The 144,179-nt window shown below is 42.1% G+C and overlaps 4 protein-coding genes across 6 annotated transcripts; 3 read left to right on the plus strand and 1 right to left on the minus strand.

The window, feature by feature from the left end:
* The first annotated feature begins 43,390 nt into the window (after nt 1-43,390).
* LOC126983172 (ubiquitin-conjugating enzyme E2 G2) lies at nt 43,391-53,413 on the plus strand. The gene is made up of 5 exons (XM_050835668.1): nt 43,391-43,521; nt 48,531-48,612; nt 48,833-48,951; nt 51,724-51,864; nt 52,628-53,413. Exons 1-5 carry the CDS (start codon nt 43,479-43,481, stop codon nt 52,747-52,749), a joined length of 507 nt encoding a protein of 168 aa, XP_050691625.1. The 5' UTR covers nt 43,391-43,478; the 3' UTR covers nt 52,750-53,413.
* Nucleotides 53,414-53,686: 273 nt separating this feature from the next.
* On the minus strand, nt 53,687-57,981 carry LOC126983107 (ER membrane protein complex subunit 7 homolog). The gene is made up of 3 exons (XM_050835606.1): nt 57,755-57,981; nt 55,600-55,762; nt 53,687-54,016 (listed from the first exon to the last, which is right to left on the minus strand). The coding sequence occupies exons 1-3, from the start codon at nt 57,979-57,981 to the stop codon at nt 53,687-53,689; spliced, it is 720 nt and encodes a 239-aa protein (XP_050691563.1).
* Nucleotides 57,982-63,235: 5,254 nt separating this feature from the next.
* On the plus strand, nt 63,236-79,267 carry LOC126983170 (alpha-sarcoglycan-like). 3 transcript variants are annotated; one of them, XM_050835666.1, is made up of 12 exons: nt 63,236-63,407; nt 64,190-64,317; nt 64,521-64,599; nt 66,933-67,131; nt 70,079-70,253; nt 71,730-71,855; nt 71,980-72,095; nt 72,732-72,782; nt 75,093-75,287; nt 76,682-76,744; nt 77,638-77,680; nt 77,885-79,267. In XM_050835666.1, exons 1-11 carry the CDS (start codon nt 63,251-63,253, stop codon nt 77,651-77,653), a joined length of 1,305 nt encoding a protein of 434 aa, XP_050691623.1. In that variant the 5' UTR covers nt 63,236-63,250; the 3' UTR covers nt 77,654-77,680; nt 77,885-79,267. The 3 variants fall into 3 exon arrangements, with proteins under 3 accessions (XP_050691623.1, XP_050691622.1, XP_050691624.1); XM_050835665.1 differs by lacking the exon at nt 77,638-77,680; XM_050835667.1 differs by lacking the exons at nt 72,732-72,782; nt 77,638-77,680.
* Nucleotides 79,268-130,077: 50,810 nt separating this feature from the next.
* On the plus strand, nt 130,078-138,849 carry LOC126983109 (uncharacterized). The gene is made up of 3 exons (XM_050835607.1): nt 130,078-130,098; nt 130,286-130,800; nt 138,099-138,849. Exons 1-3 carry the CDS (start codon nt 130,078-130,080, stop codon nt 138,733-138,735), a joined length of 1,173 nt encoding a protein of 390 aa, XP_050691564.1. The 3' UTR covers nt 138,736-138,849.
* Nucleotides 138,850-144,179: the final 5,330 nt, after the last annotated feature.

Below are 144,179 nucleotides of genomic sequence, written 5' to 3' on the forward strand. Positions count from 1 at the left end.
GACCCTGGCTTAAATGTCAGGGTGGGATCCTGACCCTGGCTTAAATGTCAGGGTGGGATGCTGACCCTGGCTTAAATGTCAGGGTGGGATGCTGACCCTGGCTTAAATGTCAGGGTGGGATGCTGACCCTGGCTTAAATGTTAGGGTGGGATGCTGACCCTGGCTTAAATGTTAGGGTGGGATGCTGACCCTGGCTTAATTGTTAGGGTGGGATGCTGACCCTGGCTTAAATGTTAGGGTGGGATGCTGACTCTGGCTTAAATGTTAGGGTGGGATGCTAACCCTGGCTTAAATGTCAGGGTGGGATGCTGACCCCGGCTTAAATGTCAGGGTGGGATGCTGACCCTGGCTTAAATGTCTGGGTGGGATGCTGACCCTGGCTTAAATTTCAGGGTAGGATGCTGACCCTGGCTTAAATGTTAGGGTGGGATGCTGACCTTGGCTTAAATGTCTGGGTGGGATGCTGACCCTGGCTTAAATTTCAGGGTGGGATGCTGACCCTGGCTTAAATGTTAGGGTGGGATGCTGACCTTGGCTTAAATGTCTGGGTGGGATGCTGACCCTGGCTTAAATTTCAGGGTGGGATGCTGACCCTCGCTTAAATGCCAGGGTGGAATGCTGACCCTGGCTAAATGTCAGGGTGGGATGCTGACCCTGCCTTAAATGTCAGGGTGGGATGCTGACCCTGGCTTAAATGTTAGGGTGGGATGCTGACCCTGGCTAAATGTCAGGGTGGGATGCTGACCCTGCCTTAAATGTCAGGGTGGGATGCTGACCGTGGCTTCAATGTCAGGGTGGGATGCTGACCCTGGCTTAAATGTTAGGGTGGGATGCTGAGCCTGGCTTAAATGTTAGGGTGGGATGCTGACCCTGGCTTAAATGTCAGGATGGGATACTGACCCTGGCTTAAATGTTTGGGTGGGATGCTGACCCTGGTTTAAATGTCAAGGTGGGATGCTGACTCTGGCTTAAATGTTAGGGTGGGATGCTGACCCTGGCTTAATTGTTAGGGTGGGATGCTGATCCTGGCTTAAATGTTAGGGTGGGATGCTGACTCTGGCTTAAATGTTAGGGTGGGATGCTAACCCTGGCTTAAATGTCAGGGTGGGATGCTGACCCCGGCTTAAATGTTAGGGTGGGATGCTGACCCCGGCTTAAATGTCAGGGTGGGATGCTGACCCCGGCTTAAATGTTAGGGTGGGATGCTAAGCCTGGCTTAAATGTCAGGGTGGGATGCTGACCCTGGCTTAAATGTTAGGGTGGGATGCTGACCCTGGCTTAAATGTTAGGGTGGGATGCTAACCCTGGCTTAAATGTTAGGGTGGGATGCAGACCCTTGCTTAAATGTTAGGGTGGGATGCTGACCCTGGCTTAAATGTTAGGGTGGAATGCTGACCCTGGCTTAAATGTTAGGGTGGGATGCTGACCCTGGCTTAAATGTTAGGGTGGGATGCAGACCCTTGCTTAAATGTTAGGGTGGGATGCTGACCCTGGCTTAAATGTTAGGGTGGGATGCTGACCCTTGACTAAATGTTAGAGTGGGATGCTGACCCTGGCTTAAATGTTAGGGTGGGATGCTGACCCTGGCTTAAATGTTAGTGTGGGATGCTGACCCTGGCTTAAATGTTAGGGTGGGATGCTGACCCTGGCTTAAATGTTAAGGTGGGATGCTGACCCTGGCTTAAATGTTAGGGTGGGATGCTGACCCTGGCTTAAATGTTAGGGTGGGATGCAGACCCTGGCTTAAATGTTAGGGTGGGATGCTGACCCTGGCTTAAATGTTAGGGTGGGATGCAGACCCTGGCTTAAATGTTAGGGTGGGATGCTGACCCTGGCTTAAATGTTAGGGTGGGATGCTGACCCTGGCTTAAATGTTAGGGTGGGATGCTGACCCTGGCTTAAATGTTAGGGTGGGATGCAGACCCTGGCTTAAATGTTAGGGTGGGATGACCCTGGCTTAAATGTAAGGGTGGGATGCAGACCCTGGCTTAAATGTTAGGGTGGGATGCTGACCCTGGCTTAAATGTTAGGGTGGGATGCTGACCCTGGCTTAAATGTTAGGGTGGGATGCTGACCCTGGCTTAAATGTTAGGGTGGAATACTGACCCTGGCTTTAATGTTAGGGTGTGATGCTGACCCTGGCTTAAATGTTAGGGTGGGATGCTGACCCTGGCTTAAATGTTAGGGTGGGATGCTGACCCTGGCTTAAATGTTAGGGTGGGATGCTGACCCTGGCTTAAATTTCAGGGTGGGATGCTGACCCTGGCTTAAATGTTAGGGTGGGATGCTGACCCTGGCTTAAATGTCTGAGTGGGATGCTGACCCTGGCTTAAATTTCAGGGTGGGATGCTGACCCTGGCTTAAATGTTAGGGTGGGATGCTGACCCTGGCTTAAATGTCTGGGTGGGATACTGACCCTGGCTTAAATTTCAGGGTGGGATGCTGACCCTGGCTTAAATGTTAGGGTGGGATGCTGACCTTGGCTTAAATGTCTGGGTGGGATGCTGACCCTGGCTTAAATTTCAGGGTGGGACTGATCCTGGATTAAATGTCAGGGTGGGATGCTGACCCTGGCTTAAATGTCAGGGTGGGATGCTGACCCTGGCTAAATGTCAGGGTGGGATGCTGACCCTGGCTTAAATGTCAGGGTGGGATGCTGACCGTGGCTTCAATGTCAGGGTGGGATGCTGACCCTGGCTTAAATTTTAGGGTGGGATGCTGAGCCTGGCTTAAATGTTAGGGTGGGATGCTGAGCCTGGCTTAAATGTTAGGGTGGGATGCTGACCCTGGCTTAAATGTCAGGATGGGATACTGACCCTGGCTTAAATGTTTGGGTGGGATGCTGACCCTGGTTCAAATGTCAAGGTGGGATGCTGACCCTGGCTTAAATGTTAGGGTGGGATGATGACCCTGGCTTAAATGTCAGGGTGGGATGCTGACCATGGCTTAAATGTCCGGGTTTGATGCTGACCATGGCTTAAATGTCCGGGTGGGATGCTGACCATGGCTTAAATATCCGGTGTGATGCTGACCCTGGCTTAATTGTGCAGGTAAAATGAAATTAAAGAAACAGTAACAGAAGAAGTTGGAGCAACGGCGGGTGAATAAGAAAAATTATTGGCTGAAGAAAAAAGAGCGGAGAAATGAGTGGAAATCATAGCAGTGGAAGAAAAAGAAGCGACGGCAGAAGAAAATCAAGCAACGGAAGGAGAAGCAGCGCAGAAGAAGAGACATTAGCAGAAGGATGAAAAGTATCAGTGGAAAAAAGGGAGAGGAAGAAGAGGACTTAGCTGTGGAAGAAGATGAACCAGGAGCGGAAGAATAAGCGGTGACGGAGAAAGAAACGGCAGTGGTGTATGAAGGAGAAGCAGCAACAGCGGAAGAAGAAGAAAGAACGGTGACGGAGGAGGAAAAAACGGCTCAAGAAACAGCAGCGACTGAAGAAGATGCAACGACAGAAGAAGAAGAAGAACCAGTATAGAAGAAGAAACAGCGACGGAAGAAGAAGAAACAGCGACGGAAGAAGAAGAAGCAGCGACGGAAGAAGAAGAAACAGCGACGGAAGAAGAAGAAACAGCGACGGAAGAAGAAGAAACAGCGACGGAAGAAGAAGAAACAGTGACGGAAGAAGAAGCAGAAGGACGGAAGAAGAAGAAGAAAGCGACGGAAGAAGAAGAAGAAGCGACGGAAGAAGAAGAAGAAGCAGCGACGGAAGAAGAAGAAGAAGCAGCGTCGGAAGAATAAGAAGCAGAGACGGAAGAAGAAGAAGAAGGACGGAAGAAGAAGAAGAAGGACGGAAGAAGAAGAAGAAGGACGGAAGAAGAAGAAGAAGGACGGAAGAAGAAGAAGAAGCAGCGACGGAAGAAGAAGAAGAAAGGACGGAAGAAGAAGAAGCAGCGACGGAAGAAGAAGAAACAGCGACGGAAGAAGAAGAAGCAGCGACGGAAGAAGAAGAAGAAACGACGGAAGAAGTAGAAGAAGGACGGAAGAAGAAGAAGTAGCGACGGAAGAAGAAGAAGCAACGACGGAAGAAGAAGAAGCAGCGACGGAAGAAGAAGAAGCAGCGACGGAAGAAGAAGAAGCGACGGACGAAGAAGAAGAAGTGACGTACGAAGAAGAAGAAAAAGGTACGGAAGAAGAGGAAGCAGCGACGGAAGAAGAAGAAGCAGCGACGGAAGAAGAAGCAGCGACGGAAGAAGAAGCAGCGACGGAAGAAGAAGAAGCAGCGACGGAAGAAGAAGAAGCAGCGACGGAAGAAGAAGAAGAAGCGACGGAAGAAGAAGAAGCAGCGACGGAAGAAGAAGAAGCAGCGACGGAAGAAGAAGAAGCAGCGACGGAAGAAGAAGAAGAAGCGACGGAAGAAGAAGAAGAAGAAGCGGACGAAGAAGAAGAAGCTACGTATGAAGAAGAAGAAGCGACGGAAGAAGAAAAAGTAGCGAGGGAAGAAGAAGAAGAAGAGACGGAAGAAGAAGAAGAAGCGACGGAAGAAGAAGAAGAAGCAGCGACGGAAGAAGAAGAAGAAAGGACGGAAGAAGAATCGGAGGACGAAGAAGAAGCAGCGACGGAAGAAGAAGAAGCAGCGACGGAAGAAGAAGAAACAGCGACGGAAGAAGAAGAAGCAGCGACGGAAGAAGAAGAAGCAGCGACGGAAGAAGAAGAACAATCGACGGAAGAAGAAGAAGCGACGGAAGAAGAAGAAGCTAAGGACGGAAGAAGAAGAAGAAACAGCGACGGAAGAAGAAGAAGAAAGGACGGAAGAAGAAGAAGAAAGGACGGAAGAAGAAGAAGAAGCGACGGAAGAAGAAGAAACAGCGACGGAAGAAGAAGAAGAAAGCGACGGAAGAAGAAGAAGAAAGGACGGAAGAAGAAGCAGCGACGGAAGAAGAAGAAACAGCGACGGAAGAAGAAGAAGAAGTTGACGGAAGAAGAAGAAGAAGCGACGGAAGAAGAAGAAGAAAGGACGGAAGAAGAAGAAACAGCGACGGAAGAAGAAGAAGAAGCTACGGAAGAAGAAGAAGCAGGACGGAAGAAGAAGAAGGACGGAAGAAGAAGATGAAACATCGACGGAAGAAGAAGAAGCAGCGACGGAAGAAGAAGAAGAAAGGACGGAAGAAGAAGAAACAGCGACGGAAGAAGAAGAAGAAGCAGCGACGGAAGAAGAAGAAGAAAGGACGGAAGAAGAAGAAGAAGCGACGGAAGAAGAAGAAGAAGGACGGAAGAAGAAGAAACAGCGACGGAAGAAGAAGAAACAGCGACGGAAGAAGAAGAAACATCGACGGAAGAAGAAGAAGAAGGACGGAAGAAGAAGAAGAAACGAAAGAAGAAGAAGCAGCGACGGAAGAAGAAGAAGCAGCGACGGAAGAAGAAGAAACAGCGACGGAAGAAGAAGAAGCAGCGACGGAAGAAGAAGAAGCAGCGACGGAAGAAGAAGAAACAGCGACGGAAGAAGAAGAAACAGCGACGGAAGAAGAAGAAACAGCGACGAAAGAAGAAGAAACAGCGACGAAAGAAGAAGAAACAGCGACGAAAGAAGAAGAAACAGCGACGAAAGAAGAAGAAACAGCGACGAAAGAAGAAGAAACAGCGACGAAAGAAGAAGAAGAAAGGATGAAAGAAGAAGAAACAGCGACGAAAGAAGAAAAAGGATGAAAGAAGCAGCGACGAAAGAAGAAGAAACAGCGACGAAAGAAGAAGAAACAGCGACGAAAGAAGAAGAAACAGCGACGAAAGAAGAAGAAACAGCGACGGAAGAAGAAGAAACAGCGACGAAAGAAGAAGAAACAGCGACGAAAGAAGAAGAAACAGATGAAAGAAGAAAAACAGCGACGAAAGAAGAAGAAACAGGACGGAAGAAGAAGAAACAGCGACGGAAGAAGAAGAAGAAAGGACGAAAGAAGAAGAAAAGCGACGAAAGAAGAAGAAACAGCGACGAAAGAAGAAAACAGACGGAAGAAGAAGAAACAGTGACGGAAAAAGAAGAAACAGTGACGGAAGAAGAAGAAGAAACAGCGACGGAAGAAGAAGAAACAGCGACGGAAGAAGAAGAAACAGCGACGGAAGAAGAAGAAACAGCGACGAAAGAAGAAGAAACAGCGACGAAAGAAGAAGAAGCAGCGACGGAAGAAGAAGAAACAGCGACGGAAGAAGAAACAGCGACGGAAGAAGAAACAGGAAAAAGAAGAAAGCGACGAAACAAGAATAACCAGCGACGGAAGAAGAAGAAGAATCCACGAAATAAGAAGAAACAGCGACGGAAGAAGAAGAAACAGCGACGGAAGAAGAAGAAACAGCGACTGAAGAAGAAGAAACAGCGACGGAAGAAGAAGAAACAGCGACGGAAGAAGAAGTAGTGAAGGAAGAAGAAGAAACAGCGACGGAAGAAGAAGAAACAGCGACGGAAGAAGAAGAAGAAAGACGGAAGAAGAAGAAGAAAGGACGGAAGAAGAAGAAGCAGCGACGAAGAAGAAGAAGAAGAAACAGCGACGGAAGAAGAAGAAGAAGAAGAAAGACGGAAGAAGAAGAAGCAGCGACGAAGAAGAAGAACAGCGACGGAAGAAGAAGAAACAGCGACGGAAGAAGAAGAAACAGGACGGAAGAAGAAGAAGAAACAGCGACGGAAGAAGAAGAAGAAAGGACGGAAGAAGAAGAAACAGCGACGGAAGAAGTAGAAACAGCGACGGAAGAAGAAGAAGAAGGACGGAAGAAGAAGAAACAGCGACGGAAGAAGAAGAAACAGCGACGGAAGAAGAAGAAGAAGGACGGAAGAAGAAGAGGCAGCGACGTAATAAGAAGAAGCAGCGACGGAAGAAGAAGAAGCAGCGACGGAAGAAGAAGAAACAGCGACGGAAGAAGAAGAAGAAAAGGACGGAAGAAGAAGAAGAAAGGACGGAAGAAGAAGAAACAGCGACGGAAGAAGAAGAAGAAGCGACGGAAGAAGAAGAAACAAGACGGAAGAAGAAGAAACAGCGACGGAAGAAGAAGAAGCAGAAGCGACGGAAGAAGAAGAAGCAGCGACGGAAGAAGAAGAAACAGCGACGGAAGAAGAAGAAAGAAGGACGACGGAAGAAGAAGAAGGAAGACGGAAGAAGAAGAAACAGCGACGGAAGAAGAAGAAGAAACGACGAAGAAGAAGAAGAAAGGACGGAAGAAGAAGAAACGACGGAAGAAGAAGAAACAGCGACGGAAGAAGAAGAAACAGCGACGGAAGAAGAAGAAGAAGCGAAGAAGAAGAAGAAGCGACGGAAGAAGAAGAAGCAGCGACGGAAGAAGAAGAAGAAAGGACGGAAGAAGAAGAAACAGCGACGGAAGAAGAAGTATGATGAAGAAGAAGAAAGCGACGGAAGAAGAAGAAACAGCGACGGAAGAAGAAGAACAGCGACGGAAGAAGAAGAAACAGCGACGGAAGAAGAAGAAACAGAAAGGACGAAGAAGAAGAAAGGACGGAAGAAGAAGAAGAAAGGACGGAAGAAGAAGAAACAGCGACGGAAGAAGAAGAAGAAAGGACGGAAGAAGAAGAAGAAAGATGAAGAAGAAGAAAGGACGGAAGAAGAAGAAACAGGACGGAAGAAGAAGAAACAGCGACGGAAGAAGAAGAAGAAGGACGGAAGAAGAAGAAACAGCGACGGAAGAAGAAGAAGAAAGGACGGAAGAAGAAGAAGAGCGACGGAAGAAGAAGAAGAAGGACGGAAGAAGAAGAAACAGCGACGGAAGAAGAAGAAACAGGACGGAAGAAGAAGAAACAGCGACGGAAGAAGAAGAAACAGCGACGGAAGAAGAAGAAACAGCGACGGAAGAAGAAGAACCAGCGACGAAAGAAGAACAGCGACGGAAGAAGAAGAAACAGAAGACGGAAGAAGAAGAAACAGGACGGAAGAAGAAGAAGAAAGGACGGAAGAAGAAGAAGCAGTGACGGAAGAAGAAGAAACAGGGACGGAAGAAGAAGAATCAGCGACGGAAGAAGAAGAAACAGCGACGAAAGAAGAAGAAGAAAGGACGGAAGAAGAAGAAACAGCGACGGAAGAAGAAGAAACAGCGACGAAAGAAGAAGAAACAGCGACGGAAGAAGAAGAAGCAGCGACGGAAGAAGAAGAAACAGCGACGGAAGAAGAAGAAACAGCGACGGAAGAAGAAGAAGCAGCGACGGAAGAAGAAGAAACAGCGACGAAAGAAGAAGAAACAGCGACGAAAGAAGAAGAAACAGCGACGAAAGAAGAAGAAACAGCGACGAAAGAAGAAAAAACAGCGACGAAAGAAGAAGAAACAGCGACGGAAGAAGAAGAAACAGCGACGGAAGAAGAAGAAGCAGCGACGAAAGAAGAAGAAACAGCGACGGAAGAAGAAGCAGCGACGGAAGAACAAGAAGAACGGAAGAAGAAGAAAGAAAGAAGAAGAAGAAGAAGAAAGGATGAAAGAAGAAGAAACAAAGGACGGAAGAAGAAGAAAAGGACGGAAGAAGAATAAACAGCGACGGAAGAAGAAGAAGTAGCGACGGAAGAAGAAGAAGCAAAGGACGGAAGAAGAAACAGCGACGGAAGAAGAAGAAGGATGAAAAGAAGAAGCGACGGAAGAAGAAGAAGCGACGAAAGAAGAAACAGCGACGAAAGAAGAAGAAACAGCGACGGAAGAAGAAGAAGCGACGGAAGAAGAAGAAACAGCGACGGAAGAAGAAGAAGGAAGAAGAAGAAGAAAAGGACGGAAGAAGAAGAAGAGTGACGGAAGAAGAAGAAACAGCGACGGAAGAAGAAGAAACAGCGACGGAAGAAGAAGAAGGACGGAAGAAGAAGAAGACGGAAGAAGAAGAGAAGAAGAAGAAAGAAGAAGCAGTGACGGAAGAAGAAGAAGCAAGGACGGAAGAAGAAGAAGCAGCGACGGAAGAAGAAGAAGCAGCGGCGAAAGAAGAAGAAACAGCGACGGAAGAAGAAGAAGAAAGGACGGAAGAAGAAGAAACGACGGAAGAAGAAGAAGAAAGGATGGAAGAAGAAGAACAGCGACGGAAGAAGAAGAAATAGGACGGAAGAAGAAGTGGCTTGAAGGCCGGGAGAGGAGGGTGTGTAGAGGGGTGTGAGAGGGATGAGGGATAGTGTGTAGAGGTGTGAGACGGATATGTAGTGTGTAGAGGGTGTGAGAGGGATATAGTGTGTAGAGGGGTGAGAGGGATGGTGTTTAGAGGGGTGTGAGTGGGATATGTAGTGTTTAGAGGGGTGTGAGTGGGATATGTAGTGTTTAGAGGGGTGTGAGTGGGATATGTAGTGTTTAGAGGGGTGTGAGTGGGATATGTAGTGTTTAGAGGGGTGTGAGTGGGATATGTAGTGTGTAGAGGGGTGTGAGTGGGATATGTAGTGTGTAGAGGGGTGTGAGTGGGATATGTGTAGAGGGGTGTGAGAGGGATATGGTGTGTAGAGGGTGTGAGAGGGATATGTAGTGTGTGTGAGAGGGTGTGGAGGGCCGTGAGGATATGTGGTGTGTAGAGGGTGTGAGAGGGATATGTAGTGTGTGGGGGGTGAGGGATATGTAGTGTGTAGAGGGGTGTGAGACGGATATGAAGTGTGTAGAGGGGTGTGAGACGGATATGAAGTGTGTAGAGGGCAGTGAGGGGAGAATATGTGTGTAGAGGGGATATGTGAGAGGGATATGTAGTGTGTAGAGGGCCGTGAGAGGGATATGTAGTGTGTAGAGGGCCGTGAGGGGGATATGTAGCGTGTAGAGGGGTGAGAGGGATATGTAGTGTGTAGAGGCCGTGAGGGGGATAGTGTGTAGAGAGGGGTAGTGTGTAGAGACCGAGGGGATATGTAGTGTGTAGAGGGCCGTGAGGGGATAGGTAGTGTGTAGAGGGCCGTGAGCGGGATATGTAGTGTGTAGAGGGCCGTGAGAGGGATATGTAGTGTGTGAGGGCCGTGAGGGGATATGTAGTGTGTAGAGGCCGTGGGGGATATGAAGTGTGTAGAGGGGTGTGAGGGATATGAAGTGTGTGAGAGGCCGTGAGGGGGATATGTAGTGTGTAGAGGGTGTGAGAGGGATAATTAGTGTAGAGGGGTGTGAGAGGGATATGTAGTGTGTAGAGGGCCGTGAGGGAGATATGTAGTGTGTAGAGGGGTGTGAGAGGGATCTGTAGTGTGTAGAGGTGTGAGAGGATAGTAGTGTGTAGAGGTGTGAGAGGGATATGTGGTGTGTAGAGGTGTGAAGGGATATGGTGTGTAGAGGGGTGTGGGGAAGTATGGTGTGTAGAGGGGTGTGAGAGGGATATGTAGTGTGTGGGGCCGTGAGAGGGATATGGTGTAGAGGGGTGTGAGAGGGATATTTAGTGTGTAGAGGGTGTGAGAGGGGATATGTGGTGTGTAGAGGCCGTGAGAGGGAATATAGTGTGAGAGGGCCGTGGGGGATATGTAGTGTGTGGGGCCGTGAGAGGGATATGGGTGTGTGGGGGCCGTGAGAGAATATGTAGTGTGTAGAGGGCCGTGAGAGGGATGTTGGTGTGTAGAGGGCCGTGAGGGGATATTTAGTGTGTAGAGGGCCGTGAGGTGGATATTTAGTGTGTAGAGGGCCGTGCGGGGGATATTTGGTGTGTAGAGGGCCGTGAGAATGTGGGTGTAGGGGGCCGTGAGGGGATATTTAGTGTGTAGAGGGCCGTGAGGGGATATTTAGTGTAGAGGGCCGAAGGGGATATTTAGTGTAGAGGACCGTGAGGGGATATTTGTGTGTAAAGGGCCGTGACGGGGATATTTAGTGTGTAGAGGGGCCGTGAGGGGATATTTAGTGTGAGGGCCGTGAGGGGATATTTAGTGTGTGGGGGCCGTGAGGGGATATTGGTGTGTAGAGGGCCGTGAGGAGGATATGTAGTGTGTAGAGGGCCGGGAGGGGAATATTTAGTGTGTAGATGGCCGTGAGGGGATATTTAGTGTAGAGGGCCGTGAGGGGGATATTTAGTGTGTAGAGGGCCGTGAGGGGGATATTTAGTGTAGAGGGCCGTGAGGGGGATATTTAGTGTGTAGAGGGGTGTGAAAGGGATATGTAGTGTGTAGAGAGCCGTGAGGGGGATATTTAGTGTGTAAAGGGCCGTAAGGGGAATATTTAGTGTGTAGAGGACCGTGAGGGGGATATGTAGTGTGTAGAGGGCCGTGAGGGGGATATTTAGTGTGTAGAGGGCCGTGAGGGGGATATGTAGTGTGTAGATATGTAGTGTGTAGAGGGCCGTGAGGGGGATATTTAGTGTGTAGAGGGCCGTGAGGGGGATATTTAGTGTGTAGAGGGCCGTGAAGGGGATATTTAGTGTGTAGAGGGCCGTGAGGGGGATATTTAGTGTGTAGAGGGCCGTGAGGGGAATATTTAGTGTGTAGAGGGCCGTGAGGGGGATATTTAGTGTGTAGAGGGCCGTGAGGGGAATATTTAGTGTGTAGAGGGCCGTGAGGGGAATATTTAGTGTGTAGAGGGCCGTGAAGGGGATATGTAGTGTGTAGAGGGCCGTGAGGGGGATATTTAGTGTGTAGAGGGCCGTGAGGGGGATATTTAGTGTGTAGAGGGCCGTGAGGGGGATATTTAGTGTGTAGAGGGCCGTGAGGGGGATATGTAGTGTGTAGAGGGCCGTGAGGGGGATATTTAGTGTGTAGAGGGACGTGAAAGGGATATGTAGTGTGTAGAGGGCCGTGAGGGATATGTAGTGTGTAGAGGGGTGAGAGGATATCCGTGAGAGGGATATGGTGTGTAGAGGGGCCGTGGGGATATTTAGTGTGTAGAGGGGTGAGGGATATGGTGTGTAGAGGGGTGAAGGGATGTTGTGTGTAGAGGGCCGTGAGGGGGATATTTAGTGTGTAGAGGGCCGTGAGGGGGATATTTAGTGTGTAGAGGGGTGTGAAAGGGATATGTAGTGTGTAGAGGGCCGTGAGGGGGATATTTAGTGTGTAGAGGGGTGTGAAAGGGATATGTAGTGTGTAGAGGGGTGTGAGTGGGATATGTAGTGTTTAGAGGGGTGTGAGTGGGATATGTAGTGTTTAGAGGGGTGTGAGTGGGATATGTAGTGTTTAGAGGGGTGTGAGTGGGATATGTAGTGTTTAGAGGGGTGTGAGTGGGATATGTAGTGTAGAGGGGCGTGAGGGGGATATGTAGTGTGTAGAGGGGTGTGAGAGGGATATGTAGTGTGTAGAGGGCCGTGAGGGGGATATGTAGTGTGTAGAGGGGTGTGAGAGGGATATGTAGTGTGTAGAGGGCCGTGAGAGGGATATGTAGTGTGTAGAGGGGTGTGAGAGGGATATGTAGTGTGTAGAGGGCCGTGAGAGGGATATGTAGTGTGTAGAGGGCCGTGAGGGGGATATGTAGTGTGTAGAGGGCCGTGAGAGGGATATGTAGTGTGTAGAGGGCCGTGAGGGGGATATGTAGTGTGTAGAGGGGTGTGAGAGGGATATGTAGTGTGTAGAGGGGTGTGAGAGGGATATGTAGTGTGTAGAGGGCCGTGAGAGGGATATGTAGTGTGTAGAGGGCCGTGAGGGGGATATGTAGTGTGTAGAGGGCCGTGAGGGGAATATTTAGTGTGTAGAGGGCCGTGAGGGGGATATGTAGTGTGTAGAGGGCCGTGAGGGGGATATGTAGTGTGTAGAGGGTGTGAGAGGATATTTGTGTAGAGGGTGTGAGGGATATAGTGTGTAGAGGGCCGTGTGAGGGATATGTGTGTAGAGGTGTGAGAGGGATGGTGTGTAGAGGGTGTGAGTGGGGATATGTAGTGTGTAGAGATTGTGAGGGGATATGAGTGTGTAGAGGGGCGTGAGGGGGATATGTAGTGTGTAGAGGGCCGTGAGGGGGATATGTAGTGTGTAGAGGGCCGTGAGGGGGATATGTAGTGTGTAGAGGGCCGTGAAGGGGATATGTAGTGTGTAGAGGGCCGTGAGGGGGATATGTAGTGTGTAGAGGGCCGTGAGGGGAATATTTAGTGTGTAGAGGGCCGTGAAGGGGATATGTAGTGTGTAGAGGGCCGTGAAGGGAATATGTAGTGTGTAGAGGGCCGTGAGGGGAATATTTAGTGTGTAGAGGGCCGTGAGGGGGATATGTAGTGTGTAGAGGGGTGTGAGAGGGATATGTAGTGTGTAGAGGGCCGTGAGGGGGATATGTAGTGTGTAGAGGGCCGTGAGGGGAATATTTAGTGTGTAGAGGGGTGTGGGGGAATGAGTGTGTAGAGGGGTGTGAGTGGGATATGTAGTGTGTAGAGGGCCGTGAGGGGGATATGTAGTGTGTAGAGGGGTGTGAGAGGGATATGTAGTGTGTAGAGGGCCGTGAGGGGGATATGTAGTGTGTAGAGGGCCGTGAGGGGGATATGTAGTGTGTAGAGGGCCGTGAGGGGGATATGTAGTGTGTAGAGGGGTGTGAGAGGGATATGTAGTGTGTAGAGGGGTGTGAGAGGGATATGTAGTGTGTAGAGGGGTGTGAGAGGGATATGTAGTGTGTAGAGGGGTGTGAGAGGGATATGTAGTGTAGGGGGGTGTTTGGGATATGTAGTGTGTAGAGGCGTGTGAGAGGGATATGTGTGTGGGGTGTGAGAGGGATATGTAGTGTGTAGAGGGGTGTGAGAGGGATATGTAGTGTGTAGAGGGGTGTGAGAGGGATATGTAGTGTGTAGAGGGGTGTGAGAGGGATATGTAGTGTGTAGAGGGGTGTGAGAGGGATATGTAGTGTGTAGAGGGGTGTGAGAGGGATATGTAGTGTGTAGAGGGGTGTGAGAGGGATATGAAGTGTGTAGAGGGGTGTGAGAGGGATATGTAGTGTGTAGAGGGGTGTGAGAGGGATATGTAGTATGTAGAGGGGTGTGAGAGGGATATGTAGTGTGTAGAGGGGTGTGAGGGATATGTAGTGTGTAGAGGGGTGTGAGAGGGATATGTAGTGTGTAGAGGGGTGTGAGAGGGATATGTAGTGTGTAGAGGGGTGTGAGAGGGATATGTAGTGTGTAGAGGGGTGTGAGAGGGATATGTAGTGTGTAGAGGGCCGTGAGGGGGATATGTAGTGTGTAGAGGGGTGTGAGAGGGATATGTAGTGTGTAGAGGGGTGTGAGAGGGATATGAAGTGTGTAGAGGGGTGTGAGAGGGATATGTAGTGTGTAGAGGGGTGTGAGAGGGATATGAAGTGTGTAGAGGGGTGTGAGAGGGATATGTAGTGTGTAGAGGGGTGTGAGAGGGATATGTAGTGTGTAGAGGGAAGTTAAATGGCTGACAGAGTGGCAGGGAACAGTTTGATCCGCTGGCAAAGTATCAAGGAAGAATTTCAGTGACTGTCAGGGTGACAGGGAAGAGTTTGAGTGGCTGGCAGTTTGATAGGGATGAGTCTGAATGAGTGGAAGGATTGCATGGAAGAATCTAAGTGGTTGGCAGGGTGACAGGGATGAGTTTGAGTGGCTGTCAGGGTGACCAGAATGAGTTTCTTTACTAGCAGGGTGACAGGGATCAGTTTGACTGGCTGTCAGGGTGACTGAGAAGTGTTTGAGTGGTTCTTATGGTAACAAGCAAGAGACTGAGTAGCTGGCAGGGTGTCAAGGAGCAGTTTGTGTGGCTAGCAGGATGACAGGGGTGAATTTGAGTGAATTTGAGTCTCTAGTTGGGAGACAAATAAGACTTTGAGTGGCCGGCAGTGTGACAGGGAAGAGGTTCCATGGCTGACAAGGTGAAAGGGAAGAGTTTATATGGCTGGTATGGTAACCGGGTGGAGTTTGAGTGGCTGGTTAGGTGACAGGGCTACGTTTGAGTGGATGGTTAGGTGACAGGGCTACGTTTGAGTGGATGGTTAGGTGACAGGGCTACGTTTGAGTGGATGGTTAGGTGACAGGGCTACGTTTGAGTGGCTGGTTAGGTGACAGGGCTACGTTTGAGTGGATGGTTAGGTGACAGGGAGATTTTTGTATTCTGGCAGGGTGACAAGGAAGTCTGACTGTGTGGCAGGGTGACATGGAAGAATCTGACTGGCTGGCAGGGGGACAGGGAAGAGTTTAAGAGGGTTAAAGGACGACAGGAAAGTCTATATGGCTAGCAGGGTAACAGGCAAGAGATTGCCTGACTGGCAGGGTGACAGAGAATAGTATATATGCAGGGTGACAGGGAAAAGTTTGAGTGTTTAAGGAAGGGTGACAGGGTAGAATTTTCAAGGCTGGCAGAGAGACAGGGAAAGATTTGAGTGGCTGGCAGGATGACAGGGTAGAATTTCAATGACTGACAGAGTGACAAGGAAGAATTTCCATGCCTGGCAGGGTGATGGGTTATAGTATGAATTGCTGGCGGGGGAGAGGGCAGAATTTCCATGGCTGGCAGGGTGACAGAGCATAGCTTCAGTAGCTGGAAGGGTGGCAGGAAAGAGTTTGATTGGTTTGCCTGGTGACAAAGAAGAGTTTAAGTGTCTGGCAGGGTGAATGGGAGGAGTTACCATGGGTGACAGTGTGAGAGGGAGGAGTTTGAGTAGCTGGGAGGGTGACAGGGTAGAGCTTCTATAGATGATAGGGTGCCGGTGAGAGGTTTGAGTGGCTGGCAGAATGACAGGGAAGTTTCCAAGCCTAGCAGTGACAGGAGGAGTTTCCATGGTTGGCAGGATGACAGGAATAGTTTGAGTGGCTGGCAGGGTGGTAGTTAAGAATTTGACCTTCTGGTACGGTAACGGGGATGTTTGAGTGGCTGGCAGGGTAACAGGGTAGAGTTTGAGTGCGTAGCAGGGTGACAGGGATGACTTTAAGAGGCAAGCAGAGTGACATGGAAGAGTCTGAGTGGCTGGCGGGAGACAGGGGAGAGTCTGAGTAGCTGGCAGGGTGACAGAGAGAGTTTATGTGGCTGGCAGAGTAACAGGGAAGAGTTGGAAAAGCTGGCAGGGTGGCAGGGAAGAGTTTCAGTGGCAGGGAAGGTGAAAAGGAGGAGAATGAGTTGATGGCAGGGTAGAATGCAAGAGATTCAATGGATGGCAAGGTGGAAAAGAAAAGATTTTTTGACTGGCAGGGTGACAGGAAAGAGACTGAGGGGCTGGCAAGTTGACAGGGAAGAGTGAGTAGCTGGCAAGCTGACTGGGAAGAGATCGAGTGGCTGGCAGAGTGATAGGGTAGAGTTTGAGTGGATGACATAGTGACAGGCAAGAGTTTAAGTGGCTGGCATGGTGACAAGAGAGTTTAAGGGGCTGGCAGGGTGACAGAGTAGAGTTTAAGTGGCTGGCAGCGTGACAGGGAAGAGTTTAAGTGGCTGGCAGCGTGACAGGGAAGAGTTTGAGTGGCTGGCAGAGCGGCAGGGGAGAGTTTGAGTTTCTGGCAGAGTGGCAGGGGAGAGTTTGAGTAGTTGGCAGAGTGGCAGGGAAGAGTTTGAGTTTCTGGCAGAGTGGCAGGGGAGAGTTTGAGTTTCTGGCAGAGTGGCAGGGGAGAGTCTGACATGCTATCAGGGTGACAGGGAAGAGTTTGTGTGGGTGGCAGAGTGACATGGAGGGGTACTTTTCAGTCTCGACCCACGATCTTGTCAAGATAATAACAAATTCTCCAACAACAGAAATTCGAACTTTTTCTCCAGGGTTCACCCCCTATGGGAATTACTAATGCCCCTTAATGTGGAAAGTTCCCCCAGTTTAAGAACCAATGCTATAGACCGTCAACCCATTAGAAATACAGTAGACTAAACTTCATACATTTACCTGAGCCAGTCACCTTAAAGCCCATCACAATACATTACTTTACCCGCTACAATACATTTCAGTGAGCTAAAGTAACGTGTGTTCACCTGAGACAGTCACCTTACAGCCCAGCAGCACAGTACATTACATTACCCGCTACAATACATTGCAGTGAGATAAAGTAACGTCTGTTCACCTGGAACAATCCTCTCTTACTCCTTCAACCATTTAAAATTACAGTGGGAAAAATTAATATACATTTACCTAAGTCAATCTCTTCTTTCTTATACCCCTTTATTATATTAGCCTTAAAGTAGACTAAACTATCAGTTCCCCAAGGAAGTCATTTTTTTTATAGCAGGCTAAACTGGTATATATTTTCTAAGCCAATCTCTTCCTTATATATATATATATATATATATATATATATATATATATATATATATATATATATATATATATATATATATATATATATAGAGAGAGAGAGAGAGAGAGAGAGAGAGAGAGAGAGAGAGAGAGAGAGAGGCGGTGGTTAAGTGGTTAGCATGCCGGCCTCGTGTTTGGTGCGTTGTCCATGATGTGGGTTCGAATCCACCGCTAATCACTTGGGATTTTTCAGTCACCGCCGAGTGGCCTAAGACTATCCACATGCTGTCCTGAAGACCACCTATCAAACCGGACTCTAGAAGCTGTACAACGCAAGTGCAATCAAGAATGAGCTCACGGGGGGGCAGCATGAGCCAATAATAATGGCGCCACTATAAACAATTGCCTGTGCCATGACGGGCTAGGGCCGACCACCAGGCGCATATGAATTAGCCCACCGGCACTATAGGCCATATGAAAAAAAAAAAATATATATATATATATATATATATATATATATATATATATATATATATATATATATATATATATATATATATATATATATATATATATAGATATATATCTATATAAATTTTATATATATATATATATGTATTTTATTGATATCTATATTGTAAGGTTACTTATGTAACTATATTTACGATGAGACTAGCCTTGGGCAATAACCAGGCTCTTTCACAGTCATGATACGCTCATTTCTTTGTGACTTGTGTGTATATATATATATATATATATATTCTCTATATATATATATATATATATATATATATATATATATATATATATATATATATATATATAAATATATATATATATATATACATCATATATATATATATATATATATATATATATATATATATATATATATATATATATATATATATATATATATATATATATATATATAAAATATATATATATATATATATATATATATATATATGTCAGTACTTAAAATATACCCCCGAAACCAGGACGTAAACTTATCTAATTTAAAAGAAACGGAATGGGAGAAAATGCAGTGATGATTTATCTAATTTCAATAGCTTTGGTGTGGTAATTACACCGGATGATATTGAAAAAAACATGGATTATCTTCCAGTTCTCACATACTTGGCAGGCTATTGTTGCAATGTGGTTACCGAAAAAAAAATGTAATGTATGTAAAGACTTCCTAACATGTATTGAAAATGTAGAGGATTTGCCAGACAGTAACAACTACATACAAGGCATTATCAGAGGTTTTCTTGTCTACCCTGATGAGGGAGCAGTCAATATAGTTATGTACAATTATATTGCAGTCAACAAATTAACAGCAAACCCTAACTTCACACATTCATTGAACCAGAGAAATGTCGCTACAGAAATAACAATGAATATCCCTGCAGGTAATGCTGCTTTCCTATCAGTAAATAATTGCGGTAATGAACACAGCCATATATAGACTCCGTATACTTGACGGGTGTCGGCGGAACTACCTACATATTAGGCGAGCAAACTCTCAATACAAATAAAGGCGTCCTGACTTTATTTTTTTTTATTTAGCCTCACCAAACTTTGCATGTAGCCCCCCATTGGTAATGCGCATGGACCCATGAAGTCACATTTTCATTTCAGTTTGTTATATTATTAATAAGATATACAAAAATCTTTAGCACCGCTAAACCACAACACTAACATCTCTTCTACCCGCTCAATTTCTGCTTTTTAAAGCCACTTTTGCATGAAATGGTATAAGAGGTAAGGATAATCAGTGAAAAATATAAAATAAAAAAGGATATATATAAATGCACTCGCCGCAAAAGAAATTGGTCCGGAGATGCATTATGCTTCTAATATTTTTTAGTATGACTAAAAACACATTTCCTGCCACACAATTATAAAGCATGTGAACCATTTCTTTATCATTTTTGCACTGTGGCATGGAGCACTATCCAAGGAAGGAAGTTATGAAGAAGGCCAGCAATTAGAACAGTGGCTCTTAACCTTTTTCATCGTCTTGCCCGCTAAGACTCTCCAGGGCATTACCGTGACCCCTATATTGAATTTTGTAATGGTGATAAAACAAAGCAATATGAAGATCCTGATATATTGAAAATGTTACAAATAAAAGACTTTGAAAAATGTCACAAATCCGCTACACGTGCTAACACAGTACGAACCATCAAGTTTTTTCCACTTATAAACACTTATAAATCGGGCGAGATGATAACCAATATAGCACACTATCTGTTAAAAACGCGTCATTGATAAATAAAATTGTTCACGAGAGGTATACTAATTTCTCTTAAGATAAAAAAAGTTACTGCAAAATAATAGCCTAGTTTTCTTAAATGCATAATAATAACTTAGTATTCGTAATTGCAAAAGAATAGCCTAGTTTCATAAATGCAAAAGAATCGCTTGGTATTCCTATATGCAAAATAATAGCCTAGTTTCATAAATGCAAAATAGTAGCTTAGTATTCTTAAAAGCATAATAGCCTACTAGTTTAATAAATGCGAAATAATAGCCTAGTTTCCTAAATTCAAAATAAGTTTTATATTCCTAAATGTAAAATAATAGCCTAGTATTCATGAATTCAAAATAGCATAGTATTCCTAAATGCAAAATAATAGCCTGGTTTAGTTAAATGCAAAATTATAAGGTAGTGTACACAGTACAATTATAATGATTTTCACTTGACTACTTAATCGGTTTATTAGCAAGTTATTACAGATTGTAAAGCTCTTTCCCCTTACAATTTATTACAGAAGTTGTAAATACGGTATAACATGCAGAAAAGCTTACACCATACGAGTAAAATCCAATAGTCCTCAAAACAACTTACCGCGTTCCCTCGCTGTGTGCTGGAACGCAAAGCGCCTTGGGAGTCACAGAGCGAGCGAAGCACATTGTATCCCCAACGTAGCTATGATCTGACTGATGGACTGGTTGTGACTCATTGATGTCTTTATTCTTTAGCAGATGGCCACCTCAAATTCATGATTCATATATATATATATATATATATATATATATATATATATATATATATATATATATATATATATATATATATATATATATATATATATATATATATATATATATATATATATATATATATATATATATATATATATATATATATATATATATATATATATATATATATATATATATATATATATATATATATATATATATATATATATATATATATATATATATATATATATATGTGGTGTGTGGGGGGGGATGGAGCAGGGTAGAGCAAGGCAAGTATACTTGCCTTGGGATAGAGAGAGCGCGATAATGTCGCCCGCCTATCTGGCGAGGTGTTGCGGCAAAGCCCTCCCGACACCCGTCAAGGATTCGGGGTCTATGACACAGCATAGATAAAGTTCAGGAAATGTTAGTGTGGGCGTCAACAAATGCCTTACTCAACAATTTTTGCACCAAAAAAAATGATCTCATACACAGAGTAGGAAAGCGGGGAAAAATGTAAGCTTAAGACGTTAACGGGATAATGTTACCAAGGTTAATGTCAATCATGTTCGTCATTCACTTTTCTTACTATGATAAAAAGTAATTAGAATTTGTAATTAAAACCATGTTGTGGGTTTCTCTATCCCAATTAAAGAATATAGAATCTTATGCCAGGGTAGTTGCAATGAATTACTGATGTTAATATAAAACTATGTGACAGTGACAACTAATAAAAGGTAAATAACTAATTATATTTAAGTTAAAAAAGAATTACCATCTTATATATCATTCACTTATAAAGGTCTGGGAAAGCATTTATAAACTATTATACGTAGCACCATAGCCGATAGAGCGAGGGAGAGGACAGAGAGAGAGCGATGACCAAGGTTGATGACGTCACGGCCCATTGCTCAGGCCTTCTATATAGGAGGCCGTGGCTCGCCACGCTGACCAGGATATCCCATTTACTTGGAAATGCTCCCTCCTCATTAATTATTTATGGATATACCCCTGAATACACTCTTTTTATTGCTTGTTGTTATTCTTTCACAATATTTTTGTGTAAAGTGAAGATTAGTATTAAAGTAATTAGCAACATATGCTCAAACTTGATTTTTGTTTTGCTTACGGTGCAGTTTTTTTTCTTGTTCTTGTAGCTGTTGTTGTTCTTGTTGTTGTGTTGAAGTCATAATGTAAATAAAGCTATCTTGATCAATAGGGTCGCTGTTATTCTCCTTCTCCTCCTTCTCCTCTTCCTCCTCCTCCTCCTTCTCCCTCTCCTTCTGCTTCTCCTCCTCCTACTCTTCCTCCTCCTCCTCCTCCTTCTCTATCTTCTTTTAAAGAGATTACAAATAAAGAGCATTTTCGCAATCCACTCGGCTGGGATCCACTGGTCTACACAAATCACCCGGAGATGCTCGCACTGAGAGAGAAAAAAATGGATATACAAGATTACTAGTTGGGGTCGGCAAGTATTTAAAGCCCCGTGCCGACTTTGTTTTCCTTTGTGTTTGCCCTTGAGCTGTTTCCTTTACTGTAAAAAAAATAAAAAATAAAAACATAAGAACATAAGGGGTCTGCAAGAGGCCGGTAACCTAACATCACTGTCCATGAATTTATCTAATCATTATTTAATGAGTCTATCGTATTGGCACTCACAATATGACTGGCAAGCCTGTTCCACTCATCCATCACTATGTTGGTGAACCAGTTCTTGCCAATGTTCTTGTAAAATCTGAATTCGTCCAACTTAAACCCGTTACTTCGTGTCCTACTCGGCTATCTTACCATCAGGACCTTATTAACATCTCCATTATTAAGTAGTATAGTATAAGTACAATAGGCATTTAAAGTATTTAGAACTGCGAGAGGCCAGTCAGCACGTTTAAGAATTTAGGAAGAATTTAAGAATAATGCAGATTTAAGTAGAGTGCAAATTTAAGAAGAGTGTACAGTATACAACATTAAGATACAGTATACACACATTTAAACTGAGAAGGCAGCCAGCACGTGCGTCACTCCCACGCCTGTGACGCAGGTCTGGCACATATAAAGAAGGGGAGAGAAGCTTTAGCCTGGAATGATGATGTTTACAGGAATGTCAAATCATCGTTGTGGATTGCGAAAAAGATCTTTATTCGTAATCTCATTAAAAAAGATGATAGAGGAGGAGGAGGAGGAGGAGGAGGATCAGGAGCAAGAGCAGGAAGACATCAACAACAGGAGGAGGAGAAGAAGAAAAACAACAACAACAACAACAACAACAACAACAACAACAACAACAACAACAGAGAGAGAGAGAGAGAGAGAGAGAGAGAGAGAGAGAGAGAGAGAGAGAGAGAGAGAGAGAGAGAGAGAGAGAGAGAGATTTACATAGATTTACATAGAAAATCAGACCACACAGACCCTATGGTCCAGACTAGGTGGTCTGTCCTTAAACCTAAGCGATTCTACATTAATCAGAAGATTCCAAAACGATGCATTTCAACTCTAGTTGATATTAAGTTGAAGGAAGTGACGGTCGAGCTTGTTTTTGAAGGAGTCAATCGTGTTACACTGGACCACTGATGGTGGGAGTTTATTCCATTCACACACTACAACGTTAGTGAAGAAAAATTTGGTGCAGTCTGAATTTACTTGTCTACATTTGAGTTTTACGCCATTGTTCCTCGTACGCAAAGTGTCATCGATCATAAACAATGTTGATCTGTCTACATTCGTGAAACCATTAAGTATTTTAAAACATTCGATCAGTTTTCTTCGGAGGCGACGTTTCTCAAGAGAGAACATGTTAAGGGTGGAAAGCCTTTCTTCGTAAGATTTGTTGCGCAAGGAAGGGATCATTTTTATTGCCCGACGCTAATTTAGCAATGTCCTTTGCATGGTGGGGAGACCAAAACTGTACCGCATATTCCAAGCGGGGTCTGACTAAACTATTGCAGAGTGAAAGTATTACATCTTTATTCTTGAATAAAAAGTTTTTTTTAATGAAACCCAACATTCTGTTCGCTTTATTTGCTGCATCGATGCATTGCTGTGAGAATTTGAGGTTTGACGCGATTTTGACCCCCAAGTCTTTAACGCATTGAACGCTTTTGAGTTTAACTCCGCGCATTTCGTATTCGAACTTCTTATTTCTTGATCCAACTTGAAGGACCTGGCACTTATCTACGTTAAAGGGCATCTCCCATCTATCAGACCAAGCTGAAATTTTGTGCAAATCCTCTTGGAAGCTTTGCCTATCTTCGTCAGTATGAACCGAGTTACCAATCTTTGTGTCGTCTGCAAATTTACTAATGCGATTATTGAGTCCGACATCCACATCGTTGATGTAAATAATGAAGAGCACTGGGCCAAGAACCGAGCCCTGAGGGACGCCACTAGTGACAGGCGCCCACTCTGAGTTAAATCCGTCAATCACCACTCTTTGTTGTCTGTTGCTCAACCAATTTGCGATCCATTGGTTTACTTGACCGTCAATACCTATTTGCTTTAATTTGTAAAGTAATTTATGATGTGGGACTTTATCATACGCTTTCTGGAAATCAAGATAGACTACGTCCAGTGATTTGGTTACGTCACAAACCGTGAAGAGGTCGTTATAAAAGGTTAATATGTTTGATAGGCAGGATCTTTTGTTACGGAAGCCGTGTTGTGAGTCCCCAATTAATGAGTGGCTTTCAAAGTAACTCACAATTTTGTCTCTAATTATGCTCTCAAATAGCTTACCTACAACCGAAGTTAGACTAATGGGCCTGTAATTACCTGGAACTTTTTTGTCTCCTTTCTTAAAAATCGGTGTCACGTTAGCCTTTTTCCAATCCGAAGGGACGATGCCTTGTCGCAAGGACATATTGAATACGGTTGTGAGGGGGGAGACTATTTCGCTCTTTGTTTCTTTGAGCAGAGTAGGATATACTTTCTCAGGTCCAGGACTTTTATTTGTTTTAAGTGATTGGAGGGCTTTCAAGACTTCATCGGTTGTTATTTCAGAGAGAGAGAGAGAGAGAGAGAGAGAGAGAGAGAGAGAGAGAGAGAGAGAGAGAGAGTCAAAGTCTCTCTCTCTCTCTCTCTCTCTCTCTCTAAAGGTCACGTGGTGGACCCAAGACTCCACGTGGGTAAAGAGCACAGCAATCCTCCTCCTCCTCCTCCTTCACTAGCATTAATTCCGTTCTTTCCTCTTCCTCCTCCTTCACTATCTTCACTTTTAATCTTCTTTCTTCCTCCTCTTCCTCCTCCTCCTCCTCCTCCACTTTCTTCCCCTTCTCTCTTATTTCTCTATTTTTCCCCTCATTTTCTTTATCCTGTCTCTTAATTTTTAAGTCTCATTAACTCTCTCTCTCTCTCTCTCTCTCTCTCTCTCTCTCTCTCTCTCTCTCTCTCTCTCTCTCTCGTTAACATAAATTTTCATCTTTTTTCCTCCTCCTCCTCCTCCTCTTCTTCTTAAGCAAGGTATGGGGAAGATAACTATTTTTATAAAGTGACCATCAACACGGAGAGAAGGCGGAGGAGGAGGAGGAGGAGGAGGAAGAGATAAGTAGGAGGAGGAAAGAGAGTGCATCAGGAGGAGGAGGAAGAAGAGAAAGCTGATGAAAGTGCATTACAGAGAGAGAGAGAGAGAGAGAGAGAGAGAGAGAGAGAGAGAGAGAGAGAGAGAGAGAGAGAGAGAGATTCCAGAAAGCGAAAAATAAGACTAATGAAGAAAATGATCATCGGGAAGCGGAAAAAAAAAATAGAGGAGAAAAGAGGAGAAGAGAGAAGAGAGGAGAGAAGAAGGGAGGAGAGAAGAAGGGAGGAGAGAAGAAAGAAAAGGAAGAAGACAATTTATCATGTGTCTTCACCATTGATCCGGACGTAAGAGAGAGAGAGAGAGAGAGAGAGAGAGAGAGAGAGAGAGAGAGAGAGAGAGAGAGAGAGAGAGAGAGAGAGAGAGAGAGAAAAAGAGAGATAAGTCAGACAGAAATAATATGAGTAAATAAGTAAATAAATAAATAAATTGTATGACATTAAGATAGCATGACAGAAGAGAGAGAGAGAGAGAGAGAGAGAGAGAGAGAGAGAGAGAGAGAGAGAGAGAGAGAGAGAGAGAGAGAGAGAGAGAGAGAGAGAGAGAGAGGAAAATTATTTGATTGAAAAAGAAAAAAAGAAAGGAGAGAGAGAGAGAGAGAGAGAGAGAGAGAGAGAGAGAGAGAGAGAGAGAGAGAGAGAGAGAGAGAGAGAGAGAGAGAGAGAGAGAGGGGGGGGGGGGCGTTCAGTGACGTGACGGGGGTGTGGAAGTGAGCGAAAGTCTGCGGGAGAGAGTGAACGTTCATTAGCGGACCGTAACTTTGAGGAAATAAAAAAAAAGCTTCGTGTGAAAATTAATTCCTGAAAACAATTCGCTTTCATGAACATTTTGCAGCGAGGGGGAAAAAAAGTATTATTATTAGTGGCGGACGGAGCATTTTTACGGGGGAGTGTTTTTTTTTGTGTGTGTTTGTTTGTTTCATTATTTCTGTTGTTGTTGTTGTAGCTGCGTGGTAATAAAACTGCCTACTAAAACAATGTGGTGGTAATTAATCATTGTTGTTGTCTTTGTATTGTTTGTTTTACTTAAATTCTTCATTACTTTGAATGAGAGTTTGATTAGAGGAGTGAGCTGAGTATGGTTTCGTGGTATTAACAACAACAACAACAGCAACTACTACTACTACTACTACTACTACTACCACTACTATTACTACTACTACAACTACTACTACTACTACAACTATTACTACTAGAACAATAACGACTCTAAGAATAATAACTGTCCTCCTATTTCTACTACCACCACCACCACCACTACTACTACTACTACTACTACTACTACTACTACTACTACTACTACTACTGCCATTATATTCCCTTGTCACAGTCCCCAGAACCACAACCTTCACCACCTTCAAACATATTATCTTCCCCCCTAATGCTAATCAGACCTCTATAGCACCACTGCCTAAGAATCATTTCAGTATATCCTCTACAGGGGCCTTGACTTATGAGTAAATTTACACTGGCACTTTGCAAGGGGTGTGGGGTGGATGGGGTGGGGGTGGTTGGTGTGGATGGGTGTGGGGTAGGTGTGTGGATGGGAAGGGTGGTATGATTGTGGTAGTGGTGGTGGTAGTGGTGGTGAGGAAGGAGAAAAGTAGGGGATTCAGGAATGTAATGTTTATTTTTTTATTTTTCCTTTTGGTTTTATTTCACAGTGAGACGGAAGTGAACGCCGAGGCAATGCGAGTATAGTTTATTTAGTGTGCATGCCGTTGATTTTAACCTTCAGCTTTTATTATCTTATTCACTTGCATATATATTTGTTGTATTTATTCATTTATCTATCTGTCTATATATCTACCTATCTATCTATATATCTATAATCTATCTATCTATTTATCTATCTATATTTATCTATTAATCTATTCATCTATCTACAACCCTATTCTTCTATCTAACTTTCTATGTGTATATCTTTTTTTTTTACAGCAGAGGAGACAGTGCAAGGGCGTAAAAAAAAAATAATAATAATAATGAAAAAAAAAAAGCCCGCTACTTACTGCTCCTAAATCAATGTCTATATTTTTACCCATCTGTTTATATACAACTGACTATTATTACCATGGCGTTTCACCACACACGTAACACAAAACAGGCAACACCCAAAACACTCCCAGCAATACATATTTCCGGCTGGTCTCTACGCCCTCTACAGTCAGGCCCGTCTTCCCCGCCTACCCACGAGCACCGTGTTAGTACGACAAGCACGGCGCATACATACTCACTCACTCCGTCTCTATAAATTCGTAAAGCCTTGCATTCAACAGTCCTGGCAAAGGCAGCAGCCAGGCAAGGAATCTCAATGAACGCGCTATATTAACCCTACTGCAAGTGTATTTTTAGGGGATATGAACGCTTGGGTGCTGGCTGACTGACTGTAACTGGATGGCAGGCTGAAAAATGGGAGGAGTGGGGGGTAGGAACTTGCAGCGTTGCCAAATTATCGTACACACCGTATTGCATTTTCGTAGTTTCAGACTGATATCTATAGCAAAAACAAACAAACAAACATCAATAAATAACAGTTTTAACGCTAACTTTAATATCCTTCCGTTATTTGTGTAGGTTCGAGAGTTTGAGGCTTAAAAATGATAAATACAATGTGGTGAATACGATAATCTGGCAACGCTGGTAGGGAGGGAGAGAAGGAGGAGGGACATGTGGGGGTGATATGAAGGCTATAAAAGAGAAGGAGATGGGAGGATAGAAGGGTCAAATGGGATAGAAAAGAGGATAAGGGAGAAAAATATTAGGCAGGAAGGAAGAGAGGAGGGAGACATGATAATGAAAGATGCATAAGAGATAAGGGAAAAGGATGTAGTTAAGTAGAAAGGTAAGGAGAGAGAGAGATAGAGAGAGAGAGAGAAGGGAGGGGATGAAGCACTTATTAGGGGTGAAGAAAAGGGGTAGAGACAAAGATGGAAGGAAAGAAAGATAGGGAGAGAGATATGTATGATGGAAAGGAGGTGGATGATATTGATGGTAGAAGAGGGAGGGAAAGTGTGGGAAATAAAGAGACAGGAAGAGAAGGGAAAAGGAAAGGAAAAATGGATGAAATTATGTGAGAAGAAAGGTGAAGGAGATAGGAAGGTAAGGAAAGAGAGTAGAGGAATGGAAGAGAGAGAAAAATAGAGGGAAGTGGAGAGAAAAGGAGATTAGATAGGAAAAGATAGAGGAGGAAGAGAAAAGGAGTAGAGGAAGGTAAGGAAAGGGAGGAGAGAAGAGAGAGAGAGAGAGAGAGAGAGAGAGAGAGAGAGAGAGAGAGAGAGAGAGAGAGAGAGAGAGAGAGAGAGAGAGATATGTATAGTAGAAGAAGGTAAGGAGAGGGAGGAAAGGAGAGGGTGATAAAGATAATGAGAGAGGGAGAAGGAAGGAGAAATGCATAAGATAAAGGAGGTGGGTATAGAAAGGTAAGAAAAGAGAGGAAAGAAGTGGAAACATATAAAGATAGAGGGAGATAAGATAGGAAGGGGGAGATGCAAAAAGGATGGGAGGGTACAGAAAGAAGATAGGAAGGAGGGTAAGGAGGGGAGGGGAGAGGGAGAGTAGGTATAGAGAAGTAAAGAGAGAGGAAAGGAATGGGAGACAGATGAAGATAGAAAGATAAAGACAGATAAAGATTGAAAGATAGGAAGATAAAGACAGATAAAGATAAAAAGACAGAAAGATAGACAGATAAAGATAGGAAGATAAAGACAGATAAAGATAAAAAGATAAAGACAGATAAAGATAAAAAGACAGAAAGATAAAGACAGATAAAGATAAAAAGACAGAAAGATAAAGACAGATAAAGATAAAAAGACAGATAGAGATAGAAAGACAGAAAGATAAAGACAGATAAAGATAAAGACAGATAGAGATAGAAAGATAAAGACAGATAAAGATAGAAAGATAAAGACAGATAAAGATAGAAAGATAGACAGATAAAGGCAGATAAAGATAGAAAGATAAAGACAGATAAAGATAGAAAGATAGACAAATAAAGATAGAAAGATATAAAGATAAAGAGATAAAGATAGAAAGATAAAGACAGATAAAGATAAAGACAGATAAAGATAGAAAAATAGAAAGATAAAGCCAGATAAAGATAGAAAGATAAAGACAGATAAAGATAGAAAGATATATAAAGAGATAAAGATAGACAGATAAAGATAGAAAGATATAAAGATAAAGAGATAAAGATAGAAAGATAAAGACAGATAAAGATAAAGATAGAAAAATAGAAAGATAAAGACAGATAAAGATAGAAAGATAAAGACAGATAAAGATAAGGGTAGATAGAGATAGAAAGATAAAGACAGATAAAGATAAGGGAAGATAGAAAGATAAAGACAGATAAAGATAGAAAGATAAAGATGCAAAGATAGAAAGAAAAAGACAGATAAAGATAGAAAGTAAAGAGAGAGGAAAGGAATGGGAGACAGATAAAGATAGAGGAGGAAGAAAGAGGAAGGGAGAGATGCATCAGGGAAGGGAGGGTACAGAAAGGAGGTAGGGAGATTGATGGGGAGAGAAGAGGAGAAATAGAGAATGGGTATAGGAAAATAAAGAAAGAGAGAAAAGGAAGTGAAAGACGGGAAAACAGAAGGGGGAAGAGAGAGGAAGGGAGAGATGGATTAGAGAGAGAGAGAGAGAGAGAGAGAGAGAGAGAGAGAACATGATATTTAAGGTAAGACAGATGCTATATAGCTCTGACGTCACTGCGCAGAAGTCAACCGTCACTCTCTCTCTCTCTCTCTTAAGAATAAAGATGTAATACTCCCGCTCTACAACAGTTTAGTCAGACCCCACTTGGAATATGCGGTACAGTTTTGGTCTCCCCACCATGCAAAGGATATTGCTAAATTAGAAGGTGTTCAGCGTCGGGCAACGAAAATTATCCCTTCCTTGCGCAACAAATCCTACGAAGAAAGGCTTTCTACCCTTAACATGTTCTCTCTTGAGAAACGTCGCCTCCGAGGAAAACTGATCGAATGTTTTAAAATACTTAATGGTTTCACGAATGTAGACAGATCAACATTGTTTATGATCGATGACACTTTGCGCACGAGGAACAATGGCGTAAAACTCAGATGTAGACAAGTAAATTCAGACTGCACCAAATTTTTCTTCACCAACGTTGTAGTGCGAGAATGGAATAAGCTCCCATCATCAGTGGTCCAGTGTAACACGATTGACTCCTTCAAAAATAAGCTCGACCGTTACTTCCTTCAACTTAATATCAACTAGAGTAGAAATGCAACGTTTTGGAGTCTTCTGATTAATGTAAAATCACTTAGGTTTAAGGACAGACCACCAAGTCTGGACCATGGGGTCTGTGTGGTCTGATTTTCTATGTAAATCTATGTAAATCTCTCTCTCTCTCTCCATGTGACCAAGAAAGAGAGCAATGAACGCCGAAAAGGACGAAAAGAATTGTGTAAAGATGAAAAAGAAAACAGGAAAACAAAGACAAGGCGGAACTATAGCTGAACGAATGGAGATGAAAAAAAAGAAGAAAAAATAGAAGAAAGGATAAAAAATGAAAAGAAGAAGAGGAAGGAGAAAGAAGAGTAGTAGGATGAAGAAGAAGAGGAAGAAGTTAAAGAGGAAGGACAACAACAAAACAAGAAAAGAAAAAAAAAGAAGAAAAAAAATGAGGAAGGATGAAGATGAGGAGTGGGAACATGTAGAAGAAAACAAGAGCAAGAAGAAGAAGAAGAAGAAGAAGATTATGAGTAGTCGTGTGCTGCGGCTATTTCTGACTAAAAAAAAGAAGTCTCGCTGCATTGCATGGTGTAAGACTTGTGACGTGTGTGTGTGTGTGTGTGTGTGTGTGTGTGTGTGTGTGTGTGTGAAATAGGGATTAGCACTGATTGAATTAGTTTATCTTTAGATGAATTTGTAATAGTTGATGGAGGTTTTTTTTTTTTTTCTTCTTTAGTAATTATTTTGTTGCAGTGTGTAATTTTTTCTTTCATTTCCGTTTGATTTTTCCTTCATTGCCTATATGTCTGCTTGTCTGTCTGTTTTTTTTTTTCTTTATTCTGTCTATCTGCCTCTCTGTCAGTCTTGAGGTGTTTTTTTTATTTGGTTATTTTCTTTGGTTCGCTGCCATCTTCTTCTATAGAATCTACATAGATGCTTCAACTCCTCATCCTCATCCTCCCATCTTCGTAATTTTTTTCATTTTTATCCTTTTTTCATCTTCTTTTTCTTCTTCTTCTATATGCTTCAATTCCTCCTCATTCTTATCCTTTCCATCGTCTTCGTCTTCTTTTAATGTATATCTTTCTTCTTCTTCTTCTTCTCCTTTTTCTTCTTCTTTTTCTTCTTCTACTTCTTCTTCCAGGAAATCACACATACTCTTTCATGTAACTGTGGTATATGCGAGCGACAAACACACACATACACACATACACATACATACACAATCCTCCCAATTAAAGCTAACCCACCTTAAATTAACCTGATTAAACACACACTAACTCACAACACGTCTAAAAACTCACTCCCCCGCGGCAATTCTCGTTCATCACACGCACGAAAAGAAGAAAAAGCATATAAAACGCCTCCTCTAGGGCATGAAATACTGCACTCGTCCCTTAATGAGTGTGTGTGTGTGTGTGTGTGTGTGTGTTTATTTTTATACTAACGGTGTGGTGTCTGTCAGGGGACGTCATGTGTGGGTAGGATAGGTGAGTACGAGAGAAGGTTGTGTTACTGAGTGTGGTAACTGTGTGTGGGTGAGTCTTAGTTGGATGAGTAAAAAGACAAGGTTATGTTGGTGGGTGTGGTAACAATGTGTGGATGAGTAGTATTGTCAGCGTAATGAGTAGATGGATCAGTAAAGAGAGAAAGAGTGTTGTAGTCGTGGATTTGGTAACACTGTGTGGATGAGATATGGTAAAGTGAAAGTGGATGAGTAAAGAGAGGGGAGTTGTGGTGTTGGGTGTGGTAACAGTGTACAGGAAGGTAAAGAGAGAGCCGTAGCAACCGCCCTCCATACCCCCCATCTGGGGTGGTGCCTGAATGACAGGGGGTCCCCAACTATAAGAAAGGAGAGAGAGAGAGAGAGAGAGAGAGATGAAAAGGCAACCCAGTTTTCAAGTTAGATTACCGTATTTATCAGCTGTATAAGAGAGGAAAAAAAAATTCATCCTGAACCGAACACTGGAATTGTGTTGAGAGTTATGTTAACAACTCCAGTTACTGTTGCAAGTGCAGAGAGAAGCTATAATAGAATGAAAATAATAAAAAAAATATTTTGCGGTCAACAATGTCAGATGACAGGTTGTCTGCTCTAGGAATCATCTCCATTGAACACGATGTTGCTAGATCTCTTGATTTTGATGCTTTAGTTAGTAAATTTGCAGACCACAAAGCTCGAAAAAAATACTTTTGATGATCGTTTTGCATTTAAATTATCATACTTTGTTAAGAGAAACATTATTTTTGTACTCTGATAGGCCTGCTTATCAGTCGTGCCCCCATGTTGTGCCCAGCTCAGCTCCACTTAAATATATAACATCATCATTCGTTGCTTTTTAATTGCTGTACTCTTTACTCGTACTGAAAAAAATGTAAAACTCGGTTGTCTGTATGGGGCCCCACAGAAGTTTTTCTAGGGGGGGGGCCCCTCTACTTCTTGCTACGGCCCTGGATAAAGAGAGGTGAATGAGTAAAGAGTGAGGGTAGTATTCGTGAGTGTGGTAAGTGTGGGTGAGCATAGGCAAAGTGTAGATGGATGAGCAAAGAGAGCGTTGTGGTCATGGGTGTGGTAAGTGTACGGGTGAAGATTCGTGTATAGGTGGGTGGGTATATGGAGAGAGGGTGGTAGTGGTTGTCGTGGGTGTCGAGATAATGGTACACCACAAAACTAAAAGACAACAACGCCAATCAACAACGCCAATCAACAACGCCAATCAACAATCAAGAATAAGACATAAGTGGGAGCCGTTACAAAAGCAATCCCAGGCCTACTACTGGACTGGACTAGTGATGGTGATGGTGATGGTAGGAGAAAGTGCTATTGATGGGAATGGGGGTAGCCTCGTGTTCTGAAGATAGGGATCCATCACCATAAGCTTAGTGGTGATTTTAGGGACTCCGAAAGCCCGAGGAAGAAAAAAAAATCAAGATCATGGGGGTGGTGGGGGGGGTTCTTCCGACCTTTCTTTCCAATAGACAAAATTCAATATAACAAGACGACAAACAATGATACGTAGACACTTAGGTCGGTATTCGGTATGGCTTCTCACATCAACTATTTCTAAGGGTCAAAAAGGGGGTCAGACGGGTTCTAATGAGTGTTTCTTTAGGTTCATGCTACTGAGGAAGGGTCAAACTACCACCAGGCTCATAAAACTACTCCCTGAAATGACTAAAACTCCTACGAAAGCCTTGTCAAATATGTGTTCTTGGGCGACGAAATGTTTAGTAATACGGCTATAGTGTGGCTGATATTTTAAGACACTCGCTTCTCACATCAGTTATTTCTAACGGTCAAAGAGGGGACCAATCGGGTTATAGTGAGTGTTTTTCTAGGTTCACAGTACAGAGGAAGGGTCGAACTACCACCAGGATCATAAAATTACTGGAAATGCCCAAAACTCCTACGAAAGTCTTGTCAAATATGTAAACTTGGGGGACAAAATGTTTTAAAATACGACCCACAGTACTGTTCGCGGTCTTATTAACTCATTATGTATTCATCGCTACAGCAGAAGAAAAAAAATCAACAATATGGTGTTTTCTGTTATGGTGTTCTTACAAATTCGTCATTCCCGTAGACTAGCCAACTGTTATGTTCTTTTTATATCCCGTTTCATCTCGTCTATTTTTATCGTTACGCCCCAGCCAGTTATCAGGGACAAAACAAGCCAAACTCCTACGAAAGCCTTGTCAAATAATGTGTTCTTCAGCGACGAAATGTTTAGCAATACGGTCAACTCATTATGTATTCATCGCTTCAGCAGAGAAAAAAAATCAACAATATGGTGCTTTCTGTTATGGTGTTGTCACAAATTCGTCATTCCCGTAGACTAGCCTACTGTTATGTTCTTTTTTTTATCCCGTTTGATCTCGTCTATTTCTATCGTTGCGCCCCAGCCAGTTATCAGGGACAAAACAAGCCAAACTCCTACGAAAGCCTTGTCAAACATTGTGTTCTTGGGCGACGAAATGTTTAGTAATACGGTCAACTCACTATATGTATTCATCGCTTCAGCAGAAAAAAAAAATCATCAATATGGTGCTTTCTGTAATGGTGTTCTCACAAATTCGTCATTCCCGTAGACTAGCCTACTGTTATGTTCTTTTTTTTCATCCCTTTCCATCTCGTATAGTTCTGTCGTTACGCCGCAGCCAGTTATCAGGGACAAAACAAGCCTTGAATTTTAGTGTTAGCGGAGATAACAAGAAGAATCCAGTTGGTATAAAAATGCATCACCACCAGTCTTCCCACACCAACGGAATCTTGAGTAGGAGAGGGAGCGTGAGGGTCATGATGGCGAGAAGGCCGGTCCGGTGGATATGAATATGCATCCCGCCATGTCCTTCCTATATCACCAATGTCTTACAGGGGCAGGTAGGTAGTGGAATAAAAGCAAGTTCAATCAGTATAAAGATGCACCACCACCACCACCACCACATTCTTCCTACATCACCATAGTCTTGCAACGGGAGGGGAGGAAAAAATAAAAAGGAAAGTTCAGTTTATATAAGGATAACCACCACCACCACCTGCATCGCCAACAATCTTCCTTCACCACCATAGTCTTGCAATGGGAGGAAAATAAAGAAAAAGAAAAGTTCAGTTTATATAATGGATAATCTACCACCACCACCAACAACAACACCACCACCAACACCAACACCACCACCACCAACACCATCTGCATCACCAACACTCTTCCTACACCACCATAGTCTAGTAAGGGGAGGAAAATAAAGAAAAAGAAAAGTTGTTTATATAAGGATAATCCACCACCACCACCAACAACAACATCACTTTCTTCCTACACCACCATAGTCTTGTAAGGGGAGGAAAATAAAGAAAAAGAAAAGTTCAGTTTATATAAGGATAATCACCACCACCACCAACACCACCAACACCTGCATCACCAACACATTCTTCCTACACCACCATAGTCTTGCAAGGGGAGGAAAATAAAGAAAAAGAAAAGTTCAGTTTATATAAGGATAATCACCACCACCACCACCAACACCAACACCTGCATCACCAACACATTCTTCCTACACCACCATTGTCTTGCAAGGGGAGGAAAATAAAGAAAAAGAAAAGTTCAGTTTATATAAGCATGACCCACCACCACCACCTGCATCCCACCACATGAATCTTACACTTAAGTCTTGCAAGGGGAGGGAGGTGTGAAAAAAAAGGATGTGGAAAAAACAAGGAAAGTCCAGTTGATAATAGAATGAACCACCACCACCACCACATCCAAGAGGAGGGAAGGGTGGTATTAGGGTCCACCACCACCACCACCACCCCTTGAACCTTCCAGTCACGACCACCATCATCACCACCACCACCACCACTCCTTGAACCTTCCAGTATACAAGTTAATAAATACAGCAAGCCGGCCAAGCAAGGAAGTCATTAATAAAACAGGTTACGTTGGTGTTCCGCCAGGTAACCGATAGCCAGGTGTATGCCGAGTGGCTCGGGGAAGTTGTTTGGCATCGTTCACCTGGTAATAATATATATATAAGAACAGGTAGGAAAAAAAATGGGGAAAAAAACAAGGGGATATAGAGGTGCACTGTCCTAATTTGTTGTTATTGTTGTTAGGTAGGAAGTTAGCTCGTTGTTAGTTAGTTTCCCCTTCAGCTGGTAACAACTTATTTCAGACATGGCATTGCTTAACTATGACACACACACACACACACACACGCACACAGATGTATACGCACATTGTCGTCAAGCCATGGGGAACCTTCACACACACACACACACACACACACACCACTGAAGAAAGACTCCCATTGGTCCTCCGTGTGGGCCGATCCTTCGCCAGCCAACCACATCCTTGTATCTAGGGGCAGGGGCTGAGGGGCGGCCTGTGATTGGTCCACACCCCCGTGACCCTGCGACAACGCCCCCAGACACTCCCCCAGCGTATTGCATTTGGCACAGAACTCCCTTGAACCCCCCCCCCCCCTCTTCCCCCCACCATTATACCATACACCCTCTCCTCCCGAGCCCTGACCCTTTCCCTTCCCCTCCCCCCCTAGCACAATGCCCCCTTTTATACCCCTTCTTCTGCCATCCCCTCCCCTCCCTCTTGCCACTACTACGATCACCCCCCCCCCAACCCCACCATGATACACTACCCACTCCCATGGCCACCCCTGTACCCCTTCTTCCGCCATCCCCTCCCCACCCCCATCACCATATATTCTCCCTTATCTATCACCAGTCAACCACCACCACCACTAGTACTCACACACCCTCCTTCTCCTTCATTACCCCCACACCCCACCACCACCACCAACCTGAACCCCTCCCCCCCTCTCTCTCTCTCTTCTTTATTTGTATACCCCCACCACCACCCCCTCTCTATCAGTCTGAACCCCCCCCCCTCCTCCTCCTTCTTCCCTCCAACACCCTTATCCCCTCCTCACTCTTCACCTCCACCACCTCCACCTCCCTTCTGCCATACTCCTCTTTTTTTTATCTCCTATACCCCCCTCCTCCTCCTCTCTCCTCCAACACCATCACCACCACCCTGACACCATCCCCTTCCTCCTCCTCCCTCCTCACCATAGACACCACCAACTCAAATATCATCCTTATACAACCTTACCACCACCACCACTTAAAAATGTCTCATGCTTCACTTCTAAATTACACCAGCAGCTATTGTTCATTCATTTATATAATTTCTATATATTTTTATGTAATTCATCTATCTTTCTGTATCTCGTTTCATTCATCTCTATCGCTTGCTACATGCTCTGCCACCTGCCATGTCTTAGATTATTCCTCACCTGCTGTTTACTTTTTTTTCCTCCACATCATGTAATATTTATCTCCTGCCCTCCATGCATTCTTTTTTTCCTCCTACATAGTCTGCCAATATTTACCACCTGCTATTCAAGATGTTTACTCCCTGCTACATATTCTACCCATCATCTTGCAATATTTAGCTCCAGTCATTCAAATATTTTTCCCTGCATTGCTTTTATCTGCCACATCTTGCAGGCCTCATCACCATATACTCAGGTATATATACACTGCTACACCATCTATTATCTGCCACACTTTGTACTTCTCTAACACACACACCTTGCATATGTTTGTTATCTGCTACATCTTGCTTCAATTAGAGGGCGGATACTACGTACTTGCTACAAAAACAGGCAGGGTGGGCAAGGCCAGACATGATCGAGCCTTGAGGAACAAGGACACAAGTTACAATTGTTAGTATCAACATACCAAATACATACTGCCGGGTTGTGCTTAAATAGCCTGCAATGTACTCCCCTTCCTCACTTCTTGCATAAATGGCACTTCAACTTGGTAATACAAACTTAGAAAGGGAGTTTTGAAATACAAATGTCATAGGAAAATATTTTTATTTCCACTGTAGCATGAAAAATGAATATCATCTTCATGCTGTCTCATAACTTTGTGACAGTACAAAGACTCCAAACTCAAACCAAATAATACATATACACACACATTCCTGAGATAAGGGAATGTGGAATATGTATCTCCATGTTCCTCTGTCTCATTGACTGAAAGGTGACTAAAATGGTCATGGGCAGATGACTGGAGACATTCTGCTTCCATCTACATGCTAAGTAGCTGAGCACTGTGTAATTGCTTCCACTCCTTAACTTTTTGGTGTAGCCTACTTTTCACTATGTCACATAAAGTTTCAGCTTACTACTGGTTACCCCATATTATCCTTGTAATGATTTAACCCAACTATCTCACTTCAGTACAAGCATATACCCTCAAAGAAACTCTCCTTCCCACTTCATATCAATATATTCCTGGCCAACACAAAAAAAATACCATTTTAACCCTGCTGCTGTTATAACACCTTCAGATGGCTCATCACAACAATCATCAGCAAACATCACTGTCATAATATTGATAACATGAACAAACCACATAAAACTAGATATTTTACTTTACTCCTTTGTACTGACAAAATCAATGTGAAAAACTTGCAAAAAAAAATTAAACTGAATACCAGTATTCATAAACATTATATATGGTAATATATAAATTACTAAAATCATAGACCTTACTGAAATGTAGATTTAATTTTCAAAATTATGTATAAAAATTCTGAAAATTCAAAGAGGACAAGCCAGGGTGTTTGGGCCCCAGTAGGCACCCTCCAGAGCCAACCCTTGACTGGCAGATGCTGAATCAAGGCCATCCCTGAGGGGGTGCCACAGTGAATCCCTTTTCCCCTGGCACATGCCTCCAGCCTTGTGGGTTTTCTGTAGGCACTACAGTCAATTGTAAAAATAAGTATAAATAAATAAAACATATATATATATATATATATATATATATATATATATATATATATATATATATATATATATATATATATATATATATATATATATATATATATATTATTTCCATCAGTGTCAATTTTTCATATACAAATCGTGGCAAGTTTCATAAAAAAAAATAAACAATATAGACATTAATTAATATGTCAATAATTTATAATTTTCTCTTTTAATTTAGATACGTTTTTTGTACACATATATGCATAGGGGAATCAAATATAAAATAACCACCTAAATATGTGGTGCCAGAAAAGTCCTACCAGCCACATCTGAGTATTGTCTCAGCTTGTATTATACTAACCAGATCACACTAAGCACTCTGTGTGATGCCAAGGTTTCTACATAAAGGGAGGAGTTAAACTATATGGCTTGAGTATTTACAGATCATTTGATCCTGTTGTTTACTGAATTTTGTACCTTTTTATAGTCTGTTGCACTGACTGCATACAGGCGAGCAGATGCACACTACCACTCCACAATCCCTCTCAATAGTGCTGATGATTTCTTGGATAGCATTGGCAAGTTGGCCGTGAATTACACCACCAGCTATAGGATTAGTTTCTACCCAGGATGTTCACACTGCACTGCTCCATTCAAATAAATAAAATAAAAAATAAAAAATAATAATAATAATAGTAATAATAATTTGCCCTTCTGCCTGGGCTCTGAAAACACTAATTTCAACCTTTAGGACTTCTAAGGTACAGGGAGATTAACTATGTCCCACCAATGAAACTTTAAACATAATCAGTGGAATCTGGTTGAACCACGTCGTCAAAAGTGCTTCTCACGTGTTATTAGAAATAACTTTCCCACTACAGTGTAATGATGAGAGTTTTTTGTGTGCATGTGTGTAGGTTTCCTGATAGTAATCAATGCCCAGAAATTGATAACCTAGAGGAATGATTGGCTAAGTAATTATTGATAATACTTGGAAATAGTTGCTGATCAACCTATCTATCTTACCCTGATGGAGAAGTACTACTTAGTATAATCTAGTTAACCCCTTCAGCCCCACAGATATATTTTGTTCATTCATTCCAGTGGCAGGGAGCAAGCAAGGTTGTGGTACAAAGCAAATCTAACAGCCACACTGTGGAAATAACTGTCATTGAGCACTGCTATACACTTACGCTTTTAAAACTGATCATCTCACTCACTTGTCCAAAAATGACGCAGTCTTTCCTGATTTTTGGTGAATATTTAACCTATCGTTCAGCCTAGGTCCCTATGATGCCTTATGCGTCTTTGGGGTTCCCAGACAACATTTTGTGAATGACGTGAAATGCGTCTTGGGACTGAGGGGGTTAATATACTGCAAGCTGAGATAATATAAAAATGTGGCTGGTAGGACTTTTCCAGGCACCACAAATACATCACAACATATACAACAAAATGCTGCTGAACCAATCACATCATCTCAAGAAATGTTCACACAGTTTAGATAAATGTTCTTCAATCTTTTCCAACCTTGCATTGTCACTCTGGGCTTTTTCTGTCAGTTTCTGCTCCACTTTCTTGGTGAGTCTTTCCTCCATTTGAGCAAACTTCTGATCAATCATGTTCTCAATCTCCTTCAAAAGCACTCCTCTCCCTTCCAAGCCCAAAACACCATCACAACTGTCACCGTGAAACCCATTATTATTCTCTGCCTCCCTGGACCTGGGCGTGGAGTGTGTAGGACCCGAAACAGTGGGGTGCGGGGATCCGAAGTTGTTGTTGTGTGGTAGTGGAGGAATGCCACCAAGCGATTCCATAAGCGAGTACATCATGGAGAAGCGAGGTGATGAATGGTCAAGTGGTGCGGCCGACTGCGGTGATGGTGTTGATAGACGGTGCAGTGACAAGCCTGGTGGTGGTGATGTTTTTAGTTTAGTGATGCCATGCTGCGCTGGTGTGTTCCGCTCCCCCTTAGACCCCTGTCCTGCACTCCCCATCAGACTGAAGAGTTTTTCGATCATCCCGTCTTCGTTTCTGGCTGACAGCATTGTTCGTGTCTTAGGGGTGACTTGTTCTTTATATAAATTACCGTTGGTGTAATCTATTCTCTTCCCTTCACTGGCAGGTTCATCATTTAGGTTAGTTTGATTATTTTCATTGTCCTTTAACACAAGCTTCTTCATTCTGTTTTCTATATCTTTATCATCAGTATTTTCTTTGCCTGCCTTACTTTCCTCACCATTCATTATACTCTTACTCACTGTTTCACTCTCCACCTTATGTACACTATAACCAGGTGTGTTACTTTCCTCACTGTGCACTTTACTCACAGTGTCACCTTTATCACTATCCCTATTACCCATATTCAACATCCCTGGGGTTAATTGGCCTTTACCTAACATCTTCGGGCCTAGGAACATGGACATAAGTGCCAGCTGATTATTCTCATTAATCTGACCACTGGCATGATTACTGGCATTGTATGACTCCAGGAGGCTTAGGAACCGAGTCGCATCCTTGGACATATTCACCTCCTTGTCCTTCAGAACCGAGGATAAGTGGGAGCTGCTAAACCTGCCTTCACTGCATGCTGGTTTATGCTCCTGTGTCGTCACTGCGAGGAGACCGAACACCCACACACACTCGGGGTTGTACGTGTGCTTCAGCGTCAGAAGAACCTCTTGTCTCGGCGGGTCTAATTCCACTAGGCAGGCGACCATTTCGGTGTCCTCGAACTGGCCCAGCCTCTTCCCATGCACTGTTTTCAGGTACTCATCATGAGCACCCACGCAGACCTCCACCACCCTGGCCTCGGAGTGCAGCAGGATGGCCTTAATAGCCTTGCCGCCCCCAGCTGACCCATCCGCTGACGCCCACGGAGGTGCAGGCAGCGCGTATGACAGCCTGATGGAGCACGCCTCGTCACTCGCGCCCTCGTCAGGTTTCGTCAGGCTGAAGCATTTGTCCTCGTCCAGCAGCTCCACGTCTTCTGAGGGGAGTGTGGTTGCCTCCTGGACGGCCTCGTGTAGGTCCAACACGCTGTCCACCACCCAGCTGCTCCGGACTTCCATTTTTGTTGTTGACAGCCTGCTTTTGTGTGTCTCTGTTTCTTTCGCTCCTTCGGCCCGTCCCAAGAAGGCTGCACACATTGGCCCGTCTTGGTGGTTGATTTTCTGTCTTTCTGCTTCTTGTTCCATGCCTTTTCTTTCCTTCTATGATGGATTTCAATTAGTTTCACTTTTCTCTTTACTGTGATAACTTGGAAAGTCTCTTTTTTGGGGGGTATGTTACATGACTCAGCTTTTCCTTGTTTCCTTATGATGTCCTTTCGTTATTGATCAAAGGTAGAGGAGAAAATGGATTGCGATATTAGACTCGCACAATGATTTTCTTCTTAAGTGAAAAGAAAGGAAAGTAAAAATGTGGACAACCAAAATTCACTGTCCGGTACGTGATGCATGGTTCCTACTCACACCACGTACAAGCTCAAGGGCCGATGCAACGGATATAGCACCGAGGCCACGCGCAGCTATATGGTATGCGTAACTTTACCTCGCTGTCACTACCAAGGGACCAATATAAAACCGCATTAGGGTAGGTTTTATGGAGACATATTAAGATACGCCAGGAAAGCTCGTTAATATTTTTGCGAATTATGATTGCCAAGGAGGTCAGTCTGGTCATAGATGTGGTAATAAATATCAATGTATTTTTGTTACCCTGAAATTATGTACTACGTTTCACAAACATCGCTTTAGTCTAGATTTAAGGGACGAAGACGCGTTAAAAAGCTACTTCATGTCGTATGTTTACACATTCTGCTTACCAATCGAGCTAAATGATCGAGTAGTAAGTAAAGTAAGTATACAGGAACTTATGCTGATTTTCAAATTCTGCGGCGCGCGTCTCTTTCAGTGCTTTGGGGTATGAGGATCGCAGCCATGTCAAAAAGTTACCTTAGGTTGTAGCTATAATTTTACCTAGTTAATGATTACCGATAGTTTAAATGTGGTAACATAATATGATAGGTGAATGTGTACTAATTTTGATTACCCTCTGTGGAGCAGTGGCTAGCATGCCATATTAATACGAAATCGCGAACCCGGGTTCGAATCCCGGCCTGGGCAGTCGGCGTGCAGCCCAACCCACCCAGATGCTCATCTCTCCTTTCGGGATGGCCGATAAATGGGTACCCAGCTGGGGAAACCTGGGGAAGGTAAAGTGTGGTAGCCCGGATGTTAAAAACTGATCCTGTGTCAGGTTAATGGCTCTCTCCCACCACAGGCTCCAAGGGCGCGGGACGGAGATGAGCACCGCCGCCACGCGCAGCTACAGCGTATTTGCTCCAAACCTCACCTTTTACCTTAATCAAAACAGCTTAAGGTTAGATTATAATGACGCACCACAGATAGAGTGAAATGCTACCGTAAGTTCTTTAAGTTTGCGAAGTGTGCTTGCCAATGAGGTGAAGTAATGGTGTAAAATATAATGTAAAGACAATATTTCGGAAAGTTTGTTTACCTCGACTGGTTGATCGAGGCATCCCGTCCACTCGCTCTACCCCATCATTCTCATATTCTCCCAGCCTCAGGAAACAGTGATATAATTTAAACCAAGTCCAGGCCGTCAAGAACTCGTACGTTGGTTGATGTACTAATGATAAATGAGTCGCTTTGCAGAATGTGATAAAAGATAAAATAAAGACAGTATGTGGGAAGGTTTGCTTACATGTCTGGTTGGTGAGATATCCCGTCCACGTTCTCTTCTCCCATTAGTCTCCCATCAACCGCAGAAAGTAGTGACGTATTATGACCCAAGTCCCGTCCGTCCATAACTCGTTGGTTGATGCACTGATGAGCCACTTTACAGGATAAACGGGAAAGTTAGACTAAAGTTTCCCTCACAAGAGCGACACGCGGGCACAAGGAAATCATACTTCCGACGGAACGAAATAAATAGACAACTGCTCTTCGGCACAGTATATCTTTTTAGATTGTAACATCATAATTCAGGCATGTGTATAAAGGCTTATATAGTCCATTAGAATCATGATGGTGAACTGTAATATATGCTGAATAAATTGAGTCTAACGGGGAACTCATATAGTTTCCCCAGTGAACTTGCCTGTAGTTTTATTCCCTTTTTCATCTAATTACCTTAGCTTACCATACCCGAGTAACTTTCAGTCGTTAGAAAAAAAAATATCATAAAAGTACCGCCATGGAGGTCACCGTTTCCAGATTGTCGTACTCAGCACATTGAATTTTCGTTTCTGATAACTATTGCAAAAAAATCCATCAATAATTTACGGTTTTAACAAGAACCTTAGCTGAATATCTTTTTTGTGTGTGTGGGTACGACAATTTTGGGTCTTAAGCCGGTAAAAGACAAGTTCAGAGTACGACAATGTGGCAGGTCAGTCAAAATCAGCTGTTCCCACCACAACAATCATGGCTGGACGGGCCCTCAAGCGGCTCATGACGGAATACAAGCGTAAGGACCTTCCCCTCATCACTCATAAGATCACTGTGCTGTCAGACGATTTTCAGTAACCAATGAAAGGGTGTGGCATGATCATAGCTGCAGCTGCCTGACATGCTCTGGGAAATACATATACCATGATCCTGGGGGTGACTATCCCTGTCATTCTAGCAACTGAATTTGGGTTTATGGCATAGACTAGTCATTTTTAAGCAAGCCTAGTAATTAGTCGAAGCAGACCCCGTTATAGTACTATATATACCATGATCTTAGGAGTGCCATATTCCTGTCATTCCTTGTATTTAAATTGGGGTTCATGGCAAAGATTAGTCACTTTTAAGCAAGTCCTCCCAGTAATTTATAAGAGTAGACCACGTCCACACATCTCAGCAGCCTGTCATGTTGTTGGGTGTGCCGCATATGTTGTAAGGGATGGATATGACTAATAAAATAGATTAGTTATTTCTAACCTCTTCACTCTGGTGACGCTGACGGCATCACCGTATGGAAAGGGTTTTAATCCTCTTCTAAACCTCTTAATCCTCATCCATTTCCTCTTAATCCTCTTCTAAACCCCTTAAGAGGAAATGGAAGAGGATTAAAAGGAATTTAGAGGAGGATTGAAAGGTTTAGAAGATGATTAATCCTCTTCCATTTCCTCTTGACCCTTTCCATACTGTGACGCCGACATCTGTGTCATGGATGGAAAGGGTTAAGCATGTTTTCTCAGTAGTTTATTAAAGATCAGGTCCATGCACCTCAGCATCCCAGGGGAGTGTCATGACCACTTGAAGCCCTGCCCTGAATTCCCCATTTTTATTTTCTTTACAGTAACTAATTGTTTAATTTTTGTCTAGTACGTTGACTGGCTGGGTTATGGAAGAGCCGTGGATTTTACAGTTGCAGCGATTAGTAGATTTTATTTATTTATATATTTTTGCCCATGAACTGCTTCATTTATTATAAAAAAAAAATTAAATTAGGCAGCCAGTTGGGTGTGATGCATTGGTGGACTGCGACAAATATGACATATGATTTTAAATACTTCAGGAGTCTTGCAAGCTCTCAAGAGGCAGGGCAAAGCATAGGTGAGCCAAACAACAAAGTGTTAGAGGATATGCCTCACCTGTATATAAGGAGAGACACTCTAGAGCTGACTCCATGATGTCTGTGGGGTAACACCTTTGCAGTGGTGGCTAGGTTTCTTGCCTCATCACATCTAGTCTGCCTGTTCTCATTCACCTCCTTATCTTAGTTGTTGTAGTGGTTATTTCTTGCTATTCTTTGATCCTCTTTTTACGCACTGGCAGTAGAGTCTGTTTCCTGATGTCTGCATCTTGGTGGTCAGACTCAACAGTGTGATTTGATTGGGATTTAAGCCCTGTTCACACTGTGCCAACTCTGGGCCATGACAACCCAGCGACTTTTCGATTTGACAAGTTGGTTCCCACTTCCCATGCTCCAAGAAGGGGGGGAGGATTTATTGGGGTCTTGGTGTCTTGCCGACTGTCTGGGACATTCAGCCAACTAGTTGCCAGCATGTCGTGCTAACCCTCACGACTCCAGGCTCCCGTCACGACGTCGGCACAGCATTCGGCAACAGTCTCAAGACCTCTTTCAAGACATGCCCGACCCTTTCACATCAACACCCAAGACCTCGTGTACCCTAGAGTCGTGGGTAGTTGTGGCCCAGAGTCGGCACAGTGTGAACGGGGCTTGAGGCAGGAGCCAATACTGGTTCATTAAGTGCTCCCCCCTCCTCTCACTCTTATGCCAATGACTCTATTCTGCACTACTCAACATCTTTTAACAAAAGACCCTCCAAACAGGAACTACGTGATTCCTTGAGGCTGCAGAATGCTTAACCTCAGACCTTAATATCATTTCTGATCGGGGCAAGGAGAACCTGGTGTCCTTCAATACCTCAAAAACTCAATTTCTCCACCTGTCAACTAGACACAATCTTCCAAACACCTATCCCCTATTCTTCGAGAACACTCAGCTGTCACCTTCTTATACATTAAACATCCTGGGTCTGTCCTTAACTCAGAATCTCAACCGGAAACCTATCTCCTCTCTCACTCAATCAGCTTCATTGAGGTTGGGCGTTCTGTATCGTCTCTGCCAGTTCTTTTCCCCTCCCAGATGCTATCCATATACAGGAGCCTTGCCCTCCCTCGCATGGAATATGAATCTCACGTTAGGGGGGGGCTCCACACACACAGCTCTCTTGGACAGAGTAGAGTCTAAGGCTCTTTGACTCATCAACTCCCCTCCTGTTACTGGCAGTCTCCTATTTCTTAAATTCTGCTGCCATGTTGCCTCTCTTACTATCTTCTATCGATATTTTCAGGCTGACTGCTCTTCTGAACTTGCTAACTGCATGCCTCCCCCTCTCCTGCACTCGACTTTCTACTCTAGCTTGTCCTTATACTGTCCAAATCCCTTATGCAAGAGTTAACTAGCATCTTCATTCTTTCTTCCCTTTCACTGGTAAACTGTGGAACAATCTTCCTTTGGCTGTATTTGCTCCTGCCTAAGACTTGAACTCTTTCAAGAGGGGAGTATCAAGACACCTCTCCCGATATTGACCTCTCTTTTGGACACCCTTTTAATTTTTTTGTAGGGGCAGTGTTTAGTGGGCTTTTTTTTCTCATTATTAATTTTTTTGCCCTTGAGCTGCTTCCTTTGCTGTAAAAAAAAAAAATATATATATATACGGTATATATATATATATATATATATATATATACAGTATATATATATATATATACGCTATATATATATATATATATATATATACCGTATATATATATATATATACGGTATATATATATATATATATATATAATGTATATATATATATATATATATATATATATATATATGGCTTGAATTCATCCACAGGTCTAGGCAGTCCTGTATAGCAACTGTCGAGCTTCATAACTAAAGGAAGAAAATTCAAATGATATTCCAATTAAGAAAGACAAGGCAACACAGTCTCTCCAAAATTATCCAGGGCATGCATAGAAGTATTTAAGACATTAGAGAGAGACAATATAGAAATCTTGATAGATTATGAATACTACAAAGTGATTCAAGGCAAAACTAACAAAGAATGATTTAGGAATGATATAGAGAGTGGAACTTGGTTTGAATAATATGGAGAAAGCAAAGGCAGAGTTCAGTAATCATAAAAGTGATCAGCAAGGAAATCATTGAGGGAGTAGAAGAATACACATATCTAGGAAAAGCAAGCAGTGAAAACCCAGCTCACAAAAAAAACTCAGAGTAAGAACGGGATGGATTGAATTCTTTTGGCAAACATAGTAACATTTAGTTCAGAAATCTGGCACTTCAGAAAAGATCTAAAGAGCTAAAAAAGTGCATAATAAGAGGAATGGAAAGAAAACTATTAATATAATGTGGAGAAATTGGCATGTACAGGAACATTATTGACTAGGGAGTGGAAAGAGGTTGAAGATTTTACAGTGACTGTTAAGAATAAGGAAAATATTTAGGCAAGCCATATATGTAGAATTGATAACAGATTGTCACCAAATATGAGACAAATCTTTACTTTCTAAACTACTCTCCTACAGATTACATCCCTCTCTCTGTACTTTCATCTCCAGTTTCCTTTCAGGCCAATCTATTTCTGCTGTGGTAGATGATCACTGCCTAAAGCTATAAGCAGCGGTGTTTTGCAGGACTTTTTTTTATCACCCATCATCTTTCTATCATTACTTGATGACCAAAACATACTATTCTAATCAATCATATCGTCACCCTTGTAAAATAATCGCCTAAGTCATTTTTCAGCGATTTCCAGGTTTTTGTCTACATCAATTTTTCAATATGTGACGCCCGTTTTTGTATAATTGCCTTCGTCATTCAGGGTTTGAGTGTTCTAGAATTGACCTTTTCATTTCTGCCAAATGAGATAATGACAGTTCTTTTCTGATTTCCTGTAAAGTAGAAAATAAAGACTTAGGCGGTTTGTTTACGAAGGTTACGATATGCTGATGACTTTACTCCACATATATTAACTGAAGACCCTCTCAACAGAAATTATTCAACTCAAGGCTAAATGCTACAAAATGTTACTATTCAACTCATTAGCTCTTCTCCTCTTACTGACAGTTTCCTTTCTCTTAAATTATGTCAGTGTTGCCTCTCTTTCTATCTTCTATCACTATTTTCATGCTGACTGCCCTTCTCAGCTTGTTAATTCCATGCCTCCACCCCCCCCGTGGCCTGGTTGTACAAGACTTTCTACTCTATCTCACCCTTATACTATTCAAATCCTTTGTGCAAGTTAACCAGCATCTTATTCTTTCACCCTTTTTGCTTGTAAACTCTGGAACAGCCTTCCTTCATGGATATTTCAGCTACTCTCACTTTGCTGTGTTTGTGGGAGTAGCACCCATAGCTTTTTTTTTCTCTTGAACTGCCTCCTTTGTTGAAAAGGTGTTTGCCAAGAAATTGTACAAGTTAGAGCAGACAAAGGACCAGGCAGAGATGAAATTAGAACATTTACCAGAGCATGATAGGGTGTACTAAAGATTGAAAGAGACAGAAAATGATGGGACAAGCCTTTGTCCTGCAATGAAGCAGTATTGGCTGATAATAATTGCTAGTTGAGGAAAAAATATTTTAGCTGTCATATCAAGTAGTGAGGGATGGAACTGAATTATGTAATTACAAAGAATCCGCTGAGCTAGGCAGCTAAGACCTTATAGCTCTGCTAGGGTTACAAAAGAGTTATCTCTCACCAAGACACTGCTGTGAACTGGGATCAAAATCGCAACCTTTTGGTCACAAGCCAAGCACCACACCCACAAGGCCACCCAGCCCCTTAGATGGCTATGGGAGTAAAAGTATCATGGAGAGTATAAGAGAATTTTATGAATAGCACAAGTGAAGGTGCCTCGGTAATATCAGAAGGAAGAGACTTTCAAGTTGAAATAATGCAACCAGTGTGACACATTTATCTCTCTATGGCTTTATCTCCTTCCCAGAGCTCACACTGAACCCCCCTGAAGGCATCATTGCTGGGCCCACCAATGAAGAGAACTTCTTTGAGTGGGAAGCTCTTATTGTGTAAGTCACAGAACTGAAATAATTTGATTAGTAGTGTATTGCAGGAATCTGATGTGCATATATCAACATATAGGTGGTGACAATAAGCTAGATAGGTTTAGTTAATCACTTCAGTTGATATCTCACCTGATTCTTGCCCTGGCTGGTATGTAAAATGAGGCCTTCCATCTCTGCTCTCTATTGAAATAACACCAATACGTATGAATGACTCACCCACCAGAGGGCCGGAGGGGACCTGCTTTGAGTGTGGGGTGTTTCCCGCCAAGCTGATCTTCCCCCCAGACTACCCACTCTCACCCCCCAAGATGCAGTTCACCTGTGAGATGTTCCACCCAAACAGTGAGTTACTGTCTTGCTTTTTTTTTTTTTTTTTTTTTTTTTTTTTTAGCTTGAAATGTTTTAAAAAAGATAGAGTAGTGAGCACCATCTTGATGCTTGTATTCTTTGTGTGCTGAAGTGGTCATAGCAGATAATAGTTTCCCCTTTGTACTGTTTGATATAAGGACAGCCAATTTACTCTCCTGTGTTTGATATAAGGGCAACCAATATACATCCTGTCTTTGATATAAGGACAGCCAATTTACTCTCCTGTGTTTGATATAAGGGCAACCAATATACATCCTGTCTTTGATATAAGGACAGCCAATTTACTCTCCTGTGTTTGATATAAGGGCAACCAATATGCATCCTCTCTTTGATATAAGGACAGCCAATTTACTCTCCTGTGTTTGATATAAGGGCAACCAATATACATCCTGTCTTTGATATAAGGACAACCAATTTACTCTCCTGCTTCTGGTGACAGTATATCATTGGGTTTATTTTTTCTTCATAACATACAGCAACCCATATACATTCCTGTGTTTGGTATAAGACAACCAATTTACTTTATGCTGTTTGTTCAATATTAGGACAACCACTATACACCTGGTATTCGATATATGCGAATCCGCGCATATGCAACTAACCTAAATGTGCCAAGTATTGCATAGTAACAAATTTTTCTTGCATAAAACATGCAAGAAAAATTTGTTACTATGCAAGGTGCGACTGGTTGGTGAGGCATGGTGGCCGACTCGCACTAAAGGGCGGCGGGTGCGAATGTTTTCCCGCACTTTCCTCGCCTATAATTAACCTTTTCCTCCCTCTGATCGTAAAGTTTTTGTTTGTTTACAATGTATTTTCATATTGTTTTACAGTTTATCTGTACTAATGGGCTTTATTGTTGCTTTAGTGCTTTATTATTGTGAAACGGTGCTGTAATAAATAGTTAGAGGGTTCGAAAACGGGTCATGGAACATAACCCCCTATAATTAATGGGATGATAGGTTCGATATATGCGAATTCACATTATGCGAGCTTTTTGCAGAACCTAACCCTCGCATATAACGAATACCTGGTGTACATCCCTGTGTTTGTTTAAAGACAACCAATTTACTTTCCTGTGTTTTTTACAATAGAAGTAACACCCTATTTTTCCTCGCTGCATATCTCCTTCAACTCTTCTTCATTACATTTGTTGGGTTTTCCTTACCCTCCTCCTTCCTGTGGTCTTCTCTTTTTTTATTCCTACCTTAATTTCATCTTAACCCGGTAGTAGCAAAGGGCCAAATTTGTGGTTTTACTGTGTAGCAGCGACGGGCCAAATTTGTGGCTTTACTGTGTAGCAGCGACGGGCCAAATTTGTGGCTTTACTGTGTAGCAGCGACGGGCCAAATTTGTGGCTTTACTGTGTAGCAGCGACGGGCCAAATTTGTGGCTTTACTGTGTAGCAGCGACGGACCAAATTTGTGCCATGATACAAACCCCCCAAAATAGATGATGCATAAACTGATCACAAATGCTTCGATATATATTATAAACTGGTTTGTGTGAGGGGTGATTTTTTTCTCATTTTTCTCACTTAGATGGACCATTAAGAAACATGATCACTGCTGCTACCGGGTTAATGTGCTGTCTTCTACACTATATCTTCTCCCTCCTTCTTGCCTCGGTTTATCTTCTTCCATTCCTCTGTTCCTCTGCTTCCATTCTTTCCTTCCTTCCAGTATGTGAATCTCTTCCAGGTCGTCTGTTCCTTACTGTAGTTCTCCCCTCCCTCCCTGACTCTGCTTCCTCTTCTCTCTTTCCTCCTTCCTTCCTCCCTTTATGTAAATCTATTCCAGGTCATCTCTTCCTTGCTGCAGTTCTCTCCTCCCTCCCTCACTCTGCTTCCTCTTCTCTCTTTCCTCCTTCCTTCCTCCCATTATGTGAATCTGCTCTAGGTCATCTGTTCCTTGCTGCAGTTCTCTCCTCCCTCCCTTACTCTGCTTTCTCTTCTCTCTTTCCTTCCTTCCTTCCAATATGTGAATCTGCTCTAGGTCATCTCTTCCTTGCTGCAGTTCTCTCCTCCCATTCATACTTTCCATACTATCTTTGCCAGTCCTGTCAAGTCCTAATGACAATACATATACGCACATACTTTCCTTGCTAGTTCTCTCAGTCTGTCAAATGTGCATGTTATCTATCCTACAGGCCCCTGGTGAAAATACATAAGCATACTTTCCATGCCAGCCCTCTCAGTCTGTCTAGTGTGTATATCTATCTTGCATGCTCCGGCTGACACTGTATACTTTCCTTCCTAGTTTACTCAGATAGGGAAGTATATTCATCCATTTTGTGTACTCCCGGTGACAAACTAGGTCAGATTTTGTATCCAGTATACTTAGACAGCTTAACATGTACAGTCATCCAAAATAGGACATTGAACACCCATGGGTCGATGGAATAGAATTTGAGCTAAAGCTAAAGACATGGTGTTGTATTGGATAGGTTGGTACCAATGGCTAGCCTGGTGTTGTATTGGATAGGTTGGTACCAATAGCTAGCCTGGTGTTGTATTGGATAGGTTGGTACCAGTAGCTAGCCTGGTGTTGTATTGGATAGGTTGGTACCAATGGCTAGACTTCACCCATTTGTACAACCTACTGACACAACACCATGTCTATTGATTTACCTAGCTCAGATTCTCAAGTCGAGCCATGGGTGTTCAATACTTTTTTTGGCTAATGTACATCCATTTCCTGGTGGCAACACTTGATACATATATACATTTCATACTTTCCTGTTCAGTTTACTCAGATGGCCGAGTGTGTATATCCATCCTACACGCCCCGGGAGATGACCCAATGGGCTACGAGACCAGTGCCGAGCGGTGGAGTCCCGTGCAGAGCGTGGAGAAGATCCTCTTGTCTGTTGTCTCCATGCTGGCAGGTGAGGAAGGGTTGAGTAGTCCTCGTTTGGGGGAAACATCTAAAAACCAATAAACTATCAGGCTTCTTTATGGGATTAGAAAAGTGATGCTGCTATAATGATGGAAGAGAATGTTTATGAATGATGAGGTTATGGTGATGAGGCATGGTTGTGGTGGATATTAGCGTAGGAGAATGTGTATGAATGGTGCTGATGATTACAGTACCTGAAATCTATGGCAAAAAAATTAACTATACTTTTTTTCCATCCATGAATAAGAAATTAATAACATAAAAAAATTAAAATGTTCCTTACAGATACATGTTTATTTTAATCAGATATTCCGTGAAGCCTCGAATGTTGAAATGTTGTGTGGAAATTTATGAAACTTTAATTCAGTTCAGGTGCTGTTGTATTTAATTAACATATTAGCACCAAGTAGCAAAGATCATGTGGCACAAAATCAAGTTTGAAATGATAATGGCCGTGGTGTGTGGAAAGGACTTGTGTCAGTATACAGAAGGGACTGGGGAAGGAATAGTTAGTAAAGGAGCAGTGATTAGCAGGCTTTTTTTCTACACTTTCTTTTTATTGCCCTTGATCTGCTTCCTGTGCCGGCAAAAAAAAAAAAAGTTAAAAAGTATAGAAACAAAATCCTCACATGCCCATCTGTAAGGCCCCCTTCCCCCCCAAAGAGTTAAATGTAAATTACAAGTTTATTGACTTTTTGAATGATGACATTAAATAACTGCAACATCCTTTTGAGTGTCATCGTCCATTGCAGAACCAAATGACGAGAGCAGTGCCAACGTAGATGCCGCCAAGATGTGGCGGGACGACAGGGACCAGTTCAACAAGATCGCAGAGAAGCTGGTTCGCAAGACCCTCAACCTGCCCCATGTATAGTGAAGCCTCCAGTCTTTGCCATATGCTGCTGTATATACTAATTTTCTTTCTCCAAATGGTACCTTATATTCAGAGAGCTGTTATCTTGAATGATGAAGGGGATCTTTACCATAAGTATAACAGCCTTAAGAAATAACTCCATGTCCTATATTTATTTCATAGTTAATATGATGGTGTTCTCCTGACTTGTTGATTCTAAAAGTGTGGCTGTGCGGAGTTTCCAGGGAAGGCTCTGAGTTCTGTAGATTTCACACTTCAGGTAGTCTAGTTGTGTAACTTCTCAGGATAAACATTCATCAGAAAAGTTATTATGAAACTACTTTTGTATAATGCCGAGGTCTGAAATATTCTTTTTCCCATGGAGTAGGTAAGAACAAAGATATTGTTAACCTTTACTTTATATAATAATACATATCACACCTGGCATTTGGTAGTGTCGCCAAGATACATCTTTAATTATGATAAAAGGTGGTGTGTAACAAGCCTCCATAAAATATTCTCTGTAATATGTACTCAGATGGAGATTAAGACAATTTTATACAGCCAGTTAACTCTAAAAGCATAACTTGTGATTGTGCAATTAACCTTTACCTAATACGGAATGGGGAAGAACATTTTCTTTATTTAAGTTTTATACATGAGAAAAATAAAAATACTCCATGAGCATTTTTTCTGGAACATTTTTCCCACAACACACAGACACACACACAACTGTCAACAGTAACTTTCAAAGCTCTGAGGACAAAGCCAACAAATCCTAAATATAAATAAAAGGAGTAATAGGCCTTCACTGCCTGCATATATATCTCAAATCTTTATATTCTAATAAAAGATCTGGTGCTAACGTGGTACCATTTACAGACACATAAATTACCATCAACCTGCCTCTCCCTCCCCCCACCTCCGGCAACCCAGCTAACAATGACTAACAATGGCACTATGACTTGTCCTTTCGTTTATTGGCACGCGACCTCATCTTGGGCTGGGAGGACTGGCACTGGCCCTGGCTGGAGGAGCTGCTGCCACCCCCAAAGATGTTAGTCATGATCTCCGACAGCTCAGGGGTGTCCATCTTCGGCATCTGTATCTGCTCCATCTCCTTGCGGGTCTCTGGGTCGTTGAGGCGCGGCAGGATCATCATGAGCACCAGCGGCAGCACCGTCATTAGCACCATTGGGTTCATGAGTGTGTCGGTGAGCCGCCACTGCTCGCGCTGAAGGAAGTAACGGTACGGCCCAAGACTCTTCATCCGCAGCGGGTGTGGCATCTGCAGGAGTAAAGATTTTGTGAAGATATCTGCAACAAACCATCAGTGCTGCAGTGGGTGTGGGATCTGCAGGAGTAAAGTTTTTTGTGAAGGCTTATCTCCAACAGATCATCCTTACTGCAGTGGGATCTGCAAAAGTTGGATTTAGTGAAAACTTTATGGTAATACACCTTCAACATTTCCATGGGTGTGGCACCTGCAATAGTAAGTTTTGTGATGACTTTATGGCTATTGATGACGGTAAAGTTAGGGGCATACACTAAAGCTGCGCATGGCTTCGGTGCTCATCTATAGCCATCAGTATTGCAGGAGGTGAGGCATATGCAGGGATTGGCTTTTGTTTAGACCACTCATTGTACTTTGTGTGTGTGTATTTACCTACCTAGTTTTACCTAGTGTGTGTGTGTGTGTGTGTGTGTGTGTGTGTGTGTGTGTGTGTGTGTGTGTGTGTGTGTGAGAGAGAGAGAGAGAGAGAGAGACCACCTATATTTCCATGTGAGGCTGACAACCCAACAGTGGAAGAGGGGGAAGAAATTGACCACACAGTCACACTCTGCCCAATGTCATTAGCTAGTTCCAAGGGCTGTGCCATAACCCGATTTTTTACATATACCGGACATAATGCCTTAAAGAACTGACTTTATGCCACTCAGCAACGTAACCTATGCCACAATGAGAGGATGTGAGGGCAGTCAGTCAAACAAACCAATAAACAAAACAAACAAAAACAATGAAATGTAAAATAAATTCAACACATGGAAGGCCACGGACAAGTACACGTCAGGCTACAGACCGAGTCACTGAGTCATTATCTTTCTCAATACACACGGTGTGCCTCAGACTGCCTTTTTACAAGGACTGTCGCCTGACTGCCACCAATACACTTACTGCCTTGTTAAAAGTTATTAAAAGTCATTACATTGACTTTTGCAGGGCGAGTTGATGGCAGTAAGGCTACAGTGCTTGTAAAGCAGGCAAGTCCATGGTGCGCCATGTGAGTCAGGAAAGCTAACGACTCAGTGACTCGGTCTCCAGCCTGACACACACTTGTCAGTGGCCTTCCACGTATTGCTGTGTCTTTTCTGAATTTTATTTTTTTATTTTTTTTTCTGACTGGCCTCAAGTCCTTCTATTTTGGTGTAGGGTGTGTTGCTTAGTGGTGTAAAGTCAGACATAATGGTGATTGCTGAGCAAAAATTTACTCTAGAAGTGGAGTAAGTCAAATTTGACATGAGCTGAAACGATATACGTAAAGCGAGGTATTCCCATAAAGGAAAATATTACATCAATACTTTTTCTCACAAAAATGTGAGATTCCTACTTGCATTTTCTTAGCCAGAGGTCAATATGACGCATACATGATCCACATAATAACATGCGCTACTCATCTTTCATTTCACATCATAATTACAATAAAACTGGATTGTTTGAAGGATTTAAATTCCCTAATATGTGTAGATTTATTTATCTGCTTGGGAAGTTTCTCAATAAATAGTATAAATCTGAAGCCTGCTACTGATATTTATACAACCCTGAAGGTGAAGTAAGGGTTTCTGACTGTATTGAGACACACCCACACTCACCTGCACCACATTGGAGGGCTGGATGTGGTTGACGGCCCGTGCCCTGATCTTGCCCTTGGAGTTAATGTCGACACGCACCGGTTCGTACACGAAGGTGGGATTCATCACCTGCACCACATAGGACCCCGAAGGCAGATTGTTGATGATGAACGTCCCGTCCTCTCTGTGGGGCGAGGAAGATGGGTATTTGTGAGACAAGACACTCATGGTTTTGTACCTTGGCTGATTATGATAAAAATGGCACAAATGTCTTTTGCTGTAATGGATCTTAGTTGGTTCAGCATATCTTTTTTATAGTTACTATTTTCACTTAGGATAGGCATTTATTTTCATGCTCTCTACCATACATTTAAAATAAAAATCTTGTTTTAGTAAGCCACAATTCTGAACAGGCTGAATCATCAATCAGGTCACAGCTAACACTTAAATTGATCAAATCTCATACTGGATTGAGAAGCCAAATGTCAGAATGAATATTTATAAAACAAAGCTTACTATTTTGATTAGATATTGCAACCAAAATTATTCTGGTTATTGATTTATTTTTCTGGCTGTAGCACCGATAGGATTTCTTGAGGGGCCCTATGGACAGTACCAGCCCATTAGTGGCACAGGCTAATTTTATTTATAGTGGTTGCTGTGATGTATGAATTTTGCTTGGCCCATGCTGGCCCCCAGGTGCTTCTCTTTACCCAAGTCAATGAATTTAAGGCTGACTGCAGATCCGGACAGCATGTGGGTAATCTTCCACCACCCGGTGATGACTTGAAAAATCAGCGTGTTTCAGTGGGGATTTGAACCTAGTCCATGCTAGGCCCTTGGGCTCACCATGCCCGCGTGCTGACCACTTGGCCACTGCCTCCCCAAAGTAACTACTAATGAATGTAGGGGGGTAAAAAGTTATTTCTGAGAAAAACAATTGCCTGAATAATTCAAAACACATCAAAATCTGTCCACAAAATAGTTAAGTCCAAAAATAGGAGGGGTGCATAAAGTACAGCAATACCTCTGTTTATGAGTGCCTTACTTTATGAGTGTTTTGATTTATGAGCAAAAAAAAATGATCTAAAAATGTCTTGGTTTATGAGCACTAAGCTGGTGTATGAGCATCCTGTTTGTACAAGTCAAAGACCAGAGTTTAGGTTCTCTTTGTTCACCTCAAGACGAGAGCACTCAGAGCGGAATACAATGGGAATGGGTCTCAGTCCACATTGAACACCTGCGTGCTCGTTTCCACTTATGTTTGTGCTCTAGTGTGCACTCTTTGTGTTTTCAGCACTACAGTGTGCATTCATTTTGGTTACAAGTTTTTTGGTTAGCGAGCAAAATTCCAGAATGAATTAAACTCGTAAACCGAGGTATGACTCCAAATCTCTGTCCTGTTTCTCCTTTGCTTAAATGTTGGGGGTTGGGCGAGGATAGAATCATAAGGGGGAGGCAGTGGCTGAGTGGTAAGTGTGCTAGCGTCACATCCAGGAGCTCCAGGAGGGACACAGGTTCGAATCCTGACTGCCGCACAGCTGGGATTTTTCAGTCACTGCCGAGTGGCCTAAAACTACCCACATGTTGCCCTGAAGACCATCTATCAACTCAGACTCTAGATTACCTCTCCAAAGAGAGGCTCAAAGATGAGCTCCAGGGGGCAACATGAGCCAAAGCAGGTTGGCACCACTATAAATACTCGCCTGCATCAGAACAGGCTGGGCTGACCAACAGGCCCCACCAGGGAAAAGCCTAACAGCACAATAGGCCGCGACAAAAAAAAAAAAAAGGTACCCTGTTAGGCTAGGTTATGTTATACCTATGTTAGTTCAAAATACACAACACTTATGTCTAGAAAACTCCATAAAGTTTGGAAACTAGAGAATTTTTCCCTGTTGAAAGATTTGGAAGGCCTATATTTCAATCAATTTGCCTTCCCCACCCCAAAAAAGCGTATTCTCACAGGTTTCCATGTTTGTAAGGGATGGGGGAAGGAAACTGAAAGAAAGTGGATGAAGTTTATATTTATCGCAGGGTGCAGTGAGAGGCCAGGGCGCGGACACTAGGCCAAGGACAAGAAAACATTATTTCCTATTGTACACCCACCCCTTCCCCGCCCCAAGACTCCGTGGTGCCCCCGTGCCGCCCTGCTGAGGGGGGCGGCGCCACCCACCTGAGGAAGCCGTAGTGGCCGCTGTTGGTGAAGACCTTGGTGCTGGCGAACCACTCCGCGGGGGTGACTAGGGAGGAGTCTGGCCGCACGACCCGACCCTCGATCTTGTAGCGCTGAGTGGACCAGGAGAGCTCCCCGCCCGCCAGGCTATCGTCCTCGCCCTCAGCACACACCAGCGCCGCCACGCACGCCGCCCATAGCAGCCTGGTCAGCACGCAGCGCCCCATGATGGCAGGAAGGCCGCGCTGCTCTGTCACAAGACTGATTGTTGACACACCACCACCACTGCTGCTGTTGCTGCGAGAAATACCTCCCCGCAGAAATAAGTCGCGCTGATGTCCACCACGCCTGCGCACTGGGGAATACACAGCAGGAAACGTATTAATTTACCTGGAATGGAGTGATATGAGTAATAGTTAGGCCTAGGAATAGGGATTTTAGGATAGGGTAAATCTCCACCTTCCCTGCTCCTCCTCTTCCATTCTTTCCCCTCCCAGTATTTGCCATTTCCTACTGCCATTATATTTTGCATTTTCCCTGATGTCCCGCTCTCATCCTAGTTTTGTCCACTTGTGATCTTTGTGATGGTTGATATTACCTGCCCTATTCGTTTGTTATTAAGGCTTCTCTTGAATAAAATTGTTGCTCTGATGTTTGTACCATGTATTTGAGACGAAACAGGACAGGATTACGATAGCGGTGAGGGAAATATAGCAAAAGTAAGCAAGTTGAACCTCTATGCGAGCTATTTTGCGACTGCGAGCTGAATTAGAACACCACCACCACCAGCACCCTAGACACATTGTCGTACTCTGTCACACACCACCCAGTATTTTCCGGTTTCTGACCGATAACTACTGCAAACAGACATCAGTAATTAAAGTTTTTGACGATAAATTTAGTAGAATGTTGTTAATTGTGTGGTTATGACAATTCCAGGGCTAAAACCCATAAACTCAATGTTATGAGTACGGTAATCTGGTAACGCTGCTCGTCGTCTGCTGCAACGTCGCCCAACACACCCATCAGCTGCTGGTCGATAATTTCCCTAAAAAAGCTTATTTCCTGCACATTTCATGCATTGATTCTCTTTAACTATGGCTGTACTTTTTGTTTATTTATTCCATGCAAGGATTTGGTATAAATGGTGTTTTAAAGTGTGTTGTCTGCTTAAGGTGTCGTGTACTATATAAGTATTGACGCCCGCAAGCTTTGCAGGACAGACGGGAAGATGACATAAAATAAAATATTGTGGCTCAGCATTGCTCTGTAAGTGATCATCTAAGTAACAGATTCGTGATTATGTATTATTTCATTGTTTTCGTTTTAAGATGAGCATCCTAAACTTGTGGATTGCACCAAGAGTGTCACCGAAAGAGGCGTGCACCTGTCCACGTCCTGAATACTGGTTGGGGAAGGCGGCCATAGGGTGCAGGTGATGGTCCTGCGAGAAATACCTCCTTGGCTAAATAAGTCGCTCTGATGTCTACCCCGCATGCGCAAAGGGGAATACACAGCAGGAAAATGTATTAATATGCCTTATTTTCTTCTAATTTGTGATCTTTGTGATGGCTGATGTCAACCACAAGACAACAACACACCAAAGAACAGACTAAACGAGCAGGAATTGAGTGAACCGACGTGGGGTAATTCCTTCTATAAAATTTACCCTGTCCGTTTGTTATAAAGCCTTCTCTCAATTAAAAGTATTGCTCTGATATTTTTGCCATGTATTGGAGCCGAAACAGGACAAGTAAACGATAGCGGTGAGTCAAATATAGAAAAAATAAGCAAGTTGAACCTCTCACTGCGAGCTATTTTGCGGCTGCGAGCTGATTCCGACAACAGCGGGTCTTGGACAGGACGAGGTGTGTTCGTCGCCCTGTAGAGATGTTTTAAAGGTATCTTCCGTAGAGTAGCAATTGTCAGGTGATATATTTTGATTATATAACTGTGGGAAACGTATATAAATGGTTGACATAGCTGTGTGGTAACTGGATAGCCGAGGAAGCGGGTATGAATGGGGGGATGGTGTAATTAGTCGTCTACCTTTCAAACTTCTTGCACCTTTTTCTTTCTTTTCCTGTTTTAATGTTTCTCTCCGTTTTCATCTTTTCCTCTCACCTTTATTCTTTTCCTGTTTTAATGTTTCTCTCCGTTTTCATCTTTTTCTCTCCTTTATTCTTTTCCTGTTTTAATGTTTCTCTCCGTTTTCATCTTTTTCTCTCCTTTATTCTTTTCCTGTTTTAATGTTTCTCTCCGTTTTCATCTTTTTCTCTCCTTTATTCTTTTCCTGTTTTAATGTTTCTCTCCGTTTTCATCTTTTCCTCTCACCTTTATTCTTTTCCTGTTTTAGTGTGTTTCCCTTCTCTTCCACTTTATCTTTTTCTCGCACCTTTTCTGTTTAAGTGCTCGTCTCCTTTCTCTTCCTTTTTATCGTTTTCTCCTTTTTTTCTCTTCCTGTTTTAACTCTTCTCTCCCTTCTCTTCCTCTATCTTTTTCTCTCACCTTTTTCTTTTTTCTGTTTTAATGCTTGTCTCCTTTCTCCTCTTTTTTTATCTTTTTTCCTTATTTTCTTTTCCTGTATTAATTCTTCTCTATCTTCTCTTCCTCTATCTCTTTCTCCTTTTTTCTTTTCCTGTTTCAATGTTTGTCTTCCCTTCTCTTCTCTTCCTCTTTACCTTTTTCTCTTCCTTTTCTACCCTACCTGTAAAATTGTTTACATCATCTCTAATGACTAAGTCTAACATATGGCTAGTTGGTGAAGTTATTTAATTCACTTTGTTTGACATCTGATAAGATTCAAGAAGCTCACAGAAAGAAGCTGTGTTCCAGTTTTCATGATCATCCATCCATATCTTAAAGTCACCAACAATAAAAACTTTAAAAGATACCATATCAATTGAGTCCAACAATGCACTAAATTCATCAAAGAAGAGATTAACACTTGACTAAGGTGGCCTATAAATAACAAGGTATGATATCCACTGGTTTTGATACTTAAAATTAATGGTAATACTTTATAAGAAGTCCGCCTCCCCGTTCACCACTCCACCCCCCCCTACCCCCCAAGACAAGCCTGGGGAACTGTGGGGAACCAGGGTGTGGGGGGGGGAAGCCAAAATCACTGAAAAATGGGCTTCCAAAGAAAAATCCCTAAATGAAGGAAAATTCCCTAGTCTCAAAAGTAAGGAAAGTCCCAACTTTATAACTTAACAGCCCCCCTCACCCCCCTGCTAACCAAGGGGGGCGTAGGACCCCCCCACATGTATGATGTGCCGGAAAAATCGTGGTTTTTTTTTTCGGTGGGGAGCATATTTAAACTACTCCAACTGAACTTTACGACCTCCTAACCAAGGGGGCTATGGCCCTGGATTCCCCTGCTTCCAAAATTTCCCTAGGAAAATCCCTAAATTAAGGAAAATTCCTTACATGGGGGGGGTCCAGGGGGGGCACAGCCCCCCTTGGTTAGGAGGAGGGTCGTTAGCAGGTTGAGGGGGACTGTTAGATTATAAAGTTAGGACTTTCCTTACTTTCAAGACACGGGAATTTTCCTTCATTTAGGGATTTTTCTAGGGAAATTTTGGAAGCCCATTTTTCAGTGAGTTTGGCTTCCCCCCCCAAACCCTGGTTCCCCACAGTTCCCCAGGCTTGTCTTGGGGGGTAGGGGGGGGTGGAGTGGCAAACGGGGAGGCGGACTTCTTATAATGTATTACCAAATTAACTTCAATACATTCAAAACTTGATATTTTCACTCATGTCAACACCCTCAGGTGAGAAAAAATATTTGACAAGAATATACCTACACCACCCCCTTGTCTGCCCTCTCTGGGGCTGTGAAAGAAAGTGTGAGTAGCAGGTGTCATCTCAGTAACTACTTGTGTCATGCTCATTCAACCAGGTCTCAGAAATAGCTAAAATATCAAGTGATTGCTCATTTAACATTTCCCTGATTTGAATAGTCTTTTTTTTCCCACAGGTTGAATATTAACAAAAGCACAATTTAAATATTCAATAGTAGACCTAGAATCCATGATCCATTATCGAATCCAATTTACTTAACTCAGCAGTGAAAGCCTTACAACATCTGGCACTGACTCATTGATTTACCTCCTCCCTTCTCTGTCTGACACAATTAATACATATCTGCGTGTTCGAGGAACAGTCACCAGTTCTATGATAACCACAACAGATACCACATACAACATCATCTTCCTTAAAATTACAGTTTTTTTGAGGTGTGGCCATGCCTTTGACAATGATAACATGTCAACACATGATATCTATTCCCAAATCTGATATCTACCCCAGTGCAATAAAATTCCATCACCATGATCATGAATTGCCCTACGAACTTCAGGATCACATTTGATTACATAATGAGCTGTATGACTTGCAGCTGGTTTCTTGAACAACAGTGTCATTTTCTGAGACACATCAGAAATTGAATTCTTTTCAATAACTGCATAAATAACATCCTCCTCCTCTTCGTGTATGTTACATATCATGATTTTTGGCTGCATTTTCTTCATTTTCTTGGTCACAGCACCACCCACATTATCTTGAATCAATGTCGCTGCACTGTCTCTACACTCCTCATCCAGAAAATTAACCACCAGGTTACCAGTCTGGGAAAATCTAGTGTCAACAATAGGTATATTCTTTAGCATTTCAGCCGCTTCTTTCTTTTTCTCACTAATCTTAGTAGTTGGTTTTCTTTCTCTCACTAATCTTAGTAGTTGGTTCCTGGGATTTGATAACAAGCAGATTCTTCTTAATACTATCAGCATATGTTCCTTTATTGTCATTAGAGCATGTGAGAGTAGAAATTGTCCCATTAAGTACATCAATTTTCCTTGACAAATTTTTTAATTCACCCTCAACTCCTTAGCCAGTAGCATAACCATTATCAGCAATAGTATTCTCAAGTGCAGCGATTCTAGCATTCTGCTTCATTGTTAGGTCTTCAAGTTGTGCAACAAGCTTTTGAGCAGCCTCCAAATCATGTGAAATTCCAAGAATCCTCACATTACAACCATCACCGTACCAATGTAATTGCTCGTTATCAATTATATACTCACTAGGACCTTATATGTACTCTTCTCCATTTTTTCACAACAAATATGGTACCACATTTTACAGTGGTCACACAACATTGCTTGATCATTATCACATACCTGTTCATCACACCCAGGACAAACATGACCATCATCACATGTACTGGTGTTGCCTCGGGTGCCCCCAGTTGGGCCACAACTATCGCCATTACCCCCACCTGTGTTTACTTTCATAGTAACACTAGTGTTCCTTATTTGATCATGAATTCCTTGAGAGACCATCACCCAACCAGTGATGCCAAGTCTGCTAGTCCCTCCCTGAAAGATTTTTCACACCATGTTATGTGACACTGACTATGCCACTAAATCCTTAGCACCACTATCAGCAAAAACGTTTCACCAGTACACACACTTTCCAGGCATGGGGCAGGAGGCAGCGATGGCAAAGGTGGTGGCATGGGGGGTGCTGGTAGCTCTGGTCACCACGCCCCCCCTCACCAAGGCACTGGTCACTGAGGCCCTCTCCTCCCAGGCCCTCTCCTCCCAGCTCTTCATCCTCCCTCTCACACATCTCAATTTTAGCTTCCCGTCCCCAGGTAAGAATAAAGGAAAGCTTTGGGAGCACAGGGGGAGGGGTTTTAAGTTTGTGGGGAAGCCTTATTTTCACATTGCCACATCTACAGAAGCTGTAATAATGTATGGAAGTGATGAAATAACCAGAAATGCATGTGACAACATCAGCGGGGGGGCAGGGGGGCAATGTGTGTTACAAGGGTGTAGGACTGTCTGGTGAGTCCTAATGGTTGGGGAAGGGTATTATCACATTGTATTGCGTCACTGGGTGATGTAACCATGTTTATGAACTTACAAGTGATTGTTATGACAGCTGGACACCACTGGCCATCTGCTGCTGAAAGGATCAGAGCAAAAAAAAAAGTAAATAAAAAGATTAAAGTAGATGTGATTCTAATGATTATTATTTTCCATAATTTTAGGTTAATTACTAACTTTATGCAAAAAGAAAATAATAGAAAATGATTGTTGGTGTTAAATTGCCTTTCGGTTAAGAATATTTTTTGCCTTAAATCATCTTGTTGTGGATTATGTTAAGAAGCACCTCTTAGTATCTTGCCTATATATGATAGCAGAAATAAACTCGTTATATTTTCATTTTGGTATGAGAGATTACCATATGTGCAGACCCAACCATGACCTTTATATCCATACAATTACTATATAGCAGACTTTTTTTTTCTACATTTTTTTTTTTTTTTTTTTTTTTTTTTTAATGCCCTTGAGCTGCTTCCTTTCCTGAAAAAAAAAATAAATAAAAAGTTAGACATAACCATTACCTATATCTCCATACATTAATTTCCAGGGGTGTCATACATACCCAGCCTCGTGAACAAGCCAGACCTACCCAGCTGGCTCCACTACTCCTACTCTGCTGCTGTTGTGACCGGCTTTGTCTATGGTGTAGCTCCTGAGGGCCTGCAAAACTTTCAGGTAACTTAACGTTGTTGCATGTTAGTTTGTGTGGCTTGTTTATTGGGGTGTGGGTGTTACAGAGGCACAAACTGGTCATATGTTGAGGGTGGCAATGTTTGGTGGTTGTTAGAGAGAGAGAGAGAGAGAGAGAGAGAGAGAGAGAGAGAGAGAGAGAGAGAGAGAGAGAGAGAGAGAGAAACTAATTGGGTCATCCGTCACAGCTGGGGGTGGTGGCGAAAGACAAACACACGTACCAGACCGCTCACAGAGTCTTCAAGGTTGATGTCCTCCAGGAGCCTCGTGAGTCTCTCCATTTTTGGTTGCAGTTCTTCTGTGTTCAGATTGTTGCACTTATTCTGTTACTTGTTTAGATAGATGTATTTACCTACCTAGTTGTAATTTTACAGGGCCTGGGCTTATGCTTGTGTGGTCCCGTCTCCGTATCTATAATTATCCAACTTTTCCTTGAAACTTTGCACACTCTTCGCTGATACTATTTCTTCACTTAATCTGTTCCAAACCTCTATATTTCTTTGTGGGAAGCTATATTTCTTTGTCTCTTGAGCATCTTCCCTTCCTCAACTTTTTACTATGTCCTCAAGTATTCCTGCTGGAAGGTTCCTCTCTTAGTAGCAATTTCTCGTTATCTACTTCTTCCATTTTACTCAATAGCCTCTATATTTGTATTAGGTCTCCTCTTTCTCTTCTTTGTTCTAGTGTTGGCAAGTCCATTTCCTTTAGTCTCTCTTCATATGTCAGTCCCTCCAGTTCTGGAACCATTTTTGTTGCCATCCTCTGTATTCTTTCTAGTTTCATTATGTGTTTCTTCATATGTGGAGAGCACACTGTTTCTGCGTATTCTAGTTTAGGTCTGATCATAGTAGTTACTAATTTTTTCATCATTTCTTTGTCCATGTAGTGGAATGCTATGCCTATATTTCTCACCATGTTATATGTATCACCAAAGATCTGATTTATATGACTTCCTGGTTGCATATAATCTTGCATTATTACTCCCAGGTCTCTCTCTTCATTTACTTTCTTTAATATTTCACCATCTCCCATTTTATATGTCCATTTTGGTCTTTCTACACTTTTTTCATTTCCATAACATGACATTTCTTCACGTTGAATTTCATCTCCCATTTCTGACTCCATTTCCAAATCTTGTTTAAGTCTTCTTGCAGCTCCTTGCAGTCTTCACTGTTTCTTATATGTCTTTGCAGTTTAGCATCATCTGTGAACAGGCTCATGTAGCTGTTTATTCCCTCTGGCATATCATTAATATAGACTAGGAAGAGTACTGGTGCTAAAACCGACCCCTGGGGCACTCCACTTTCCACTGTTCTCCATTCCGATCTAGTGTCCTTAACCATGGTTCTCATCTCTCTTCCTCTTAAGTAGCTTTCCATCCAGCACTTCATTTTCCCTCTCAATCCTCCTTTGTTTTCTAGTTTCCACAGCAGTCTTGAATGGGGAACTTTGTCAAATGCCTTCATTAAGTCTATGTAAATGCAATCCACCCATCTGTCTCTTTCCTGTAATTTGTCCGTCACTCTTGAGTAAAAGCTCAGCAAGTTTGTCACACATGAGCGGCCTTTCCTAAACCTATATTGATTGTTTGTGATTAGATTATGTTCTTCTAGAAATTTCATCCATTGTTCTTTTATTAATTTCTCACATATTTTGCATACTACGCTGGTCAGAGACACCAGTCTGTAATTTAGGGGTTCTTCCTTTTTTCCACTTTTGTATATAGTGTGTGTGTGTGTGTGTGTGTGTTTATTCCTGTTCCTACTAATTTTTCCTTTGTATGTATTGTTTTGTAGTTACTTCCATTTACAGTTTTATTTCCATTGTGTGTTCTGATTGAGGCTATTAGTAGCATAGTTGAATAAGCTCTGAAAATGTATGTGGGGGAAGAAATGCTCCTTAAGTTTTGTAGCTTTCAAGTTGGCAAATTTTTCCTCGAATAGATTTTCCTTGTTGCATCTCATGTTCTCAGCTTGCTGCCAGGAAGTAGCAGCTTGGGGAATGCATTAGTTTTTACAGTAGAGGAGGCAGCTCAATGGGTCAAAGAGAGCATTATTTCTGTGCAAAGAGAAAAAGCAAGGGTATTACTGTCTACTCATCATGACTTACTGGAGGGCCTTGACCAACTGTGTTACTTATATCCTCAAGTTGTATACTTTGTATTGCTTTTTTATTATTACATTTGTAATTTTTTTTTTTTTTTTTTTTTTTTTTTTTTTTTTTCAAACATATAGTATATTCAATTTCTTATTTATTCTTTTAACATAGTGTATTTAATTTAATGTTGATGTTTTGGAACACTTTTTTTTCTATATTTATATAAATCCTTCCCCAAACACAACACTGTTTTATTGTCCATTTGTGCTACTCATAAAATACTACAGAATATCAAGATTTTTATTCTCCAGTCACAACAATTTATATATCCAAAGTATCCACAAAATTTTCATTATCTATGCAATTTTAGTCTTGAAGTATCATTGTGATTCCCCACTTTGACAACAGCAAATAGGGATCCTTCATGATTGATGATGATGATAAGGGAGATGATGATGGTGACAGCAACCGTTTTACCCCACACCTCACCTTTACCACCTCAGGGAAGCCATTTGAGGTGCGCTTCAAGATCAAGAACATGAATGTGGAGGAGCTGCTGGTGGGGCGTCGCTGGGACCTCCTCCACAATGTCATCAACAACGACCTTTGGAACAAGAGTGCCCATGACCTCACTGTGACTTACCTGGCCTCAGCAACCCAGCATGGTGACCGCCTTCCAGCCAGTCCAGACCAGAAGGAAGGGTAAGTCTTTGGCACCTGTCAGGGAGGGAATATTTCAACAACAACACGAGAATGGGGTTCAAACCTGGGCCCCAGAAACAAGAGGTGGACATTCTAGCATCGCGCCAAAGGGTACCCCCATGGTTTAAGGCCTCTGGAGTCTGTTCTGTATCTAGTGTCATTATACACCTTGTCCTTGTACTTGTACCTGAATACTTTATGTAGTAACTGGTAGGAAGTCATAAACATGCTTTCTTGGCTTGCTGTTCTGTGCTAATGTATAAAGTGTGGCACCTCTGAGCCAGCAAGTGAGACTGGTCAGACCAGCTTAACACAACCCATATTAGATGGAGTATGTGTCTTTAAGTGTGTTTTTGTTAGTGTGTACTTCTATTTATAAAGGGTTAAGTCATGTTATAAGTGAAGTCTGTTCCTCTATTTTTATCATATGGGATGAAGCAAAACATTTCTCAACTGCCACCTTGCAAATGTTGATAATCTTACTTTACTACAACTAAACAAAGGGAAGAGAGAGTGAGTTGCCTCTAACCCTGGGCTTATCCTTAAAAACTTAGCTCTGACATGAAGGAAGGATGAGACACCTTGTCCTTGGTGCAGTTTTAGAGCTCACCATAGCTGGTTTGTAAACTCCCAAACCAAATGGCAAAGACTACTAAAATTCCTTGTATAGTTTGGAGTTCATAAACAATCTAACAAACTTTTGGAAACATACAGGAAATCTCTTTAGTATTGAGTGCTGAGTAGAAAACTTGTCATACATGGATTGCATAGGATTGATAATTTGATTTGTTGCTTAAAATGACACTGTGTTGGACTGTGGAACCTGATCCAGCTTGTCTTAGTACTCAAAAACTCGGCCCCAAGAAGAAGAGAGTTAGTGGTCTTCCTCTTACATATCTTAACCCCTTCCTGGCGGCAGGGCAGATATATGTAGTACCAAATAAAAAATCGTCTATAAATAGACTGCCGACTTTCAGCCATTTTGTCTATATTAGTGTCCCCATATTTGGGCATTCCAGATTGATGTCTATATGTAGACTCTGCTGCATACTTATTGGTTTCTGATACAATAAGATCCAGCAGTTCATCATCAAACATGGCAATAAATATTTCTAAAGGTGACTGATCATCTTCCAGGGTAAGTTTGATATCATTATCTCCCATAAAGGGAAAAGGCTCTTTGCTTACAGCTGATTGACCTTGCCAGTTATACTGGATATCATCATCAACCTCCCCTTCTTCCTCAAATTCAGGCTCTGATTCTCTATCAGTGTCAGTACTGATGCTAGATGAGTCCGAATCACCAAAATCATCCAAAATATCATCTTCTACAATCTACATCATGCACCAGCAAAGCCATTATATCTTCCGGCTTTACAAGTCTCTTTCTGTTTGACATATTAGCCTAGGAAAAAAAGATAAATGAAAAAAAAAATGCAAGAATCCCCAGAGTGTTAGCTGTAGTGCTAAGCATGTCAGCCACCGACAAAGGACAGACGGTATCTGTCACTGCCTTGTATTCTTGGCTGGTATCTGGAGGCTGAACAGGCGTAAGATGCCAAATAACACTTTATGTGATTGATTTTGTCAGGAGAAAGGAAGCATCTATATTTATATCCTCTTACAACTTAGTGTAGTCATATGAGAGCGAACGTCTATGCATGGACTCGCCGACAAATAGTCCCATTTTCGGAATGTCTATACATAGATCCTCCGCCGGGAAGGGGCTTAGAATGCCTTTGTTGTATGTATTCTTTATCTGACTTTTGTGCATGTACTTACTCCCTTTGTAGTGTGTGTTTTTAAGTGAGTTTTGTGTGTTTGTCATTTTTTTCTACTTACAAAAGGTTAGGTCATGTAAAAAGTGGCATCTGTAATATTTTTTATTTTAAGGAATAGGGGTTGAAATAAGATCTACATTTTTCCTACAATGCCTGGACTTAGTGTGATGTACACATTAGCTTATTAGATAATTTGTCATCAGGAATCAGTAATAAGGAGCATTTTAGTTTGACATACATACTGACTTATTATCAAAGGTGGGCATTCCGCAGTATAAGTCCGCTAATCGCCAATCTGTTAATAGCGGACTAACAAAAATATTGCAGAATAGTGTTAGTGGAAAATTTGAAAAATAAGTGGATTTGCAGTTAGCAGAATGCCAAAATTATAGTCTGCTAATGCAAACTTTCAAAAACTGCTAACAATGAAATTTCTGGGAAATTCAAGAATATGACTGATGATAACTATGAGAAGCTGGTGTTTGTCAATGGAAACATGCCGCTTGAAGGGGAAGTGGCTGTGTCAGAGGGAGAAGATGGAAGAGGAGGACAACAATGACTAATGGCTGTAATGAGGATTCTGTATTTTGCTGTTTTAAAACTTCTGTTATATATAGAAATATATAAAATAAATATATATATATATATATATATATATATATATATATATATATATATATATAGATATATATATATATATATATATATATAGTAAATATATATTGTAAGGTATTTTTGTTGGAAATTATGTTTTTAACTACCAATAAAGGGTTAGCGGACTTCATTAGTGGACTAAAATTATTTATAAGCATTAGCATTAGCGGATTTGCGATAGCGGACTGGCAAAGCCAGAAAATTTGCGGATTAGCGATAAGTGGAATGCCTAACAAAGTTAGCGGAATTGCAAATTGCGGACTAAATTAGCAGGTGCCCACCTCTGCTTATTAGATCATTTGTCATCAGGAATCAGTAATATGGAACATGGTTTTAAATGTTGATTGAGAAGTTGAAGAAGCTGTTGTGGCATTAGAGGAGTAAATGGGAAGTTGGAAAAGCTGTTGTGGCATTAAAAGAGTAAATGAGAAGTTGGAAAAGTTGTTGTGGCATTAAAAGAGTAAATGCCTGAAGCTGACTGGCACTGCTGAAGGTCATGATCCCGTCCCCAGGGTGTATGTTAGCTATGGAAGCTCGGTTCCCTTCTCACCGGCCCTGCTGGAGCTGGAGAAAGAAGTGGAGCCTCTCTGGGACCACCACCCATGCCCCACCTACTTCAAGAAGACCTCCTATGAACGCTTCTTCCGCCAGCAAGGTTTTGCCATTGACTGGTGTAGCTTCAGACTGGTAGGTCTGTTTGTCTAGACCATTGGCTCCCAACCTTTTATTCAGGTGACCCCAACCATGCATCTTTAGACATGACCACAACCCCACTAGTTTAGTTGTATATGTGTTATGATATAATGACACCATGTTTGATATTTTGAGGTCTTGGCAACCCCAGGAAAAACGCTTGGGGTCACGACCCCAGGGTTGGGAAAGGGGGGTCTAGACTGTCTATGTCTCCTCCTGCATCCTGTCTCCTCTGGAGCTTCTCTCAAGGGGGTGACCATTGCAGAAGTGTCTCCAGTATTAGTGATTATGTTATTTTAGTGGTATATTTTCTGTTATTCCTTTTTACAGTGTTACTTATCACAGCATGTTACTGCAGTGATTTATTTTTGTTATTTCATACAGCATTACTTATTGCATGGTGATGTCTTGATGACTTGTGTTTATCATTCTTTATACAGTGTTAGTTATTACAGTTTGTCACTTTATTGGCTTACTTGCTATTCTTTGCAGCAGGGTTGTTAGGTCTTGCAGCATTTCATTGTTATTCTTTTTAGAGTGCTTGTAGTTATTGCACCATGTCACCTTAGTGATTTATAGTTATGGCACCTTGTTACTTAAGTGAGTTATGTTTGTTATTCTACCTTACAATGTTAGCTATTACAGTTGTGTTATTTGAGTGGTTTCTTATTCTTTTTTTCTTTGTTATTTATTGCATAAAGTTATTTTACAGTACTTGTAATTGCAGTGTGTTATTTTAATGATTTATTTTTTTATTCTATATTATGGTGTTATTACAATGTGTTATTTTAGTGTTTTTGTTATTGTTTTCTAGTGTTAGTTATTGCAGCATGTTACTGTAGTGCTTTCATTTTGTTATTCATTATTTCATTGTTGTTGCAGTGTGTTAATTTAGCTAATTGTTTTTGTTATTTTCTTCTCTGGATCTGGACGATAATGTGCAGGGCACCCGTACAGGTGCATAACACACATTACTTGCTTTAGCGTGTTATTTAATGATTTAATTTTGTTGTTCATTTTTTTCAGTGTCATTTATTGCAGCATGTTACTACTATAATGATTTTTCTATATTTTATTTTATGGTGTTAGTTATTGCAGTGTGCTATTTTACATTTTTATTTTGTTTTAGTGTTAGTTATTCTGGCATGTTGCATTGGTGATAACTTTTTGTTATCTTTTTTTACTGTGTCATTTATCGCAGCATGTTATTTTAATGAATTTGTTATTTTTTCAGTGTTATTTATTGCAGCATTTTTTTTTATGATATTTTAGTGACTTTATAATGATTTTAAGTCTTGAAGCAGTTTATTGTAGTGACTATTTTGCTACTCAATCTGGTATTTAGATATTGCAACATGTTACTTACATGGGATGATATCGTAAGACTGTCCAAATGGAGAGGCTTTTTAGGAATATTGTTTGTGGTTGAATGTGTGGAAATGTAAGGCAATGTCCTCTACTCCCTCACAGCACAACAACACCAAGGAGTCCGAGAGGATGAGGCAGAACTTGATGGCGAAGGAGGCCGATCTCAAGTCCCCCGTCATCTCGGCCTTGGAGAATGAGGGGCGACTCCACCTGCTGAGGAGGGATGAGGTGAGGGGCTTGGAGGAGGAGCAGGTGGAGCAGCATTGATAACACCCTTGATGTGTTCCATGTAGGGGAGGTGTTTTGGTGGTGTGGTGTGGCAAGAATCTGATCCTGGTGGTCTGTCCCTCAGGTTGAGAAGCGTTCCTACACCTTTGACGTGGTGCACACCATCCTGGTCCCTCTGGTGGTGATGCTGGCGCTGCTGGGGCTGCTCACCCTTGCCATGTGTTGTCACCGCACCAACATGTGAGTCTACCCATCTATTGTTATTATCATTATTACTCATTATTATTATTGTTATTCAGATGGATGGGGTGGAAGGTTGTTATTCGTTTATATATACAGTCATCCCTCAAATAGTACGGTTTCCAGTAGTTCGGTTTTGGTTTTATGTGGATTTTCTAAGAAGATTTTTTAGGATTTTTAAATTTCCCGACGAGCAGGAAATTTAAAAATCCTAAAAGATCTTCTATGACAAACCATAAAAAACCGAAACCGCACTATTGGAAACCGTACTATTTGAGGGACGACTGTATTTTATTTATTTATTTATTTTATTTATTTTTCTTTTTTCTTTTTACATATCCCAAAGAGGTGTGTTATTGATATGATGATGTGCTGAATGAGATGTGTTTCTGCCAAGTCTGTATGTTAGGATTGTGACATATCTTGAAGAGGTGTGGTTATAATAGTGTGCTTGATGAGGTGTGTTTCTGCCAAGTCTGTATGTCAGGATGTGTGATGTCTTTATATTAGCACTGTGTCATATCCTGAAGAGGGGTGCTGGTATAATGATATGCTTGATGAGGTGTGTTTCTGCCAAGTCTGTATGTCAGGATGTGGGAGATGTGTCTAATCTCAGCTTAACTTCACAACTTGTAGGGATCAGCGCTCCAGCAACTTTTTCGACGAACTGTTTGATGACTTTCCACGGTAAGAGGCTGCCGAGAGTGTGGGAGTGAGGCGTGTGGTAGCTCTTGAACTAACTGAACCTTATCTCACACTGAAATGGAGTGCCCTAACCCAGTATCACATTTCTGAGCACCATGAAAGCTGTTATAGACACTAATGTAGACCTTTTTGTGTGATTTATTATTCTTGTGAACTTGTATTGCACTGAAATACAAAAACATAAAGGAGAGCAGGATATTGAGGAACAAAATCAATCTTGGTCAGGGAATGTTTGCTAAGTTGTATGCATCTTTCCTATTGTTACTTATTATACGGGAAAGAAATCTGAAAAAAATTGTGGTCAAAATTAGTTAAAAAAAATTATAGCTTGAGACCAACCAAAATATGTAATGTCCATCAGTTTTTCGTTTTGATGCCTGGGTCATTTTTAAACCTCATCTCATTTTCCCAAGGCTTTCTTTGCCTGGTAAAGTGTGAGTTGGAATGGTGCGTACAAATTGGAGAGTATTTCCTGTGCAAGAGTCACATTTTACCTTATTAATATTATACTTACCTTACAAGACCTTACCCTACCTTACCTTACAATACCTCACCCTATGATACCTTACCTTACAATACTTTACCTTACCTTATGATACTCCACCTTACAATACCTTACCTTACCTTACAATACCTCACCCTATGATACCTTACCTTACAATACCTTACCTTACCTTATGATACTCCACCTTACAATACCTTACCTTACCTTACAATACCTCACCCTATGATACCTTGCCTTACAATACTTTACCTTACCTTATGATACTCCACCTTACAATACATTACCTCACGAAACCTTAACTTATAATACCTTATGATACCTTAAAACACTTTCCCTTATGATACCTTACCTTACCTTACAATACCTTACAATACCTCACCCTATGATACCTTACCTTACAATACCTTACCTTACCTTACGATACCTCACCTTACAATACCTTACCCCACCTTACAGTATCTTACTTCATGATACCTTACCTTGCAGTACCTTACATTACAATATATTACCTTACCTTAAAGAAATATTACCATACCTCGCCTTACCTTACCTTACTTTACCTCACCCCACCTTATAATACCTTTCCTTATGACATCTTACCTTATGATACTTTAACTTATGATACCTTAACTTAGGATACCTTACCCACAATACCTTAACTTGCAATACCTTACCTCATAAAGATACTGAAGAGGTCATGGTAATAGTTCCCTGTGCCCTGATGGTTTCAATAACACAATAATCCAACACAGCACACAGCACCAGTCACACGGAGGGCCACAGAAGGATGCCTGCAGAACATTGCCTTCCTGTAGACACTCACAAGCATGGTGTGTTCGTCATCAGCACGCCGTTTAATTTCTTTCATCTTTATTACATTGGGCTTGGGTGTGATTTTTAATATATTTTCTGTCTAACTGAAGTAATATATTGTTAACCCGGTAGCAGCGACGGGCCAAATTTGTGGCTTTACCATGTAGCAGCGACGGGCAAAATTTGTGCCATGATATAAACCCCAAAAAATAGATGATACATAATCTGATCACAAATGCTTTGATATATATTATGAAATGGTTTGCGTGAGGGTGATTTTTTCTCATTTTTCTCGCTTGGAGGGACCATTAAGAGACATGATCCCCGCTGCTACCGGGTTAAATAGGTATGCTTTTACATTTTTTTTCAGCTAATACACTTTACAGTAAATGGAGAATTGAAATTGGGTATTGTGTGTTGCTGATAGACTACCAAGAAGATAAAGGTCCATGTTTTCAAATGCTTTCGGCTCTCACGACCTATAATTCTAAAGACCACAAAGGAGACTAATCAGGTTCCCAAGACCACAAAGGAGACTAATCAGGTTCCCATAAGTGTTTTCCCATTCATGGTGCAGAATCCTTGTCAAACTACAATAGTGAAACCAAATTGGCGAGTCCGTTGTGACATTGGTTCCTGCGGGTCCTTTCCTGCCCTCTGCTCTGCCACACAGTCCCAACACCTATCCCCTCCTCTCATATGTTAGCTATAGGTAACATATGAGGGTAAAAAATAGGTGTTGGAACTGTGTGGCATATCAGAGGGGAGGAAAGAACCCACAGGAACCAACGCCTAAATGTACTCACCTATCTGGTTTCACTGCTACTTGGGCCATAAAACTACACTGGGAAATAATAACACAGCCTCTATAAAAACCTTGGCAAATGTGGGTGTGTAAGCCTGAAATGTCTGAGAATGAGCCAAGTATTTGTTGTACACTAAAAACACTGCATGCTCTTTTCACCCTCAAACAGGCTTCCCAAGGGACAGGAAATCCAGATAGTGCAGTACGCCAGCTTCCACCGTGCCACCGAGGCTCTGAGGTTCCTGAAGGGGCGCGAACACTCCCCGCACCCCTCCACAGCCACCACCACCACCCAGGTCGACACACTTACCCGCTCCCGCACTGCCAGCCCCTCCTCCACTCTCCCCAGGAACTCCACTCTCGGGTAAGGCCATTGCTATCATCATCGTGGGGCAGAGGAGAATGGGTGGTGTCGTCGTTATTATCACTCAGTAGAATCAGGGTGGGAAGGCAAGGTGTCAGGTAGAGTCATTGTTAGCATTATCGCTGGTCAGGCAAGGTTGGGAGGGGAGAAAACTATCTACACATTATCTTGGGTAGCGTCAATGTTATTTTCATCATCACCATGTAGAGTCAGTGTGGGAAGACAAGAACAACAACTAGCCATTATCTTGAGTAAAATCATTGCTATCATCACTGGTCTGGCAGGGTGGGGAGCCAAGAGGACCAGGTAACCATATTCTCAGTCACTGTTATTGTCATCATATCCTAAGGCAAGGTAGAGAGCCTAAAAGATCATGTAACACTTTTGTGACAGCCTTGGGGAAAGATGATTACAGGCAGCTACCACCCTGTCAGTCCCTTTATAGTATACAGTCAAATAAAGACACAAAAAACCACCCTGTCAATCCCTTTATAGTAGTATACAGTCAAATAAAGACACAACTCCATATCCCAAACCTTCTTTTAACATGCAGTGGGATACAAACACATCTCCAAATCCCAGTCTTCTTTTAACATGCAGTGGAAAACAGTCACATCTCTGAATCCCCAAGTTTCAAGTGCTAAAAGTATAGAAAAAAAATAAATAGCATGCAAAACTAATAATTAATAGGAAACCCAAATCTAAAGGTCTGCAAGATTAGTAAGACTGCTCCTTGATTCGGTTTGGTTTCTGCACACACCTTGGTAGACATGGAGACAGTGTGTTGAAGAGGATTTTGCAGCATTAGGCACCGGAGAGGCTGAAGCGATGGACAGAAACAGTTGGAAGCATATCATCGACTCAAACCGCAGTGCCATCTGAAATTGACCTCTCTTTTTCCCATTCTTCTTTACTTTCTTATATAGGAGCAGAGATAGTGGGCTTTTTTGTTTTTATTTAGTTTTACCCTCTAGCTGCTTCCTTAATCCAGTAGCAGCAGGGATCATGTTTCTTAATGGTCCCTCTATGCAAGAAAAATGAGAAAAAATCATCCCTCACACAAACCATTTCATAATACATATCAAAGCATTTGTGATCAGTTTATGTATCGTCTATTTTGTGGGGTTTATATCATGGCACAAATTTGGCCCGTCACTGCTACACGGTAAAGCCACAAATTTGGCCCGTTGCTGCTACACGGTAAAGCCACAAATTTGGCCCGTCGCTGCTACACGGTAAAGCCACAAATTTGGCCCGTCGTTGCTACACGGTAAAGCCACAAATTTGGCCCGTCGTTGCTACACGGTAAAGCCACAAATTTGGCCCGTCGCTGCTACCGGGTTAACTGAAAAAAAGAAAAAAAAGAGAGATGATGATGACGACTCTCTTTACAGGAGCCGCCGTTTTGAGGATTACGCCACACTGAGCAGACCAGACCCTCCCCCCTACCAGCGCAAGTGAGTGTGTGTTGGGCTCGTCTTCAGCCTTCTTGACTCTTTCTCTTTCCCCCGAGTGTGTCATGCTTTCATCTGTTCTTTTCTAACCCTTCATACTTTTTCTTCATGATGTTGGGCTTCCCTTGTTTTCTTATCTTATTATTATTATTCTCTTATTTCTTCTTCATCTCCTCATTTTTCCCTTTTGAGCGTGTTGGGTGTCTCTTGTGCTTTACCATTTCCTGTTTCTAGTTTAACATTTTGTGCTTTCTTTTTTTCTGTTGTGCTTTCTTTTGCTCTTGTGTATTCCTTTATATTCCACTATGAACCTCTTGTGCTTCCTTTCCTAATTTTGTATTCTTTTATATTCTCTATTGGACCTGTTGAGTTTTCCTTTTTGTCCTTCCTTATGCTTTCATGTTTTTCCTTGTATTTGTTAAGCTTTACTTTTTGCTCCTCTATACTCAGATTTGTGTTTTTGTTCTCTATCATTTCCTCTTTCTCCTTTACCTTGTGCTGGCTTTTGTTCTGTATTGCGTATTTCTTCTTGAATGCTCCATGTTTTCTTTTTACTCTTCCTCGTCAGGCTTCTTGAAATGCATCAGGCTTGTGCTTTTCTCCTCCGTTAAAACCTCTCTCCCTCTGGGCTTCCTGTCACACTTTGCTCTGATTTACTTTCATGGCTCACCTCACTGGCAGCTTCTTATATTACTTTGTGTTGGTTGATTTTGAGTGTGCTATAACTTTTGATTTCTGTGTCTATAAAATGCTGTGACAGAGTAGGAGAGAGTTAACAATATGCAGCTTTGAAGTAGTCGCTGTGTTCTCATGAAATTCCAGATGTTTTCTTTAGGTATTTTGTCCGAAAGCTAGCAAGGTAAGAAAGCGGTTTTGTAATGTGGCCATAATTTCAGGGTTTGGATGGTGTGAAATTAGCTCTGTGAGACATTTCATTGTGTAAGTTGCCTTATCTTGTAACTGAGAATTAACGTCTAGATTCCGTATTAATGCACACAAAAAAAACAAAAAAACAAAACAAAACAAAAAAAAAATAGGTTGCCAACGATGATGAATATATTTTTTTACCCTCTCAGTGGCATGACTTAGAAAAGGAATGTTGCAGCAGTGTAGTGATTCCATTTTCTTTCTCTCACCTCCCAGTGGCATGACTCCAACCCGCTGAAGAGGACTGAGCCTGATCCCTTCCTGCCACCTGCCCTGCTACCTGAGCTTCACACCTGAGCAGCAGAAGCCCCAGCATGTGTTAGCCTAGGAACAGGTGCATGTAGGTGGCAAAATCATACACTAACAGACTAACCCGGTAGTACATGAACTATACACTAAAAAACAGTAGCCAAAGCAAGACTAACACATGCTAACGTAAACCAGTCACCATACCATTTTTTTTACATGAGTCCAGTCAGAACAAAGTAGATATAGCAGTTTTTAAATGTAGTTCCTTCCTTTCAAATGCAAACATGTTATCGAATAATGTCTCCCATATCTTAATTCTTAACATTGCCTAATTGACTTATGAATCTACAATCTATACAAAGAATGCCAATAGAGCTGATTAGTTTTTTATCTCATGCTTTATAATATATTTCAAAAGGTGTCATATTAGTAAGGAAAGTGAGCACAAAGGCAGTATTTGAAACCATTAGATTATACCCATAATTTCTAGTCATAGCTATTGGTCTACAAATTATATATTAGCAAGCTCTAGTCAAAACCATTTGCCCATATGAGGTTTTCTATTTATTATGTATTTTATAAGATGTCTTGTCCTTATGTCTCCTGCTGAGGCAAGACTTAGAACAGCGCCAGTATTGGAAATGTGTTCATGATGAGATTATACAGTTATTATTTCTAGTCACAAACACTGATTTAGAGAGAGATTAAGTAGTTAGAAGCTCTAGTCATATCCTTTCTTCAATGTTACTTAGTCGTAGCTTCTTGTCAAATGATGTTTATGTTGTGTAATATGTAGTGTTGTGAATATGATATGTTGTTCTGCCAATACTGTACTGAAGAGTATATCGGAAAAGTACAGGTGAGTTTTAGGACATATTTTTATGTAATGTTGTTGTTTCTTGTATTTATTTATGTACTTGATCTTGTCTCTCCAATTTTTTTTTTTTTTTTTTTTTTTTTTTTTTTTTTTTTTATTCTGTATCATTAGCACAAATATGTTCTCAAAAGCCTCTGTTAATTTAATCCGAACCATCGCACAAAGCACTAAAAGCTTACCATTTTAGTGATTTAAAAAGCTCACTCAGACAGAAGCAAAATTACCACAGTGCAATAAATGTAATTAGTTTCATATAACTGTATCAATGGGCGAAGGAAGGGTTGCATGTGTTTGTGGGATGCCTTGATTGTTTTGGTGTCATCCACAGACTAATTAACAGTATTACCAACATATCAGCTGCAGGAATGATAAGGTTGGCAACTCTTGGTGTGTGAGCCTGATGCACCTGTCTGTGTGTTGGTGCTTTCCCTCAGAGGTTGTGTATACATACGTATTAAAGGGAGACAGGTTGATCAGTGTTATTCTTGAGGTGTGAAAGCTTGGCCATGTCTTCTGACTTATCTTGGTACAACGTTTTAATGGAGCCTTAAAGAATCTCCTGTGAATTATGGGAATTCAAATATTCTTTGATACGTTATATACTACCAAAGCATGGGTAAGGTGTGGTATGAAATTGCAGTATGGTACGATTGTAAAAACAGTAAAAGTACAGTACAAATTTTTTTCTTTAGAACGGTACATTATGAAGGTTCAAATGATTTTTTCATACCTTTTTGTACCTTTTCGTACCAAGCCACACCTGCTTGAGGCTGGGTGTGGACTTGTCTCAACTCCCTCACCAGAACTGAGGGGAGTAACAATAATTAACCTGCCCTGTCTTGACCTAAAGCCTGACTCCAGAGGCTTGGTCTCTGGGTTTAGTGGGGTTAGGAAGATGTGTCTCCATCTCAGCCCTCCCAAGTAACTCCCTAACCTGGCATTTGGCAACTAGCAGCTGGGCTTTAAATTCTTGTGGAATGATACTAGGGGAGATATTAGGTACTGAAGCGAAACTTAGGCACAGTACGAAGCTACAATACTGAACTTTTTCTTTGAGATAAATGATGATAAAGGAATTGTACCTTACCATGCTGCATGCTCTGCATACTACATCTAAAGTTCTGTGATTTTTATTTGCTTAACTCTGCAAGACCTTTTCTATAGCTACTTAAAAACTGCCATACTGTATAATATATAGTTTATGAGTACATGATCATTCTAATGTCTCAAATGCATTTTAAACAAAGAAAAATTCTATGTTTTTTTTTTCTTTGCTAAACTCTGCAAGACCTTTTCCTTAAGTATAACAACTTAAAATCTGTGAAAATAGTGATTTATCAGCATCATGTTAAGTATGTGGATAGGTCTTGTTAAATATCTGAATACTCTGATAAGTCCTCTCCTAATCCAGAACAACCTTTGATTTAACTTTCTTTAAATTAAGTCATAGTGTTGGGTATGTTTGGCCATTTGAATACACTTTCAGTTCAGTTTGTTATCATATTATGAAAAGGCTATTCTAGAAAATGGGATCTTTGTTTAAAACTGAAATACACGCCACAGTAACAAGTGAGATTGATAAATAGTAATGATAATAATAATCACTTGTTTCTCCAAAGTGACATTTTTCTGAAGAATTCACTAACACTTGGCCAAAAAAAAATTAAACATATATATGCATATATATATATATATATATATATATATATATATATATATATATATATATATATATATATATATATATATATATATATATATATATATATTTTTTTTTTTTGCTGAATTTTCAATGTCATTTTTCCTGGAGTATAAATTTAAACAGTGCATATGAAATGGCTAACTTACCCCATGCTTCTTAGTGTAATGTTGATCAGCTTAAAGTGTCGAGTTTGAGTGACAAGAATGTGCAAAGCATCATAGTATGCCCAGCATACATACATATCTGTTGTGTACCCAAGACAACCGAATACAAGTTCTCGTTGAAAATGGGTCTGCCTGTGTCTGTCCTTTGCTTCGCGGTGGGTGGACGAAGAATGGGGGTCTGGGTAATGTGGAGTGAACAGGGGTGATAGAGAAATGGGATGGTGCTGGTTGGCATGGTGGGTACGATATCTGATACAAGAATATATAGTGGAAAAGGGAGAGGGGGCATGTGAAATATGATAGGAATGGTACAATATCTGGTACAAATATTGATAGGGAGGGTGATGGGGAATTGGGATGGGACTGGTTGGCATATTCAGTACAAAATCCTGGCATGAGTGTTGGATGGGGGGAAGTGGGAGGAACAGGATGGGGCTGGTACAATATCAAGTACAGGTATAGACTATATACTAGGTAGGGAGCGGGGATGGTGGGGCAATGGGATGGGGCTGCTTGGTATGCTGGGTACAAGGTCCAGGCACAGGTGTTTAGCTCATCCACTAGGATTTACAGTTTTGGAATATTCTGCGATATGGTAAGTGATTTAGGCCTCTGATGCTCCATCCATCCTAATTCTTCTGTACCTCAGTTTGAGCAAGAAAAAGTGCAAACAATGACCACCTGAATTCATAGGATAAGTCTAAGAAAATAAGGAAAAGGAAGAAGGAAAAAAATGCATATGAAGACATCACTTAAATTCACATGATACGTTTGAGAGAAAGAAAAAGAGAAATTAATAAAAGAAAGAAAGAAAAAAAGTATGTACACAGACTCAACGCCTGAATTCACATAAGTAATGCTTTGAGGCAGTCATGCACGCGTATATTATGCAAAACAATGCTTCACAGAATATATGTTGAGCTCTGCAAAAACATTCAATTATTTATCTTGATAGTACATAGAACAATGGAAGTGTTCAGAGATGTATTCACAGTGTAATTAGAACGACACAGAGAGGAATGTTTAGTGCGGTATTGTGTTAACAGCTAAAAGGTAAAGACTACTGCAAATAATGTGTTAAAGATAGTTGTAGAAATGGACTATTGAAAGAATGCTAACACTAAGAGAGAGAGAGAGAGAGAGAGAGAGAGAGAGAGACACACACACACACACACACACACACACACACACACACACACACACACACACACACACACACACACACGCACACACACACACACACACACACACACACACACACACACACACACCCACACACGCACACACACACACATACCAAACACACCACGTCGGGGCTGGCGCATACCGGAGATCAGATTCATTAGTACCAAACAGATGAGCGTGAGTCAGCACAAGGAGGGGACGAGTCTTATATAGATGGTCAGGTGTGGCGCAAAGGTGTGAGGCGCGAGCAGGAAGCCATTAAGAGGGGGAGCTGGAAGACGGAGGTGATAAAGGTGAAGGAAGGGTGATGGAGAGTTAGGAAATATACGAGGAGCGTGTAAAGAGTTGTGTGGTGATCAAGAAGACGTAGAAGGTGCGGGGAAGTGATGAAGCGCTAGAATGAATGATAGAACTGATAAAGGAACTAGGAGACGAAGGGGATAAAGGTGAAGGAAGGAAAGTTAGGAAATATACGAGGAGCGCTTGAGGAGTTGCGTGGTGATTAAGACGTAGAAGGCTATGATAAGGTGCGGGGAGGTGATAACGCTAGAATGAATGATAGAACTGATAAAGGAACTAGCAGACGAAGGGGATAAAGGTGAAGGAAGGAAAGTTAGGAAATATACGAGGAGCGTTTAAAGAGTTGTGTGTTGATTAAGAAGACGTAGAAGGCTATGATAAGGTGCAGGGAGTGATAAAGCGCTAGAATGAATGATAGAAGTGATAAAGGAACTAGCAGACAAAGGGGATAAAGGTGAAGGAAGGAAAGTTAGGAAATATACGAGGAGCGTTTGAGGAGTTGTGTGGTGATTAAGACGTAGAGGGCTATGATAAGGTGCGGGGAGGTGATAAAGCGCTAGAATGAATGATAGAAGTGATAAAGGAACTAGGAGACGAAGGGGATAAAAGTGAAAGAGGAATAATGAAAAGTTAAATAATGATATACGAGGAGAATTAATAGGGGGGGGGGGGATTGAGGAAACGTAGAAGGCAAAGACGACGATAAGGAGTTGGGGAACGATAACCAAAAGAAAAAGACATACGATCATTAAAGACCTTGGCGCATTTGGGGGCAGCGTTTGAAGATGAAGAATAGCAAAGAAAAAAAAATAAAATAGTGATGAACGTGGTGATAAAACTGACAATATGTTGAGGCTCTCTAAATAATTGAGGCGTCTTACGAGGATTAGATTGATTGACTGGTTGATTGAAAGGTTATTGAAGAAAAGTAATTAAAGACTGGGATTATCAAAAGACCAGTGTCGTAATCAAGAAAACAACTTTGAGAACTGAATGGAAGTGACAGAAAGAAGGATAGTGATAAGTTGGGGCTACTAAAAGGACTAGGCTACAGCGTGATGAAAGAGGAACGGTGGAAGACGAAAACAAAACAAATAGGGACTAAGTGTAGGAGAGTGACAGATAGATGGATAATGATACGTTAATGAGAATACTAAAAAGGACTGCAGCGTGATAAGGAAGAAGAGTCAGAAGACGAAAAAGGCGGGAAGATGAAGGGGACAATGGAAAGGATGAAGAAGGTTATCACTTAAAAAGGACTGCGGTGTGATCGGGGAGGAAGGAAAGGCAGAAGACGAAACAGGCGAGAAAATGAAAAGGGATAAAGGAGGAGAGTCAGAAGACGAAAAAGGCGGGAAGATGAAGGGGACAATGGAAAGGATGAAGAAGGTTATCACTTAAAAAGGACTGCAGTGTGATCAGGGAGGAAGGAAAGGCAGAAGACGAAACAGGCGGTAAAGTAAAGGAAACTCAATGGATGGAGGAAATATAGAAGAAAAAGAATGTAAGATATAGAAGACATAATGGAAAGGATGAAGAAGGTTATCACTTAAATAGGACTGCGGTGTGATCAGGGAGGAAGGAAAGGCAGAAAACGAAAAAGGCGGGAAAGTAAAGGGAACTCAAAGGAGGGAGGAAAGATGGAAGAAAAAGGCGGGAAGATGAAGGGAACGTTGTGGAAAGGATGAAGAAGGTTGAGATTATTAAAAAAGACCAGTGTGATCAGGGAGGAAGGAAAGGCAGAAAACAAAAACAGCGGTAAAGTGAAGGAAACTCAAAGATAGACGAAAAAGATGATAGAATGAAGGAGACATAACGGAAAGGTTGAAATTACAAAAAAAGAATTATACCGTGATGATGGAGGAGAGGCAGAAGACGAAAAAGGAAGGAAGATGAAGGGAACTCAATGGAAAGGGTGATAAGGGAGGGAAGAAGGAAGAAAAAGGCGAGAAGTTGAAGGTGACAATGAAAAGGGCGAGGCAGACACGTGGGGATAATGACGGTGAGGAAGAGGATAGTGACAACATAGACGAGAGATCCCCACCCCCCTAATTCCCCCCTTGAAGCCGTGGGGGGTGAGGGGGAGCGTTGGGGACGAGAGGTAGGGTGGGGTTGGGGGGGAGTCCAGTACAAGGAATCCGATCTTTTTTCTTTTGTTCCTAGTTGCCTTAACCCTTTGCCTTGAACTCCTGCCCTCTCTACTCAACTCCTTTTTCGTGTTTTTCAAGTTATTTTTTGTCTTTTCAATATTCCGCGGTCCCGAACCTCTTATCATCCTTTCTTTACTTCTTTACTCATCAATTTTAAAACGAGTAAGGGAAAAGAGAATGAAAGGAGGAGGAGAAGGAAAAGAAAAGTAGAAGGAAAATGCAAGGAAGGTGGCGGAGGAGGAGATTGAAAGGGAAAACAGAAAGAGAATGAAAGGAGAAGGAAAAGAAAAGTAGAAGGAAAATGAAAGGAAGGTGGCGGAGGAGGAAATTGAAAGGGAAAACAGAAAGAGAATGAAAGGAGAAGGAAAAGATAAGTAGAAGGAAAATGCAAGGAAGGTGGCGGAGGAGGAGATTAAAAGGGAAAACAGAAAGAATGAAAGGAGAAGGAAAAGTAGAAGGAAAATGAAAGGAAGGTGGCGGAGGAGGAGATTGAAAGGGAAAACAGAAAGAGAATGAAAGGAGAAGGAAAAGAAAAGTAGAAGGAAAATGAAAGGAAGGTGGCGGAGGAGATTGTACTTTTTCACTCATTTTCTTTTCTTTTCAATATTCTGCGGCCCCGAACTTCTTATTTTCCTTTCTTTACTTCTTTCCTAATCAATTTTCTTTTTTCTTCTCAATTTTCCAGTCCTGAACCTCTGTACTTTTTCACTCAAATTTTTTTTCTTTTTTACTTTTCAATATTCCACGATCCCGAACCTCTTTTTATCCTTTCTCTACTTCTTTCCTAATCAATTTTCCTTTTTTTCTCAATTTTCCATTCCTGAACCTCTGTACTTTTTCACTTTTTTTCTTTTCAATATTCCACGATGCTGAACCTCTTATTTTCTTTTTTTTATTCTTTCCTAATCAATTTTCCTTTTTTTCTCAATTTTCCCCGTCCTGAACCTCTGTACTTTTTCACTCATCGTGTGTTTTTTCTCTTTTCTTTTCAATATTCCACGATGCCGAACTTTTTTTTCCTTTCTTTACTTCTTTACTCATGAATTTTCTTTTTTCTTCTCAATTTTTCCAGTCCTGAACCTCTACTTTTTCAGTCATTTTTTTTTTTTTTTTCAATATTCCAGGATGCCGAACTTCTTATTTTCCTTTCTTTACTTCTTTCCTCATCAAGTTTCTTTTTTCTTCGCAATTTTCCAGTCCTGAACCTCTACTTTTTGTCTTTTTTTTGTTTTTTTGTTTTTTTCAATATTCCACGATGCCGAACTTCTTATTTTCCTTTCTTTACTTCTTTCCTCATCAATTTTCTTTTTTCTTCGCAATTTTTCCAGTCCTGAACCTCTACTTTTTCACTTTTTTTCTTTTCAATATTCCACGATCCCGAACCTCTTCTTATCCTTTCTCTACTTATTTACTCATCAATTTTCTCTTTTTCTTTCAATTTTACGTGTTCCAGAACCTCTCATTATCGGATCTTTCTATCTCCCACTCCGTACCCAAACTGGTATTCAACATCACTAGGCTAATACCAACATTTTTTTTCCCTTTTATATATACGTTAGTGCATTACAGTTTATTACTTTTATGATTCAGCAAAACACGGTCTCTCTCTTTTTTTTTTTTTTAAGTGAAGTTGGCAGCTCAAGGGCAAAAAAATATATTACAAAAAAGGCTTAATGTTAAAATGTTACTATATATTGACCAAAGCGAATGAGGGAGAAAAAAACGTAGCGAATAAAGAAGAATAAAAGGCAGTAGATGAATGAGGAGGAGGAGGAGGAGGAGGAGGAGATGGAGAAAGACGAGGAAAGGGTTTATAGAGGAGAAAAGAGAAAAGGGGGAGGGAGGAGGTGGAGGTGATTAAGGAGGAGGAGGAGGAGGAGGTGGAGAAAGACGAGGCAAGGGAAAACAAATAGATTTACATAGATTTACATAGAAAATCAGACCACACAGACCCCATGGTCAAGACTAGGTGGTCTGTCCTTAAACCTAAGTGATTCTACATTAATCAAAAGGCTCCAAAACGCTTCATTTCAATTCTAGTTAATATTAAGTTGAAGGAAGTGACGGTCGAGCTTGTTTTTGAAGGAGTCAATCGTGTTACACTGGACCACTGACGGTGGGAGCTTATTCCATTCTCGCACTACAACGTTGGTGAAGAAAAATTTGGTGCAGTCTGAATTTACTTGTCTACGTTTGAGTTTTACGCCATTGTTCCTCGTACGCAAAGTGTCATCGATCATAAACAATGTTGATCTGTCTACATTCGTGAAACCATTAAGTATTTTAAAACATTCGATCAGTTTTCCTCGGAGGCGACGTTTCTCAAGAGAGAACATGTTAAGGGTAGAAAGCCTTTCTTCGTAGGATTTGTTGCGCAAGGAAGGAATCATTTTTGTTGCCCGACGCTGAACACCTTCTAATTTTGCAATGTCCTTTGCATGGTGGGGAGACCAAAACTGTACCGCATATTCCAAGCGGGGTCTGATTAAACTATTGTAGAGTGGAAGTGTTACATCTTTATTCTTGAATAAAAAGTTTCTTTTAATGAAGCCCAACATCTGTTCGCTTTATTTTCTGCATCGATGCATGGCTGCGAGAATTTGAGGTTTGACGCGGGGGAGGTAGAAGGTGGAAGTAAATGAGGAGAATGAAAGGGAAAGTTGTGTCTAGGAGGAGGAGGAGGAGGAGGAGGAGGGGAGAAAAAAAATATGGAGCAAGAACGAGGAATATCTAATACGAATGATAAGGAAAATGACTGTAATAACGAAAGAGAGAATAAAAGGAAGAGAAGGATGAGAAAATCTAGAGTAATCCAGCAAATGAACGGAGGAGGAGAAGAAGATAAAAACAAATATGAAAGCAAAGCGAAGAATGATAAGGAAAATAACTGGAAGAACGAGAGGAAAAAAATATTGAACAAGAACGAGGAATGTCTAATACGAATGATAAGGAAAATGACTGTAATAACGAAAGAGAAAATAAAAGGAAGAGAAGGATGAGAAAATCTAGAGTAATCCAGCAAATGAACGGAGGAGGAGGAGAAGAGAAAAACAAATATGAAAGCAAAGCGAAGAATGATAAGGAAAATATTTGGAATAACGAAAGAGAGGAAAAGGAAGAGGAGATAATCAGTAGAAACTCAGCAAATGAACGAACGAAAAAGAAAAAGGTTAAATAGTAAAAGAAACATAACGAGAGAGAGAGAGAGAGAGAGAGAGAGAGAGAGAGAGAGAGAGAGAGAGAGAGAGAGAGAGAGAGAGAGAGAGAGAAGAATGCAAGGAAGGAGAAGGTGGTTTAAGTTAAGAAGGACGAGATACGGGAAAGTAATAATTTATAGTAATCTAGCAGAGGAACGCAAAAAAAAGGCAATTTAGTAAAAGAAACATGTAATAACGAGGATTGGAGAAGGAAGGTGATGGTGGTAGAAGGGAGGAAGGACGAGAAACGGGAAAGAAATAACGGATAAGCGAACGAGACAGAGAATGACGAGGCGAAAAACACACGAACAAGAGTGAGGGGAGGAGGAGGAGGAGATAAAAGGTAGTAGGTGAAGGTAAAGAGAAGAGGAGGATAAAAAAGAAAAGGAAGAGAAAAAGAACTAGTTGTATAATCACATTCTGCCCTGCCTGGGGGTTGGGATGGCATGTTCCTCCCTTCTCCCTTGTTGTTAACCTGCAACAATAAACTATCAATCAATCAATCAGAAAAAAAGAATAGTTAGAGGATGAAAGGGAGGAGATGAAGGAAAAGCGTGAAGATGGAAGAGGACAGAAAATGGGAAAATAGAAGGAAGATGAGGAAGACGAGAAAACGGGAATAGAAAGAGGAGGGAGAAAAAAGGTGAGAGGGAGGCTGAGGAGGACAAAAAAAGCGAAAAGAGGAGAATGAAACGGGGAAAAAAAGGATATGAAAATGAATGAAAGAAGATTGACCAAGGAAGACAAGGAAAGGAAAAGGAGAAAGAGGAGGCGGGAAAGGTGGACATGGTAGAGGAAAAATAAAGGAAGATTAGATGGTTTAAAAAAAATAGAGAAAGCGGAAGAAAGCAAGGAAAAGAAAATCAGAAAATTAATAAAGGTGAAGGAGAAGGAAAGGGAAAGCAAGAACATGAAAGAAAGGAGGAGGAGGAGGATAAAAGGAAGGAGGTGAAGGAAGATGAAAACAAGAAGAAACAAAGTAGGAAAATAAAAGGAAGGAGAGGAAGAAGGAGATGAAAGACGAGGAAAGGGAAAACAAAGAGGAGAGAAAAAGGGGGTGGGGAGGGGGAGGTAAATGAGGAGAATGAAAGGGAAAGTAGTAGTAGTAGTAGTAGTAGTAGTAGTAGTAGTAGTAGTAGTAGTAGTAGGAAGAGGAGGTGGAGAATAACGAGAAAGGGAACACAGAAGGAAGAGGAGAAGGAAAGGGAAAGTAGAAGGAAAATGAAAGGAAAAACAAGTGAAGGAGGAGAATGAAAGGGAAAGTAGGAGGAGGAGGAGGAAAACGATAAACGGAAGCACAGAAAGAAGAGGAGGGAGGGGAGGGAGAGAAGGAGAAGGAAAGGGAAAGTACAAGGAAAATGAAAGGAAAAACAAGTGAAGGAGGAGAATGAAAGGGAAAGTAGGAGGAGGAGGAAAACGATAAAAGGAAACATAGGAAGAGAAGAGGAGGGGGAGAAGAAGGAAGATGAAAGGAAGGAAATAGAGAAGGTGAAGAAGGAGGAGGAGGAGGAGAGAAAAGTGGAGAAGGAAAGGGAAAGTAGGAGGAGGAGGAGGAAAACGAGAAAGGAAGCATAGAAAGAGAAGAGGGAGAGAAAAAGGAAAGGGACAGTAGAAAGAAGATGAAAGGAAGGAAGTGGAGAAGGTGAAGGATGATGATGAAAAGGAGAAGGAGAGAAAGGTGGAGAAGAAGGAAAGAGAAAGTAGAAGGAGGAGGAAAATTAGTAAAGAAAGCATAGAAAGAGAAGAGGAGGGGGAGAAGAAGGAAAGGGACAGTAGAGGGAAGATGAAAGGAAGGAGGTGGAGAAGAAGGAAAGGGAAAGTAGAAAGAAGAAAGGAAGTGGAGGAGGTGAAGGATGAAGAAGGAAGAGGAGAGAAAATTAGAAAAGAAGGGAAAGGAAAGTAGGAAGAGGAGGAGGAAAAGGAAGACGAGAAAAGGAAACAAAGCGGATAAGGGGAAGGAAGATAGCTGAAAGGAAGGAAATGGAGGAGGTGAAGGATGATGATGAGAAGGAGGAAGAGGAGGAGGAGGAGGAAACCGAGAAAATGAAACAAAGCGAAGGGAAGGAGACAAGAGAAAGGAAAGGGAAAGTAGAAGGAAGATAGCTGAAGGGAAGAAAATGGAGGAGGCGAAGGATGATTATGAGAAGGAGGAGGAGGAGGAGGAGGAGGAGGAGGAAAACGATAAAAGGAAATAGAAAGCACAGAAGGGGAAGGAGACAAGAGGAAGGAAAGGGAAAGTAGAAGGAAGATAGCTGAAAGGAAGGAAATGGAGGAGGTGAAGGATGATTATGAGGAGGTGGAGGAGGAGGAGGAGGAAAACAAGAAAAGGAAACAGAAAGCAGAGAAGGGGAAGGAGACAAGAGGAAGGAAAGGGAGGAGGTGAAGGATGATGATGAGAAGGAGGAGGAGAGGAGGAGGAGGAGGAGGAAAACAAGAAAAGGAAACAGAAAGCAGAGAAGGGGAAGGAGACAAGAGGAAGGAAAGGGAAAGTAGAAGGAAGATAGCTGAAAGGAAGGAAATGGAGGAGGTGAAGGATGATGATGAGAAGGAGGTGGAGGAGGAGAAGGAGGAGGAGGAAAGCGAAAGTAAGGAGAGGGACTAACCAATAATGCATCTCAAGGTTACCAGCGAGACATAAACATCCCCTCCAGCTGTTTGCGATCATGATAAAGAAATAACGCAACTTGACCGACATAATACGACATTCTTGCCTTGGAAACCTCACTATAATACCATGTCCGTTAAAGCCGTTAGCGGGAGGGAGTGAGGATGGGAGGAGGAGGAGGAGGAAAGGAAAGGAGAAGTAATAGGTGGAGGTGGAGAGGGCGGTGAACGGGATAGTAAGAGAGGTAGGAGAAAATGAGTAATAGGATGAAAGGAAGGAGACAAGGTGGGTAAGGAACAGAGGGTGCAGAGATGGGGGCTGAAATCTAATGCGAAGTGGGTGTAATAGCCTGGCCCCTTGCCTTCAGCCCCAGCTCTAGACTATGCAATTTTGGGATGGTTATAAAGATTGGTATTCTCATACCAACTATTTCCAAAGGCCGAAACGGAGATTAATCGGGCTCCCATGAGTGTTTGTCACATTCATAGTAGTACAGATGCGTTGTCAGACTACCATCAGGGTCATAAAACTAGTTAAGCTACCCAAGGTAATGTCCTCAGCTCCTCCGAAGACCGAAAACCTTGTCGAATGGGTGCTACTAGCGTGCAGTCTACCGCAGTATTTGTAGTCTACTCCTCTATCTGTAGTCGGTGCCATACAATGACCTGACCTGCCTCCCGAGACCTCGATCATCTGATGTTGTACTGTAACTTGAGTGCTCCTGACCTGAGTAATGACCGGACCACAGTCACCTAAGCTATGTAATGGAATTCCTTGCCGAACAGACCGCAAGGTTTGGCGCCCCTTCGAAGACAGTGTACTTACAGGTCGGAATTCCCAACCTCATGCATGACACTACCGCAATGATTTGTGTGATCTTGTCAATATGTCTGTAGAAATCTTTTAACAGTATTGCAGTTAGCAGAATGAGTTATACTAATGCTGTCGGCTTGAATGCAAGGAGGATAGTGATGCGGGTGTTCGTTAATTGTCCTTTTATACAGACTGGTCAGGAACACTGGTGACAAGACAACATAAGCTGAGGTCTCCGGAGACAGGTCCAGGTCATTATCCTGCGGTATGAGGTTCCTGTAGTTTAGGCAGACTGCACGCTGAATTGTTAATATGGTGGTAGACCGCACGCTAAAATGTAAACGGCACCGTCGGATGAGTGTGGGCGCCGAAATTTTTATCAAGGATATGGCCCATTAGATCTCCCGCAGTCTTACTTTTCCTTTCTTCACTTCCCGCTCCTTTCCCACTCAGGTCAATTATCACTTCCAATAGTAATACCAACGCAATATTCCTTCTCTTGATACTTCTTCTTTCTGCCACTGTGTTCCTTCCCCATCACGCCAACGCCACTTGCTGATACTACTACCACTAACACAACATTCCTTCCCAATACTGCTACTTACACTCACTCGTGTCCTTCCTTCACATTATGCTCCCTCTCAATTACACCTCTATCACTTCCCGATTCTGCTACTTCTATTTTTTACTATTATTTTAAGAGACGAATCAGGTAGAGAGGGACGAATACAACACACCATTTCTTCTTTTACTACATCTAAACCTTTTATCGCCGTACGTGTCCTGTCTTAACCTCTTCTTGTTCCTCCTCTGCCTTAACTTAACCCTGTCTTAACCTCTTCTTGCTCCTCTTCTGTCTTAACTTAACCCTGTCTTAACCTCTTCTTGTTCCTCCTCTGTCTTAACTTAACCCTGTCTTAACCTCTTCTTGTTCCTCCTCTGTCTTAACTTAACTCTGTCTTAACCTCTTCTTGTTCCTCCTCTGTCTTAACTTAACCCTGTCTTAACCTCTTCTTGTTCCTCCTCTGTCTTAACTTAACTCTGTCTTAACCTCTTCTTGTTCCTCCTCTGCCTTAACTTAACCCTGTCTTAACCTCTTCTTGTTCCTCCTCTGTCTTAACTTAACTCTTTCTTAACCTCTTCTTGTTCCTCTTCTTGTTCCTCTTCTTGTTCCTCCTCTGTCTTAACTTAACTCTGTCTTAACCTCTTCTTGTTTCTCTTCTTGTCCCTCCTCTGCCTCCTCCCCCTCCTCCTGTCTCTCCTATGTTTCCCCTTCACCCCCGATCTCTTTTCCTCTCCTTCATGGTGACCTCCTCCTCTTTCCCTCCATCCTCTGTATCTTCCTTCATTTTTCCTCCTCTTCTCCTCTTCGTCTCGTTCCTCATCCCTTGTTTCATCCTCCCTTTTTCCTCCTCTTCCTCTCGTTCCTCACCCCTTGTTTCCTCCTCCCTTTTTCCTCCTCTTCTCCTCTTCTTCCTCATCCCTTGTTTCCTCCTCCCTTTTTCCTCCTCTTCTCCTCTTCTTCCTCATCCCTTGTTTCATCCTCCCTTTTTCCTCCTCTTCTCCTCTTCCTCTTGTTCCTCATCCCTTGTTTCATCCTCCCTTTTTCCTCCTCTTCTCCTCTTGTTCCTCATCCCTTGTTTCATCCTCCCTTTTTCCTCCTCTTCTCCTCTTGTTCCTCATCCCTTGTTTCATCCTCCCTTTTTCCTCCTCTTCTCCTCTTCTTCCTCACCCCTTGTTTCATCCTCCCTTTTTCCTCCTCTTCTCCTCTTCTTCCTCATCCCTTGTTTCATCCTCCCTTTTTCCTCCTTCTTCCTCACCCCTTGTTTCATCCTCCCTTTCTCCTCCTCTTCTCTTCCTCTCGTTCCTCACCCCTTGTTTCATCCTCCCTTTTTCCTCCTCTTCTCCTCTTCTTCCTCATCCCTTGTTTCATCCTCCCTTTTTCCTCCTCTTCTCCTCTTCTTCCTCACCCCTAGTTTCATCCTCCCTTTTTCCTCCTCTTCTCCTCTTCCTCTTGTTCCTCATCCCTTGTTTCATCCTCCCTTTTTCCTTCTCTTCCCTTCCTCTTGTTCCTCATCCCTTGTTTCATCCTCCCTTTTTCCTCCTCTTCTCCTCTTGTTCCTCATCCCTTGTTTCATCCTCCCTTTTTCCTCCTCTTCTCCTCTTCCTCTCGTTCCTCATCCCTTGTTTCATCCTCCCTTTTTCCTCCTCTTCTCCTCTTCCTCTTCTTCCTCATCCCTTGTTTCATCCTCCCTTTTTCCTCCTCTTCTTCTCTTCCTCTTCTTCCTCATCCCTTGTTTCATCCTCCCTTTTTCCTCCTCTTCTCCTCTTCTTCCTCATCCCTTGTTTCATCCTCCCTTTTTCCTCCTCTTTTCTTGTTCCTCATCCCTTGTTTCATCCTCCCTTTTTCCTCCTCTTCTCCTCTTCTTCCTCACCCCTTGTTTCATCCTCCCTTTTTCCTCCTCTTCTCCTCTTCTTCCTCATCCCTTGTTTCATCCTCCCTTTTTCCTCCTCTTCTCCTCTTGTTCCTCATTCCCTGTTTCATCCTCCCTTTTTCCTCCTCTTCTCTTCTCGTTCCTCATCCCTTGTTTCATCCTCCCTTTTTCCTCCTCTTCTCCTCTTCTTCCTCATCCCTTGTTTCATCCTCCCTTTTTCCTCCTCTTCTCTTCCTCTCGTTCCTCATCCCTTGTTTCATCCTCCCTTTTTCCTCCTCTTCTCCTCTTCTTCCTCATCCCTTGTTTCATCCTCCCTTTTTCCTCCTTCTTCCTCACCCCTTGTTTCATCCTCCCTTTCTCCTCCTCTTCTCTTCCTCTCGTTCCTCATCCCTTGTTTCATCCTCCCTTTTTCCTCCTCTTCTCCTCTTGTTCTTCATCCCTTGTTTCATCCTCCCTTTTTCCTCCTCTTCTCCTCTTCTTCCTCATCCCTTGTTTCATCCTCCCTTTTTCCTTCTCTTCTCCTCTTCTTCCTCATCCCTTGTTTCATCCTCCCTTTCTCCTCCTCTTCTCCTCTTCTTCCTCATCCCTTTTTTCATCCTCCCTTTTTCCTCCTCTTCTCCTCCTCTTCTTCTTCATCCCTTGTTTCATCCTCCCTTTTTCCTCCTCTTCCTCTTCCTCATCCCTTGTTTCATCCTCCCTTTTTCCTCCTCTTTTCTTGTTCCTCATCCCTTGTTTCATCCTCCCTTTTTCCTCCTCTTCTCCTCTTCTTCTTCATCCCTTGTTTCATCCTCCCTTTTTCCTCCTCTTCCTCTTCTTCCTCATCCCTTGTTTCATCCTCCCTTTTTCCTCCTCTTTTCTTGTTCCTCATCCCTTGTTTCATCCTCCCTTTTTCCTCCTCTTCTCCTCTTCTTCCTCATCCCTTGTTTCATCCTCCCTTTTTCCTCCTCTTCTCCTCTTCTTCCTCACCCCTTGTTTCATCCTCCCTTTCTCCTCCTCTTCTCCCCTATAACCACATCACATTTTCAAGGTTACGACACAGCACACTCCATAAAACGCACCTTCCTGCCTTGTGTTGGTATACGATTAAGTCGCCTCAACTCTCTCCTTCACCTCTCGACCCCAACATCTGGACATGATTAAGTGTGAGAAACAGGTTAAGGAGACTTCTATTTTGTTTTGTTTCACTTTAAGGCAGCGAGGAAAGAAGGAAAAAAAAATATGCTTGCTTAGTGTCAAGGGAAGGAGAGACTGAGGAAGAATGTGACGCTGGAAATTGACAGGGAGGGATGGAGGAAGAAACTGAGGAAAAAAAATTACAGGGAGAGCGAGAGAGAACAAAAATAAAAATAACGGAGCGAGGAGAGAATGGAGGTAAGGAACTAAAGAAAATGGGATCTGCTTCATAGGGGAAGAAAAAGAGGAAAGATAAAAAAAGGAGAAAGAAAAAGGCAGCGAAAAAAATGATAAAAAAATATTCGTAGTGAAAGAATCGAGGAGTTTAGGAAGGAAAAAAAAGACAAAATTGAACAGAGAGCGAGGAAGAGATGGAAGAGAAAAGATGGTTAAATAAGGAGATAGAGGAAAGGTGAAGAAGAGGAAAGAAAAAAAAAACATGTATAGCGTCAAGGGAAGGAGAGACTGAGGAAGGATGTAACACTAGAAATTGAGAGGAAGCGAGGGAAGAGAGAAGGAGAAAGAGGGATGTTAAAAAGGAGAAAGAGAAAAATAAAATAAGAATAAAACATATATATTGTCAAGGAAAAGAGGGAGAGATGAAGGAAAAGACTAGAAATAGACAGGAAGCGAGGGAAGAGAGAAGGAGAAAGAGGAAACCTAATAAAGAGAAAGAGAAAAGGTAACGAGAAAAATAAAATAAAAAATAAAACATATATATTGTCAAGGAAAAGAGGGAGAGATGAAGGAAAAGACTAGAAATAGACAGGAAGCGAGGGAAGAGAGAAGGAGAAAGAGGAATGTTAAAAAGGAAAAAGAGAAAAGTAGCGAGAAAAAAAAAACATATTGTCAAGGAAAAGAAGGAGAGATGAAGGAAAAAGACACTGGAAATTGAGAGGAAGCGAGGGAAAGGAGAAGGAGAAAGAGGAATGTTAAAAAGGAAAAAGAGAAAAGTAGCGAGAAAAAAATAAAACAAAACATATATATTGTCAAGGAAAGGAGGGAGAGATGAAGGAAAAAGACTAGAAATAGACAGGAAACGAGGGAAGAGAGAAGGAGAAAGAGGAATGTTAAAAAGGAGAAAGAGAAAAGGTAGCGAGAAAAATAAAAAAACAAAACATATATATTGTCAAGGAAATGAGGGAGAGATGAAGGAAAAGACTAGAAATTGAGAGGAAGCGAGGGAAAGGAGAAGGAGAAAGCGGAATGTTAAAAAGGAGAAAGAGAAAAGGTAGCGAGAAAAAAATAAAATAAAAATAGAACATATATATTGTCAAGGAAAAGAGGGAGAGATGAAGGAAAAGACTAGAAATTGAGAGGAAACGAGGGAAGAGAGAATGGGAAAGAGGAATGTTAAAAAGGAGAAAGAGAAAAGGTAGCGAGGAAAAAATAAAATAAAAATAAAACATATATATTGTCAAGGAAAAGAGGGAGAGATGAAGGAAAAAAACTAGAAAATGATAGGAAGCGAGGGAAGAGAGAAGGGGAAAGAGGAATGTTAAAAAGGAGAAAGAGAAAAGGTAGCGAGAAAAATAAAATAAAAAATAAAACATATATTGTCAAGGAAAAGAGGGAGAGATGAAGGAAAAAGACTAGAAATTGACAAGAAGCGAGGGAAAGGAGAAGGAGAAAGATGAAAGCTAATAAAGAGAAAGAGAAAAGGTAACGAGAAAAATAAAATAAAAAATAAAACATATATATTGTCAAGGAAAAGAGGGAGAGATGAAGGAAAAAGACACTGGAAATTGAGAGGAAGCGAGGGAAGAGAGAAGGGGAAAGATGAATGTTAAAAAGGAGAAAGAGAAAAGGTAGCGAGAAAAAAAAAAAAACATTGTCAAGGAAAAGAAGGAGCGATGAAGGAAAAAGACTAGAAATTGAGAGGAAGCGAGGGAAGAGAGAAGGGGAAAGAGGAATGTTAAAAAGGAGAAAGATAAATGGTAGCGAGAAAAATAAATAAAAATAGAACATATATATTGTCAAGGAAAAGAGGGAGCGATGAAGGAAAAGACTAGAAATTGGACGGAGAGCGAGGGGAAGGGGAATGTATAATTTTTTTCTCTTTTATAGCAAGAGAAGAGGTAACAAGAATATGATAATGAGATAAAAAGAAACCTGAGGCGAGGAGGAGAATTGTTTACGAGGAAAAAACAGGAAAATAACATGCATTACATCGTGGGAGGGAGGGTGAGAGGAAGGAAAAGGCAGCGACGGATGGGGAAAGAAGGAGAAAAGAGAGACACGGAGGAAGGAGTATTGAGGAAAAAAAATATCTAGGTGGAGGGAGTGCATAGGAGTTAAAAGTGAATAGGAAGTAGGGAAGAAAGATAAGCTATGAGGTATATCGAATTCAAAAGAGGAAGGGAGTGAAGGATGGAAGCAGAGAGAAAGGGAAAAGGGGAAAAATAAAGAGTAGGGAGGGAAAATCTTACGAAGGAGTGCATAGGAGTTAAAAGTGAATAGGCAGTAGGGAAGAAAGATAAGCTATGAGGTATATCGAATTCAAAAGGAGGAAAGGAGTGAAGGATGGAAGCAGAGAGAAAGGGAAAAGGGGAAAAAGAAAGTGTAGGGAGGGAAAATCTTAAGAGTTAAAAGTGAATAGGAAGTAAGGAAGAAAGATAAGCTATGAGGTATATCGAATTCAAAAAGAGGAAAGGAGTGAAGGATGGAAGCAGAGAGAAAGGGAAAAGGGGAAAAAAGAAAGTGTAGTGAGGGAAAATCTTGAGAGGGAGTGCATGGGAGTTAAAAGTGAATAGGAAGTAAGGAAGAAAGATAAGCTATGAGGTATAGTATATCGAATTATAGAAGAGAAAAGGAGTGAAGAATGGAAGCAGAGAGAAAGGGGAAAGGGGAAAAAGAAAGTGTAGGGAGGGAAAATCTTAAGAGGAAGTGCATAGGACTTACAAGTGAATAGGAAGTAAGGAAGAAAGACGAGCTATGAGGTATCGAATTCAAAAAAGAGGAAAGGAGTGAGGGATGGAAGCAGAGAGAAAGGGAAAAGGGGAAAAAGAAAGTGTAAGGAGGGAAAATTTGAAGAGGGAGTGCATAGTAATCAAAGAGAGTAGAGAAAAAGGAAGAAAGAGAAGCCATGAGGTGGACAATATACAAAAAGAGGAGTTAAGAAGGGAGGAAAACAGAGAGGAAGAGGGAAAAGGAATAACTTGCGATGAAAAATTGAAATGGAAAAGGAGAAATAGAGGGAAAGGAAGGAAGAAAGAAGCCATGAGGTAGACAGGATACAAAAAGAGGGAGAGTGAAGGAGGGAGGAAAACAGAGAGAGAGAGAGAGAGAGAGAGAGAGAGAGAGAGAGAGAGAGAGAGAGAGAGAGAGAGAGAGAGAGAGAGAGAGAGAGAGAGAGAGAGAGAGAGAGAGAGAGATTTACATGGATTTACATAGAAAATCAGACCACACAGACCCCATGGTCCAGACTAGGTGGTCTGTCCTTAAACCTAAGTGATTCTACATTAATCAGAAGGCTCCAAAACGTTGCATTTCAACTCTAGTTGATATTAAGTTGATGGAAGTGACGGTCGAGCTTGTTTTTGAGGGAGTCAATCGTGTTACACTGGACCACTGACGGTGGGAGCTTATTCCATTCTCGCACTACAACGTTAGTGAAGGAAAATTTGGTGCAGTCTGAATTTACTTGTCTACATTTGAGTTTTACGCCATTGTTCATCGTACGTAAAGTGTCATCGGTCATAAACAATGTTGATCCGTCTACATTCGTGAAACCATTAAGTATTTTAAAACATTCGATTAGTTTTCCTCGGAGGCGACGTTTCTCAAGAGAGAGCATGTTAAGGGTGGAAAGCCTTTCTTCGTAAGATTTGTTGCGCAAGGAAGGGATCATTTTAGTTGGCCGACGCTGAACACCTTCTAATTTAGCAATGTCCTTTGCATGGTGGGGAGACCAAAACTGTACCGCATATTCCAAGTGGGGTCTGACTAAACTGTTGTAGAGTGGAAGTATTACATCTTTATTCTTGAATAAAAAGTTTATTTTAATGAAGCTCAACACTCTGTTTGCTTTATTTGCTGCATCGATGCATTGCTGTGAGAATTTGAGGTTTGTCGTGATTTTGACCCCCAAGTCCTTAACGCATTGAACGCTTTTGAGTTTAACGCCGCGCATTTCGTAATCGAACTTCTTATTCCTTGTTCCAACTTGAAGGACCTGGCGCTTGACTACGTTAAAGGGCATCTCCCATCTATCAGACCAAGCTGAAATTTTGTGCAAATCCTCTTGGAGGCTTTGCCTGTCTTCGTCAGTGTGAACCGAGTTACCAATCTTTGTGTCGCCTGCAAATTTACTAATGCGATTATTGAGTCCGACATCCACATCGTTGATGTAAATAATGAAGAGCAACATTTCACTCGCCCCAACCATCACGGCGCTCGAGACACCCTGTATGATGATGTTAAAAAAAATGAGTGTCGCGCGCGCCATGATGGTTGGGGCGAGTGACATGTTGCTATAAACAACCCTGTGTTTTCAATATGTGGAGCTTCATCTGCATTCTGATCACACTATCGTGTTCATGAGAGATTTCCCTACGTCATGTAATAATATATTTCTGCAGTCAATGAACAACTGTTGAAAACAGTGAGCATAAGTAAAACATGTTATAAACATTTTTTTAACATCTTCACGGTTCAACTCATCGTAATACCATTTTCTTTTTTGTTTTGTCGAGTTTTTAAAATACATCTTGATTCTACAGTCACTGCTGAGTCTGATGGTGTCAACCAAAACTGGCTAGCTCGTATATGAGTTGAGCTATGGCATATAATAAAGAAACATGTCTCACTCGAGCATGCAAGATGTGGTCCGACATTAGTGTTAGCGGGAGAGCGGAGCAGCCAATCAGCTGCAAGCTTACTAACCTGCCTAGGCGCCAGGAATCTAGCTTAAGTGAACAGACTATAGTGACCGGCGCCCACTCTGAGTTAAATCCGTCATCACCACTCTTTGTTGTCTGTTGCTCAACCAATTCGCGATCCATTGGTATACTTGTCCGTCAATACCTATTTGCTTTAATTTGTAAAGTAATTTAATTTCAACAGGGACATAGGCAAAAATTGGTTTACTAACAAGGTGGTGGATGAGTGGAATAGGCTTAGCAATCATGTGGTGAGTGCCAATACAATTGTCACATTCAAAAATAGACTAGATAAATTCATAGATGACGATATTGGTGGGATTAGATAACACGAGCTTAAAGTCAAAGGAGCTGCCTCGTACAGGCCTACCGGCCTCTTGTAGACTCCTGCGTTCTTATGTTCTTATGTGGGACTTTATCAAACGCTTTCTGGAAATCAAGATTGACTACGTCCAGTGATTTGGTTACGTCATAAACCGTGAAGAGGTCGTTATAAAAGGTTAATAGGTTTGATAGGCAGGATCTTTTGTTACGGAAGCCGTGTTGTGAGTTCCCAATTAATGAGTGGCTTTCAAGGTAACTCACAATTTTGTCTCTAATTATGCTGTCAAGTAGCTTACCTACAACCGAAGTTAGACTGATGGGCCTGTAATTACCTGGTACTTTTTTGTCTCCTTTCTTAAAAATCGGTGTCAGGTTAGCCTTTTTCCAATCCGAAGGGACGATGCCTTGTCGCAAGGACATATTGAATATGGTTGTGAGGGAGGAGACTATTTCGCTCTTTGTTTCTTTGAGCAGAGTAGAATATACTTTGTCAGGTCCAGGACTTTTATTTGTTTTAAGTGATTTAAGGGCTTTAAGGATTTCATCGGTTGTTATTTCAAAGTTAGGCAATGTATGCTCGGGATTTGCATTAGTACTAGTGTTGGTGGTAGTGGTGGGAGGACTGTTAGTATTAAACACCGAGGAAAAGTAATTGTTTAATAGGTTTGCAACGTGTTGGCTGTCAGTCACTAGTGCACCATCGCTGTTTGTTAAGGGTCCAACTCCACTTCTGATCGCCTTTCTGTTGTTTATGTAACTGAAGAAGGATTTCGGATTATTTTTACAGTTGGCCGCAATAGTTTCTTCATATCTACGCTTTGCCTGACATACTAATCTTTTTACTTGTCGCCTGGCATCATGGTAAAGTCTAATGATTTCGGGCGTGCTTTGTTCTTTCTTTAGCCCGTAAAACAATTTTCTCTCCTTGACTGAGTGTTTAATTTCGCTGTTAAACCAAGGTGGGCTTTTATTAGTGTTACTTCGCTTCTCACACAAAGGGACGAATGTGTTCTGCTGAGTGAGTAAATGATTTTTAAAGCTTAGCCAGGCTTCCTCTACATTACCGTCATCTGATAGTTGCATTTCTATGAGTTTTCGTCGGATTTCTACGAAGTTAGCTCCTTTGAAATCGGGCACCTTTACTTTATTTTCAGTCACTGATGTTTGAGCTCTAATGTCGACGCGGACTAATTTATGATCGCAAGAACCGAGGTGTTCTCCTACCGTGACATTACTGACTAGGTTATCTTGGGTCGTTATAACAAGGTCAAGTATGTTATTTTGTCGAGTTGAGAGAGAGAGAGAGAGAGAGAGAGAGAGAGAGAGAGAGAGAGAGAGAGAGAGAGAGAGAGAGAGAGAGAGAGAGAGAGAAGGAAACTAGGAATAACATATGAGAGAGAGAGAGAGAGAGAGAGAGAGAGAGAGAGAGAGAGAGAGAGAGAGAGAGAGAGAGAGAGAGATACCAATCAGCACAACACTAGGAAGTTTTTACCGAAGTACCGACATACACGACATACACCCCCCCCCTCCCCCCCTCAACACACACACACACACACACACACACACACACGTAACCTTCCTCCCTGCATGAATAGACAAACCAAACACAAAAAAAGAACAATAAACATGATCTTGAGCGAGGCATCATTTTTACATAAGGAAATGAGAAACAAAGAGAAATATATAAAAAAAACATTATGAGCCTTTTGTGTTGACGTAGCAAAGATCAGAGAGTCTTTAGTTCGCTTTCTTAGACGTCTTGGTTGCTTAGTTCGCATGTTTGAAAAGTCTCGTAGAAGTTGCTGTTTTTTTGTGGAATGTTTTGTGATTTTATAGTGATAGTTTTGCACATCATCATCTTCAACAGGACAATCCCCCAACCTGGTTAATCGTCTCCGTGGCCTTGGATAACAGTCGTGATGGGAGTCCGGGCTTTATAAGAGTATGCACCTTTGTCGCCCGTGTGAGAGCCTGCAATCGTTCATAATAATACTCATCCTTCCTCGTGACCTTGGCGCGTGCATTAAAAACGGGACATCGGATGGGGAGACTCACGCCGTCTTCTACGCCTCGAGTTTCTTTGTTTTGGATGTTTGCAAGACCCGTATTCTGTGACGCTGAGTTTCTTTGTTTTGGATGTTTGCAAGACCCGTATTCTGTGACGCTGAGTTTCTTTGTTTTGGATGTTTGCAAGACCCGTATTCTGTGACGCTGAGTTTCTTTGTTTTGGATGTTTGCAAGACCCGTATTCTGTGACGCTGAGTTTCTTTGTTTTGGATGTTTGCAAGACCCGTATTCTGTGACGCTGAGTTTCTTTGTTTTGGATGTTTGCAAGACCCGTATTCTGTGACGCTGAGTTTCTTTGTTTTGGATGTTTGCAAGACCCGTATTCTATGACGCTGAGTTTCTTTGTTTTGGATGTTTGCAAGACCCGTATTCTGTGACGCTGAGTTTCTTTGTTTTGGATGTTTGCAAGACCCGTATTCTGTGACGCTGAGTTTCTTTGTTCTGGATGTTTGCAAGACCCGTATTCTATGACGCTGAGTTTCTTTGTTTTGGATGTTTGCAAGACCCGTATTCTATGACGCTGAGTTTCTTTGTTCTGGATGTTTGCAAGACCCGTATTCTGTGACGCTGAGTTTCTTTGTTTTGGATGTTTGCAAGACCCGTATTCTATGACGCTGAGTTTTTTTGTTTTGAATGTTTGCAAGACCCGTATTCTGTGACGCTGAGTTTCTTTGTTCTGGATGTTTGCAAGACCCGTATTCTGTGACGCTGAGTTTCTTTGTTCTGGATGTTTGCAAGACCCGTATTCTGTGACGCTGAGTTTCTTTGTTCTGGATGTTTGCAAGACCCGTATTCTGTGACGCTGAGTTTTTTTGTTTTGGATGTTTGCAAGACCCGGATTCTGTGACGCTGAGTTTTTTTGTTTTGGATGTTTGCAAGACCCGTATTCTGTGACGCTGAGTTTCTTTGTTTTGGATGTTTGCAAGACCCGTATTCTGTGACGCTGAGTTTTTTTGTTTTGGATGTTTGCAAGACCCGTATTCTGTGACGCTGAGTTTCTTTGTTCTGGATGTTTGCAAGACCCGTATTCTGTGACGCTGAGTTTCTTTGTTTTGGATGTTTGCAAGACCCGTATTCTGTGACGCTGAGTTTCTTTGTTTTGGATGTTTGCAAGACCCGTATTCTGTGACGCTGAGTTTCTTTGTTCTGGATGTTTGCAAGACCCGTATTCTGTGACGCTCTCGGCTCTCACAACTGTTTCAAAGGACGCATGGGAGATTAGTCGGATTCTCATGAGTTGTTTTTTCTCACGCTTGTGGTGCAGAATACCTGTCTGATTGTCGCTAGGGTTATAAAACTACCCATGGAAACACTATCACAACCTCTAACAAAGGACACAGCGGAGATTTGTCGAGTTCTCATGATTTTTTTTTTTAACGGGTTCATGGTGGAGAAGCCTTGTTAAACTATCGCTAGGGTCATAAACCTACCCATGGAAATACTGACACAACTTCTACGTAAGCTTTGGTAAATGTGTGTGTGTGTGTGTGTGTGTGTGTGAGCCCCGAAATGTTTGAGAATATGGGCAAAATAGAAAAAAAATATTGGGAATGATCCTCCTCCTTCCCCCTCCTCCTCCTCCTCCTCCTTTTCCTCCTCCTCCTCCTCCTCCTCCTCCTCCTCTTCCTCCTGGCTTGCTTTCCTTGGTAGAGTTAACTGTAATCCTTGAGGAAATACATTAAAAAAAGAGGAGAAGGCAACGCATGCATTTATTCACGCTCGTAGTTTCTTTACCTTGATAAAAAATAATGTGTATGTGTGTGTGTGTGTGTGTGTGTGTGTGTGTGTTGAGGAGGATGAAGGTGAACAGTCGATCCATCACCCTCTCGAACAGGATACAAGACTTTCAGGATCCGGACGTTGCTCTCTGTGATTGCATTCTTCTGCTTCAAATTTACATAACAAAACATAAGGAAGAGAAGAAAGAAAAACAAAACTAAATAAAGGAGTAGAGAAATATAAATAAACAAATACATAAATAAAAAAAATACATATAATTCGAAAAAAGATGAGCATATAATTTTACATAACAAAACATAAAGGAAAGAAGAAAGAAAAACAAAACTAAATAAAGGAGTAGAGAAATATAAATAAACAAATACATAAATAAAAAATATATATATATAATTAAATAAACACGTTCGAAAAAAGATGAGCATATAATTTTACATAACAAAACAAAGAAAAAAAAAACTAATTAAAGGAGTAGAGAAATATAAATAAATACATAAATAAAAACATATATAATTGAATAAACACGGTAAAAAAAATAGCATATAGATAGATAACTACTAAATAACTAAATAAAGGAGTAGAGAAATATAAATAAATACATAAATAAAAACATATATAATTGAATAAACACGGTAAAAAAAAATAGCATATAAACAGATAACTACTAAATAACTAAATAAAGGAGTAGAGAAATATAAATAAATACATAAATAAAAACATATATAATTGAATAAACACGGTAAAGAAAAATAGCACATAGACAGGTAACTACTAAATAACTAAATAAAGGAGTAGAGAAATATAAGTAAACAAAGACATAAATAAAAAAAAAAACGTATAATTGAATAAATACGTTCGAAAAAAAATTAGCATATAAATTTACATAACAAAACATAAAGGAAAGAAGAAAGAAAAACAAAACTAAATAAAGGAGTAGAGAAATGTGAATAAACAGATACATAAATAAAAATATATATAATTGAAAAAACAGGTTCGGAATAAAAAAAATAGCATGTAGACAGGTAGATAAAGTAACGAAAATAATAAGTAAATAAATCAATAAGTAAATAGAAAATAGGGACAAGTTATATTATCTGAGTTTTTTGTAGGAGCAGCGAATAGCGGGCTTTTTTTTTTTTTTTTTTTTTTTTATTGTTTTTTTTCTGTCTCCTTTGCTGTAAAAAAAAAAAAGACGCAAATAGGTATGTACATCGAAAGCATACAAGTCACTTCCAAATATACACTATTAACATCCACAAAAAAAAAAAAACGAACAAGAACAATACAAGTCAACAGTAAGACCCCCAAAAAAAAAAAAAACAGACCAACCCTCTCAAAAGCAAACACATTCTGGGCTGATCAATGAAAGGAGTTAAGAGAAAAAGGCAGAAAGCGTATATATAGGTACACGTCATTTTCATTTCTACGCTTGAATGTAACTCGTTCAATAGTAAAACAGAAAAGAATAAAGAAGAAAAAAGAGACAGAAAGCGTGTATAGCACCAAATATATAACGGAAGAGTATATATTTAGGTACACGTCATTTTAATTTCTACGCTTGAATGTAACGCGTTCAATAGTAAAACAGAAAAGAATAAAGAAGAAAAAAGAGGCAGTCAGCGGGTACAGCACCAAGTAGGATATATCGGAAGAGTATATATATAGGTACACGTCATTTTAATTTCTACGCTTGAATCTAACTCGTTCGATAGTATAAAAAGAAAAGAATAAAGAGAAAAAAAGAGACAGACAGCGGATATAGCATCAAATATATATCGGGAGTCATTTTCACTTCTACGCTTGAGTCTGAGTGGTTCGATAGTAAAAAAAGAAAAGAATAAAGATGAAAAAAGAGGAAGAAAGCGTGTATATTAAACGTCCCTAGCCACCTCCCTTGACACCCTCCCGCTCCGCTCCCCCCGACACCTGCAATCAGCCGACCTTCTCACCTGCCGACATTCCTCCCGCCGCGTTAGAGAGAGAGAGAGAGAGAGAGAGAGAGAGAGAGAGAGAGAGAGAGAGAGAGAGAGAGAGAGAGAGAGAGAGTTCATAATGGTCATGACATCACCACCACCATCAACGTCACCATGATCACCACGAGAATCCGGTTTTGGTCGCGTGGTGATGCTTCAAAACATTCGTGCACGTGTGTGTGTGTGTGTGTGTGTGTGTGTGTGTGTGTGTGTGTGTGTGTGTGTGTGTGTGTGTGTGTGTGTGTGTGTGTGTGTGTGTGTGTGTGTGTGTGTGTGTGTGTGTGCACCTGCTCGTTTTCACCCAATTTTTTTTTTTTTTTTTTTTTTTTTTGCAAGGTTGTCAAGTTTGTAATGTTTTTTTTATCACAGTTCATCGTATTCTTTTTTTTTTTTGTTGTTTTGTTTTTGTTTTTAGTTTTGTTTTGAACACAATTTTTTTTGGGAGAGAGAGAGAGAGAGAGAATGAATAAGCTTGTGTTTGTCATGAAGGCTATATAAAAAAATAATAATAATAATAAAGTGGCTACAGTAGTTTTTTGTGTGCGTGGGTAAGCTCATGCATGTCAATTAATATATATATATATATAAAAAAAAGAATTATGGTGATTATATTTGCGCGCGGGGTTGTGTGTGTGTGTGTGTGTGTGTTCCTCAAGGCTACACACACACACACACACACACACACACACACACACACGCGGGCTGCAGGAGGTCCGGGAGTCTTCTTTACCTGGTTGGATGCCGCGGGTTCCTTGTCGCATAGAATTCCAAATGTTGCTATTATCGCCGCCTCACCGCCTTTACACTGGGCAAATTTTCCGTGGATCTTCAGTCAAACCCCGATTTCCGCTGGCGTGGTTCTCATATTTCCGCGGTTTTCTGACGTGTCCACAATCTTCCAAAGCTACGGTAGATTTCACTGAAGGGCGACGGTATTACTCACCATCATCATCAGCAGCAGCAATAACAAGAAACAAATGAGGACCACGCTAGCGGAAATCGTGGTTTGACTGAAGATCCACGGAAAATTTGCCCAGTGTAATAGCCCCTTTACCGAGCCTTTAAATTATGCTGTTTCCTTTGTTCTGTTCCTGTTAAGTCTCCCAAGTGTATTTAGCCTATGCGTGTTTTACTTACAGCCTATTACTTTTTTTTATAGCAGAGGAAACAGTTCAAAAGCAAAAAGCAAACAAACCCCCCAAAACCCGCTTGCATTTATTTCCTTTACTATTATATTTGTTTTGAAGTGTATAAGCTCTTGGTGTTAATGGCGGTGAAGACATTAATCGATGCTAATGCGGCTTAACCCTATACGTTCCGACCCCTTGAGATTTTTCGCCCTCGTATAGCCAGCATCGTATTGATTTTTCTGAACAACAATAACGCTCGTGAACACTAAGTACTGCAACCTAATCAATGGTGTAAAGCAATAGTGAATAATGAGTGAAAAGAAACTCTCAAGAAATAAAATCCTTTTCTCCCTCTTCCTCCTATTCTTCCTTCTTTTCTTCTTCTTCCTCCTCTTCCTATTCTTCCTTCTTTTTCTTCTTCTTCCTTCTTCCTTCTTTCTTCCTCCTCTTCTTTCTCCTTTTCTTCTTCCTCCTCTTCCTCTTCTTTTCCTTTTATTCTTCCTCTTCCTCTCTTCCTCCTTTCCTCCTTTTCCTTTTCTCGCTAGCTTCTCGCCTCTTTTCTTCCTCTTCCTTTTCTTCTGCCTCTTCCTCTTCTTCCTCTTCCTTCCTTCTTCCTCTTCATCTTCCTCCTCTTCCTGTTCTTCCTCCTCCTCTTCTTCCTCTCTTCTTCCTCCTTCTTCCTCTTCCTCCTCTTCCTCTTCTTTCTCCTTTCCTTCCCTCTTCCTCTCCTCTTCTTCTTCTTTCCTTTTCCTCTTCCTCTGCTTCCTACTTTTCCTCCTCTTCCTAGCTTCTCGTCTTACTCTTCTTCCTCATTCTTCCTCTCACTCTTCCTTTTCTTCTTCCTTCATCTTCTTCTTCCTTTTCTTGATTTTGCTCTTCTTCTTCCTGCTCTTCCTCCTTTCCTTCCTCCTCTTCTTCCTCCTCTCCCACCTCTTCCTCTATTTCCTCCTCTTCTTCCTCTTCCTCTTCTTCATCCTCTTCCTCCTTTTCTTCCTCTTCTTATTACTCTTCCTAGTCTTCCTCTTCTTCCTTCTTCCTCTTCTTCCTCATTATTGTCCACATCCCTCTTTTCCTCCTCTTCTTCCTCTTCTTCCTCCTCTTCTATACTTTTCCACCTCTTCCTAGCTTCTCGTCCTCTTCTTCTTCCTCTTCTAGCTTCTTCCTCCTTTTCCTCCCCTACCTCTTCTTCTTCCTCTTCCTTTTCTTCTTCCTATTTTTACTCCTCTTCTGCATCTTCCTCTACTTCCTCTTCTTCTTCCTCCTCTCCTCCTCTTCCTCTATTTCCTCCTCTTCTTCCTCTTCCTCTTCTTCATCCTCTTCTTCCTCCTTTTTGGTGATGATGGTGATGGTGGTGATGATGATGGTGGTGATGATGGTGATGATGGTGGTGATGATTATGGTGGTGATGATGATGGTGATGATGGTGGTGATGATGATGGTGATGATGATGGTGGTGATGGTGGTGATGATGATGGTGGTGATGATGATGGTGATGATTATGGTGGTGATGTTGATGGTGGTGATGATGATGGTGGTGATGATGGTGATGATGGTGGTGATGATGGTGATGATGGTGATGTTGGTGGTGATGATGATGGTGGTGATGATGATGGTGATGATGGTGGTGATGATGATGGTGGTGATGGTGATGGTGGTGATGATGATGATGGTGATGGTGGTGATGATGATGATGGTGGTGATGATGATGGTGATGATTATGGTGGTGATGGTGATGGTGGTGATGATGATGGTGGTGATGATGGTGATGATGGTGATGATGGTGGTGATGATGATGGTGATGATGGTGATGATGGTGATGGTGGTGATGATTATGGTGGTGATGATGGTGGTGGTGGTGATGATGATGGTGATGATGATGGTGGTGATGATGATGGTGGTGATGATGATGTTGATGATGCTGGTGATGATGTTGATGGTGGTGATGATGGTGGTGATGATGGTGGTGGTGATGATGGTGGTGGTGATGATGGTGATGATGGTGATGATGATGGTGATGATGGTGATGATGATGGTGGTGATGATGATGATGGTGATGATGGTGGTGATGATGGTGGTGATGATGATGATGGTGTTGATGGTGATGGTGGTGATGATGGTGGTGATGATGATGGTGGTGATGATGATGATGGTGGTGATGGTGGTCGTGAGTTGATGATAGAGTGTCAGAGAGGCCAGTCATAGGCTATTTGACCGTTTGAACCTAGCTCCCTCTCTTCCATCTTTCATAGTATTTTTTTTACGCTAAATTTCGCTTTCCTATTCGTCTTGATATCCCAAAATAATCTCTCTCTCTAATGCATCCAGGTCCCCCAAAATAAACCATACGAGGCCAGTGATTTATAGAAAGTAATTTTTTTTTGCCGATAAGAGTATATTTGCTTATATTGAAAGGAACTGAATATGAATGACATGAATATTTGCAGCAAGTGACACTGGCACTGATATTATTTTATATATATATATATATATATATATATATATATATATATATATAGATATATATATATATATATATATATATATATATATATATATGAAAGATGGAAGAGAGAGCTAGGTTCAAACGGTCAAATAGCCTATGACTGGCCTCTCTCTCTCTCTCTCTCTCTGACTCCAAGCACGTACGTTTTTTTCTTTATTAGCTATATATAGGAATTGTCTGGCCAAAGTACAAGAAATTAACATATGTACGAGACACAGTTATCACCTTATGGTAGTGTCAAAATAAGTATTGTATGTGCCATAATTCGTCATCGCCTCGCCGCAATCACAAGCTCGTGTCGCCAACTGCCGTTGAATAACTCTCGTACACAGCGGGCTGTGTACGTTTTTATTATGTTTTTATTACAGCTAGCTTGTTTGTTGGTCTGTTTAGTGTATCAGCTAAAGCTTTGTTAACATAAAAGATGCAGAACATGCAGTATAGCACTATACAATACAGGTATATTAATACTTATAACAGTAATAATATCGTCATCCGGAGGCGTTTGAACGTTGGGTTTTTTTTCACAGCGTATCGCCGTGCTTCAAAATGATTCGCGTCGGTGTTTCTAAATATTCGTGTTTAGCAAGATAACGGAGGCTCCTATGGTTATTTTTGATATCGCATCTTAATCTACGGTATTTTCTACGTTTATCAGTAGGTCTGTTTTTCTTTTAAACTTGGTAATAAAAAAAAAATGATCGTTTTGACAAAAATCCTCAGGGGGGGGCAAATGTGGCCCGGGTCGGAACGAATAGGGTTAAGATGTGTATATATTTTCGCGCTTCTTTGTATTGTTTTGTTTGTCGTTCTTTGTTTTGTTTTTGCCTCAGTACATTCATCTTTTCTTCCTCACTCTCCTATCTTCTTCTCCACTCTCCTTTCTTCTCTACTCATTTTCTTCTTCAGTACTTTCATCTTTTCTTCCTCACTCTCCTCTCTTTTTCTCTACTCTCCTTTCTTCTCTACTCATTTTCTTCTTCAGTACTTACATCTTTTCTTCCTCACTCTCCTCTCTTCTTCTCTACTCTCCTTTCTTCTCTACTCATTTTCTTCTTGAGTACTTTCATCTTTTCTTCCTGACTCTCCTCTCTTCTTCTCCACTCTCCTTTCTTCTCTACTCATTTTCTTCTTGAGTACTTTCATCTTTTCTTCCTCACTCTCCTTCCTTCTCTACTCATTTTCTTCTACAGTACTTTCATCTTTTCTTCCTCACTCTCCTCTCTTCTTCTCCACTCTCCTTTCTTCTCTACTCATTTTCTTCTTGAGTACTTTCATCTTTTCTTCCTGACTCTCCTCTCTTCTTCTCCACTCTCCTTTCTTCTCTACTCATTTTCTTCTTGAGTACTTTCATCTTTTCTTCCTCACTCTCCTCTCTTCTTCTCTACTCTCCTTTTTTCTCTACTCATTTTCTTCTTCAGTACTTTCATCTTTTCTTCCTCTCCTCTCTTTTTCTCTACTCATTTTCTTCTTCAGTACTTTCATCTTTTCTTCCTCACTCTCCTCTCTTCTTCTCCACTCTCCTTTCTTCTCTACTCATTTTCTTCTTCAGTACTTTCATCTTTTCTTCCTCACTCTCCTCTCTTCTTCTCCACTCTCCTTTCTTCTCTACTCATTTTCTTCTTCAGTACTTTCATCTTTTCTTCCTCACTCTCCTCTCTTCTTCTCTACTCATTTTCTTCTTCAGTACTTTCATCTTTTCTTCCTCACTCTCCTCTCTTCTTCTCTACTCATTTTCTTCTTCAGTACTTTCATCTTTTCTTCCTCACTCTCCTCTCTTCTTCTCCACTCTCCTTTCTTCTCTACTCATTTTCTTCTTGAGTACTTTCATCTTTTCTTCCTGACTCTCTTCTTCTCTACTCTCCTTTTTTCTCTACTCATTTTCTTCTTCAGTACTTTCATCTTTTCTTCCTCACTCTCCTCTCTTCTTCTCTACTCTCCTTTCTTCTCTGCTCATTTTCTTCTTGAGTACTTTCATCTTTTCTTCCTGACTCTCTTCTTCTCTACTCTCCTTTTTTCTCTACTCATTTTCTTCTTCAGTACTTTCATCTTTTCTTCCTCACTCTCCTCTCTTCTTCTCCACTCTCCTTTCTTCTCTACTCATTTTCTTCTTCAGTACTTTCATCTTTTCTTCCTGACTCTCCTCTCTTCTTCTCTACTCTCCTTTCTTCTCTACTCATTTTCTTCTTCAGTACTTTCATCTTTTCTTCCTCCCTCTCCTCTCTTCTTCTCTACTCATTTTCTTCCTCACTTTCATTTTCACGCTCATATTTTCTTTTCCACTCTCCTCCTTTCTTCTCCACTCTCCTCCTTTCTTCTCCACTCTCCTCTTTTCTTCTCCACTCTCCTCCTTTCTTCTCCACTCTTCTCTTTTCTTTTCCACTCTCCTCTTCTTTTCCACTCTCCTCTTCTCTTCTCTTCTCTTTCTCCTCCACTTTCATTTTTTCTTCGTTACTTCTCTTTTTCTTCTCCTCTCATCATTCCTTCTCCGCTTATATCTTTTCTTCCCTTCTCTTTGCTTCTCCTTTTCTTCTCCTCTCTCACCTTTTCTTCTCTACTCTTCTCTTGTCTCATCTTCACCATTCCTCTTTTCTTCTACAATCCTCCTCTATACTCTCGTTTTTCTTTCCATTGCTCCACTTTCATCTTTTCTTCTTCACAGTCATCTTTTCTTCTCTATCTCCTCTTCTTCTCTATCTCCTCTTTTCTTCTCCATCTCTTCTATATCTTCTCTATTCTATTATTTTCTTCTCTACTCTTCTTCTCTTCTCTCCTTTCTTCTTCACTCCGTATTTCTTCCTTACTCATCTTTTCTTCTCTACTGTCATCATTTTCTTCTCAGCTTTCCTCTTTTCTCCACTCCTCATTTCTTCCCTCTTCATCTTTTCTTCCTTCTCTCATCTTTCTTCCTCTTGCCTCATCTCAACTTCACCTAACGCCTTTTTTTCTCCACTATCATTTTTTCTTCACTTTTTTTTTCATCCTTGGTCGTGGGCGGCGGCGGTGCTTCTGGCGTCAAGGAAAACAGATGCAGATATTTAGTGTGTGTGGTTGTTGTTCTTTTATTATTATTCTTGTCTTCTGTCGTGTACAAGGTAGGAATGTAGTCTCTCTCTCTCTCTCTCTCTCTCTCTCTCTCTCTCTCATTAGGTTGGTAAGCACTGCGCATCTAAGGAAAAAAAGAAGGATGCGTTGGTTTATCTTCTTTCTTACTATTAAACTCTCTCTCTCTCTCTCTCTCTCTCTCTCTCTCTCTCTCTCATTGGGTTGGTAACTACTGCGCATCTAAGGAAAAAAATAAGGACGCGTTACTTTACTTTCTTTCTTTCTATTAAACTTTCTCTCTCTCTCTCTCTCTCTCTCTCTCTCTCTCTCTCTCTCTCTAATTGGGTTGGTTACTACTGCGCACTAAGGAAAATAATAAGGATGCTTTGCTTTTTCCTCTTCTTATTACTATTAAACGTTTTGTCATTTTTCATAGTCAAGTACAATAACGCGAAACATAATATTTTCCTTTTGTGATCAGTTAAGACATTAAGTAAAGAAGCCTCACTTGTCTTGTATCACTTATTTATTTATTTTTATTTATCAATGTACTTATCTTTTTTTTCCCTGTTGCTTTATTTGTATATTCATCTTTTTTTTTTCTTTGGTGAGTTGACACGTAACAGCATCAGCAACTCTCGAGGCTACGGCGTGACGAGGGACGATGATATTATCTCTCTCTCTCTCTCTCTCTCTCTCTCTCTCTCTCTCTCTCTCTCTCTCTCTCTCTCTCTCTCTCTCTCGGCCTCGGTGTCGTTATATAATTGCGTCTTTATATACGTATTTTTGTGTATCTTTTACGCCACGCCGGAATTACTCAGGTGATGCGTCATTCCCTCTGTTTGTTGTTGTTGTTGTTGCTATTCTTCTTCTTCCTCTTACTTTACTTCTTCCTCTTATTATTATTATTATTATTATTATTATTATTATTATTATTATTTTTATTATCATTATTATTATCATCATCATCATCATCATTATCATTATTATCATCATCATCATCATCATTATTATTATTATTATGTCTACTACTACTACTACTACTACTACTAATAATAATAATAATAATAATAATAATAATAATAATAATGATAATAATAATACCTCTTCTCCTCCTCCTCCTCCTCCTCCTCCTCCTCCTTTTCCTCGTCCTCGTCTTCTTATAATTTTCGCCGCTATTGTGTTTAAGACTAAGGTATTTTCGCTTTTAATTACTGGTGCAAGAGATATAAATAAACAGTAATTATAAGTGACGTAATTCACAAGCAAAAAAGCGAATAATTGTTGTAACCTTACGAGACTGACGAACAGTTACGCATAATTACACACACACACACACACACACACACACACACTCACTCACTCACTCACACACACACACACACACACACACACACACACACACACACACACACACACACACACACACACACACACACACACACACACACACACACACACACACACACACACACACACACACACACACACACACACACACACACACACACACACACACACACACACACACACACACACACACACACACACACACACACACGACACGAGAGGAAAATATAACAAAAGAGGAAAGCAAAAAAAAAAAAATGCGAGGTGGATAATGAACGTAATGAGATAAAAAAAGGAAATAAAGAAAAAACGAAAGGAAGGAATAGAAACAAACAAAAAAAAAAGAAAAGAGAAATGAAACGCGAAATTAATAATGAAAATAAATGAACGGAAGCGATAAAGAAAAAGGAAATAAAGGAAAAAAACGGAGGGAAGGAAGAAAAGGAAACAAACAAGTAAACAAAAATAAAGAAAAGTTGATAAAAAAAAATAAGAAAGGAAACGCGAAATTAATAATGAAACAAAATGAACGTATGAGATAAAAAAAGGAAAATAAAGGGAAAAATAAGAAAGAAGGAAGAAAAAGAAACAAACAAAAAATATATAAAAGCTGATCGAAAAAAAATTAAAAAGAAAGGAAACACGAAATTGATAATGATAGTAAATGAACGTAAGATTAAAAAAAGGAAAAAAAAGGAAAAGGAAGAAAAGAAACAAACAAGCAAACAAAAAATAAAGGAAAAAAAGAAATAAGAGAGGAAACGCCAAGTTAATAATGAAACACACACGTCACCAATCAACAGGTAAACACACACACAATTAGCAGGTGCATACAATTAAGCACAATAAGGAAGAGGAAACAACACTATATGACCCACCTCGACCTTACCTGGCTCACACACTAATTATGCGACAGTGATTACTTTGACACCTGTTCTCATCCCAGCATTCGCCCCTCATGATCTGTTGACACTTTCTCCTCGTATGATTGGTTCTCCCTCCCTCCTCCCTCCCTCCCCCCCTCCCCCCGTCGTAGGAAGGTGGGGAAGAAGGAAGGGTGAAAGAAAGAAAGGAAGAGAAAAGGGAAAAGGAAAAGAAACGATTAAGGAGATAGGAGATAGAATGAAGGAAAGAAGACAGGAAGAGATGAAGAAGAAAGGAAGGAAGGGTGAGAGAGAGAAAGGGAAAGTAAAGAAATAAATGAAGAGAAAAAGTTAAAGAAAAATAAACGATCAAGGAGATAGGAGATAGAATAAAGGAAAGAAGACAGGAAGAGAGGAAGAAGAAAGGGAGGAAGGTGAAAGAGAGAAAGGGAAAGAAAAGAAAGAAAGAAAGGAAAATAAAAAGAGAAAAAAATAAACGATTAAGGAGATAGGAGATAGAATAAAGGAAAGAAGACAGGAAGAGAGGAAGAAGAAAGGGAGGAAGGGTGAAAGAAAGAAAGGGAAAGTAAAGAAAGAAAGAAAGGAAGAGAAAAAGGGAAACAAAAACAAACGATCAAGGAGATAAGAGATAGGATAAAGGAAAGAAGACAGGAAGAGAGGAAGAAGAAAGGGAAGAAGGGTGAAAGAAAGAAGAGTAGAGAAAGAAGGAAAGGAAGAAAAAGGAAGAAAGAATGAATGAATGAAAGGAAGCCATAAATTGGTTTAGGGGATAAAATAAAGAAAAGAAGATAGGAAGACATGAAGGAAGGAAGAAGGGAGAGTGAAGGAAAGAAGAGTAGAGAAAGAAAGAAAGGAAGAAAAAAAGAGAAAGAAAAAACGAAGGGAGTAATTAAGAACATAAGAACACAGGGAAACTGCAAGAGGCCGGGTGGCCCACACAGGGCAGCTCCAGAATCCCCCCCACTACTCACGGTGGGTGAGGTGTAGTTACAGGGGTTACAGGTAGAGGCTTGATCCTCGTTATAACGGCGGTACCCAGGCACGCATCCAGCACCCCGTCACCTTACTGCACCCACACCTCACTGCCACCTGTCGTCCTCGTCCATGTACTTATCCAGTCTACTCTTAAAACAAGCTATCGTCCCTGCACTAACTATGTGATTGCTGCGTCTATTCCATTCCCCCACCACCCTATTACTAAACCAATGCTTGCCAATATCTCTCCTAAATCTATACTTTTCTAATTTAAATCCATTACTGCGAGTTCTATCCTGCTGGCTAATTCTCAGTACTTTACTTATATCGCCTTTGTTGTAACCCTTGACCCATTTGAATACTTCTATCAGATCTCCCCGCACTCTTCGTCTCTCTAGTGAATGTAAGTTTAGATGTTTCAGCCTATTTTGATATGGGAGGTTCCTCAGCCCCTGAATCATCTTGGTCATCCTCCTCTGAACTGATTCGTTGATGTCCATTCTGTAGTGTGGGCACCAAAACTGGACAGCATAATCTAAGTGAGGCCTAACTAACGCTAAATAGAGTCTGAGGATGACCTCTGCACTCCTGTTGGTTACCGTCCTGTTAACAAAGCCTAATACCCTGTTAGCCCTATTCCTCGCACTAATACATTGCTTCCTTAGTTTTAGGTCAGAGTTCACTAACACTCCCAAATCCCTTTCACACTCAGACCTGCCTATCGCTGTGGAGTCTAAACTATACCCGTGTAATGGGTTGCGTGTTCCTACACTAAGTACGCTACACTTGGTGATGTTAAAATTCATCTGCCATTGCTGACAGTTTGTTGAGATCCTCCTGCAGTGCTCTAGCATCCTCCCCTGCCCTAATAGTGCGTCCTATTTTGGTGTCATCTGCAAATTTACCTATGTCACTAGTTATTCCATTGTCTATGTCATTGATGTAGATAATGAATAGAAGCGGGCCTAAAACTGAACCTTGAGGAACCCCACTGGTAACATTACCCCATTCGGATTTTTTACCGTTAATGGATCCAAGACAGGGAGAGGTGAAGGATTGATTAAGTAAATAAAATAAAAAATGTGAGGAAAAAAAAAATTAAAAGAGAAAAGGAAGAAAAAACAAGCAAACAAGCAAAGCAACATAAAAGAAGACAAGTAAAGATGATAGGAAAAAAAGAAAAATGAAAGGTGGAAAATTAATGCATCATAAAAAAAAGATGAATTAAAAAAAGGAGACAAAGGAAGGAAAAACAGACAAGCAAACAAAAAAACAAAAGAAAGATGAAAAAAAAAGAAAAAAGAAATGCGAAACTTAAAATGAAGGACGGAAAAATAGATGGTGAGGTAGAATGAAACAAAGGAAGACGAATGTTGGCAGAGAAAGGCTGAAAAAAAGAGGAAGAAAAGAGAAAAGAAAAGAAGGAAGAAAAGGAGATGAAAAGAAAAAAAGAGAATGAAACGAGGGAAGAAGAATGTTAGCAGAGAAAGGCTGAAAAAAAGAGGAAGAAAAGAGAAAAGAAAGGAAGGAAGAAAAGGAGATGAAAAGAAAAAAAAGAGGGAATGAAACGAGGGAAGACGAATGTTAGCAGAGAAAGGCTGAAAAAAAGAGGAAGAAAAAAGAAGATAAAGGAAGAAAGAAAAGGAGATGAAAAGAAAAAAGAGAATAAAACGAAGAAAGAAGAAAGTTAGCAGAGAAAGGCTGAAAAAAAGAGGGAAAAAAAGAAAAGAAAAGAAGGAAGAAAAGGAGACGAAAAGAAAAAAGAATGAAACGAGGGAAGAAGAAAGTTAGCAGAGAAAGACTGAAAAAAAGAGGACGAAAAGAGAAAAGAAAAAGAAGGAAAGGAGATGAAAAGAAAAAAGATAATGAAACGAGGGAAGAAGAATGTTAGCAGAGAAAGGCTGAAAAAAAGAGGAAGAAAAGAGAAAAGAAAAGAAGGAAGAAAAGGAGATGAAAAGAAAAAAAAGAGAGAATGAAACGAGGGAAGAAGAATGTTGGCAGAGAAAGGCTGAAATAAAGAGGCAGTAAAGAGAAAAGAAAGGAAGGAAGAAAAGGAGATGAAAAGAAAAAAAAGAGAGAATGAAACGAGGGAAGAAGAATGTTGGCAGAGAAAGGCTGAAAAAAAAAGGAAGAAAAGAGAAAAGAAAAGAAGGAAGAAAAGGAGATGAAAAGAAAAAAGAGAGAATGAAACGAGGGAAGAAGAATGTTAGCAGAGAAAGGCTGAAAAAAAGAGGAAAAAAAAGAAAAGAAAAGAAGGAAGAAAAGGAGATGAAAAGAAAAAAAAAGAGAGAATGAAACGAGGGAAGAAGAATGTTGGCAGAGAAAGACTAAAAATAAGAGGAAGAAAAAAAAGAGAAAAAAGGGAAGAAAAGCAGATGAAAAGAAAAAAAAGAGGGAGGAAAGAAAAAAAGAAGGGAGAGAAAAGATGGAAGGGACGTTACGAGGAAAAAAGAAGAAATGAAGTAAAGAAACAGTGTAGGGTGTATTGTATTCGACCTTACCAGTTTAACAGTTACGTTGAATAATAGTTTTAAGACCTTGGGATTTTTTTTTTAATGAGTCGTGTATAGTTAGCTCCAATACGAGTCAATTTGTTTAGAGTTATTGCCATTGTGCTTTTTTCTTATACGATCTTGGATACGTTCACCCTTATCTGCCGACCATTATTTTTTTGTGCGGGTGTGAAATGAGCTTAGGATGAGAAAGAAGAGGAGGAGGAGGAGGAGGAAGAGAAGAAGAAGAAGAAAAGTATTAATAATAATAATAATAATAATAATAATAATGATAAAAAGAAGATTGGGAAGAAGAAGTAGAAGAAAAAAAGAAAATAATAATTAAGAAGAATAGGAAGGAAATTAAATGTACAGTTAACTTTTCTGTTTGCTTGTTGGTTTGTGAAATGAGCTTGTGATGGTGATGAGAGGGAGGAAAAGAGGAAAAATAAAGATGAAGAAAAGATGAAGATAGTAATGATAGTGATGATGATGATGATGATGATGATGATGATGAGGAGGAGGAGGAGGAGGAGGAGGAAAAATAAAAAGAAAAGGAAACATAGAAACATGGAAGAAAGCCTGTTGTCTCATTACGAGGGTGCCTGCCTTTAGTGATTTAAGCAAGTCGTCAGCCACGTGAGTGCCCTGCGGAACAGATTAAAGCACTGTTGGGCGTACGCACGGGTATATTCACTTCACCCCTGACGCAGCAAACTGATATAATCAAAGCGATCGTTTCCGCTGATCGTTTCAGCACTAATGCTTCTGCAAGAAGGCTATTCCTGTGGCGGTTCGAAAAATAACTCCTGCCGGTGTCTGTACTTCGCTTGAATTTTTTTTTACCATTATTTATTTTTCTCGAGTTAGTTTGGAGCCCAAAAAGCTGTGATCGACGTTACTGAACTTGTTCAGGTACTTGAAGACATAATGAAGTCCCCTCGCAGTAGTCTCTTTTCCAGTGTGAAGGGATTGAGTCGCTTGAGTCGTTCTTCATAAGGTTGAGTCCTCAGTGATTGTACCATTTTCGTAGCGCGTCGCTGTATTCTCGTATAATAATTCAGTGTCCTTGCAGCTAAGGGGTCGAATTGAACTGCGTACTCCGGGTGGGGCCTCACCAGCGAGTTGTACAAGGACAACGTGGAGAAATGGAGGAAGATGAGGAGTATATTGGCAAGGAGGAAGAGGCCGACAAAGAACGAAGCAAAAAAAAAAGGGAAAACAAGGAGATGGATTGACAGGGAGTAAGAAAACAAACAAAAAAAATATGGATATGAAGAATGAATCAGAACATCAATCTCCATCAGCTTTCACCGTGCGTTTTCTCAGCCTCAAGATACTCACTAACTATTCCTTCCTTCCAGTTACCGAATAGAGCTGGATAATGCTGCTGCGAACCTTGAGCTTTCCTCTTTTTATAATCGTTGCAGCGGGTCGTATAAAGAGTTAACTCATTTCAATGTGAGTGACTTCGTTTATCTTTACTGCTATTTCTTTCTCTCTTTTACGATCTTGAACACAGCCACCCGAAGCAACCTAACATTTTGTGTGTTTGTTTCTGTTTGTTTGTTTTGTAAATGAGTTTATGAGGAGGAGGAGGAGGAGGAACAAGAGAGGGAGGAGTAAAAGTAACAGGAATAAGAGAAAGATAACATTGGGAAGGAGTAATATAAAAAGAATAAGAGGAGAAAGAGGAAGAGGATGTGGAAAAAAGAATGGGAAAAGGAGGAGAAAGAGGAGGAATGAGAGAGGGAGAAGTAAAAGTAACAGGTATAAGAGAATGATAACACTGGGAAGGAGTAAATAAGAAGGATAAGAGGAGGAAGAGGAGGAGGAGAAAGAGGAAGAGGATGTGCAAAAAGGAATGGGAAAGGGAGGAGAAAATTGGGTAGGAGTTGAAGGGCAAGAACGAATAAGTGATCAAGGAGGAGGAAGGAGAGGTAAAAAAAAAAGGAAAAATACATTAAAGGAAAAAGTAAAAAGGCAGAAATTATAGGAGTTGAGAGAGAGAGAGAGAGAGAGAGAGAGAGAGAGAGAGAGAGAGAGAGAGAGAGAGAGAGAGAGAGAGAGAGAGAGAGAGAGAGAGAGAGAGAGAGAGAGAGAGAGAGAGAGAGAGAGAGAAGCTATTAAAATGAATTGAAATGTTTTGGATTGTCGTATGTTTGTTTGTTTTCCCTTTTTTTTTCTTTATATTTCCTGTCGTTCCAGCGTTTTTCCTTATTTTATTTTTTCTTTCCTTCTTTTGAGAGAGAGAGAGAGAGAGAGAGAGAGCGTCGTTTTACCTTTACCCTAATCTTCTTTTTTCCTTCTACGGGAGGGTCGTGCGCGTGGTCGTCCCTGCAGAAATTACGACCCTTTTTTGCTTATCTGTCTTGTGGTGGTCGTGACGCGTTCCATCATCATTACTAGGTGGCTGAGGTGTGGTGAGGTCTTTCATTTATTTTATCTGATTTATTTATTTATTTATTTATTTATTTTTTTTTTTTTTTTACTTTTCACCAATGGCACCGATAGTCTTTCTTGGTGGGGCTCGGTGGTCGGCCCCAGCCCGTTATGGCGCAGGCAAGTGTTTACAGTGGCGCCATCTTGCTTGGCTCATGCTGCCCCTCGCAGTTCATCGTTGATCCTTTTTTTAGAGGGTATCTAGAGTCCGGGCAGCATATGGATAGTCTTAGGCCATTCGGCGATGACAGAAAAATTGCCAACTTGTTTGTCGCGGCAAACGAGACGCCTTTGGTAATAAGTGTGTGCGCCGATTCATGGGATATCGCTGGAATGACTTTGTGTCAAACCGGCGACTACTCCGTGAGACTGATTTGAGGTCTATTATCTGCATAATCCGTGAACGCCAACTCCGGCTATACGGGCATGTGGCACGCTGCCCAGAAGTCGACCCTGCTCACCGGGTTATTTTGTAAGAGACATTTCTAAGTGGAGAAGTTTGAGTAAGTCGATGAATCCTGCCAGGAGCTACTTAGGATGGGAAGGGGCCGGCATGGAGACTTACCCGGAAGGATCCTGGGGCTTCGCGTCGTAAGGTGGGCAAGGCGACGCGCCCCCGGTGTATGCCCCCATTGATTGATTGGTGTAGTGGAGTGGTGGTGAAGAAGGGAAGGAGACAAAGAAGTGATTGGGGTGGGGAGGATTAGGAGTAGCTTGAGTAATGGGGATGGAGGGGAGGCGATAGCCGTGTATGTGGAGTGGCGGGGAGTGGAAAGAAAGAAGAGGTAGGAAGGGAGGGAGAGGGAGTGGATGTAGAGTGACGTGGAAGAAGGCTGAAGGGAATGGATGTTGAGGCTAGTGGAGTGGTGTGGAAGGGGAAGGACTGGAGGGAGAGGGAGTATAGCTTGAGTATTGGGAACTTGGAGTTGTGTGGAAGGAACGGGGAGGAAGGGGTGGAAGGATAGGGAGTGGATTGAACGTGGAGAGTGAAGAGTAGTGTAGTATGTGGAGTGGCAGGGAGTGGTGGTGTGGAAGGGGAAGGAGAGAGAGAGGTAGTGAAGGACGGGGAAGGAGTAGCTTGCATAATAACAGTGGAAGGGAGTGGAACAGGAAAGTGGACGGGGGAAGAAGGCAGTGGGGAAAAGGAGGTGGCAGTGGAAGGGAGTGGAGGAGAGGAGTGGAAGAGAAGGAGAGAAAGGGAGTGAAGGAGGGGGAGGGAGTAGCTTGCATAATGACAGTGGAAGGGAGTGAAGAAAGAGAGTGGATGGGGAAAGAGAGGAAGGGAATGGGGAATGGAGGAGTGACAGTGGAAGGGAAGGAGAGGGAGGGAGTAGCTTAAATATTGGCTGCGGAGTGAGTGAGTGTGGAGTGGAAGTGGAAGGAGAGAGAGGAAGGAAGTTAAGGAGGGAGAGGGAGTGGTTCGAGTCATGAAAGTGGAAGGGAATGGAGTAGGAGAGTGGAGGGAGTGAGGAAGGGAGGAGGAGTAGCGTGTTGTAGGGCAGTGGAGCATGAGTGGAGTCGCGTGGAGTGTGAATGAAAAAGATAATAGCAGTGAAGTCGCTTGAAGTGGAGGTGGAAAGGGGTGAGGGAGGGAGAGGGAGTGGCATAAGTAATTGCAGTGGAGTGAAGTGGAGTGGAGTGGAGGGCAGTGGATGGACTCGCAGTCGTTTCAGAGGTCTTTCAGCTTTCAACAAGAGTCACGAGTTGGTGCCATAACTCTTCTCGTCTTCTTCTTCCGGGTTGTGCTAATGTGGAGGAGGAGGAGGAGGAGAAGAAAAAGAAGAAGGAGGGGAAGGGGAGGAGGAGGAGGAGGAGAAGGAGAAGGAGAAGGAGAAGGAGGAGGAGGAGGAGAAGAAGAAGAAGAAGAAGAAGAAGAAGAAGAAGAAGAAGAAGAAGGGGGAAGGGAGGAGGAGGAGGAGGAGGAGGATAAATAGGAAAAAAAAAGTCAAATACCTGTTCTTACACACCTATTGAATTTGATCACAGTTACAAATACCACTACACCACCACCACCACCGCTATAACTAACACCCCCCTACCCACCCCTCTTCCACCGCCACCATTACGACCAGCCCAAAAGCTATTAAAGGCCCCAAGTCAACACAGCTGGCCACAAGCGAGCGAGGCCTTGGGAGAAGAAAAAAAACAGCGCGAAACACTCCAGTCTGCCCAACAACAAGGTCACAGGCGCCATACAAGGGAGAGAGGGTTTTTTCACTTGCGAAGGAAAGACCAACCTTGCAACACGTCCTTGGGGGTGAATTACTTTGTTACGAAGAGGCTGCATGGGTTCGAACTGAGAGTCATCGCTGGGAAGGTGTGTCGTCGGGTCCAGCTGGCCGCTTCGAGGATGAGGAGTAGGACATGGGGGTCGGGTGGGGGGTGATTAAAGTGGGGAATGGGCATGAATTCTTTTGTTGCGAGTAGAAGGATTCGAACCAAGTCATCGTGTTTGGGGTGCGAGGTGCTGTACAGTCGCGATATGAAGTGATGTCGCCGCTCTCAAAATGTTTCGTACGGGAGCATTTGAAGGTAACGGAAGCGATGTGTATTTATTGTTTATGTTATAATGTTCCCTTTTAATGATAATCTATAATACGTTGTGATGTAAAACACGGTAAAATAACATAGTAGTACCTGAATTACAATTATACATTCATTTGCTTTAAAAAATGCAACTGCGAATGTCATGTGTTGTCTTCAGTGCTGAAGAACTGAAGACAACCTTGAAATGATTTAGCTCACGTCGTGTGCTTATCTTTGCAAAACAGTTGTTATACGTTGTTCAGATTTAGGCGATATATATATATATATATATATATATATATATATATATATATATATATATATATATATATATATATCGCCTAAATCTGAACAACGTATATAAAGGGAAGATGCCCACAGCCTATAACTACCGAGGGATAGTGGGAGATGGAAAAATAAGAATAAATAGCCTCAGAATAGTCGTGTTTTGTAACTCCAAGCTCCTCACTCTTTGCCGCCGATCGCAGACATCATTGACTTTCTTGGTCAATATAACGCTGACAAAAGCTTCATGTAGACTTCTAATGCTTGGAGGTGATCAGTGGAACGTGTCTACAGCTTATAAGTGCCATAGAATAATCGAGGAAGGTGGGGAAATAAGAAAATATGGCTTTGAAATGGAGGTGGTGGTCGGGCGGGTAGGCTAATCGCAGCGCTGCCAAATATTAGGCTATGGTCGAGTGTTCGTAGAGGCGTCCGGAATTTTGATAGTTCAGATATGGCAACCCTACCTATGAAGGCATTCTTCATTCATCATCGTCACTGAGCAATTTTACTATATATTTCAGTGCCCATGCTTACGATAAGAAGCCACAATAGTGAATAAAAGGTGTTTAATGTGAAACCTTATTATTTGATCGTTTCTTAATCAATAAATCGTGTCATACTGTGCGTGTATTAATGAAGACAATTCATGGAATGACCCAGAATATATATATATATATATATATATATATATATATATATATATATATATCTATATATATATATATATATATATATATATATATATATATTCCATGAATTTACTTTGCGTTTTATTGATCACCTCCAAGCATTAGAAGTCTACATGAAGCTTTTGTCATCGTTATATTGACCAAGAAAGTCAATGATGTTTGCGATCGGCGGCAAAGAGTGAGGAGCTTGGAGTTACAAAACACGACTATTCTGAGGCTATTTATTCTTATTTTTCCATCTCCCACTATCCCTCAGTAGTTATAGGCTGTGGGCATCTTCCCTTTATCACTATCATGCATTAGAAGTCCACGGACAGCATTTGTTATCGTTATGTTGACCACGAAAGGCAAAGAATGAGTCAGGGGTGAATAAGAGGTATGGTGCGCGGGCGATGACGTCATCATCATACGAGAGTATAAATTAAATCAATTACGTCATCCTAGTTTAGGATATCGACTAATTATGCATGTCCTATATATTGCGCATATGTCATATTTAGTGTTGTCAACAATGATCATGAAAAGATAATTTTACTTTCTGTTTGAGTAATATGTCGATAATTGGACTTCATTTGACTCTTTCCTTGGTGAACGAAAGCACTTTGTGTCAAAATATTTCGACAAGTCTTCGTAAGACATCATTGAATATTTCTTTTCTATTTTTTTTTCTAGCTTCTAAAATATATTTAGTTAAGTGATGATGAAAATGCAGGAAAATAATGGTACTCTTGAAAATATATAACGATACTTGGGTGATCGAAAATAAACGTACACGGCGACATCACTTCATATCGCGACTGTACAAGGGGCCAATGGGGATATAGGAAGGGGTGGGGTGGGGGGTTAAGAAGGGGGGAGGCAAGGGGTAAGGATACAGACGAAGGGGGGTGGGATGGAGATGAAGAAGGGGGTGGAAGGAAAGGGGGTACAAGGTGAAATGGGGGAAGGGGGGATATAGGAAGGGGTGGGGTGGGGGTTAAGACGGGGGGATGGAAGGAGAGGGGAGGAATAAGGATAGAGACGAAGAAGGGGAGTGGGATGGAGATAAAGAAGGGGGGATGGAAGGAAAGGGGGGACAAGGTGAAAGGGGGGGAAGGGATGAGGGTAAGAGGGGAGAGGGACGGGTTATTGAGGTTGTTTTCCTCGAGGTGTATGTAAGGATGGAGACGGTGGAAGAGGTAGGTGGGGGGGGTAAAGAAGGAGGAAGGAGGGAGAGGGGGGAGACAAGGTGAAATGGGGGTAGGGGAAGGGTGGGGGGGGGGGTCGTGCGCACCTCACCTTTACCAAGAAACAGATGCGTCGTCTTCGTGTTGAGGTGAAGTCATCATGTATATTTTGACCACGAGGAGGGGTTGAGGGGGGAGGAGAGGGGGTAAGGGAGAGGAGGAGGGTTAGAGCAGTAGAAATGGAAGGAAAAGGAAGAGGAAGGGTATAAAAATGAGGCAGAGGGAAAAAGTAGGAAAAAGTAGGCAGTTGTTTTTACATATTTACCTCGGCCACTACTACTACTACTACTACTACTACTACTACTACTACTACTACTACTTCTGTCACCTTTACCTGGGAATAGAAGACAGGTGTGTTGCCTTGGTATTGCCGCTGATGTCTTGTCGAATCATTTTTTACGTGTACATAAGAAGCAAAAAAGGATGGGGGAAGGCATATCACACCTACCACACCTTTACCTGTTGAAGAGAAGCAGGTGTGTTAGTATTGGCGATAAGGTCATCATGTTTACAGGCACTGAGAGTAGGGGGGGATAGAGGAGGGGGAGAGGAGGAAGATAAAGGAAGGGAAGGGGAGGGGGGAAAGGGGTGGGTTATGTCATGCGCCCCTCACCTTTACCTGCCAAATAAAGCCTGCAGGTGTGTTATGTCATGTTGGTATTCGCGTGAAGGTAGAGACATCATGTTTAAAGGGATTTGCTTTGTCATTATCATCATCTTCTTCTTTTTTATCTTCTTCTTCCTCTTCTTCTTCCTCTACTTCTTCTTTTTCTTCTTTTTCTTCATCCTCCTCCTCTTTTTCTTCTTCCTCCTCCTCTTCTTCTTCTTCCTTTATTTCTCCCTCTACTTCTTTTTCTTCTTCTTCATCCTCCTCTTCTTCTTCTTCTTCTTCCTCCTATTCTTCTTCTTCTTCCTCTATTTCTTCTTCTTCTTCTTCTTCTTCTTCGTAAATGTAGTAGTAGTAGTAGTAGTAGTAGTAGCAGTAGTAGTGGTAGTAGTAGTAGTAGTAGTAGTAGTAGTAGTAGTAGTAGTAGTAGTAGTAGTAGTAGTAGTAGTAGTAGTAGTAGTAGTAGTAGTAGTAGTAGTAGTAGTAGTAGTAGTAATAGTAGTAGTAGTAGTAGTAGTAATAATAATAGTAGTAGTAGTAGTAGTAGTAGTAGTAGTAGTAGTAGTAGTAGTACCAATTATGTTCTTAAGATGCGAGTCGTCATGGTCAGAGAGGAGGTATATACACAGGCAAGGACGCGGTTAACAGTGATGATTGCGTGGAGTCTTTCAAGGCGTACCAGCCGAGGGAAGGAAGAAATTGCTGGGGGCAGGATTTTTAGGGTTTTAGGGTTGATCCTCCTCCTCCTCCTCCTCCTCCTCCTCCTTTTCCTCCTTCTCCTCTTCTTATAAAGTCATCTCTTAACAGGTATTAATTTATTCTTGTGTTATGATCCTCCTCCTCCTCCTCCTCATCATCATCATCATCATCATCATCATCATCATCATTATCATCATCATCACAACCACCGCCATCATCATCACCATCATCATCAATATCACCACCACCATCATCATCATCATCATCATCAATATCATCATCACCATCATCATTACCATCATCAATATCAATAAAATCATCATAATCATCATCACCATCCTTATCATCCCCATCATCAATATCATCATCATCATCATCACCACCACCATTATCATCATCACCATCATCATTACCATCATCCCCATCATCATCCATAGCCATCACTCACCAGGTACACACATAAGGTCTCGTTCAAGCAGTCACGGAGGTCACCTGAACACACCCATTACAGAGATACATTTCAAGGCCTTCAGGGAGTGCCGTTTTAGCATTACCATTCGGAGAGTCATCGCGCTTATGTTGCCTTCTTATTTTTTCTCTCCTCTCCGCTGTTAAGACCCGATCCACGTGCGCCGTTTGTAGGCCTTCCCGGGGCTGCATTGGGGACTGTTTTGATTCGCTCTGATGACGAGGTTTTCTTTTTTTTTCAGTGGCGCCTTTTAAGCTTAGGTGAGTGGGTGCATGCGTGTGTCTGCGGAGGGAGGAGGAGGGTGGAAGGGAGTGTGTGTGTGTGTGTGTGTGTGTGTGTGTGTGTGTGTGTGTGTGTGTGTGTGTCCATACGTATTTGTTCTCACATTTGTTTTTTTTTTAAGGATTAATGTGTATGCGTGCGTGCTTGTGTGTGTGTGTGTGTGTGTGTGTGTGTTTACCTGGTGAGTAGCCGTTTTTTACCTGGAATTAACCTGTGGATGCGAGAGTCCTTGATCTGCGAGGTTTGTTCTGCGTCGTTTGTTGATGTTTATTGTGTTTATTGTGCTGAAGGAAGAGGAGACGCCTTGCCCATCAACACTGCATTAATTTATGGTCTGAAGTATATTCCTTACAGGTGAAGATAGTTATTTGTCAGGCAAAACACACACACTCACTCACTCACACACACACACACACACACACACACACACACACACACACACACACACATACACACACGAGTAAATTAATTAATGAATAGATAAATATAATTAGACGAACAAGTAAATGAAGAAAAGAAGAAATTATAAAAAAAGATATAAAAATGCAACACCAAAAAGATACAATCAATTTTTTCCTCGTTTTATTTTATTTTTTATTTTTTATACAGAAGGACAGATAATCTTACAAACGCACACACACGAAAAAAAAAAAAAAAAAACTGCACTTCACACTTAACCTTACACACGGGGAGCAAAGAGCAACAGCACCCGGGAAGCGACTCTGAGCCTTCCCACCAGGTGTCATAAAGGCGTGACTCCCTTCCTCTCACCTGGCCTGGCTACTTGCACGCGGAAAAGCCTTTTTTTGTGTGTGTGTCCTGCCTCTGTGTTCTCATTTATTCCTCTTTCTTCATCACCCTAAAAATGATATACGTAGACTTTTTTATTTATTTCTCATGGCTCACAGTCAGTAATGATCCGGCGTATTTCTGCCTCTAATCGTTTAATGCATAACGAGTCTCATTCGTCCATGTATTCTCGCGTTCTTGAGACCCCTAAACAAACGGGACCCAAGTTCGGCGTCTCAGCACACTTCAGTAACTGTTGTGACGAGAACCTGAAGGGCACCTTTGTCCCGCACTGCCTTCCAACACCTTCCTTGTCCAGGGGTGGAGTGATACAAGGCTCAAGTGTTCGAATACGGACACCTTAAATTTCTAAGAATACGAATGTGAATACGAATACAAGAAAATATTAGGAATTCGAATGTAAATACGAATAATTAATGAAAGTTTTCATGAATACTTTTATTTAAAGAAACTCTTTAAAAAAATACTTCGCCCGTCATCTTAGAAGCGTAATATATTCTTATGTTGTCAATTATATAATTTTGTAGAGTTTGTTAGTCTTCACTTAAATATTAAAGTTATTTTCTGCTTGATCACAAATTCATTGAGTCGGAGCTCTGGGATTTCATCAACTCACTCACAATTTCCAGGCAAAGCTGACACAGCGTATCCATCGTGAGGGGACAGGACTGGTGGCGGGAAGGCAGAAGTGAGAAGACAGCTGTCGACCCGTCCGCACGAGACGGTAACAGACATTACCGACGCGTTCTGGACACGTTGAGGGAGCAGAGCCGTAATGTTGTGCTTCTCTTTGCGTTTCAGCGGAAGGTAACATTTGAGTCAAACGAATGACTATTCCTGACAATAAATTTATGATTATTTGTCAGATTATTAAAAAATACAACTGGTTTGGCCAAGCATTCAAATAAGAATGAGAATATTTATTTATAATAAAAAAATAGTCGAAAATGAATACTACATCCAAATGTTGTATTCGAATATATTCGAACACGAATACCGTATACAATTACTTCATCTCTTGTTTGTACACGTGGGGATGTTTGCCTGTTCGTACGCATCCTTCCATTTAGTACTCATAGAAAAAAGCTACTCTGAGTTGAGGCACGCAAATGAACGGTTGTCAAGATACAGACTGATAAACATCCCTCCTTTACTTTTTTTCCCAGAGCAGTGTTTTTATTTTTTCTCATATGCGTACTGGTTGGCATGGCATGGTCGAGTTGCAGAACACATTATATGTAGTCCCATATTGGAAACGGCAGGTGGACTACTACAGGCATGCACAGTACACGACTCACTGCCTTGTGGGTGCGCACTCCACAGTCACGTACTGGACACACCAGGCACTCTCTGCCCTCTCTCCTGGGCTCCTGAGCTTCCCAGGCGGGCCACTCCGCGCTGAGGGTCGCTGAGGGTGTGCCGCATGCCCCCCATGGAGACACCTTGCTCTCCTGAAGCAGCGCGGGGCAGGTGTGTCCCCGCTGCCTGCCCAGTGTTTAGTGTTGGTGTTCAGCCAGGTTTGTCCGTCCTCTTCGTCCTCAGTATTTTGGTCTGTTCCTCCTCGCCCCGTGGTGTCAGCCGGGACTGCCGTCTGTCCTCGTGTTGGGCTCCTCTTCGGCCTCCTCCTCGTCCTCATTATTTTGGTCTGTTCCTCCTTCCCCCGTGGTGTCAGCCGAGAGTGCCGTCTGCCCTCCTCGTGTTGTGCTCCTGTACAACTTCCGCCTTTTTCTGCTATCTCCTCGTTGGCGTGAGGTGTCGTGAGCCCCTGCGTCCCAGGTGGCTGTGTGTCGGTGCGGTGTTCAGCCCCCAGCGCCGAGAAGTGTGCCGTCATTGTGGCCTGACGCTGATCGTTGCCGGATGGCGGCGTGGTGCTTGCTCTGACGCCTGGAAGTGACCAAGAAGGCGATGATGACCATTGTGTAGCGGCGTGAGGCTGTGCGTGGCCCGGCCTGTTGCCTTGAGGACCGGCGAGCAAGTGCTGCAGCGCCTCCGAAGGCCGGGGTGGAGGCGGCCGGGTGGGTGTTGGGGAAGGTCACGCGGCCTTCAGGACTTTGCTCTTATTTTGTGCTGCTTTCTCGTGACGTGTAGCAACGAGACAGTGCTCAAGGTATAAATAGAGAGCCGAGCTGTGGCTGGGCATCAGTTGGTCCACTGAGCCAGGATCATGAAAGCTCTCGCCACTCTTGTAAGTAATTCCAGACTCCAGCCTGGAAGGGGATGTTTCTTTATTGTTGTAAAAGTCTCAACATCACTCCTCACGGAATTGTGTGGATTTTTGTGCATATAATGTTTGCTCCTCCTTTGTGAGCTTTGTGTGGGCTGTTTTATTGAGGACGAGACTATCTAAAGGGAGAGCATTGGTTGCCCTGCAGGTGTTGGCGGTGGCCGTCTGGGTGGCAGTGGCAGACCCGGGCGGCGGCTCCTGCTGTGGGGGCGGAGGACACGGCGGCGGTGGTTATGGTGGAGGAGGAGGAGGAGGCAGCATCATAAGGGCCCAGCTTGTTGGCCACCACAGCCACACCACCGGCGGAGGCGGAGGCTACGGGGGTCGTGGCGGCAGGGGCTACGGTGGCGGCAGCCAGGGCCCTAGCATCGTCAAGGCCCAGCTTGTCGGCCACCACAGCCATACCACCGGCGGAGGCGGAGGCTACGGTGGTGGCGGCGGCGGAGGCTACGGGGGTGGCAGTCGGGGCCCCAGCATCGTCAAGGCCCAGCTTGTCGGCCACCACAGCCATACCTCTGGAGGGGGCGGCGGCTACGGTGGTGGTGGTGGCGGCTTCGGTGGTGGTGGCGGCTTCGGTGGTGGTGGCGGCTTCGGTGGTGGCGGCCACGGTGGTGGTGGTGGCGGCCACGGTAAGGGCTACGGCGGTGGCAGCGGCTGCTGCGGGTAGGTCTCCAGCAGGCAAGATTTGGCATCTTTTATGGGTGGCCGTCAGCCGGTCCTCGACTCTGTCCTTTTCCTTCCTTCATGAAAAGAAAACGATTCAATAAACGATCAAACTGTCCATGTTGTGTGATCTTCCCAGTGTTTTTTTTATTCCTCGGGGTCTTGGGTCCTCCTTCATGTTCTTGATGGTCTGGCCTCCTGAGTTTGTCCTTTTGAGGCTGGCTACCTAATGTTGGCCAACTGAGGTTGGCCTCCTGAGTTTGTCCTTTTGAGGCTGGCCTCCTGAGGCTGGCTTCCTGAGGTTGGCCTCCTGAGTTTGTCCTTTTGAGGCTGGCCTCCTGAGGCTGGCTTCCTGAGGTTGGCCTGCTGAGGTTGGCCTCCTGAGTTTATCCTCTTGAGGCTGGCTTCCTGAGGTTGGCCTGCTGAGGTTGGCCTCCTGAGTTTATCCTCTTGAGGCTGGCTTCCTGAGGTTGGCCTCCTGAGGAGGCTGGCTTCCTGAGGTTGGCCTGCTGAGGTTGGCCTCCTGAGTTTATCCTCTTGAGGCTGGCTTCCTGAGGTTGGCCTCCTGAGGTCTGTGGCCCCGCTAAAGGGACCGCGGGGCGTGCAGCAGTTAGCCATGGAGGTTTAGAGAGGGACGAGGAGGTTGGTAGTTGTGGTGGCAGGGAGGAGGAAAATGACATGTTGCGTTGGGGCGTGAGGGACGGATGAGATTACTTTGATGCCTTTGTGCCGCTGAAATGGTGGACAGAGACAAGGCGAGGAGCAAACCATAAACAAGCAGACAGAATAACAGGCAAGCAAACACAGAACTAGTAATTCTCCGTCTCCAGGGCTGCCAGTTTTTCATTTTGCTTGAAAAATATGAGTAATTTTTATTCCTGCGATGCTTGTGGTTATGACTCATTCAATTATGGGGGAGAAAGCTTTCGGTCCAACAGTCACGTAACACGGTGAGGTGCGGGGCGGGGCGGTCACTGCTTGAGCACCATCAGCCATAACATGATGTTGAATTAGACAGAGGTGGGCAAGTGCGGTAGTACGGTAATACCGCATCACAAAATAAGTACCGCACTACCCCCCCTACCGCAAAATTTCTGAAAATACCGCACTACCGCGGACCGCACTAAAAAATCCTGCGGTACTTTTTTGCGGTACTTTGAAAACTATCGAAGACGACATTTTCAGCGCGGCATGCTCACAGAAATGTTTTTTTTTGTACAGTGAATCGGACTCAATCAATCAATCGGGGAGGCGGTGGCTGAGTCGACATAGTGACGGCGCCGCGTTCAGGAGGACGCGAGTTCAATCCCCGCCCGGTGCCACCAAGCTGAGATTTTTCAGCCGCCGCCGAGTGGCTTAAAACTACCCACATGCTGTCCAGAAGACCACCTATCAACCCGGACTCTAGATTCTAGGATTAAAGATGAGCTCCGGGAGGGCAGCATGAGCCAATGCAAGATGGCGCCACTATAAACACTCGCCTGCGCCAGAACGGGCTGGGCCGACCATCAGGCCCCACCGGGAAGAAGCCTACCGGCGCAATAGGCCACGACGTAAAAAATAAAAAAATAAAAAAAGTCATCAGAATCAGTGATTTAATCATTCTGACTTTTCAGTTATTGTTCAAAATTAAATACTAAATACACAGACTAAACTACTACACTGCAAGTCTTCTTTAACCCGCGCGGTGCCGGCCATTTCAACCCCGGACCCGCCCGTGATGCCGGCCGATTGTTCATTTTTTGTTTGGATAGCCAGGATAGGCACTGAAGTATTTTTTTTTTATTTTGACTACCGCTACCGCAGTACCGTACACCGCGAACCGCTTTAGGAAAGAAAAAAAAATGGGACCGCACTACCGCAACCGCACTACTCCGGAAAAAGTACCGCACTACTGCAACCGCACTTCTGATTTTTCGGTACCGCTCCCACCTCTTGTTGAATAGCGCCACGAGCAGCCTGTACCAGCGCCTTTTGAACAGAATTCAGAGCTGCAAACCACCTGAGCCACCCAGGAGCTAAAAGGTCACCGAGCTCTAAGAACATAACACATAAGGAGTCTCCAACAGGCCGGTAGGCCTATGCAAGACAGCTTCTGTGAACCTAACCTCACCTAACCACACTATCCATGAATTTATCTAATCTTTTTCTAATGTGTCTATCGTATTGACGCTCATCATCATCCATAGCCATCACTCACCAGGCAAACACATTAAGTTTCGTTCAAGCAGTCACGGAGGTCACCTGAACACACCAATGGACATGTTTCCTGTTATGGGAAGAACCTAGAAATGCATTGTGCTACGTACCAATGATAACGTAGTGCACATATTACGTCCTATAAATCTCTAATTGACTGGATATTGGAGAGATATCTCAAATTCTTCTCATCTCACGGGGAGAAGCCACCATTAGCTCGTGACGTCATCAGGCTGAAGCGGAGTACAGCAGACGACATCACCAGTGTTGTGTCCACTGTTATTTTATTAGCTATGGCCACTCCAGCTCCAAACTGCGCCCAAGAAGTATATTATAGTTGCTTACAGAACACCATGAGAGTGTTGGGAATACGTTATATTATTAAAATGGGAGTGAAATCAACTGATTCGTCTCTGCTCTGCAGAAAATAGTTGAGCTCACGATTAAAAGTTACTCCGAGGGGGAACTTAAGAGAATAATCAAGGTTAAATTTATATTAGTATTATGGAAACTTACCTAGCCTAACCTAGAGAAAACAATGGCTCTGGAACGTCAGAGAGAGAGAGTCAACGCCTGAAGATGAATAAGAAGAAAACGAATGCAGACCAATATTTTATAATCGGAGGACGTGACAGAAGAGAGAATAGTTGAGTTCACGATTAAAAGTTAGTCCGAAGGGAAACTAAAAAAAATTACTGCAGGATTCACAAGCACAGACAGAAATATCTTACGTGGAGTACTTTTATCCGTATATATATACTCTTGCACATTGGCACGAATCACTAACGACTGCGGGTTAAGTCTCCAGGCATTGCTAGCCACTAGAAACACAACACGAAACCTCGGAGTAACACAAAGTTGGCGGCCTGCCGACTGCTTCGTGACGTCACGACCAATCAGCACCCGTTTCCAGGTCACGTGATTTTTCCTCAACTTTAATCCATATTTTATACCACATTTACTATTTTACATGAAGAAAAAATATTACCATAGCTGAATTTAGGGCCTATTTTATCCATACAGACAGAATTTGAAATAAATATGTTGACCGGAAACATGTCCATTACAAAGATATATTTCAAGGCCTTCAGGGAGTGCCGTTTTAGCATTACCATTCGGAGAGTTATCGCGCTTATGTTGCCTTCGTTTTAATTATCTCCTCTCTGCTGTTAAGACCCGATCCACGTGCGCCGTTTGTAGGCCTTCCCGGGGCTGCATTGGGGACTTTTGATTCGCTCTGATGACGAGATTTTTTTTTTTTCCAGATGCCCCTTTTAAACTTAGGTGAGTGCGTGCGTGCGTGTGTGTGTGTGCGGAGGGAGGAGGAGGGTGGAAGGGAGTGTGTGTGTGTGCGTGTGTGTGTGTGTGTGTGTGTTCATCCTTACGTATTTGTTCTCAGATTTGTTTTTTAAAGGATTAATATGTGTGCGTGCGTGCTTGTGTGTGTGTGTGTGTGTTTACCTGGTGAGTAGCCGTTTTTTTACCTGGAATTAACCTGTGAATGCGAGAGTCCTTGATCCACTAGGTTTGTTCTGCGTTGTTTGTTGATGTTTATTGTGTTTATCGTGTTGAAGGAAGAGGAGACGCCTTGCCCATCAACACTGCATTAATTTATGGAGTATATTCCTTAAGGTGAAGATAGTTGTTTGTCAGGCAAAACACACACACACACACACACACACACACACACACACACACACACACACACACACACACACACACTTAATCCTTTAAAATACAAATGTGTAAGAATAAACACGCAAGGACACACACACACACACACACACACACACACACACACACACACACACACACACTCACTCACTCACTCATACACTCACTCTCACACTCCCACACACACACACACACACACACACACGGTATATCAGTGGATAGATCGTCTACCTCACAACCAGAAGGACCGGGGTTCGATTCCCCGGCCAGGTAAAGATAAGTTGGGTTTATCTTCTTTCACGTGTAACCCCTGTTCACCTAGCAGTGAGTAGGTACGCGAAGTAAGGCGAGGAGTTGTGACCTCGTTTTCGCGTTTTTTTTTTTTTTTTTTTTTTTTTTTTTTTTTTACAGCAGAGGAGACAGTGCAAGGGTGTAAAAAAAAAAAAAAGAAAGAAAACAATAGTGAAAAAAAACTGCCCGCTATTTACTGCTCCTAAATAGAGTAGAGTGGCCAAAAAGAGAAATCAATCTCGGGAGGAGGGGTGTCCTGATACCCTCCTCTTGAAAGACTTCAAGTCGCAGGCAGGAGGAAATACAGATTAGGGAAGACCGTTCCAGAGTTTACTAGCGTGAGGGACACACACACACACACACACACACACACACACACACACACACACACACACACACACACACACACACGAGTAGATTAATGAATGAATAGATAAATATAATTAGACGAACAAGTAAATGAAGAAGAGAAGAAATTATAAAAAAAAGATAGATAAAAATGCAACCAATAAAAAGATAACCAAATTTTTCCTTTTTTTTTTTTTATATAGAAGGACAAACAATCTTACAACCACCACACACACAAAAAAAAACGTGCACCTCACACTTAACCTTACACACGGGGAGCAAAGAGCAACACCACCCGGGAAGCGACTCTGAGCCTTCCCACCAGGTGTCATAAAGGCGTGACTCCCTTCCTCTCACCTGGCCTGGCTACTTGCACGCGGAAAAGCCTTTTTTTTTGTGTGTGTCCTGCCTCTGTGTTCTCATTTATTCCTCTTTCTTCATCACCCTAAAAATGATATACGTAGACTTTTTTATTTATTTCTCATGGCTCACAGTCAGTAATGATCCGGCGTATTTCTGCCTCTAATCGTTTAATGCATAACGAGTCTCATTCGTCCATGTATTCTCGCGTTCTTGAGGCCCCTAAACAAACGGGACCCAAGTTCGGCGTCTCAGCACACTTCAGTAACTGTTGTGACGAGAACCTGAAGGGCACCTTTGTCCCGCACTGCCTTCCAACACCTTCCTTGTCCAGGGGTGGAGTGATACAAGGCTCAAGTGTTCGAATACGGACACCTTAAATTTCTAAGAATACGAATGTGAATACGAATACAAGAAAATATTAGGAATTCGAATGTAAATACGAATAATTAATGAAAGTTTTCATGAATACTTTTATTTAAAGAAACTCTTTAAAAAAATATTTCGCCCGTCATCTTAGAAGCGTAATATATTCTTATGTTGTCAATTATATAATTTTGTAGAGTTTGTTAGTCTTCACTTAAATATTAAAGTTATTTTCTGCTTGATCACAAATTCATTGAGTCGGAGCTCTGGGATTTCATCAACTCACTCACAATTTCCAGGCAAAGCTGACACAGCGTATCCATCGTGAGGGGACAGGACTGGTGGCGGGAAGGCAGAAGTGAGAAGACAGCTGTCGACCCGTCCGCACGAGACGGTAACAGACATTACCGACGCGTTCTGGACACGTTGAGGGAGCAGAGCCGTAATGTTGTGCTTCTCTTTGCGTTTCAGCGGAAGGTAACATTTGAGTCAAACGAATGACTATTCCTGACAATAAATTTATGATTATTTGTCAGATTATTAAAAAATACAACTGGTTTGGCGAAGCATTCAAATAAGAATGAGAATATTTATTTATAATAAAAAAATAGTCGAAAATGAATACTACATCCAAATGTTGTATTCGAATATATTCGAACACGAATACCGTATACAATTACTTCATCTCTTGTTTGTACACGTGGGGATGTTTGCCTGCTCGTACCCATCCTTCCATTTAGTACTCATAGAAAAAAGCTACTCTGAGTTGAGGCACGCAAATGAACGGTTGTCAAGATACAGACTGATAAACATCCCTCCTTTACATTTTTTCCCAGAGCAGTGTTTTTATTTTTTCTCATATGCGTACTGGTTGGCATGGCATGGTCGAGTTGCAGAACACATTATATGTAGTCCCATATTGGAAACGGCAGGTGGACTACTACAGGCATGCACAGTACACGACTCACTGCCTTGTGGGTGCGCACTCCACAGTCACGTACTGGACACACCAGGCACTCTCTGCCCTCTCTCCTGGGCTCCTGAGCTTCCCAGACGGGCCACTCCGCGCTGAGGGTCGCTGAGGGTGTGCCGCATGCCCCCCGTGGAGCCACCTTGCTCTCCTGAAGCAGTGCGGGGCAGGTGTGTCCCCGCTGCCTGCCCAGTGTTTAGCGTTGGTGTTCAGCCAGGTTTGTCCGTCCTCTTCGTCCTCAGTATTTTGGTCTGTTCCTCCTCGCCCCGTGGTGTCAGCCGGGACTGCCGTCTGTCCTCGTGCTGGGCTCCTCTTCGTCCTCATTATTTTGGTCTGTTCCTCCTCGCCCCGTGGTGTCAGCCGGGACTGCCGTCTGTCCTCGTGTTGGGGTCCTCTTCGGCCTCCTCCTCGTCCTCATTATTTTGGTCTGATCCTCCTCGCCCCGTGGTGTCAGCCGGGACTGCCGTCTGCCCTCCTCGTGTCTCACTCCTCTTCGGCTTCCGCCTTTTTCTGCTATCTCCTCGTTGGCGTGAGGTGTCGTGAGCCCCTGCGTCCCAGGTGGCTGTGTGTCGGTGCGGTGTTCAGCCCCCAGCGCCGAGAAGTGTGCCGTCATTGTGGCCTGACGCTGATCGTTGCCGGATGGCGGCGTGGTGCTTGCTCTGACGCCTGGAAGTGACCAAGAAGGCGATGATGACCATTGTGTAGCGGCGTGAGGCTGTGCGTGGCCCGGCCTGTTGCCTTGAGGACCGGCGAGCAAGTGCTGCAGCGCCTCCGGAGGCCGGGGTGGAGGCGGCTGGGTGGGTGTTGGGGAAGGTCACGCGGCCTTCAGGACTTTGCTCTTATTTTGTGCTGCTTTCTCGTGACGTGTAGCAACGAGACAGTGCTCAAGGTATAAATAGAGAGCCGAGCTGTGGCTGGGCATCAGTTGGTCCACTGAGCCAGGATCATGAAAGCTCTCGCCACTCTTGTAAGTAATTCCAGACGCCAGCCTGGAAGGGGATGTTTCTTTATTGTTGTAAAAGTCTCAACATCACTCCTCACGGAATTGTGTGGATCTTTGTGCATATAATGTTTGCTCCTCCTTTGTGAGCTTCGTGTGGGCTGTTTTATTGAGGACGAGACTATCTAAAGGAAGAGCATTGGTTGACCTGCAGGTGTTGGCGGTGGCCGTCTGGGTGGCAGTGGCAGACCCGGGCGGCGGAGGACACGGCGGCGGTGGTTATGGTGGAGGAGGACACGGCGGCGGTGGTTATGGTGGAGGAGGAGGAGGAGGCAGCATCGTAAGGGCCCAGCTTGTTGGCCACCACAGCCACACCACCGGCGGAGGCGGCGGCTACGGTGGTCGTGGCGGCAGGGGCTACGGTGGCGGCAGCCAGGGCCCTAGCATCGTCAAGGCCCAGCTTGTCGGCCACCACAGCCATACCACCGGCGGAGGCGGAGGCTACGGTGGTGGCGGCGGCGGAGGCTACGGGGGTGGCAGTCGGGGCCCCAGCATCGTCAAGGCCCAGCTTGTCGGCCACCACAGCCATACCTCTGGAGGGGGCGGCGGCTACGGTGGTGGTGGTGGCGGCTTCGGTGGTGGTGGTGGCGGCTTCGGTGGTGGTGGCGGCTTCGGTGGTGGCGGCCACGGTGGTGGTGGTGGCGGCGGCTACGGTGGTGGCGGCCACGGTGGTGGTGGTGGCGGCCACGGTAAGGGCTACGGCGGTGGCAGCGGCTGCTGCGGGTAGGTCTCCAGCAGGCAAGATTTGGCATCTTTTAAGGGTGGCCGTCAGCCGGTCCTCGACTCTGTCCTTTTCCTTCCTTCATGAAAAGAAAACGATTCAATAAACGATCAAACTGTCCATGTTGTGTGATCTTCCCAGTGTTTTTTTTATTCCTCGGGGTCTTGGGTCCTCCTTCATGTTCTTGATGGTCTGGCCTCCTGAGTCTGACCTCCTGAGGCTGGCTTCCTGAGGTTGGCCTCCTGAGTTTGTCCTCTTGAGGCTGGCTTCCTAAGGTTGGCCTCCTGAGGTTGGCCTCCTGAGTTTGTCCTCTTGAGGCTGGCTTCCTAAGGTTGGCCTCCTGAGGTTGGCCTCCTGAGTTTGTCCTTTTGAGGCTGGCTTCCTGAGGTTGGCCTCCTGAGGTCTGTGCCTCTGTGGCCCCGCTAAAGGGACCGCGGGGCGTGCAGCAGTTAGCCATGGAGGTTTAGAGAGGGACGTGGAGATTGGTAGTTGTGGTGGCAGGGAGGAGGAAAATGACATGTTGCGTTGGGGCGTTAGGGACGGATGAGATTACTTTGATGCCTTTGTGCCGCTGAAATGGTGGACAGAGACAAGGCGAGGAGCAAACCATAAACAAGCAGACAATAACAGGCAAGCAAACACAGAACTAGTAATTCTCCGTCTCCAGGGCTGCCAGTTTTTCATTTTGCTTGAAAAATATGAGTAATTTTTATTCCTACGATGCTTGTAGTTATGACTCATTCAATTATGGGGGAGAAAGCTTTCGGTCCAACAGTCACGTAACACGGTGAGGTGCGGGGCGGGGCGGTCACTGCTTGAGCACCACCAGCCATAACATGATGTTGAATAGCGCCACGAGCAGCGGCAGCACGAGCAGCCTGTACCAGCTCCTTTTGAACAGAAGTCAGAGCTGCAAACCACTTGAGCCACCCATGAGCTAAAAGGTCACCGAGCCCTAAGAACATAACACATAAGGAGTCTCCAAGAGGCCGGTAGACCTATGCAAGACAGCTTCTGTGAACCTAACCTCACCTAACCACACTATCCATGAATTTATCTAATCTTTTTTCTAATGTGTCTATCGTATTGGCGCTCAAAACTTGACTGCCAGGCCTGTTCCATTCATCCACCACTTTGATGGCAAACCAGTTCTTGCCAGTGTCCTAGCTGAATCTGAATTTATCCAATTTAGACCCATTACGACGTGTCTTACTCGACTCTCTTACAATCACGACCTTATTAATATCACTCTTATTAAAGCCCTTCTTCCATATGATTAAAAGCGGTATTTCCTACTACGAGCAGTGTTGGGCTGGGGTGTCAGGTATGGTGCCGTAGAAGTGGCCCCTAGCACGGAGACCTTCTAAATCATTAGTGGCTCAGTTGGTTTGCTACCCTGACTTTGCTATGAACGCCCGGGTTCGATCCCGACCATATCACATCCACCGCACCTTTACCTGTTGAAGAGTGCAGGTGTGTCGTCTTAAGATTGGCTTTCAGGTGGTCATGTTTGCGGTCACAAAGAAAAGGGAAGATAAAGGTGGGGAAGAGGAGGGGGCGTGGGGAAGGGGAAAAGGGGGGGGTGCACATTATACCCACCACACCTATACCTGCCAAAGAGATGTAGGTGTCTTAATACTGGCAATAAGGTAGTCACGGAGGAAGTAGATAAAGGGTGAGAGAGGAGGGGGTGAGGGAGGGGGTTATGTCATGCGCACCTCACCTTTGCCTACCACAGAAAGCCAGGTGTGTCACGTCATGTCGGTAGGGTGGTGTCATCATGGAGAGGGTGTGTTACTACCTCTGAGTTATCGCCATGGTGTTGACGTGTGTTTGCGTCCCTCGGCTCATGGCTGGAAGCTTTGAGTCGCCTTGGACAGGATGATAAGGAATTCATGTTACCTAAGCCATGGTTGGTCGGCCGCGTCCTTCCTCTAATGCTTAAGTTAACTGTTCCCACCATGATTCGGAAGATGTGTCTGTGTGTGTGTGTGTGTGTGTTTACCTGGTGAGTAGCCATTTTTACCTGGAATTAACCTGTGGATGCGAGAGTCCTTGATCCACTAGGTTTGTTCTGCGTCGTTTGTTGATGTTTACCGTGTTTATCGTGTTGAAGGAAGAGGAGACGCCTTGCCCATCAACACTGCATTAATTTATGGTCCTAAGTATGTTCGTTACAGGTGAAGATGGTATTGTCAGGTATAAGTACGCACACGCAAACATACTTGAATAAATAAATAAATGAATACGCACACACAAACATACTTGAATAAATAAATAAATGAATAAATAAATAAAATTAGATAAATAGGAAAATAGATAAAGGAAGAAAACAAAGAAAAGATAGATAGATAAATAAATGAGTAGATAGAAAGACTAAAATGAAAGAAAATAATTAATAGATACACTCTACCCGCGATTTCCCAGATATCGGGTTTCCAGACAAAATGTTGGGTCCGGCAATTGCTGAACACATGCCCGGTCAAGTTCGGGAATCCTCCAGACTCGACCAAGTCTGGCCAGATATCTGTGATCCGGCTATGTCCGGTGTTTGCCGGACATAGCCTGGCCAAGTCCAGGGTATCGAAACAAGTCCTCTTATACATCCGATTCCGTCCCCCTGCCAATGTCCGCCACACCCGCCAGGTGGCCGAGTGTCTGCGTGACATATTTGTATATTGTTGTCTCGTGCTGTTCAGCGGCCGCATTGTCACCTTACACTTGCATGTAAATACAGTATGTACTGCAGGGAACCAAGTGCATAAATAATTCACAGTAGTATAATATTTTTGGCCAGCCGGATAGTTGAATTTGAAAATGGTGAACGCAGTATCGCCGCTGCCGACATGTCTGCTTGTTTACAAGTATCTGCTCAGCAGCTACTTCTTGTTATTATCCAGGTATTATTACCCGTTTGATATTTTCATTACCTGGATTTTATAGAAAGAAACATTCATTTGTAGACAATTCACAGTAAGTATGATATGCTTAAGCACCTGGAATTGAAAAAGGAAATAGCGAACACTTCGCAACCTCCGCCGATGCTGCATCCTTTATTGATATGTAGAAAATATTACTGTTTATATATATATATATATATATATATATATATATATATATATATATATATATATATATATATATATATATATATATATATATATATATATATATATATATATATATATATATATATATATATATATATATATATATATATATATATATATATATATATATATATATATATATTACTATTGTCATTGATTTGGTGTTGTTCAGTTGAAACAAGGAAATACGTGGTAATTTAATACCACAGTAGGATTAGAAGCGTAGTGAAGAGGGTTTCGATCATCTATGAATCCTTTGCTGACGTGGCTCTCATAACTTTGCGAGTTTAAAATCGCCAGCCCTTTCTCCCGATATGAGACCGCGCCGAGAACACGCCTTCAGACCTGCGCCTCCAACTTGGTTATTTTCATACGGTCATACCTTGAGAAACATTTTAAAGAAAAGGTCCGGACCAATCTGAAAATGCCCGGTCCAGTCCTTAGCATCTTGCACCTTGGAACCCTCATCGTGGATCCCGTCAGCCACTTTACCCAGACTTCTTTCACTTATACCTCCACCATTCTCCACCTAAGCTCTGGAACTCTAAGCTAAGTACCAAATTAGTACTGGTAAGTTATATTTGTCTTAGCCTGAAGTAGGAGCGAGGGAGTTCAGTAGGTGGATGATTTAAGTGGTTGTTCTGCCTTTTTTTTTTTTTTTTCAACAGAAGTAAGGCAAGTCATAACAATTTGTTTTAGTTAAGCTTTATTAAATATGCTCCCTTGATTTAAGTGGTTGTTCTGCCTATTTTTTTTTTTTAACACATGTAAGGCAAGTCTTATAATAATTTGTTTTAGTTAAGCTTTATTAAATATGCTGCTTATATATGTTGGAAAAGTGTGGTAAAAGACCGGGGCAGGTACTGACGACTGCCGAACCCAGTATAGTTAACGTCTGGGAATGGCCGTGGTTCCCGGACTGGAGCGATTCCCGATCCCCGTACTCGTGTGGTTCCCGGACAGGCGCTCCCACTCATTAGTCCGGGAAATCGAAGATGAAGTGTATGACCAAATTTTCCTTATTTTCGCACAGAGGGACAAAGATAAACGTACAACCACCTCACACACAAAAAAAAAAACATCACAAACTGAACCTTACACACGGGGAACAAAGAGCAACACCACCTGGGCAGCTACTCTGAGCCTTCCCACCAGGTGTCATAAGGGCGTGGCTCCCCTCCGTCCTCCCCCTCTTCACCTGGCCTGGCTACCTGCACGCGGGAAAGCCTTTTTTTTATGCCCCGCTCCTCACCTTGCATGTTAAGTGGGTCTGGAGTTCCCTTCGTCCCTCACCTGTGCTTACCTGTCCGTTTGTTTGCTTGTTTCAGCCTTGCACCTCATCCGGGCTACTCATTTTTTCCTCACCTTTTGTTGTTTTTTACCTCCTTGTTTTACCTTCACCTGGATCACTTTTCTCTCTCTCTCTCTCTCTCTCTCTCTCTCTCTCTCTCTCTCTCTCTCTCTCTCTCTCTCTCTCTCTCTCTCTCTCTCTCTCTCTCTCTCTCTCTCTCTCTCTCTCTCTCTCTCTCTCTCTCTCTGATTTTATCCTGTAATTATCTTTTTTCTTAGTTTTTTATCCTTTTTTTATCCTTTTTTCCTTTGCTTTATATTCTCCCACCTCTTCTAAATTTATCCCGTTATTATTTTATATTTTTCCTTTTTTTTTTTACCTTTTTCCTACTTCCTGTATTATCACCTGTCTTTGTCTTCCTCTCACCTGGATCACTCTTGTCTACCTGGTCGTGATTTTCCTCCAACTTCCTAAACTTTTCCTGTTATTATCTCGTATTTTTACCTCCTTCCTGTATCATTTCACCTGCCTTTGTCTTCTTCTTACCTGAGCTACTTTCGTTTTCCTTTGTTTTGTCTTCCACCTCGCCTTTATTTTCTTCTGGTCTTTCTTTTTTTCTTTTTTTATCGCCTCACTTGGGGTACTCTTGCTGTTATCTTATCTTTTCTTCCTCCTTTCTGTTTATTTTTTCCCACCCGCCTTTGTTTTTTTTTATTTGGGTTACTTTCATTCCCCTTTGACTGTCTCTTCTGTCTCGTCTAAATTCACTAACTTGCTATTGTCTTTTTTTTCTTTTTCCCTTCTGTCTTTTTTTTTTCACCTTCCTTTGTCTTCTCTTCACTTGCGTTACTTTCGTTTTCCTCTGATTTGTCTCTTCTATCTCGTTTAATTTCCTCCTGTTTCCCTTTTCCTAGTCTCACCTCACCTGGGTTGCTCTTTATTTTATCTCCTTCCTTCCTTCTATCTTGTTTACTTGTCTTGTTCTTCTCATTTGGGTTACGTTTGTTTACCTTAGTTCTGTTTCTTCCTTCTTATTTTCTTGTTTCATC

Source organism: Eriocheir sinensis, chromosome 53, assembly GCF_024679095.1.
Source record: "Eriocheir sinensis breed Jianghai 21 chromosome 53, ASM2467909v1, whole genome shotgun sequence".
In the NCBI taxonomy this organism is placed as follows: domain Eukaryota; kingdom Metazoa; phylum Arthropoda; class Malacostraca; order Decapoda; family Varunidae; genus Eriocheir; species Eriocheir sinensis.

Excerpts from the sequence above, each read along its gene's own strand:
- LOC126983170 (XM_050835665.1), top strand. The coding sequence starts at position 63,251 with ATGGCAAAGGTGGTGGCATGGGGGGTGCTGGTAGCTCTGGTCACCACG. Across the intron at positions 64,600-66,932 it reads TGATGTCCTCCAGGAGCCTC|GGAAGCCATTTGAGGTGCGC; the intron begins GTGAGTCTCTCC and ends TTACCACCTCAG. Across the intron at positions 70,254-71,729 it reads ACTGGTGTAGCTTCAGACTG|CACAACAACACCAAGGAGTC; the intron begins GTAGGTCTGTTT and ends ACTCCCTCACAG.
- LOC126983172 (XM_050835668.1), top strand. The coding sequence starts at position 43,479 with ATGGCTGGACGGGCCCTCAAGCGGCTCATGACGGAATACAAGC. Across the intron at positions 48,613-48,832 it reads GAGTGGGAAGCTCTTATTGT|AGGGCCGGAGGGGACCTGCT; the intron begins GTAAGTCACAGA and ends CTCACCCACCAG. Across the intron at positions 48,952-51,723 it reads TGAGATGTTCCACCCAAACA|TTTACTCAGATGGCCGAGTG; the intron begins GTGAGTTACTGT and ends TTTCCTGTTCAG.
- LOC126983107 (XM_050835606.1), bottom strand. The coding sequence starts at position 57,981 with ATGGGGCGCTGCGTGCTGACCAGGCTGCTATGGGCGGCGTGCGTGGCG. Across the intron at positions 55,763-57,754 it reads GGCCACTACGGCTTCCTCAG|AGAGGACGGGACGTTCATCA; the intron begins GTGGGTGGCGCC and ends CTCGCCCCACAG. Across the intron at positions 54,017-55,599 it reads AGCCCTCCAATGTGGTGCAG|ATGCCACACCCGCTGCGGAT; the intron begins GTGAGTGTGGGT and ends TTACTCCTGCAG.
- LOC126983109 (XM_050835607.1), top strand. The coding sequence starts at position 130,078 with ATGAAAGCTCTCGCCACTCTT. Across the intron at positions 130,099-130,285 it reads TGAAAGCTCTCGCCACTCTT|GTGTTGGCGGTGGCCGTCTG; the intron begins GTAAGTAATTCC and ends GTTGCCCTGCAG. Across the intron at positions 130,801-138,098 it reads GGTGGCAGCGGCTGCTGCGG|CTTCGTGTGGGCTGTTTTAT; the intron begins GTAGGTCTCCAG and ends CTCCTTTGTGAG.